This window comes from Coloeus monedula, assembly GCF_965178545.1.
Source record: "Coloeus monedula genome assembly, chromosome: 5".
Classification (NCBI taxonomy): domain Eukaryota; kingdom Metazoa; phylum Chordata; class Aves; order Passeriformes; family Corvidae; genus Coloeus; species Coloeus monedula.
Window position 1 is genome coordinate 43,659,019 of NC_138785.1, and position 144,179 is coordinate 43,803,197.

Sequence of the window (144,179 nt, forward strand, 5' to 3'; positions counted from 1 at the left end):
GCAATGAGCTGGACTCAAATCTGCTCAGTAAAACTTTAAATGCTACCAGCTTATAAGTATTTTAAAATAGAAAAAAAATACTTCCATGGGGGAGCTAACTACAGTTCAGCAAAGGGCCAGTAAGATGATTAAGAGACTGGAGCTGCTTTCATATGAGAGGCTGAGAGAACTGAGGCTGATAAATCTGGGGAAAAAAGAAGGCTCAGTGGGGAACTTAATAATGTTTATAAATACCTGATGTGAAGCTGTAAAGACAGAGGCAGGCTCTTCTCAGTGGTGCCCTTTGGCAGGGTAAGAAGGAATGGGAAAAACTGGTGTGACAACATGAGGACAGATGAACACTGAAATAGTGAATGTGTGACTTCACTGAAATTCCTTATTTTAAAATGTTTGGTTTATAAAATAAATCACCTGGCCAATGCTTTTGATGTATTGGACTACTGTTGAGTCCAACAGCAATGCTCTGCTGTTACCAGTTTTAGTTGGGTTTAAAATGTCACCAGCTTCATCTGGTGTATTGCTGTAGCTCTTTGTGGGCAAATAGGTTTAATTATACTTACTGGACCTGAATTAGGCGATAAAAGCTCCCTACAAAGGGAGCATTTGTCCAACGTGTCCTTGCTTTACACACCAACAGCAAAGCTGCTGTGGAGTTGAAAATGCCTGCTATTTCCATAAGTGAGTGTTATGATGCAGCCTTGTTTTCTGCTGTGAAGTATAACCTGGATGTTGCATGTTGCCTAGCAGCACAGTTCTTGTGGAGAGGTAAAAAAAATACATACTTTCAACAAAACATTCTCATACACCTACATGGAATTTCATTGTAGAATAATGAGACATTGTTCCTTTTGAGCTTCGTGTTCTATGTTAGCCTTCAGTTCACAGTACTACAAATAAAAGTATATTTAAGTGTTGATATTTCTGTCCTTTCACACCTCTCAGTTTTAAAAATATGTCTTCAGGCCTTTCTTCTGTAAATGAGTAACTCTAGAAAATGTATTTGTAGGCTTTCATCTTTACTGGGAACCCTGATCAACTGAGAAATGATGCAAATTTCTGCAGCGTCTTCCTCTTGCTGACTCCTGAGACCATTCCTACTGAGCAGCAGATATTAAGGAATCTTGAGTAGAACTGCCTCTAAGCTTAACCTTCCTCACTCGACATGTGCCTTAAGCAGGGATGTGAACCACTACAGAGTGTGTGACACCCTCCGCTCACAGGGTCTGTAAGATTCTTCTAAAGCTATTAAATAGCAAAATTCTAACAGCCTGATGTACAAAAGGCTCCTAGTTACCAGGGTGAATACTGCAGTGCACAGCCAGAATGTGGGTTTAAACCTATTGATTTTTCAGCCTTTTTACATAAGTCATGAGATTCTTAACCTGCATATGGGCAAGTTAGCACAGGAATGTCTGTGCCTGGCTGTGTCCTGTAATCCACTCCATTTCCATTATACAGCTGCCAAGCTGGGAGTTGTTCCATTTTGTATATAAATAGCACTCCAAATACAGTACCCTGTTCCCCTAGATGGTAGAAGGCTGAGGCTTAGCTCTCATGACTGAGAGAATCTGATATTGTATATTTCTAGGCTACAGAACTTTATGACAGTAGGAACAAAATGGAGGTGGAGCTGAAAGGATTCCAGGCTATATTAAAAATTCACTAATGTGCCAGGAAATCTGTTCTGAACTTAAAAAGCATCCCTCAAGCAAGAGGCAGAAGACAGTTATATTATTCCTTGAGCTTACCATCAGGCCAAATTTATGCTAGAGAACTCTGTTAAAGGCTTTATTATTTTCTAGTCAGAAAAACAGCTAGATAATACACAGGAAACCTGTATTCCATCTTTACTTCTTCAAGGTAAACTTCTAGTATGAACTTAACGTAAGAAACTGCAACTGAAATATAATTGCAGGAAACCACCAACTATTTAGCACAAAGTCAGACAATGACATGGCCATTTCAGCATGCAGGTGCACAATCAAGGGGTAACTAGTCATGAAAGTAAGTATTCAGGTGATAAAGGAGGGGAGAAACTGCTTTCAAGATCTTGGGGATTTTTTTTGTATATGTTTTTGGGACTTGAGAAAAAATATTCAGCAATTTACATAGCTGATATTATATGTTTAAAGAAAAATGCAAACTACCGAGAAGGCTACTGCAGTTTGATACCCATCAATCTTTATTCAGACTGGCCCGATTACTTTTAAAAACACCATTAAGCAGACACACACTGCCATCTTGTGAGCATCTCTAACACAGCTGCAGGCTGATTTTGGAGGAGAGGAAAACGAGTTGCTTGGAGCAAGTAACTTAATACAGTACAAAACATATACAGACTTAAAAAATGCTGCACTGAATGCTTTGTCAATGGTATATTATATAATAGAGATACACAGAGCAAAGCTAAAGTATTTTATTAATAATTTATTGTCAGTAAGAAAGACTGGCTAATGGTAATTTTCAGTAAAAACCTTTACAAGACCATTGGATCACAAATATACAGACACTATAAAAACTGTGTCACGGTGGTTTTGGTTCTAAACTGGTATGCAGAGGGTCCCCAGCACATTTTCCAAGAAGGGAAAAAAAAATGTTTACAGTTCTAAAATACAGCAACCCATTTAAGACATTTCCATATAGCTGACCCAGAAAAATATCAGACCTAATGTATGTAAAATTGAAATTTTGTGAATATGTTGAATGTTTTACAATGAAATGTCAAACCTTAGTTTTCAGGGGAATACATACAGTGATGCCCTGACTGTAATAAGTCAGGGTGCTCATTTTTAATGGCACACTAACACCACTAGTTTCAGTGGAAAACAAATTCACAAAATATCTACAAAATCTAGTTAAAACTATTAAAATCAAAACTGTACATAAAATTTACAAAAAGTAGGAGAAAATTAATTGCATTAGAACTATATAAATATATGCATCATGCTAACATGGAAAAGTGGTATGTGATTTTTCTTAAACACAGAACAATGTAAGTACATAAAGGATGTTCAGAAATGGCACAGCCAATGGAAATCTTGGAACTTTCCAAGTATAGTAGGTCAGGAAATGGAAAGAGGTTCCTCTAGTGAAATGAACTGCATGATCCAATGCTGCCATGCCAGTTTAGCTCACTGAAACAAAAGCATTCACTGTGGCTGGAAAAAAAAGAAGAAAAAATAAAAAAGCTCTTGAAAATTGTTCTAGATTTGATAAAGTTTGTTAGAGTCCAGGCACTTTTGTTGAGTGTGTCAGACTTCTGTATGTTGCTGGGAATCAAGTGGAGGAATTTTCACATCTTCAAAGTGACCATCGTCTCCACTCTCATAGTCACTCATCATGACTTCAGACTCCATTTCACAGCATGCTGACACATCTGAGCAGGAGGCTGTGGAAGCATACACAGACATGGACATGTTGTCTACAGTGGGTGCTTCAAAGTCTTGATTGAACCCCAGTGAGTATGAAGCGTACGGTTCTCTGTAGCTGCCACTGCCACCACTGGGTGTAGTCTGAGGTTCTGACATGTCTGCAGGGTAGTGATGGGGAAGGTACTGATTAAGGTTAAATCTCTGCCTGCTCCTTGTAGAAGAACCCAAACTACCTACGGCTGGCATGTCTCTGGGTGGCTGTATTGACTCAAACTGGTCGCTGTATTCAGGTGGTAACGGTGGAAGCTCATCAGGTGCAGGGAAGTCATCAGGTGGAGGTGGAAAATCACTTTCTATGTCATAACCACCAGGGTAATAGTCTGTATCGATGGCATTTGGATCTGTGTAGAGGGGAGCTGACTCCTCAACCACTTCGTAATTTGGATACTCTTGGATACCTGGCAACTGAACACTTGGCATCCAATCTGATGTATCCCAGTGATAACCTAAAAAGTTAATTAAAAAAAAAAAAGTAGTATTACTATCTTGTATTCAAGTCAGTCTGAATTGAGAAACCAACACATGTATTAAGACAATAATCACTGTGATTAGGACACTACTTGTTAATCAGCATTTTGCCCTGGTTGCACAAAAGACATTCAACTCTACTTTATGCCATGCATGAGACAGTGCATCATTCACACTTGAACTTTTACATTTTCTCAGACAAAACACCTAACATGGGAAGAGCTGTAGTCACCTATGGAATGTGCTGTCACAATGCATAATGGTATAGAATTGTTCACTGGATAGCAAAGAATCAACACCCTGCCTGGTGCAGCTAACACTTAATTGTTGTTGAGTAATTAGTTAAGGTGATAACAATGGCCTAGTTCTCTTAAAATATATTTAGCACATATAACCCATGACCTTATTACATAAAAGAAGCAATTTCTATTTGGTAAAGTATTCAGACCATTTAAAGTGACTTTACCGCTTAAGCAAATTAAAAAGTTAATTTCAAAAAATACTGTTAGCTCTGCAGGAACTGCCACACCTCTGATAAACATCTTTGATTATTAGTAAAGACATTCCACATTCAAATACAAGAACAAAACAGCAAAATCAAGCTTAATCATGCAAAAATGACTGGACTTGATCCTCTCTTACAAACTCCATTTGAATAAGTTTGTATTTGTCTGCTGGAAACTAGATGTAAGCCTAAACTCACTAAAAACCAATAGTTTCTCTCATCTGAATATCAAAAAAAAAAAATACATTGTTGTAATACAGTGCAAATCTAGTAAAGGGAAATCACTGCAGACAAATGCACAGCAAGCAACTGATAGTAAGTCAGTGTTAAAACCAAATATTTTGGTGAACATCAATGAACTGCATGCAGAAGTCACCTCTTGAATTGCTGAGGTCAGGAACAGCAAAAGATTCTTTAGGTGGCAGAATAAGAAAAAGGAGAAAACATCTGTAGTTAGGAATCAAATAGTAGAACCAATATGAAGACAAACAATGACTAGCCACTGTGACATTCATGCTGCTTTTGTTCAGTTCAATTAGCAATACTAAAGTTGGCTTTTTAAAAAAAATTTCTCCTGGGCTCCTTATTTGTTAAGACTTGAACTGTAGGACAGCTACTGAATTAATGTACAGCCCATGTGGGATATGGCTGTCTTGTGGTAAAATCTGCAGTCTGGAGTTTACTGAAATCCTTGTATCAGTATATGCAGGACTTCTGCTACAGAGGGTAATAGGACTTGATCTGATTTTTTTCTTTCCTTGTATCTGCCCTTGTTTTTCTGTACAGGGCTCCATCTATTGGCACACTTTCAAGTATCCCTCGAGTATCAAGGTAACTCTTCCTTTAGCGTCTGGCTTCCACACACAAAGCACTAGGAAACCTGCCTCCCTTTGTATGGCAATTCCAACAACTCATGCTCAGCAGAGAACTGCCTTGTGTTATCTGACAAATACTAAACCCTTCTCTCTTCAGAAATCTATATTCCCTATTAGTCTCTAAGGATGAGCGATGCCTATCCTAATAGCAGAATCTTCTCCTAAGAATTCATACTTTCATCTGCTGGAAGACTGAAGGGACAGAGGTTGACTCCTTGGAGAGAAGTTCCTGTTTTTTCAAGCTTGTCTAGCCCAGACAAGAAAAATACTGTTCAGACTAATGGAGATGTCAGTCTGAGTTCTGAGACTCTTAAAACATCTCTGGCCTCAACTCCAGGAGAAGGTTCTGATTACTAGTCTGCTTAGAAGACAACATTCTTTATTTTTTCCTGGGAAATTGGGTGCAAAACTAAAGCCAAAAGGCTTTATGATTTAGAACACTTTTACCAAGGAATGGAGAGATCTTGCCTTTCCTCTTCTTCTGAAGCAAAGACCCTTTAACATAAATGACAGAAACACAAACTAGAACCTGATGTGCCCATCTTTATGTGACAATCTGCTAGATTGGAGCTATATTTTCTCTTGCACTCAGCATTGCTGATTTGCATCAGGCTACAACCTGAGGAGCAGTGCAGAGAACACAGGCCTAAAACTGTCCTATGATGAAATTAGCTACAGCTCATGCTACCAGGATACCTGCTGGACAGAAACACTTGGGGAAACTAAAGGTAAGGACCATCATTCCCAGAACTTGACCTTGCTGAAGGCTTGAGTAAGGATCTCTGCTACTTGAACTGACACCCTCCTGAGGGTGCTCAAAAGCAGAACTCTTTACCTAAGATGCTTTGAAAGAAGAAATGCTTATTAAGAACAGAAACTTTCAAATGTTAAGAAGCAGCTGAGTAGGACATACTTAATCTTTCTATGACTACAATACATACAGTGTTTGTATTTATCTTATGGTGATACTAAAACACCAAGCAGTACTTTTGACTTGAGAACTACATCTATAATTTTTAGATTCTACCAATTAAAATCTCAGAGAAAATCTGCATAAGTTATTTAATATTTCCCCTGGTAGATCTGGCCTCTTTTAGCCTTGTAATTCTCCCATTCCCAAGTAATGTGCATTGAAATTTTTCTGCATTGAGAACTATTGTCTATAGGTACACATTAATGAAATGGCACCCTCATTAATGAAATACTCTCAAGTAATTAGAAGTCTTTGCATTTGTCTACTTTATTTTGAGTGTCTGTGTAAATTAAAAAGGGTGTACTTTAGCTACTATAATCAATTTTATGTTCTTACAATGGCTTCATTTTAAGTAGGACTTAGTAAAAAACAATGTTTCCTAGTCTATATCTACAAATAGGAAGCATATGCTGGATGTTATTTCAGAAGAAATCTCTGCAAACTCATGGTCATGGAGTGAATCATTTGCCTTTTAATGGAACTTAAAGTACTATTTAGTCAATTAAAACAATAGTAAGGATTTGTATAGACTCACTGGGACTTTTATTACTACTATTATTTTGTAAAGAGTTTGTGTTTTCCAAAGTGGTTAGTTCTTAAATGTTAGCAGAAATGAAATAAAATACCATTGAAAACGCCTACTTTGCCTCTTTCTAACTTCCAAATACCTACTACACACACAAATGTATGTGTGTCTACATACATACACCAAACATACCTTTTAGGTACTGTTGTAAGGCTGGATAGTAATGAACTACTTAAACTGAGAGGGCTATATATCTCAGCTGCAGACAAAAATCAGGTTTTTTCAGCTTATGAGACAGATTGATCTGAAGACCAAGAAAGTGAGTACTGATATCAGACCATTCTGATTCTGCTCAGCTGGACAAGGTATCGACAGGTGTGGGTGGGAGAAGAAAAGGAAGCGGAGGCTGCTGCTGTTTCAACTACACTACTGTATGTATTTGCCTTTGATGTTTCAATTCTGCTGGCAGCTTTAGTATGAATATTTTCAGAAGAGAGTAAGCACCAAGATCTTTTTATGCCAATCCTTTTTTACCCAAGAAATCACACTTTGAAACCTGTTCACAGGGCATCTACAGGATATGCAAGAAAATATTAATAGATATACAATACAAATATATTTTTTGCTAAAACTTATCAGAAAGTCCAAGTAAATAATATTTTATAACTCGCATCTGGCTAGGGCTACATTACTAGAAGACAATGTAGGAAGACAAACATGCATTATGCTGCCAAAGCAGTAAATAAATATGAAAACATGTATATACCTTCTTTTTCCACCGAGTCAACAACAGCATTGACAAGGTGTATTACAGTCACTATGGAAGCTTGTAAAAGGTATAAAAGGAGCAAATTAAAACAAACCTATAGTTAGTATCACTTTAAACAACATACAGATATACATAAAACCCCCCATCAACACTGTGAAATTGCAGTTCATTACCATTTTACAGAGCAAGATTATTGGTGTATATACACATCTACTCTCTACCTAGAAAGTAGTTGCATGTAATACATAAAACACAAATCTAAAGCTCAATTTTGTTCTTGCTAAACATGCAAAAGTACTTGTAACTACTCGTGAAGCACATTTTGCATGAGTACAAGGCTGCTTAAGCTGTCTTAGAATTTCTGAAATGTTGCCTAAATATATTCATTTGCATAATACTTTATCTACATAGCAACAAACTAGACTTTTCTAAAGGCTTGTGTTGGGTGAATTAAGGAGTTCTACTTTAAATTAAAGTTCTCCTTTAAAAATGTAAACTACGTTCCCTCCCTGACAATGAAAGATATGGGAAAGAAATTTTCTCTTAAATGAACTAAAAGAATAGAATATGAAAAACACCTACTGAAAACTTCTATTACTGATCTACTTAAGTTTTGTATGAAGTAGGGATATCACAGTAGGAGTACTAAATTCAGGCTGTTAGATGCTTATTTATAAAAAACCTAAAATGAATGTATTTTTTATGTCTTCCCTCTTTTCCAAGATAGTTTTGGAATGGAGAAGGATTTATTCTTATAGGGTAAAATGAAGTAAGCACATGCAACTTGTTTGCACAGCTCAGGGATTAAATATCAAGCTAATGAATACTAAATCTACCAAAATGGAAGGAAGGAACAGTATCTATGACGCCACAGCTATTTCTCTTAAAATGATGTATTAATGAGTAATCAATACATGACAAGAAATGGGAAAAGGAATATACTAAACATATGAGACAGTGAGGAAGAGAGAACAACATGTACCACACAACACTTAAAACCACAGGAGAAAAAGCTGGAAGTTGGTATCAGGTCCACTGATAAAATGATGAGGACTGTAAGCATACCATTTTACTTTCACCAATCATTAAACAGATGGGTTTTTTGTCATGCTGTTAGTAACAAATCACTCTACTTCTTTGAGAAGCAGAATGTTCTTTATTCCTAAGCTAAAGGAATTTCAAGTTCTTTTTTACCAGGCAGAGACAAAAGCAGAAATTGGAATAAAGAGTCAAAACACCTTAACTTAGTGAATTAAGTTATGAGACAACTGTGGCTTTGTCCAATCAGTATGACATGTTTCTGAATACATAGATGCATTGATATCAACTATAAAAGCATCTGTCATCACAATGGAAAGGACATCCAATTAAAAATAATCAAACCCACAAATATGTATGTTGATTATATTTTGATGGACTTGAAGTGTGATCAAAATATTTATATTTTTGTATTGGCTTTTTTCAATGTATGAAATGTTTTTATGAATTCATTTCAATCATGGTGAAAGCCAAATATACTGTTCTATTATAACAAAATTCCTCTTTGTGCAGTTTCCTTCATTACTAAAGTAATCAAACTTACAAGCAGTCCCTTAAACTCTGCTCTCACTCAGAACTGATCTGATCCATATGGGAGCTGAGGTCGCAGCAAGAAAAAGAGAAGGAAACAAATGAAACTGTAACACCAGAAAGTTTTTTACTGAGAGCTGAACGGCAAAGCAAAAGTTATATTTGTGCAGAGGTCTTTTTTTAAATTCGTTGTATGCTCGCATAAGGTGATAACCAACAATAACTTAGAAGAGTTTACCAAATTTTAATATGTTTTAAACATAAGGCTCTGAACAACCTGAGTTGCATTTTCACTGTAATATTCCAGCAGCAGAATGATTATATAATTTTAAGGTACAGTAATTAACAAGAGATGTAAGATAGGTAAAATATTTTTTTAAAAATTAATAGATGTGGGTATTAATGTAAGTAAATAAAAATATATATTAAATAAGCTACTATTTAATATATATTCAACATATGTAAATCCTATTGTTACTAAGAAATACAGATACAAAGACAGAACAAATGAACATAAGCAGCAGTACAGAATGATTGCATTTCACATACCATTGTCATCACATGATTCAGACTGGAAGGAGCTGAGAGACTGGACCTCAGACATGCTTTCTCTAGCACTGTAAGGATGGGAGCTCTTTTCATCCAGAGGCTTCTTAGAAAGGCAGGGGTCAAGATCTACTACTTTAGCTGAAAGAAAAAAGTTTCATGTGAGACAATGAATAGATTCTAGATTAAAGAATCAATACAATTTAAAGTTGAGATCAGCACGTTTTTACAAAACTTAGCAGAGCATGAAGCCTGATCAGAGACAAAACCCAGTAGTCATAATGCCTTTTTTACCCTAAGAGGTATAGACAGAGACTTTGTACTCATTAAAATTGTACCAGCATACACATTTAACAGGAAAGTAAAGAATAAGAACATCTCTTACTGTCATAGTCAAAATCCCAGCTGGGTTTCTGTATTGAATCACTGTCTGAAGGTGAGTTGGAGGGAGGTGGAGGTGGCAAATTTGGTGCAACACTGCAAACAGCTACAGCTTTCCGGTGGCCATGTACAGAATCTGGGTTAAAAGTACTAAACTCGGGGTGCTCAGGGATAGCAGACCCTTCGAAAGAATTCCTGTCAAGATTGTTCCTGGAGTCACTTGGAATGCTTGGAGTGTACGAAATGGGACGAACAGGAACCTGCGGCGGGATGTCAGAATAAATGTTCTTATTCAATTTTGCATCAAAATATGGTCTTTGCAAGAAGGCTGTTGTAGCTCCCAGCTGCTTGTCTTCAGGTTCTGGCTGGTGCTTCTTCTTTCTACCAACCACTTTGCGGCAAACGACAAAAATCACAACTAGCAAGAAGATTCCTGCGATGAAAACAATAATCCCAATCACTTCAGCTAAGCTAATGTTCCAAGATGTTGAAACATATTTATTAAGAACAATGTCTGTGCAGTGTTTGCCTCCAAATCCATGACTACAGTTGCAGTGATATGAACCGTAAGTATTCTCACAAAGGGCACCATTGAGACATGGGTTTTCTATGCATTCATCGACATCAGACAGGCACCTATCAGAAACAGAGCACAGCAGTGATGTTTAGTTTACATCAATAGTCTTTGTTGTAATCTTGTTCTCAACTATTTCAGATATATTTAATATAAGGGACTGCACACTAACATGCAATTTGCTACTTTATCAACATCCCAAATTTCAACCAGTTTGAACTGTTAATCTGTCAATTAATACTATTAAAATTCAATATATGTGGAATGCTACCTACCTTTCTCCACGAAAGCCTGCTTCGCACTCACAAACAGGTCCATCCAAACTGTCAATACACTTGCCACTGTTTTTGCAAGGATTGTCTTTGCAATACGGACCCAGCTGGCATCTGCAAAGGCAAAACAAACAAAACCACATGAACCATTACCTTACTGCAAGTAAATTTATTATGAGGGATTCAGGGCTGTAACACAGGGGCTGTTGTTAACCTCAGCCACCTCCAGTGCGTCTCAAAGTTTGAGCTTTAAGTAGGAAACAGATAAAAAAAGGAAACAGAAGTGTTACATTTATAGCCTGTTTTCTAAGGGGTTCATGGATACAATGAACCATACAAACATACCTTTGACCTGTGTATTGTCCTCGGCACTGGCAGATAAAATCATCACTGACTGGAATGCAAGTCCCACCATAAAGGCAGGGGTTGGAAGCACATGGGTTGACACTTACATCGCAGTGAGTTCCCATAAACAAAGGTGCACACTTGCAGTAGTAGCCTGAAATCAAATACAGTGTTTTTGAAAGATGCACACAGCTTTACTGGATTTGAGATAAAATCCTCCCTGCCCACCTACAGATTTAAGGTAAATTCCTCCCTACCCAACTACCTGTTAAAGAGAGAAAGGATGAGAAAAAATAGAAAGGTTTTTATCGAAAGATGAGGCCAAGTCTAACAGTAAGAGTTTTCTTGAACATGACTGAAGGATAATTTCCATTTCTCTCACAAAATGCAAGTTGTCCCAATGATTTCAGAATTTTAAAAGAAAGATTCCAAAATAGGCAGTTAAGAGGATGGACCTCAAGTGTCAGCACTGAAGATTAAATCCCCACTTTGCCAGATGGACTTTATCCACTTCATACGCCAAGGAACTGAATCTAGTTCACACAGCCTTCCTACCTATTCAACAGCCAACCCTCTACAACTCTGGGAAAGCCAGAATTATGCACGAAGTTGTTTTGTCCTTCAAAGCAGAGAATTTGAAAAGCAGTTTTGAAAACTAAAAGCAGAAAAATAAAGAGCAGCTTACCTCCATTTGACAGTGCGTTGCAGATGCCTCCATTCTGACACGGGCTGCTTGAACAGCCATCTGTGGCAGTCAGTAAGCATCCAGGAGTGACATCTACAGATTCTTCCATGTGTGCATAATTTCGTGGCTTGCTGTTTAGGGGCAGCTCTTGTCCATTTAGTACAATAGAATCCATACAGCCTCTGAAACCATTGCTAACCTGAGGACTTCTACCATGTCTTGTACCTTGCTGACGAATATGACCACCAAAAAACACATGATTGTCTAGATTTAGTGTTCTAAGAGTACCAGGAGCAGTACCAGATGCAGTATGCACCCTGTCCAGAACAAGTCGTGCATAGTTTCCATCCACTTCAAGAGATACGGAATGCCACTGGCCATCATTTATCTGAGTGCTCTGAACAGAGACAATCCCAGGTCCACTGCCACAATCAAATTTATACTGCAGTCTTCCATGATGGATCTACAGAGGAAAGCCACAACATCAATAAATAATCTGCACACTTAAAGAGTATAAAATATTGATGCCTATAAAAGTTTATGTTTGCTGGAAAGACAGGATGATGGTGGTGTTCATAAAAAGTAGTTTAATAACACTGCTTTCCAAACAGTCACAGCAATTGTGATTTATTCTATATGGTTCTTTTAATTGAAATGTACATTTTGTGCATTTTTTTCCTCTAGTAAAGTAGTCACAGATCATAATCAAAATATTACAATACTTCAATACCTTTCATCTTGTGCTTTAAGTGACTTTTTCTGTATGGACTTCAATATTATAAGCAAATAAATTTAAAGTTGTTTAAAATAGATGACTCAGGAAGCTTTGTTTGTTTACACATTTAAAAAACTCTGTTTGTCAAGTTTGTCACCTGGATGTGTAACACTCTACCTTTAAGGCAATTTTCAATTATAGCAATTCTACAGAAATGTTGTGACCCAATCTCTTAATCTGGCACAAAAATAGTAAGATGGCAGGAAGAAAGGAGGAGATACGCACTGGGAGATTTTAATATACCTCTAAGATACTGTAGTCTGTTCCTCGAGCATACATAACAACTGCATGAGCAGAGTAAGTTCTAAGTCTCATTGTCAGCTTCATTTCCTCTTTGTTCTCATTTTCCATGAGACGATATTTCACATAGCTGCTCCCAGTAAATGTCACAGCAGAGCCAGCTGATGCTTAGAAATACAGAAAAGCATAAAAAAGTATTAGCACAGGACTGGAACTAAATTTTTGTTCGGAAAGTAATATAGTTTTACACAAAATTTTTTAGAGTTACATCCTTACCGGGGCATTGTCCAGCTTTGCTGTCTGGGCAAACACAGGTGTATTTTCCTTCCTTTGGATCTCCTAAACATTCAGTACCTTCAGGACATGGGTTTCCTTCACACACACTGTTCACCAGGGGGCATTTCCCTTCTGTAAAACCAAATCCATTATTTCTTTTCTGTTAGTGGTAATGGTATTTTGTGAAAAGGAACTCTTAAGTACAGTAGCTGAAAGTAACCTAAATGATATTCCTAACTCTCAGACAAGGAAGTGAAATAACAGCTAATGGGGCATGATTGGCACAGACTAGACAAATAGCATATAGAGTGGCTGATGCTCATCTTTATCTTGATTACTCAATTCAGTCGGTAAGATTGGGAAACTGGTGTTGTGGTTTAGGGCTTAACATTAGAACCATTCGCCACAAAACCCAACATGTAGATATTAAACATGGACCGAGTAGGCTGGGGAGAGCAGAGAAAAGCATGTCTGTATTTGAGACAGGAAAGGAACAGGCTTTAAATATTTACTTCACATGGGCAAGTTCACCCAGCAAGGTTAAGTCCTGGTTTTAAAAAGCAATGCTGTTTTCCTCAGAGATAAAGATAAATTAATCTTCTGCAAGAAATCTTTATACTTAAATATATTTTAATGAATATTCATTTTCCATATTACCCTCTTATTGCCAACCGAATTTGGAAACTGTGTGGGCTACTCCTCTAAGCAGAAAAAAGGAAGTATTCAGGTGCTTTGCAGGAACTTAACTTTGTGCACACAAGACTGAAAATGGCCATCAATATAGGATAGGCAAGAAAAAAAATTAACTTCATAAAATGGAAAATGAAGGTGTGCCTATAAAAAAAATAAAGATCTGCTCCCATAAGCTTGTATAATGTAAACTCTTGAAATGAGGTAATGATATAAGAAAGAATTACTCTTTCCTATGAAGAAAATTAGGCAAATACTGTGGAGAGAGTTACAGAACATTCTTAATCTTGTCCTGTAATATAAATTTCCATCTGTGGATTACAGCTTTTTAAAACCGGGACAATCTTTTCAAGGATACAGTTTTCCTTACTGTGTTTCTTACCTTCACAAAGACAAACTGCTGTTCTGTGATGACGGGGAGTGACAAAACTCAACCTGGCTGTGCTGTGGGTTGACATGATGTTCTCATCCACTGTTACTTTTTCTTCACAAAATTTCAAAGGACAATCTAGGCCTGCGCAGAGCTTATGAAACACATCAATTATCCGGACACCCAAAATCTCCTCCAGGTCAGGCACAGAAGAGTTTATCTTGTGGAGCAAAATTCTCATTGGGTGGTGAGAGCTACCAGACTTTTCAATATTCAGGAGGACATCCAGATTAGAAGGAGGATCAGAAGGCTGCAAACTAACAATCTGGATGTCATTTCTCCTCACGCCCAAGATATTTCTTAATGCTCTCTGGAAATTGCGCCAGTAATCACCAATGAATTCTTCAGGGGACAGGTTTGCAAAGCGTATTGCGATACTGTGATTTAATACATCTTGTGTGATTTGTCTGATGTGTACAGTAATATCAGCTGCAGTTGTAAATTTTCCATCTGTAACAGTGACATTTAGGAGGTACTGTCCTACATCTAACCTTTTATGTGCTATTAGTTTGCCACCAGTACTGGAAACAGAGAACAAGGATTCCATTTTGGGGTCCAGACTGTATGTCAAGGTATCATAAACATCTTGATCGGTTGCATGAATTTTTCCAATGACACCACCTGAATATTCTTCCCCAAAGGCTGTGATAAAGATTTCCAGAGGCAGTATCGCTGGAGAATAAATGCTTTCCTCAATAACTCTAATATCAATGTAAGTCAAAGATGACAACGGTGGTTTTCCATTATCTGCCACCTAAAGGGAAGATGAGGACAGATTTACACTTTTGCTTTATCTCAAATTCTACCGTAGATATTGGTACTGTATACAGTAGAGCTGTATTTTTGTACCAAAAAAACCCCTGACAAAAAGTCCTATTGGAAAATGCTTTACATAAATTCCATAACACAATTCCTGACACAAAAGCTAATACTGAAAATTTAAAAGCATATATAAGCAGGCACACACAAACAGGTTTTCACTTCTCCCAAGGCTAAAAGCCTACAGTGCTCTTATTACCTGAAAATGCCAGGAAGCTACTAACACTGGTAGCAAATACAGAGGAAATGCACAGTAGCTGATTTCAGACAGCAGATGGTGCTTGAAGTCTTTTGATATCAAGCATGGAAACACATTACAAACTTGAAATGAGTCATGCACTAGAAATTTACAACATGCTTCACCACAGTTAGGAGGTGGTCTGGAAGATAAACTAAATGCACTGTGCCAAACAGTACTTCAAAAGGAAAAAAATGCATACAGAAAGCTACAATTAATTATGTTGCCTTTCATGATTTTTGGTCACAGAAAGGGTAAAAAAAAACCACCCGTAGTGCTATTCGCTTCAGACAGTTAATTAACTATCTTTAACTGTATCAACCTAATTCAATTTCAAAGCCTTTTTGAACACCCTATTCTCCACCTCTTTTGGACAAAGACATACACTGTTATTGTATGAAGACAGTACAAAAAAAAGAGTGGAAAAGTGAGAAAAGAGCATTCCCTTGGGTTCACTTTTTTCCTTTTATTTCTCACCTCTTGTTTCCCATCTAACCTTTTTCCAGAACTCTCTCCCAGTTACTGAAAGTGACACTGAAGAAATAGTTAAAGAAGAACTGGAGACATCTGAAGATACAGAGGGGATATACAGGGCTCAGAAAGTACAAGATATTCTGCATTGTTTAAAAGATTTTGCAATAATTTTACAGAGAACACTTTGAAGATCCATGCAGAGGCACTGCTTTTGATTTTTCATACAAATTTAAGCAAAAGAGAGGTAACTCCAGGCACAAGATTATCTGTGGATGGGCACATAAACATAGCATTTTTAAAAGGTAGTATGTGTCTTCTGGAACTACATGTCTTCATCTGTTAACTCCAAAAGACAGGCATGGCTAAAAACTTGCCCTCCGGTTACCCAAACAAATAAGGAGAGCTTTGGGTCAAGTTGGCAAAATTTTGTTTTGCCTAGATCTCTGCCTGGAAACAAGACAAGGCAGGCAGTTTAGCTACAGAAGAAATGCCCAAGGGAAACAATAAAAGGCGCAAAACAAACAGACAAGCAAAATTATAACAAATGGGCAGCAAGTAGGAAAGAAGAGCCCCAGGAGAAATGGTTTTTCAATAGTGCAGATATTTAAAAATGTGCTGTGGTTTTAAACTGAAGACTTCAGAGTGTAGCACAAAGGACTGCATGACTCATAGCTGAGGATTTTGCACACTAATGCTGTGAGACATTTGCTAATGGACAATCTATTTCCTTTGCAGAGAGGGAAAGCAAATACGAGTGGCATGCCCATATAAGGTGACCATTGGGAAATAAAAAAAATTCTTGTTTCTATTAAAATGACAAAAGTAAAGTCTTTTGGAGATAGTGGGTGCATAAAGTGCATATGGGGAAAGTTTCTGTGGTTTTAATGGGTTTCTTTTTGGTTTTGAGTTTTTTCAAATGAAAGCATGCCTGTAAATTAAAACCACAATGTCATGGGTTAGCAAGCATAGTCCCGGAAGTGATGTTCTTGCAAAGGGGTGCTTACAGCTTCCTCTGAGACCTGATAGAACCTATCAGCTGGCCAGTTTGAATATGGACAATTCTCTAAGCCACTTAAAGTTGTGACTGCCTCTGTGATACACATTTAAGAATAGACAAACACCAGGCAGAGTGCTCTCTCGTTTCCGGTGCTGGCACAGGTGGCTGCAGGCCCCGTGCGGGGGCCAGCGGGCCCAGCCCAGGCCCTGCTCGGGCCAGGCCGGGCCAGGCCACGGCCATCCTGGAGCCGATGGGCCCTGTTCCACCTGCGGAACCCCCACAGCCCTGCTATGTGCAGACAGAGCGGCCCGGCTCCCCCTCTCCAATGCGGCCAAGATTCAGCTGAAGCTGCACCACTGTCCGGCAAAAGATCATGTGACCAACAGCGATAAGCGATATTCCAGCTGCAAGGCCTGGGTGAGATTAACCCTTTTAGTGCTGTGAAGAGCTGAAAACCTGAGGGAGAAGAAAGAGGAGATGCTTAAAGCTGAAATTCTGTTGTAAAGCTATGATGTATCAGAGTACCCACTGTAATTTCATGAAGGCATGGGGGGTGGAGTGTTCAACTTGTACTTGTGAGCAAAAGCACCTGTGCTGAGATAGGCAGATGCTGAAGCAGCTGTAATTTCATGAGAAGTTTGGACAGGGAGAGATGGAAGCGATGACGACTTTTGCTCCAAATGGAAAAGGAGAAAACCTCAGTTCCTAGAGATGCTCCCAGAGATAGTCCTAGAGATGAAGATGAGGAGGACCCTTTGCTCCCAGGGAAGGAAGAGGGCCTCTGTTCCTAGAGATGAAATGCTCCCAGAGATGGGTGAAGAGAACTTTTATTTCTGAATGGCTCAACCTTAAAATTGTACCCCAGTAATTCAAGAGTGGACCCTTGAAAGCAGTTGTGGGAAAAGCTGCAAGTCGTGAGAAGGGACTCACATGCGAGCAGAGAACCAGCCCAGGCGGCTGTCTCATTGTGATAACGTTTTCATAGCATGGGCCAGAGAGACTCCTCTTCCTAAATGGACTGAACAAGGTTATTATGGAAGTGGGTAAACAGAACTGAACATCTCAAGGGTTGTCTTTTTACACTGTCAATGGGAGAAGGGAGAAAGGTGGGAAGGTGGGGGGAGGAGAAGAGTTCTGAAGGTGTGGTATGATTTTTTTTCTTCTTTTAGGTCTGTTAATAAACTTCTTTACATTTTTTCAAGTTTGGTGCCTGCTTTGTGTTTCTCCTAATTCTTATCTCACAGAAGATAAACAGTAATGAGTATTTTGGACCAAACCACTACACTAAATTGGTGTTTCTGCCTGTTTACAAACCAAACCCACTACACACAACTACCTCACCAATCCATTCAGAAAGCAACTAAGGTGAAAGCTGTCAATACTGAAAAGCACAGCAGTGAAGGTCAGTTAAAAACTGAAAACAGGTATCAAGAGATCAGACACAGCCATTAAATCACATTAACTTGTGATTTGCAAGATCAAAATGCAGAAAATGAACACAATGCAAACTTGAGAAAATGCCTTCCTACTGATGTTAAAAAATATTATTTTAAACGAACAGAGGAAGAATATTTTTCCTCAACAGCCATGCCTATAGTTTTGTGCGTATCATTGGAACTGGAGTCTTGTGATAGGACAATGCTAGTTTTAGTCTTGGATGACTTCATACCCATGTATCGTAACATAATAGCAAATAATAGCAGCACGTCTATTGAAAAAAAGCTAGCAAAGTGTAAAATGACAAATGGCAATTACAGTGATGTATTTCCAGAATCAGTTGGGAAACTTGGAAATCAACAGACTAGACAGGTCCAAAATACTGAGACTGGGTAGTACAGCACACAAATGATGCACATTAGTACAGTCTGCTTTAATGATTTACAATCTCTGAGAAGTCTTTGTTCTAAATGAGTACATTTGTTTTAAGATGCTTGTTTTGCTACTGGATGCCATTAAAATAGCCCATATTCATTCCCTAATAAAAAGGCACTTTTCAGCTGCTGTGCTGAAGACAAGATAGCTGAAGTACTGACAGGCTGTTTACAAGCAGCCTAGAGACCAAGAAGTGGTTTAGAAATGAAAGAACTGCAAGATTCCACCCAGAGGAAGATGTTAGAAAGGCACCTCACACTTAAGAAAAGCCAGTCACATTAGGAAGGGCCAAAGGTGCAGCTAAATCATGAAATGTGGCAAAGTCAGTGTAACAGTCTATATGGAACAAACATAACTGCCTATATGTGCATTTATAAGAATACATTTTAAAAGCAAATTAAATAGAAATTAGTTACTGCTTAGAGAAGACTTAAAATAAAACATATCCATCTTATACTACACTGATTCCATATACAGGAAAAACATTCATAAACAAAAAAGTGACTTTGAGGGAATTGGCATATCACTATTGAGGAAAATAATGGCTGAGGAATGATATACCTTTTTCATACCAATTCTTAAACCCTAAACTAAACTACATTTAAATGAAACTATATCCATCCTTATACTGATGGTTCCTGGTTACTAGCATTTTAGTGACTCAAACAGCAAATTACAGTATCTGTGGGAATTTTTTTTCTTTCCCCAAAGAAAACAGACTTTGTGTAAATATGTCACAATTATCCCAATATTGACAGAATTCAGCATACACTGTTATAAACAGTATTGTTCTAAAATTCTGCAAGTGCATGTTTACTCATAAATTATCTGCAATAGTATGCCTAAAAATAATTTGGAGAGCTAAAGAAATTCCTCCTGTGAAAATGAAGGTAAGAATTTTTCTTAAAACCTGAATCAGGAAATGAAGTTTAAGAATTAAGGCCATCTACTTTTAGCCTACCAATTTTAAGTCCTCTGTTCCCAGCTGCTTAATTTATAACTGAATTTAAAAGGACTAGATAAGGTTGAAACAATTAGTTTGAACTTTTCTCACGCTAGGTTACAAAAAGTATTTGAGAGAACTTAGCTAGGTTAATCTAACCTTGGACATGGTCTGGTCTTTCTGCACAACAATGGCAAATGTAGCATGTATTGTAGCACTTCAGGGTCATTTTTTGAGTTTTTTCCTGTGTTTTCCACTGCAGGATCCTGAGATCTCAAACTACTGCACTGCAAGTTTCAATGCTATGAAAAAAGATCTACTGAAAATACTATGAAGAAAGGTCCAAACTTAAAAAAAGATGTTTTCAATTGCAATTGAAAAAAGAATGTGGCACTACAGAAAAATTTTTCATTACTGCTATGTTGTGCAATATCCCTGCTTTCATCATGTGAGTTTAGTCCAGCACACAGCAAGGGTCAAAACGATAGTGGCAAGAGGAATTCTGCAGTCAATAGTGAGTGACTCAAGGGACCTGCCCCTGCTGGCTTTTTCAACACTCCAACCAGAAGGCAAAGGGCTTATCAAGACTACTTATCCAGTTAACATTTCATTTACACCTTACTTCTACTGTGACTTTAATTGAACTTTCCATTGCATCTGTGTAGATTAGTATTTAAACCAACAGACTTTGTCTATGAAGTTGTCACTTCATGGGACATGCCTCAAGTGACTAGTTGGCATGTCAGGATCTCCTAACGGGAAGGCAAGTGGTGGAGTGAATATGAGTGAAAAAGCTAATTAAATACTTACAATGTAAAGCAGTTAGAGGAAGCATATCCTACCTTAACATGAAGCAAATAGTGATCTCTCACTTTGCGATTCAGTGCAGCACTTGTGGTCAGAACTCCCTGCTGGGTAATCTGAAAAGTGCTCTCTTCGTTTCCACTCAGGATGGTGAAGAGAAAAGGAGGGCCGTTGTGAGAAGAATCCTTGTCTGTCACCACTAGCTGCAGCACACTAATTCCAATAGGCTTATTTTCCTGTAGATACATAGTACACATTGGTTTTGTTATAATTGAGGACGTGGTCTGATGCTGATTTCTTCCTCTCAAAAGAAACCCCAACAAATTGCTGTCAAACCAGTTAATCAGTACAAAAGAAATAAGAATGACAATATTGCTTCAGGAAAACTATTACCCTCTGAGAATAAGACTAAAAAACAGTAAAAAGAGAAAGGCAGTTGTTTAAACTTCGATTTTATTTTTGAAGGTAGTTCAGCCTTGACACTTTACATTTTCCACTTCTGGTCTGAATTAATATTATTGTAGCCTAATTACCAAGTCATCAAAGATTTGAAATTTAGTGAAAACACCTGTTAAGAATAATCTAATGCCTTTGTTGGGAGGACTAGAAAAATACACTCCTCCCTCTGACCCCTTGTGCCCCTAATTAGTGTTCTGGCTACAGTTGTGGCTGCTACAACCACCATCCAGTTAAAATATGAAATCCAGGTTTTAAAATTTGCATCATAAAATCCCTTCAAGTTTGCATCATGTGGATGCCTAAGGTTTCATAGACACTTCACGTACTTTGGCTTATCGTGTATCTTACACACACATACTGCCTTATTTGACACTTGTAACACCTCTACCAGAATACTCATGCTCTACTGTATCAGCCAGATTCTTCTATATATGTACTTATTTCAAAAGCAAGGAAAGTAGAAACATTATTTTAAGTACAATGATAACAAAATACCATCCTTTCACAGTTGCAAAAACCCCTAATAATAACAATACTCTGTTTCTGACAAAGTCAATTTAGTTATCAGATACTGCAGCTGAAGCTTTTTCCCTTTCAGCAAAACAAAGACCATCACTTTAAAATACAAATATTTGTAGTTGAACATCTAAATTAATTTGACTTTCCTAAGAACTAAGCACATTTTTTACTGTGTCCAAATATATCCATCTCCAATACACACCAGCATTCTTGGGCAACTCCTCCAGCTTTTTCTCTGCTACCTTCCACTAGGACAGGCTCATATGAATGAATTATAAAAGCAGAGGTCTTCTTTTTTAATTGAGTAAGGGAAATAGTACAGACATTGGCTACACAGTCTGCAGTTTAAGAGATATATTAATTAACATTCATTTCAAGAAAGACTGTAATTGGGGAAAAGAAGATAGCACACAGACTTGAATCTGTTGTTCCGGTTTTTTCTTTTATTTTTGTTTGTTTGGTTGTTTTTTTTAAAGCAAGATCCAGGACATCTTATTTGCATACTGTGTGTATATTGTATATATTCACTTTGCCCTGTTTCGGAAAGCTGCCTTTACAAATGACGCCCACCATCTCAAATACAAGTGGTATGTTAGGATGGCACAGTGCACCAGGTAACATTGTCTGATCCTCACTGGTCTACTGTATCAGGCCAGGAAACAGCAAAAGGACACAAGGGATTGAGCTCATTTACATTACTAGTCTACAAAGGTCTGAGTGCAATTCCTTTGTTGCCTTATATTTTCACTTGGATTCAGGAAGACAAGAAGTATAGATGCTGCCCCTGCTGTCTTTGCTTTAGCATTTTCCTGAATCAGGCAAGCACATGCCAGACACTTGAGAATGTGGCCTACTGCTAAGGTGTAAAACTAGTCAAAGGATTGATATGCAGCCACATGAAATTCTACTCTTGTTCTAACTGCTTCAGATCCCAGAGGAGGCCAATGGGAATTAAATCTTAACCTATGTGCCATGGTGCAGAACACCAGCTTCACAGTAACAGGTACCTAAAGGATCTTTTTCTAAGCAGTAACTCTTAAGACTAAAATGAAATAGCAAAATAATTATGTATTTTAACATCCCTGTATGATTCTAAGAATGTTTTATGCATAAATGGAATGTGTAATATATATATATACATGTACACACAAGGAATCTGAAAAAGAACCCGAGAAGTTATGCATTCTCCCTCACTGTAGATATTCAAGAACTGTCTGGACTTAATCCTGTGCCATGTGCTCTGGGATGACCCTGTTTTAGCAGGGAGATTGGGCCAGATGACCCACTATGGTCCCTTCCAACCTCACCTGTTCTGTGATTCTGAGAACTTGCAACATAAGTTTCTAAATAACCTGCAAACAGGAATTTTATAACCCTTAGCACTTATTTGATAAGTAGTCTCACTGGTGACATTAAATAATTAAAAATACAGAAAAATTCAAGTCACAAATTCACAATCCAATAACGTTATTGATTTAACTACTTCACTAGTTGTATTTACCTGGATGATAACACTATAGTTTCCTTTTGAGAACACTGGAGGATTATCATTTACATCAGAAACATCAATGTTAACTGTAGTTGTGTTAAACTTAGGTGGGTTTCCATTATCTGAAGCTTGAACTGTCAAGGTATATCCTGAAATCTAAGAAAATAATAAAAATAATTAAAACATTTACTGAAGAGGAAAAAAGTAACAAACCTACATTTTGTTTTATGGAAGAAATATTTTAGCACAACCCCCAGTAAAGCTTTCCTTCATATATTTAATACTTTCTCTTCCTCCCGGTCCTCCAAAACTACTGATATAAATAGATGCTTTCACTTTATTGCAGCTATATTAATTTTGGAACATGTAATGGTAATTTACAAATAGAATAAGAAAATGGTGGTCATCAATTATTCATAGGTAAATTAATCCCAGCTGCCCAAAAAGCATGAAAAACTCACCTTTTCTCTGTCTAGAAGCTTAGTCACTTTTATTTCACCCCTGCTAGGGTCAATTGTAAAAGGATTTCCTTGATTGCCATCTGTAATTGTGTAGTGAATGCGGTTGTTGGAAGGTCCATCAGCATCATCTGCCATAACCTAAGGGGCATTACAGTCTCATTTAAAACAGGTTGAAATAGACTCTAACATCTTCCAGATAAACTCATCCTGAAGATGAGCTCTTTCGGTCTAACAAATTTCATAGTTCGCAGGAGAAATGCCATCTCAACAGAACATATCAACATCACTTAATTTCCTGAATTTCTTCTGAAAGTTAAGTCATGGTCTCATGGACTCAAACATATCACAAAATATTATCTACTTTCCCATAGTATCTGAAGTCCCTACTTCTGAAACTTTTTCAAAGTAAATTTTCAATTCACTCAGTGGCAAAAATCTATTCATTGATGTTCACCTTCAAATCCATACTTATTCCTTCAAGACTGAAAGCATGATCTTGATGACAGAGTATTTCAAAGTAAAAAACCCATACGTACTGTAATAACTGACTGTTCAAGCATAGCATCTTCACTGATTACTGCAGTGTAAGTGTCTTGGCTAAACACTGGAGAATTGTCATTGATATCCGTGACATTAATATTCACTGTTACAACATCACTTAATGAAGGTGTGCCTCCATCTGTGGCTTCCACTGTCAAGTAGTACTCATGAGAACTTTCATAATCCAAACTCTCAATGATAAAAATGGCTCCTACGGAAGAAGAAAAAAAAAAGAAAGCCTCAAACAAACTCTGCTACTGCTGTAGTATTATGTATTGCAACATTTTATTTTGACCTGACAAATAGTCAGCTTCTTCAGGGCTTGACTTGTCACTGTAAAGCTGGAGCTACCCAGTGAAATGATTATGCTTTACACATGTAAGTAAAAAGATGCAAAGTTCCTGCCATTACCACAAAAGATTCACAGTTTAAAAGAACCTGGCTTACATTTTGTAATATTAGTTTTTAACCAACTAGTTAAGATTGTGTATGCTAGGGACTGCACTCTGATTTGCTGGAAGAGTTTTTGTGGAACCTTTTTACTCCTTTCAAATATACGAAACTTATCTGGCGAAGTACTTCTATACCGTCGTACCAGTGTGTCCACTGGAAAGAGCAGAATTGTAATTTCCATTACACTAGTACAATTAAGTACTAAACTATTTAAATAGCTATTAAAAGTCAACTAGAATTAACTTTTGGGTAGAAATCTTACTAAAAACAAAACAAAACAAAACCCCTCATCAAAACACAAACAATTATACCAGAAATTAGCTCTAGAAAAGGAACTATGTAAGTAAACAAAACTAAAATTGAGGTGTACAATAATTTTTAACAAAAAATTGTCATTAATAGGGAAGAATTCTCTACAGATCCTAAATAGTCCCTGATACTAAATCTGACTATCACGCAAGCCTAAAATCTCCACTGTCATGATGGATATATGGTTGAACATAATATTCCTATTCCAACCTCTCTTTAGCGCCATATCAAACTTCTCTAGGATTACTGCTTTTGTGGACAAATGACTAATCTTCCCAACCAATTTTACTTCTGATCCTTCTTTTGCCAATTCTGGCCATTCCTGCTGATTATATATCTTTCGTGGAAAGAATACTATGCTTTTGTCATTACAGATCTATGTCTTTCCACCCACCTGCCCCAGAGTGGGGAATTTCCAGTTAGGAAACCCTTGCCTCTTGCAAACTAAATGAATCTAATCCAAGTAATAATCTAATAAATAGAAGCAACAAATAAAGTTCCTATTCTACATTTTACTGCACTCCTCTAGGGAGCATGCTGGCAAAATGGGTGAAAAGACAGCAGCAGCAACTTCACAGCCAGGATGATGCACATAGGTTATACATAACCTGGCGGAACTACGGAAGAATTCAGTATGGCACTATGCTTGCTTGGCCTAAAGTATATCCACAGTTGTAACCTGTTACCTGTTGTTGAATTGATGCTGAATTTTCCGTGTTCATTCCCACTGACTATTGAGTATGTGATTTCAGCATTGGCTTCAATGTCTCTGCTTGCAGCATAGATCTGGAGAACTTCAGTTCCAACCAAAATGTCCTCTGATACACTTGCACTATACTCTCTATGCTCAAATACGGGTGGATTATCATTAATATCCAAAACAGAAATTATAAGACTACTTGTTGAAGACAGTCTTCTAGGTAAACCTTCATCTGTAGCCTTCAAAGTTAACATGTACACAGCCTGTAATTCCCGATCCAAAGGCTTCTCCAAATGAATGATTCCAGAGAATTCATCAATAGAGAACTGCCCCTCTGCAGAGTTCACCAGTGAATAATGGATTTTACGGTTCAAGCCTGCATTTTGAAAACAATTTTCAAGAATGAAGCAGCCATTAAAATACATAACAACAGAATAATCCATCTGATAGCTACAGAAATAAGACATGCATGCTAAATATTACCATTCATGTTAAAAGTAAATTTTAGAAAGAGTTAAAGGCTCTCATGCAGAGCAGACTTACGTCCATAAAAAATTAAGCTGACACTTCATTGCACTGATTTTCTGTCATATAGAAAACATGAACCATGGTTCTGCTTCAGTTACAGCACTATTTAATATGAAACAATTAGTAATATAAATGTAATTATAACTTTAGAACAACAGAATCTGCTTAGCAGGCTTATAATAGCAGAGTAGGATATGGGAGAGTTAGGTTGCATCAATTCATTAGACTCAAAACCAGTAAGTTTATTTAAGAACCATGCCCCAAAATTAACAGGAACATAATTTCTAGCAATATTTCTTTATAAAACAAAAAAAGCCTCACAGATTTTAGGGGCAAGTATTTTGGTTCTCCTGAGCCTCAAAGACTAGTGAAGTATGAAAACATTTGTCTGTTACCTTCCAAATGAGCAACCTAGCTTTATCATAGCACAAAGCAGGTCAGTTGTTTTATGAGACTAAGCCAACTATTCATTAATACTATTCAATTAATAAATTGATGAGATGTAGAAAGCATACACTTTTAAAAATACTTTGTGCTGTTGTGTTCCTTACAACAAAGCCTATGAACAAACTCTTTCTAATGTTATTTTCAGTTCATGTTCACTTAAATATTTGTAACTGAACAGTGAAGATAAGGAGACAGTAAAAATCTTAACAGCATATACAAAAAGCTACAGCTGACCAGGCTTCTCTTGATGGTATGATCACCAATGGCTGTCCTGAGAAGCACCATCAAAAATCTATGAATGCCCATTTACATGAACAGTCATGGCTTCATAGTCCTATTACTTACATCAGGAGTAAAAGGACGAACCCAATCGATCATAACATTAATACCTTAGTACACTAAAAATATCCTACATTTTGTCTCTCCCCGCTCTCCTCATTTTTGCAGAGACACTATAGGGATGTCTTCCAGGTTACTCACACATGGAAGTCAGGTGTCACATGATTTAGTAGACCTAAATATATCTTTCAGGAGTTTAATCCTGAATGGCATTGAACACCTGTCAGCTCTACTGAAACACTTGACACATCTCAGGATAAAACTAAATAAATATTACTGTAAGTCTGAGAACATGACAAAAGTATCAGTCAAAGAATGCACACCTGCATCTGCGTCTGTTGCCTGCACTCTTGTCAAAAGGGTTTTAGGCTCTGTGTTTTCAAATACTGTAATGGAGTAAGTATCCGTTGTAAACTCTGGGGCATTATCATTCACATCTTCTAGAGTCAGGATAATGTTAGCTTGGCAGAATCTTCCTCCTCCATCTGTGGCTTTCACTAGCAGATGATAAACTGCTTGCTGCTCACGATCAAGTGCCATTAATGTTTTCAGTTCACCTGCAAACAGCATAACACACATAAGTTGATGCGAGGTGCAAGACTTCAGCACCCTTAACATGTTTTCCCCTAAAATTAGAAAAACTAAACAACAGTTTTCTTCTTTACAGTAATTTCATCAGTGGCTAAGTCAACAGCTGTACTGTATTAATGAACTCCACTTTGGGCAAAGCATACAAGTGATCTGCCTTTTCAGCTTGAAAAGAATAAGCACTAAAACCCTTTATTTTTTTTCTAATGCTCTTGAAACAGATATTAGCTAAAGTAAAGCTCTCTGATGGTGCAGAGAGAGAATGTGTATACATGCAAAAATCCATGTGTGTTTGTGCAAAGAAAAGTAAAATATTAGAATTCTGTCTTTAAAAAAATGCAAGGTTAAATCCATGTCTGGTTTTTCTGGGCTATTTAGTTGTATTCCTTCCACAACTATTAATATTTCTTCCTCTAACAATCAATGAATAGCCACAGCTATTCACTAAGAGGTAATACGTGCTACTACAGACAAACCTCTAGAACTCTAACACATACTTTCTTTCTCAAGTGACAAAAAACATGAGAAGCTACTACTAAGTGTAGTCATTGTCTCCTTATAACCAGTTCAAGAAAGTATTATGAAACACTTTTTATGAGTGTTCTAGCCCTACCAATTCTCAATTTATGTAACAACACTGTAGCACATCACACAGGTGACATTCAAAGTCAAAAAGTCCCCAAATACATGAAGTAAGGTCTTTCTCATTTATTTTGTCACTGAATTTTCTGATCTCTTCTACCTGCATTACACTTTCGTATTCATCTTATCCCATTTTTTCTACACTGTTTATCTTCCTACTCCTTATCTACTGCAGCCTGCACAGTACAGGATTTTGGCATATAGCTGTAACCTATACTATAATAAAAAACACACAAATGCCATGAAAACCAAAGTGAAGCAAGTTAAAAGTTAATATCATTTACATAGTGCTTCCAATAAAACTGGGGCCACTTTTGGTGTTTGCTATGGAACGGAAATTGATTGCTCCATCTGACCTCATCCCATTTAATTTTCCAAAACAAATGATGGCAAAGAGAATCTGAATGAAGATATTTTCAGTTACAAACCATTATTGCTACTGCTACAATGAATATAAAAAGAGCAAATTTTATGTCATATTTTTATTCCAATCACTTCAGCATGGAAATTTCTGGCTTAAGGGCAATTACCCTGTTTACACTTTAGTTCCTCATATATTAAAATACTTGCCTTTTGCCTGACTTTATTCAATATATTATTAGTATTTGTGTAGTAGAAACTCCCATTTTAAACCGTTGTACAATAAACCAACCCTCAGTGGAGAGTCTTAAGTACTGACATTTATGTATGCCTTAATGTAGCAGCAAAACATTTTATAAAATGAGGTGATGACTGGAATCTTGTATAGTGTATAAAGTATTATTACCTGTGTCTGGAGTGAGTCTGAATTTTTCTGCTCCTGTGCCATGCAGTGTGTAAGTAATTTCTGCATTGGAACGAATATCTGCATCTGTAGCAGACACCTGCATTATCAGTTTGCCAGGAAGGGCATCTTCAGGAACGGAATCAGCATATAAAGTCTGCAAGATTTCAAAGTTACATTGAAAGACTAAGCATATGAAGTAAGCAGAGCTTAGAAAGGGGATGGGAAGAAGGAATGATAGAGGAAATAATATTCTGTTTGAATGTTTGGTAACACATAATGTGAATCAGAGGATGAAAGACCTGAAAATTAAAAGAATTTATGATTTTCTAATTAATTACGTCCCATTTATTAGATTATTCAGAAGGGTATTTAATACTGCAACTATATGACTTTGGAACATCACTGCATTGCTAAGAACTCAAAACACTTGTAACTGATTAACTGATAATGAAATGTGTTCCCAAAATAGGAGTTATAAATTTTTGCTAATTCCATTTTTAGCGCTTTTGGTGGATCATCTTTTCTAAGTCTGTCTCAATCTACAAGAAACTGATATCTGCTCTTTTTTTTAATGACACAAAAGCTTCTATATTAAATAAAAAATAAGAAAAAGGATTCAGAATTTAATGGCACTAAGCACTCTTACAGGTCAACCATGTCAGGAATGGGCATTACATTAGAAGCACTAAGCCTTGTTACACCAATAATTAACAAAGGGAAAAATAAAAGGGGAAAAAAGCTAAAAATACTGACTTGCCAGTCTGTTTATAACTGCAGCCATTTACACAGAAGTAACCAACATAAACATCAACTAAGAAGAATCCTATATTCACTATATACTTGTCCTTCCTAGTACAAACGAAGACTTCCACCTAGTAATATCAAATCTGTGTTCAACTATGAAAGGTCCAAATGTGTTAGAGAGGAGGGAAAAAAAAAAAAAGGGAAAAGAAAGTAGGGTTCCACATAAGGCAATTACACATCTTGCAGGGGCAATCTTTCTGGGTTTCTTCCATTCCTTATTTTTCATGTACATTTTTGTGGACTATAAAATCTGGTAAGGTAGACAGCTTTGTAACAAGAAAACATTTATGGATTACAGATTTTTGGTGCTGTTGACTGCAATTGCAGGGTAATGTTCCAGTCTTTTCAACTCTTTTATCACAAGAAATACACACGTATACCAACTAAGCAATGGGATTCAGCCTTCTTTGAGACTTTGCTTCTTTCATAAAGGAGAGCATATAAACTATGATGGCTGCAGCTTAAAACAATCTTTTTGGAAAAGAATTAACATATGAGAAATGTACTACAATTCTCCTTGTGTCTTTCAAATAGCCACTGAATGTCAATGAACTGTCTTTGGATTTTTAAAAAAATCTGTCTGTGAAGTATCTTTTATTTCACAGCACTCTATCGTAACAGTCCAAATTTTTGTTACTGGTTTAAAAGGACTAGCTGTTTGTCAGTCTCGTGAGAAAAAATTTCAGAGAAAATGTAGATTTTATGTATGAAAGCAGCTGGACATGGATGATACAAGACTCTGCCTACCTTTTCACAAACAGGGCTATTATCATTAGCATCAAGGACTTTAACCTCCACCACAGCTTTAGCTGCAAAGGTCCCATCAGTAGCTGTAATATTTAGAAGATAATGATCCTTTTCTTCCCTGTCCAGAGGCTTTTTGACATAGACCTTCCATTCATTCTGTATATTTTCAATAGCAAACTGTCCCAAAGGATCACCTCCTGAAAGGTGGAAAGATATTTATTTAAAGACAGAGATTTCTACTGTTACTCTATCAAAACTAAGATATAGTTAAAAAAAAAAAAAAAAAGTAAATGCAAATAAGTAGCCACTCTTTGTGGCTTTACACAGAAACAGCTTCATTTCCCAGATAGAAATTGTCAGTAGATGCTCATACAACAAATTCAACTGCGAACAACAGAATCTATAAAAATTAATGCAGAAATTCATGTAGCATTATAGAAAACATCATATCATGACATATGCTAAATAAAACCAATGAAATACTCCACTGGAAATTAATAGCCTATTATTTTGTGAAAATTCTTTTCATTTGTTCTCTACATCACTAATCCAAGTATAGGTTTTTAAAATAAAATTAGATACATAAATAATATACAGAGAAAGGCATTTTAAGCAAGGCACACATGAAACAAAGCCAACTAAAACTCCATTTTCCACTGAAGTTTTTAATATTTATATTAAGACACACACATTCTCTCTTTGCAGCTCTATGGTTTCAAACACCTTCCAGTCTTTTCAAAGATTAAGTTGTATCTCCCATCATTCCAGCACCACTCAAACGGTTATTCTGACATTACCCAAAAAGATTTACCTGTAATGTAATAAAAGACTTGTCTATTGGTTTCTTCTGTATCAGCATCCGTTGTACTCAGGATAGCAATTACCCCACCAGGAGGGTCATCCTCACTGACTGTTCCTTTGTATATCTCTGCAGTAAACCGTGGAGGATTGTCATTCACATCTGTGACAGTAACTTCAACCACAGCCATAGAAGACAGTTGAATTTTTTCACCCCGGTCAGATGCAATCACTGTGATTTTGTATTTGTCTCGTTTCTCATGATCGAGTTCTTTGAGAGTGGTAATCCAGCCATTTTCCATGTTTATGGCAAAAGACTCTATTATGTCTAGCTCTTGAGAAGGATCCAAGCTGTAAGTAACCTGCCCATTGAGCCCTGAATCTAAGTCAGTTCCTTTAACCTGTATGACTCTTGTTCCAGCTGGTGTGTTTTCTACAATGAATGCTTCATATGGGTTGGACTCCAAAATGGGTTTGTTATCATTTGCATCTTTTACTTGAATGCTTACCTCTACTGAGGAAACAACATTATAATCTTCATTTGCATACTGTGCTCGAACAGAGAACTGGTACCACTTAGTTGTTTCATGATCAAGATTCTTCTCAAGTTTCAACTCTCCAGTCTGTCGGTCAATCACAAAAAAGTCATCTCTGTTGCTTTCAGGAGTGTTCCCTTTAATCAGACTATATACCAAAGTCTGATTATGCTCTGCTTTGATAACATCTATCACAGTTCCAATTGGAATGTCCTCAGAAACCGTGTAAGAATAAAATGGTTCTGAAAATTTTGGAGGAAGCACTTCAGGTGGGAGTATTCTAGCATAGACAGGAACAACTGACTCTTTTTGGGGCGATCCACCATCAATTGCTCTAACAAGGAAAGTAAGAAACTCATTTTCCAAACCAATTAAGCTTTCTTTTGTTGTAATTATACCAGACAATGAATCAATTTCTAAGTTCTCTTCTACATTTTCAGACTCTGCTTCAATAGCGTATGTGATGTCTGCATTTGTACCTTCATCAGCATCAGATGCCCAGATTTTAACAACAGAAGTACCCCGTGGAACATCAGACCCAATATTTACTTCATACTCTGTTGCTCGGAATTGAGGAGCATTATCATTGTCATCTGTAAGTATTACATTAAAAGTACAGAAAGCAACTTTCCCTCCTGAATCTTTGGCCATTAAATTAATGGCAATTACTTTTTCTGCTTGTGTTTCACGGTCAAGCTTTTCAGAGGTAAATATCTGCCCTCTCTCATTTGTATAAAATCTGTCTTTGGCAAAGTCATTCACAATGTGGTAAGTGATGCGGCCATATGTACCAGAGTCTTCATCTGTTGCTTTAACTTCTGTCACCAAAGTATGCAATGGAGCATTTTCAGCTAGTTCAACCTCATACTTATTCTGGCTGAAAACAGGACTATGCATATTGGCACTGATTACAGTTATATGGACTTGGGCTGAGCTTCTGAAGACCCCATCAGAAACCGACACGTTAAGATTATAATGTGACTTCAGTGTCTGCCTGCGTAGGTTTGAGATGGTGATAATACCAGTTTTACTGTTAATCACAAAATTCTTCTGATCATTGCCTGTCAGAATGGAGTACTCCAGCTTGTCAACATCTGAACTATCTGCATCTGAGGCTTGCACACGTGTCACAAAATGTCCTCGAGGAGCCAGTTCACTAATTTTAGCTTCATAAAGCAATTGGCTAAAAAGAGGGGGGTTATCATTGAGATCAATTACATCAACAGTTACAATGGTATCACTGCTCAAGGGCAGCATGCCACCATCTATGGCCCTTATTAGTAACTTGTGTTGTTTAATTTGTTCATAGTCCAAAGTTCTTGCCGTAAGAATGAGTCCAGTGCTGCTATCTATGTGAAAGTAGTCATGACTTTCACTATTATCCTCAACCAAGTGATAGGAAATTCCCCTGTTGGTTCCAGAATCAGCATCTGTAGCGCTCACTTGTGCAACAGATGTTCCAATGACAGATGCTTCAGAAAGTGTTGCAATGTAAGACTGCTCTGTAAACACAGGAGGATTATCATTGATGTCTTCCACTATTATGTCTACAAACACATCAGCATGTGCCCCATTTAGGGAGTCAGTTGCTCGAACATTCAGTTTATAGGCTGGGTGAGACTCAAAGTCAAGAGGGGCAACAACATTTATAACTCCAGTGTTGAAGTTGATAGTGAACTGACTGAAAGGATCTCCACCTGTGATGCTGTAAAACACCTTGAGTCCTTCAGGGCTGTTTGCTTGTACATGTACCACAGGACTATGAAGCTGAATGTTTTCTGGTATCTCTGCACTGTAGAAAGGCTTTTCGAACACTGGCATAGCTTTACTCATAACTGAAATTGGGACTGTAACTTCAGCTGAAAATGAAGGATCTCCTCCATCTTTTGCCACTACTGTGATCAGATACTCCTTATTTAGTGTGTCTGGTTCGAACTTCTTCTTCAGGGAGATTTCACCAGTGGGATCAATTTGGAAATGTTCATTATGTTCTTTGAGATAGTAATGCACCTCTCCGTTTTTGCCTGTATCTTTATCTACTGCTGTCACACGCTGAATAACATGACCTGCTTCAGAGTCTACTTTAACAACAGCATAATATGGAAGATTGACAAAAAATGGAGCGTTATCATTTACATCTTCCACTGTGACTTTAACTACAATGTGTGCAACAACTGATGGTTTATTTTCCTCTGTCACTTCTACGACCACATCAAAAGATTCTTGCTGTTCACGATCAAATGGTATTCCCGTTGTTGAGAGGACTCCTGAAGTTTGGCTTATTTTAAATTTGCTGTCTGGATTTAGAATATGGTAAAACAAAGGCTTATTTATTTGATTCCCTATAGCAGTAACAACAGCTATTGTTTTTGCCTCTGTGGAATTCTCCTGCACTGTTGCAGAGTAAGAACTCTGTGTGAACTTCAGCTGGCTTGTTTTGCTTTCCTTCACATTAATTTTTACAGATGCAGTGCTTGCAAATCTGCCATCAGATGCTCTCACTGTTAATTCATATCTGCTTCTTAACTGAGTTGTGTTTTGTACTGTTATATCTCCAGTCTTAGGGTTTATTGAAAATTTTTCTCCAATGTTGCCTTCAATAATAGAATAAATTAATTGGGAAAAAATGCCTGAATCTGCATCAGTGGCATTTACGCTGATGACTTTCACGCCTTTATAAGTTGGAACCAGAATGGATGTCTCATATAGCTCTCTTGAAAACACAGGAGGGCAATCATTGATGTCAATCACATAAATAGTAACATTAGCTGCATATTCTGCATATAGACGTGGTATCCCTGTATCATGTACTTGCACTGAAAAGTGGAAAATATTTGTCTCCTCGTAGTCCAAACTCATTACTGTCCGAATGGCACCAGTGCTAGAATCAATGGCAAAATACTGGCGGACAGATGGTTCAACAATTTGATAAACAAGCAAAGCATTAGATTCTTTATCAGCATCTGTAGCTCGAATTACTAATGGGATATTCTTGTCAGTCAGAACCACACTGTTAATTGAAGCTGATTCACTGATGAGTCCTGTATATTCAGCCTGCATAAAAATTGGTGCATTGTCATTCTCATCCCGAAGATGTACCAAAACTGTTGCATTACTGGACAAGCCAGCCATGTTTGTTCCTTGTACAGTTAGAATGTAAAAAGGCAACGTTTCAAAATCAAGTATCTTCTGAGTAACGATGACACCTGAGTTCGGGTTGATAGCAAAGGCGTCATCTGTATTACCATCTTTTATTTCATAAACTACAGAAGACTGACTGTATGCTGCAACCATTCCAACAAAACTGCCAATGCTGGCACTTTCACTGATTTCTGCAGAATATTCCTTGGCTGTGAATTTTGGTGAGGCATTATCAGAAACCGTAACAAATATGTGCACAGAGGTCACTTCACTCATTGGAGGATGTCCTTTATCTGTAGCTTTTACCATCAGGTTATATTCTTCCTGGTTACTACGATCTAATTCCTTTGCAATTTTAATCATACCCAAAATGGGATCAATAAGGAAGGAATTTCCAATATTCCCTGTGAAGAAAAAAAAGCAATTAAGAAAGAAGTATACAGAATTTAAGGAAAGACTGCTTATTTAGCTCTATACTTAAAGAGACATAGAGAGAACATGGAGACTATGAAAGTTGCTTAGTTTTGCTTGATAAACATTTGTTAGCCTGTCTGGAAAGTTTTCTGTAATCAGGAGTTGGCAATAATTCTAAGTTTACTCGTGGAAATACTGCATAAAATATATTTAGCAAAGACATCCAAGGCTTGAAAATAAATGCAAAAATTTTCTTTTAGCAGACTTAAATATTGACCGTAGCTGAAAGGAACTTATATTCAGAAGTTAACATTAGTGGAATAAAAGTTACATTTTATAATCTAAAATAACTGGACTGGTTTGGACAAGAAAAAAAGAAGGGTTGTAACGAATAAACCCTTGTGACTCTTAATTGTTTACATAAGTATTGTTTAAACCACTACTGTAAAAATAAACTTCTTGAATTGGAGAAATAGTTACATCTCTCCTAACTTCCTACTGATACACAGACAAATTATTCTCCGTGACAGTACTAGAAGAAAAATAATGACTGCTGAGAAGAACCAGCTGCCATTTAATACAAACACTTGTTTGCTTCAAATTTTGAAATATACAGATGAACTACCTTGCATAGAAGAATCTGCTCATGTATTAAATATGCTAAGATTTAACATTTTACTTACCTAAAAAATTACATTACTAAAGCCATGATCTCAGCATGGAAAAAATCATTAAGAACTTCTGATTTCTGCACACAAGTAGGCAAGAGTGTGGTTTTGCGTTTTGTTTGGGGTTTTATACTGTTGTGTTTTTTTTGGTTGGATATTTTTGGTTTTTTTTAGAGGAGACTCTAAACACAGTGGCATTCTTAGAATATCCTATTACAGATCTAAGCAGCCATTACAGGCATTTAAGGAATGTTCCTTCCATTTGCCTAGAATATCAATTATAATGCTTTAACCTCCCAGTAGATCACAATCCTGTAAAATAAACTTTACAGGTCTTACATTTACTCCTACAAAAAGCTAGAAGAAAGGAAGAGAACAGCATGTAATTTCATTCTATACTGCAGACACACACATTTTTTCTTGCCATTGTTTGAGATTCATAAAACAAGCACTAACAAAATGGGAAAGGCAAGAGAAAAAATTCATGGATGCTAGTGTCCTGCTTAATAAATGTCATATTTCTAGAAATGACAAAAAACCCTCATGAATTTTAAACAACTAATGAGACACTCAAAAACATTAATTCTTTTCAGAGTATCATAATCACAGCTTTGTTTTAATACAGTGTTAACGTATGTTTTCATATCAAAATAGCACTTTGGGGAAGAAAATATTTATAGTAAACAATTCCTAACCTTTACACAGTAACCTATGTAAATATGAAAAACAGCATCTGCACATACCACTTTGCATGCAACAGTAACTGAATAACTTTTTACCTGTTGTTCTCTTTAATACACAGTCTCTTATGCTTATTACTGGGATTTTTATTTTAAATTACTTTTTACCTTCAAAGTAGTACTTCACATGTGTAATGAAATTTAAATAACTTTTTTTTCCAGTCATGGTGTCTACAAAGCTCAGGACCTTGATAATGGCAGACTCGTATTAATTTAGACTTAATGGACTGAACCAAAACCCACTTCTGTCTGGTAAGTGAACTCCATCAATGTCATCCTATTTTCTAATATTAAAAATTGCCATCATTTGAATCACATTGTTGTAGGCAAGTTCAGAAAGATACTCTGAGGTTAAAAAAAAAGAGCAGTTCTTTCCTGGCCTGCAATCTGAAAGGAGTCTAACTGCCACACTGACCAACTATTAAGGAATTTCTCAAATATTTTAATAAGACAGAATAGCGGTCCCACTGCTAAAATCAGCCAGAGGGAAGTATGCAAAGCAACACCTTCCTTGCTGCATCATCACAAAGTTTAACTTAAAAACTGGGATTATTTAGGGGTTAGGTACATTAATATTTAGGTTATTTTTGAGCTCCTTACTTCTCCGTTATAGCAAACATGAAAGCACTTGTTTCAGGCTCTTACTCTATTCATCAAACCCTTGCTTTGCCTATGCTACAAAAAAAAAGATTTACAATATTAGAATGCATTTTTAGACCTGAATGTAATGATTCTGTGATTCCTAAAGATATTACTCCTTTTGAGCATTTCAAGATGGCTTTTTCTTCCCCTACTACTAAAATATTCCAAATGTATCTAGAGAATAACATAAATAGCTAAAGAATGGAGATGAATATTTGTAGTTTTCTTTTAAATACTCAGACCTGTATCTTCAATACAACTCTCAGAATATGGCACATAAAGCTGCACTGCCCCCCCTTTTTTTACAGATATGTTTTTATACATCTACAATTGAAAAAGTATCTACGAATTCCACGGGCTGAAAATGTAAGAAAGTAAATATACCTGATTCAATAGAGTACACAATTTCTGCATTTTTTCCTTTGTCCTTATCTAATGCTGTAACCTGAAGTACTGCTGATCCAATAGCTGCTGACTCATACACTCGTCCTTCATAGGAAGGGCTGGTGAACCATGGAGCATGATCGTTTGTGTCACTGACATTAATGACGACTCTGGCATAGTTGCGCTTTACAGGAACATACTGATCTCGAACCTGCAACAGTCAGCACATCACTAGTAATTAGCACTGTTATTTCAGTAGTTCACCAAATATTAGTAATAATTCAAGGTTCAATCAGCCACAGAGTCAAAGACTGCATAAAAAATAAACATACAAATAAATGTTTGAATTATGGGGACAAATGAAAAAGACATTAAAAAGTAACTGTTTGTCATTGACAACAGAAGAAATCTCACACGTGCTTACCATTATTGTGAGAATATGCTGGTTCATGGTCTCATGATCCAGTTTTTCTGAAGTATAAAGGGAGCCAGTTGCAGGGTCCAGACGAAATTTTTTAAGACTGATGGGATCAGTGCTGCCCTGAATAGTATAAATCAGTTTATTCTTCTCATCTCTGTCTGTGGCACTGACTTGCAGAATTTCTGTCTCTGGTAAGGTATCCTCAGGTATAACAACTTCATATCTTGAAGCAGAAAACTGAGGCCTGTGATTATTTGTGTCTATAACTTTGATGTACACCTGAAATGATACAATAGGAAGGGGAAAACATAGATGATATTTGGTAAAAAGAAATGAAAAGAGGATATTTCATTAAAAATCAGACCATAATACTGAAGTAATTCCACCTCAAGACAATTTTACTTTCCTGGGAGGAGGAGAGAGCCAAGACGTGTAGGGAAGAAGAATATCACTTAACTCAAATCTACCTCACCTTCCCCAAAGTCAAACTAAAAATGTGTACAACCAGAAATATCTTACATAAGACATCTTACAGGGAATGATTTTTGTCTAAAATAAGACAAAAAAAAAATCCTTGTTAATTTTGGAATTAAAAATACTCAATATGGATCCTAGAGTGGGTAAAAATCCTGTTTTGGGGTGCAAATTTACAATTTTAAGCAGTGTTTTTTCAAGGCAGTGGATGCATAATACTCCTCCTTGCCCTCATGTAAAAACAGTCCCCTTTCAGCTCCTTACATCTGCAAGGCAAAAATAGAAGAGCGGTGGAATTCCCAAAAAAGTGCATTATTTAGAAGAACTGCAGGTGCTGTTGTTTACTATTCTCCAGCAATGCAGCATAATTTCAGTCTAGCTCACTGGTCACCAACACATTTTCTCTGAAGCTACAGTTAAATTAAATCAGATGGCTTGAATTGCATCTTTGTCTGTATAATGTTGCTCACTGGAACCACACAAGATCCCTGCACCTCCACTTGTCTTTCACAGCATCAAAGTTTAGTATAAAAAGGGTAAGACAGATAGCCACCATCCTGTTTTGTAACAGCGGTAACATCAGACAAGTAACAGTAATGCAAAGGAGTTGGCAAATAGACAGCAAAGCTCCAGCAACACACAGCTAAATTCAGGTTCTTTATGGGCTACATGTACAGCCAGGCTTTTATCCATCCAAAGGCTAGGTGCTTTGTATAAGTTTTTTAAGGGCTAAAAAATGGTTTGTAAAATAGGTACTTACAATATTGTAAGTGGGTTAAATTTTCCTTTGAAGACACTTATTGATTTCCATTGGTAACTGGTGGAGTCTACGGATGTAATTTAAACAAGGTACCAAACTCCATGCAGTAGAAACTAAATGAGATGAATCCTGATGGTGGCAAATAATTAGGAAATGCCGTACCTCTTGCTATAGGAAGAAGAAATGCCAACCTTGCAAAACTAGCATCTTACACTAAAACTGAGTCATTTGGAACACTGATAAAATCCCTTGCAAGATGTTGCTATGGAGACTAAGGAGTTTGGTTTTGTCATCAATTAGAAACAGATTAAAGAAAAGAAACAAATATTGGAATAAATATTGACTTTCAGTGGGAAGAAATATTAATGGTAGGTGACCCAGGATACATATTAGGACAAGTTTTTAATACATTAACTAACAAATTCAGTTGGAAAATGAAAAGCAAGAAGGAATTTTTATATTAAAAATGTGATCTTTTTATATTTGCATGATTAGACAGGATGCAATAAAGCAACACAAGCACAGTTGTTAGTTTCTTTTTAAATTTTGTATAAATAAAACACATTTTAATGCCTCTTGAAAGAAGTAAGACAGAAGGGTCTAATACACTCACAAAGCATTTGAGTAAAAACACCTGCTCACTAAACAATGGTGCTCAGGAAAATGAAAAATGATACCAAATGAAGATAAGCAACAAATTAAAAAAACAACAAAAAAACTCCAAACAGCATAAAACCCCAACACTCAATACAAATCAAACTATAAAAACATCTTTGTATAAATGAAAGTTTTAATGGTCATATACAATTACAACACCTCATCAATGGATAGTATGCTTTCAAAATGAACTCATCACCTATTTTTTTTATTAAACTTCCACCCCCAAGAAATTATTAAGGTCAGACTCAGAAAAAAAGCAAGTGAAAAGCAAAGAAAAGGTGCCAAATTCGATGAATTTAAATTAAAATTGCTATTTAAGTTCATGTCTATTTCTACTGCCAAATGAGGAAATACAGAAACTTTTGTTAAAATTTGAAGTGAGAGGGTATGCAACTACAGAGCAACTCTGTAAAGTGAATCTATGGAACAGAAGACATGGCCACCTGTGCTGCTGGTACTACACAAAACAAATAAAGAAAAACAGCATTTCTAGAATGGAGCACCACAAAAGACCCCAGGCAAACTACTAAGTTAAATGCCAGGAATGCAATGACTGTAAAACCAGCATCAGTACCTGCAGGACTAACCACATATCCAATCAACCAGCTTAACTGAAAAGTAAGCTGTAGATCATACCATCAGGATTTAGCAGCAACTCTGGTATTAGCTAGCAAAGCAGTTAAAATGACACATAAGGAGACATCCTCCAAAAGGTACTGTTGGGCTAAACAGATGAAGAGTTAGCTCCTCAAAATGTACAGCACTATTAAATATGAATTATTAAAAAAAATATTGCTAAGGAATAAATATAATGACTCAGTCACTACAAATAGTTAGCTCAGGTATTCCATTACTTGTCACATTACTTGCTCAGGCTGCAGTTTTTCTCCACACTGGTAAACACAACTACAAATACACAATTTGATGTATTAGTGCAATGATTTTAAATGCACATGAAATCCAAAGTTTATCTTAGACTCAAGTGAAAAGTGTTTTATCTACATACTCTAGGATTCATCTCTTTCAGTGATATTATTACTTTATGCCCCTGCACAGGTTCTGGTGGACAAGCATAATGTGACCTGACGGGCTCCCTTTTGGTAACTTGTCTAACTGCACACTGGGCTGCTTTAATAAGGGGAAGAAATTACCCCCTTCTGTTTGACACTCACTGGTGGGAATGTAGATCCACTACAGTTTTAAGTCCTGCAGTCCAGGAGAGATCTTGACAAAAGGAAACAAATCCAATGACAGGTCATTAAAATCAGTGGGGATTGAAAAGCCATCTGTCCACTGGAGGGGTGCAGGAAAGAGAGCCAGACTCTTCTCAGAGATGCAGTGAAAGGACAGGAGGCAACACTCACAAGCTCCAATAAGAGAAAATACAACTAGATATCAGAAAAAAATTTTTTCAAGGACAGTTGTTAAACACCAGCATAAAACCAAGTCCAAGGAAGTGGTGCTGTGCCTTGTCATCCCAGGCAGTTAGAACCTGACAAGTCACTGAAAAACTTCATCAACTTTGCAGTTTGCTCTGTTTTGACCAGGAGTTTTAGCTTGAACTCCAGGGGCTCCTTCCAATGTAAACTATTAAATAAATTTACTAAGGAAACCCTACTCTCAAGTCAGAATTCTAACTGAGGGTGACAGGTGCTAGATGTGCAATTACCTTTTAAACTTAAGAGGACCAAATTGTCATGTAAACTGTTAAGACCTTGAAGTTAAACTGAAAGCACTTGAATTAATAATTGTGAGTGCAGTTTTAAAGGCCCACACATAAAAATATGGTTTAGTGTGTCTGAGAACAAAACACATGAAGAACTTGTGTAATTCCAACATAACATAGCATAAAATAAGCTACTGAACATCTCTCAATGAAATGATAAGATTCAATTAAAATGAAATATACTGATGTTGTCTCTTAAGGAAGAGTTGCACATTAAAGAGTCACAACATAGAAAAGCTTGACATTAACAGACCATAACGTGATCTTTGAAACAAAATGTTCTGGAACTAAAGAAACTTCACTCATTTTGCAAAGATATGGAAGGGCTGTGTTGCACAGCTGCTTTCTGCCCACAGATCCCACTGAGAGCAATGCACACTCGTTATACAGAGAACAAAGCAGCCCAGGATTATTTTGAGGAAGGACTTCAAATGTATTAATAATCTGGCAGGTGAAACCTAATTTTGCATAGGGATGCATTGATTGCTACTAAGTTATAGAGGAGGTATGTGCCATTGACAAAACATACTCAATGTGCAATATTTAAACATAATGTTCCTTCAGATTCTTTAATATAATCTTTCATTTACTGATTCTATGTGGAGTTTAAAATCTACTCCTCTCCCATAATTACATTAGTGACATTGACATGTTTATAATAATTTTCATAAATAAAAAGTTGTATTATCCAGATATAATCTAAGTTCCTTCCAGTTCTAAATGTCTCCATAGAGCAGTGTAATTGCAAGCAAAAATCATATTTAGTATGCCTTAGAAGATTATTTGATACTTCATTCCCAAAGTATCATATCCATACAAATTTTGCATAAAGCAAGATTAAATATTCTGCAATAGCAAAGCAATAGGTAAAATGCTGCAATTAGCTGTAAACCATCTGAGGTACTACTTTCAATGTAAAAAATTGATAGGCATAGCAATGACTTCAAGTGGCTACAGCTAGAAACAGGACCTTTACTTTTTGTTTTCCCCCCAAAATCAATTCAATAATTCATTTATTGCTACTTACAGTCTGTGAATAACCTTTTCTGTTTCAGTACATAGGTACCCTGATTTTTGGCTTTCAGTTATTTAGTTTCTGTATTTTTATTTTATTTTTAATCATAATCCTTTGAAGTGTGACACTAGTCATTTCTAACATAATGTCAAATACCATTACTGTAGGAATTTGTTTGTCCTTGCTTTGCCTCATGCATTTGGTATTTAGATGCATGCAAAATTCTAATAGCCTCCACGCCTACTATTGCTTTATTTTTCAAAAAAAGCTATTTAACTGAAGTCCTGAAAGAGTCAAATGCCCTACAGATGTTAATGGCCCAAGGCCAGCAAACGCCTTCCAGTTTAAAGTCAGATTCAATACACTGCTTTTACACAATAAGATTTTCATTTCTTGTGCTCCTCCCCTATTTCTTGCAAATGTCATTTCCTTTTTCAAATTAAATGTAAAATGACTTACTCTGCTGTTAATCAAAGTCTGTTAAATTGTTTACTGTATATCCAGTGTTTATAACAATTACTTTCTAAGCTAAAAGCTCTGTATGGCCTATTGTTGTTCCTCATGCATGCATTCAGAATTCAGAATTTCTTTTGCATGTCACTCCATTTTAACTGTTTATCAGCCCTTAGAAGAATCCAATGCCACATGAACATTTAAAGTTTTATCAGTATTACAGCAATGAGCAACGGAATTTACACACTGGCAGCCATAAATCACACCTTCAGTTTTGATTTTGTATCAACATTTTTAACCCCCTAAATTAAGCTTGATTTGAAATGCATCTTCTGAGTGATAGTCCTGAGGGTTATCTTAACAGATGAGTCCATTTGGGTGGGCCAGGAGTTATGGGGGAGATAAGAGAATCAACTAAAATCAGGATCATGCACCAACAGTTGCAGAATTTGAGCTAATCCACACTCCTCAATCATTACACCATATTAACATGAGACTCCAACAGCAACAGCATAACCTGTGCTTATCCCACAAGCCGGGCGAAAGGAAGACGACGCAAAGGAAGTCTTTGTGCTTGTTTGTAACAGAAACCACAATCTCTGATCCTGCCAAGCCTAACAGAGAGGAAGACAAAGATATGAAAAACAATCACAGAAAAAGCGATCACAGAAATGACAAATTCGAGACGACTACTCCAGTTCTTCTAGAGAAGAGTGCTGTGGCAAATGTTTATAATGTTCACTTAGCTTTACAAAATGCTAAAATAACAAGTTCATTTAAAGAACTTGAACAAAAGGTACACTGTGTACTTCCAAGAAGAACTAAATGAATCACATGACTGAAAGGAAGAGAAGTGGTGAGGGTTAAAGTAATTTTTTGACCTTCCAATTCTTGGTTGTTCTAAAAGACAAAGCAGATTATGGTTCAACTCTGACAGCTCAGGATGCCTACATAGATTCAGCTATGCAAGCAGCAGCACTGGATAGGCTATCTGCACTCACCAAGGCCCCATATTAAGTCCCTGGGCTGCCCCAAAACACACTGTATGATGGCATTTTTGACTGCGTTTTTGGAAGGGGGGGAAGTGTGTATGGAAAAGCCTCTTGCTATCTTTTTGACTTTTAGCTGAATTTGTGTTTCTTCTATTTTTTGTCCTGCCTTCTATCCAGCATTCTGTAATCAGTAGATCTGCTCAATATTTTTACTACAAGTAGGCAAATTTAATAAATTTACAGCAGGATTCTCCAAACATCTTATGGTGGCTATCAGCACCAGAGGCAATGGAACCACAGCTATGATTGCAGCAAGTTCCTGCTAGGAAATATGTTGCTGTCTTTGAAGATTCATGGTCTAGAAAAATCACTCACAATTGTCACCACTAAAAGAAAAGGTGTTTTTCAAAGGAAACTGCTAAATCTGGTTACCTTCTACTATCAAATTTACTGTATTTGACCTATCAAGCCTCCAGACATGCAGTCAGCTCAATAAAGATTCTGTTTAAAATCCTGAACATTGACAAGAAACATCTTTTCCTCTGGCCAAAAGCAGAAGACAACATATAAGACATTAGAAAAGATAACAGAAAAACATATGTGCTGCACAGAAGCTGAACAAGAAGAAATTGCATTTGTAACGCAGATCTCTATGTACAGAAAAGACAGCAGCAATCCACTTATTGCTCTTTGAGTGCCTGAGGGGTAGGTCAATGATAGGGATAGGTAACACAGACACATCACTGTCCAAGTCCAACAGTGTTTCAGCGGTAAACAAAGCCTTTCCTTCCTATCTGAAAGAACAGAGAAGCTCCTCTATGATCATGGCTCTGTTCACACCAAGCTCAGAAAAACTGTACTCTTAAACATATTTAGGTTCTGGGCTGGGGAAAGAAACTAGATGGGGAAAATAGGCAGGATATACATCATAAACTACTTTACTATGAATTATTTCCAGTACTGCCACAAAAGGCTTCTGCACCTTCAAGTGAACTTATTAGTCCAACTGCAAAGAACTGCCACCATCACAGAGCCTCAGTAAAAAGGTAATTTTAAAACATTGATTTGTCTGAGGTTGCTGGTTTTTGGAGATTGTTTAGCAATCTCTACTTCCACCAAAGCTAAAATAAGGTATTTGGGATGATACATAGAGATGTTATAATCTAAACCTTGTTTCTATATGTACATTATGCAGAAGAACCAGCTCAGTTTCATAAAACATTACTTGGACATTGTACAACTAGTCATCCACAGATCTTGCAGGGGAAGGGGAACAACAAAATTTTACAATGGTTGTCTTTAAACCTCAAGTACAGCAATCAATTTATTTAGTGATTTTGGGGGAACTGGGTAAAGAGGAGTAATTCAGGTAAGTAGCACTAATCCTTTTCTTGTGAGAAAATCATGCATGCCAGGGCTTAGCTTCTGTTTTCATTTATTTAGCTGTAGGAACATGATATAACTTAAAAGCTGATGGTCCAGACTACAGTATAGTAATACACAACCTTCCACCTAAACCACCAAACAATATGGCTTGGTGAACAACAGAACTTACTGCTATTTTAGACAAAGTCCCTAATTTAAATAAACCATGTTCATTGTCTAGGATGAAAAAAATGGTAAGAAGAAAATACAACACCTTCCTCACCCTCCAGCTACACACACTTTTTATAAGTGCTTCATCAGAAAGTTCATTACCTGAGTGCTGATAGATCTGGTTCCATCTGTTGCTTCTACTGTCAAGTTGTAATTTGATTTCTGTTCTGCATCAAGAGGTCTTGCAACAATGATAGTTCCTGTGCCCTTGTCCACATCAAATCGACTGTCATAGTTGCCACCTTGTTCAGGGAATTGTGAGAGGGAAAAGTTAATAAAATGCATCATTGCTTCATTGTTTTCATGTATGATCATGTTCTGTCTTCCGATGCTTAATGAAGGTGGAACTATATATACACATACTTATACATACATTTAGTTTAAACACTTTGGGTTTTTTTCCTGGTAACATGATATGCTGCTAATAGATATTTAAAACTGAGTAGTTTTGGACAAAGCTGATTTGTCTGGCTCATGGAAAGTCAGCAGGTAAATTCTTATTAGCATGATTCTCTATTTAAAAAAAAAAAAAATCCACGGAATTTAATTATTCCATATAGCAGGAAATTGAGAATTACTGGGCCAGATGCAATAGTTCATTTTGGGCAGATTGTCAGCTAATAAGTGAAAAACATACTTTTTATCAAAATAAATTAAAATCCCAAATCAGACATACAGTCAAATTTTTGTCTTTTAGAGCAGAGTACATATTATTATATTCATATATGACTATAGATAAGGCCGAAAAAGCTGCAGTACCTCCAAAGGATTCTCATCTTAATGCTGAGTATCTAAAGAATTCACTATCTCACTCCTACTGAGATAGGCAGGATTCAGAATAGTGCTAGAGGTTTAAATGCCCAATGTTTAAATATGGCCAAGTTCCTTTTCTGAAGCAAATTATCTTAATTTCCCTTGTGAAACTTTCATATTACTCTTTGAAATATAGTTAAATAACTGTGTAGATCAATAGCTACACTCAGTCGCTTAAACATTTAATTGATCATCATCCTGGCACCTGGAGCAGACTGTCCTGAGAATACAATGTCCATTAAGTCCAAATACTATTAGTGATGATAAATACTGCCATTTAACTACAATTGCTTTAGACCTCTCAATAAACTGCCTGAAATGGAAGAATCAATTTTTATTTTGGTCAAGCCAGTGCTAGATATGGCAAACCAATTTCTCCTAATTATGGGCATGTGTTTTTCTAATTATATTTCACAAGAATAGCAGATAGCATTCAGATATCTGAGTGCCTTTTTTTTTCTTTAACAAGATTATACATGCTAAGCTTTGCAAATCACTAAATGCCTTTTATGAAAAGTCAAGGTTAGAAGTGAGAGGGTGAAGTTCCAAAGGTTGCAAATTTGAACTCAGTCCAAGAAAAAAACAGCAAATACTGAAATGGGCCCCCATTCACATGTAAAAAGGATTTCACCTTTAGAAGGTTCCACTGCATGACAAACATATCATTTTAGGAAAGATGAGCTGGATTCTGCTTCACTGGATTTGAGATATTTGATAATGACCAACATCATGTAATTTTTCTAGTTCAATCGAAAGTCAACTCCTCTTAATAGCCCAGCAGCAGTTTCTGAATCACTCAAATGGATAGAAACTGGACAGCATGAAAGGCAGCAGCTTTCTTCTTTTCTTAACAGATGTACATGAATTTTTTTAATGGGCTTTGTGCAGTATGTCAGTTTTAGAAGATGAATCTAGTTTTGCCATTTTCTCAGATGGCTCAATGAAGTCCTCTACATTTTAAGGGAAGACTAAAGTGAATGGGTATGCATTGGCACAATCAGTTTTCCCGACACAAGGACAAGCTCCCTAACCAAAATTTTTCCCTTCCTTATCAAGAATGGGCCTTGACTATGTTTGTAGTAATAGTTATATCTGGTGATCCGCTGAAGCAGAACTCAACCCAAACTTCTGCATCGAGTACACTGAAAGTGTAACAGCAACAGTTTTGGCCAAAGCCAAAACTGGATGCTCAGAATTGATGCTGTATAAATGTAATGATGACAAAACAAAACAAAAACGAACCTGTCACAAATGCAACCGTGAGCACTTTGATTTCCGAAGGGTTAATAAAATAAATAGTTTATAAATGTACGCTTTCATTTCAGATCTCATAATCTGGTAATAAATTATGTGATCTCAGCAGATACCTTCTGCTGTACAGTTCAGGTCACAAGCCATCTGTAAGATGTAAAATACTTCACTAGCAAGCTTGTCTCCTGGCTCAGCCAAAAAGAAAGAAAGCATGGAAAGCAAGCACAGAACACAAAGGAAAGCTGTCAATCAAATTCATTCATGCTATTAGAAACAGTAAAAGAGGGTAGTAAAGTGACCACCTGCAAGAGTAGCCCATAACTTCACAACATGATCACATATCAAACTTTCTAAAACACTTTAACTAAGAAAACTGTCAAAATAAAATGTTTATTTTACAATGCTTGGACTAGTTATGCTCTTTCCCCATGGAGTTTTCTGTATATGTCTTTCTAAAGGGGGCAGGAAAAGATCATTCATTTTCTGCATTAGGCATACAATAAAAATATGTAAATGACCACACTGCTCCACACTTAGACAGAGCAGATCAAAATAATACTATCAGCCAGAATTCTATTCAGATGTACACACTATTCAGAGTGCACAGCAGTTGGAGCACACTAAGAACAATAGAAAAGTACGGCCTCAATCTAATTAATAAATTTTGCTAATAAAAGGCCTCAGAAAACATCTCTACTGTACTGTGTTCAAACTTCCAAAACATCTGAGGCCTCTTCTATCTACTCTCTTTCATCTCCATGAACTGCTCATGTTGTTCTGGCCATGTCACTCTTAACCTTCCCTTTAATGGACTCATTTCAGTCTACAGATATTTATGTCTGCTGTTGACAAATTAGGATAAACTTAACTTGAATTGGAGTACATGATACCTTCTAATTTCTCCTGCTCACTTATGTTTATACTTTCTGCTTTTTTACTCCCATATCTATGTGTTTAGGTCTGTTTGGGAGATCAGTGAAAGAGCAGCCTCGGTTCCAAAATACCTCTAATGCAGAACTTTGCTCCTATGAGAATGCAAGAAAGCATCCCCAACTTTTTAGTCCCTCCACACTGTTGTACAGATTTGTAACCCCTAGATTTGTCTAAACACCAAAACTTTTTATTAAACTATAATCTATTTGGACAGGAACACTTTTTTCAAGAATACTTTAGAAAGAACCACTTAAAAAATTCTTTGTAAGTATTAATGCATTAGCAATGATTATCAATATCCTCACAGGTTGTTCATGCATGAAGCATGATTTTAGGGAAGAATTGTATCTGTTTGCATGTGCCTGAAAATTTTTTGAAAACACCCTCCAAGTATTTGGCATTTATATATATTCCTGCTACATGTGTCAGTTTCATAAACTTTATTTTTAACTGTTGCTGTTCACAGCATGGCTCAGGAAATACACACCAGTAAACCAGATGCTTAAAATACTTAAATTATTGAGAAATCATTTAAAATATGCTCTTCCCAGCAACTTAACACCATAATAATGACTAAAGTTTTCAGTAGTAACCAAGATGAAAAAGATCCTTCTCTCTCTTGTGAATGTAGTAGAAAAATCACAGTCTGATAGACTGACAGAAAGATTTTGCTTAAGACTAGAAGCAGTTCACTACAAGGCACATCTCCTGAAACAAAGCTATGCCATTCTCCTTGATTCTAACACACTTAACACACAACAGAACTTGGTTTTACTATCAGCTATGCAGTGAACACTCTGTGTATTACTGGTGCTCACAAGTCTAGCGGCTAAGTCTAAACTTCAAAAAAGTACTATTAATTTTGTTACCATGACATCAACATATAATCATATTACTGGTTAGAAATCCCCTTTCAATGATATAGGCTAAGATATGATTTAGTAGAAAGAATATGTACAGGAAGGAGATTGCTGATGTTAGGAACATTGCAAGCTTTCCTTTTAGTACTGAATCAGAGGACAGCAAACTGAGAAGCAGCCCAGAGAAGAAGAAATCCGTGTGAGCAGTACAATCTCTCTTTGTGTGTACTACCTTCATCTGCAGAAAACTAGAATTTTATTTTCTTTCCTATCATACAGTCTAGGAGATTGACTTCATTAGTTTTAACTTCAGTGACACAATACTCACAAGCCATTTTTAAAACTGCAACACAGCAGATATTTTGCAACTTAATTTTAACCTTTGATACAGAAAAGCATTGATAAAAATTAAATAATTTTGACTTATAAAGTCCACATCTGCATTTAAAGAATTCAAAATCTTGCATTATTTGGAAGTGTGATTAAAACCAAGCTGCAGTGAGCCCTACAGTATCTCAGACTCCACGCATTTGTTTCTAATAATAAAGGCCCTTAAGGCATCCTTACCCGTTATGTCAAACCAAAGTGGTGTTCCAAGAGGTTCAACAGCTATTACACCAATCATGTGAGCAACCGGGTCACTTTCCATCACCGTAAAAGAAAAAAATGATTCCTCAAAATAAATAGGCTCTGTGGGTGGGACGGGCTTTGGAATCCATTCTATGTAAAGCCGTGTAGTCGAAGATTTTTGTGGACGACCATTATCTACAGCTTTAATCTGTGAAACAGACACATCTTTTAGGCTACAGGATCACATAAATCATTATGTCACATAAATAGAAAGCAGTAATAAGCGCCAAGCATGTTTGCTCGTGTGAGATATTTCCAGAAAGGTTAAGTGTCTCTCAAAGTGCCACTTGCCCTTCATTATCTGGGCAGCAAATGGAGAAAAAGTATGCAGCACCTGATAGCAGCACAAACTGTTATGTTACCATAAATTCACTTTTATTTTGCTTTCTTCCCAAAGGTGAGTCAAACTGATTGTTTACGTTCCCTCATGACATACATTATCTGTCAAGTTCTGAAAAAGAACAGACATTCTTGATACACAATAGAAACATCTGAAATAATCCTTTAATGAAAACCAAACAAACACACAAAACATTACTTCTGGATTTGTTGAAGCTTTCTTCCTTCAGATACTGCAGTCACTCACCTGCCAGCTACTGAATAAGAAATGAACAGATAAAAGAACACTTTACATATTCATGATATACAAGATTTTCACTCACTGAAAGGATATCGTAGTCCCTTGCCGCAGAAAATTTCTTTGATGAAACCACTCCAGTTTTTGGTTCAATAAAGAATTTGCCATGTTCATCACCATCTTCAATGCTGTAGGAGATCTCTGCATTGGGGCCTTCATCTTTATCTGCAGCAATAACTCGATAGATTGGCTCTCTCCTAGCAGTTCTCTCTCGCTCTGGCTTACCACGCTCTGGAAGCCGAATTTTGTAGAATTTTTGCAAGAATTGAGGCTTGTTATCATTCTCATCTAAGACCTTCACAATCACCCATGCAACTGTTGATTTTGCAGGAGTACCATTGTCTGTTACTGTAACCTGTTTTTATTAAAAAGGGTAAAGTTAGTGCTCAAACACGGTCCTTCCAACAATGCTCCTCCCTAAATGACATTTTCCTACAACTGCCTAAACAACTGCAATGTTATCCCCTAGGTTCAGTTAAAGCAGTTGCCTAAAGCTATTAGGTGAGTATTCACAAAAGGCACTACAAAAGTATATTCAGCTATTATCTTAATATTTTGACTTATGAAATGCAACATGAAATGCAAATATTCATGCTCATCTCTAACAGATGGTATGATTTCCACATATATGAATATCTGTTCCCTTTAGTACTTGTAAAGGAACACCTCCACATACTTTTCAGTTCACAAAAAAACCCCCAACCAAACCCAATGAGAAAACCAAAGCATATCCCAAATGAGGAAATTACAAAGGGTATGGGATAACATGTCCATTAACATAAAATTAGCATTGCCCTGAACCAAGCAAAAAACAAAGGCAAATTTGAGAAAAATCTATTTGATTTGAATGCAACATCAGTTTTGAAGGCATTACTGACATAACAAAGAGAATACTATGACATGAGAGAATAACATGAAGCTAATCTATAATAACTGCACAAGAAAGTGCCAGCTGGCACTCAGAAAATACTTAGGAATTGGGAATAAAAAACATGGGGCATATTAGTTAATATTATGCAAGCAGAAGTGCAATCAAAGATTAAATTTAACAGTAGAAAGTAATAAACCCACCAACCCATCTGGTCAACATTTCAATGCTCATTCAATTAGCCAGATGCTCAGCACTTGGGTCATAATACTGTCCACCATTCTGTGCATTTCTGGGTTTCTTTCCCACCTATTATCACAGTTGTAAACATAAAACTAATGCATGGGAAAACTGCTACTTTAGGCCGGGCTGTCAGTATCGCTCTGTAGTTAAAGAGTTCCTCTGTCAGATACTTCACAGACTTTTAGTTAAAACTTTAACAACCTATTTATATTTTGTAATTTATAATTGTAATTTATAATTCTTCATTCTTTGTTCAAAAGAACAAAGAATGAAGAATTATAAATTACACCAGCAGGCAATAAACAATGTTACAACCTAAAGAGCAATGAGCTTAAACTGCTATTTTATACAGAATGATGAAAGCAGGAAGATTTATGTACCCTGACGTGACATTGTAATCCTAAAAATAAACTTTCTGAGTTCTGTACATGTTAGCTTAAGGTTATAAACTTAAGCTTAAATTAGCATGACTGCTAGCAGACAACTGCCCATAACATTACACCATGAGTGTGACCTCCGGCATAAGTTTTGGCCCAGAAGAAGTAGCACACACAGAGACACACACGTTGCTTAGCTGCAGCCTGAGAATTCACACAATTTAGACACAATTTTCAACAGGCAACTTGGATGTGGACACCCTGTTCCAGGGATAACGTGTAAGCAATCAAAGCCATATGAGCCATGTGGCTTCAGGATCAGAAAACAATCCACAGCTCATTTTATACGCTGTATAAATCTCATACAAAACCCAGTATAATATATAAAGAAGTAAAAGTCATGATATGCTAATTTTACAACCAATATACATAGCAGTGGTCAAGAAATAAGACACAATGGACATGAAGTGCTTTGGAAAGCTGAGACAACCAGATTTGATGAGGCAATTTGAAAAGAGAATTATATAATTACTTTAAAATTTACAGGAATACTATGTCAAGTACTAAATCAGATTTACCATTTAATTAATTTTGTTACTATTACTTCTAGAAACACACTGTAGAAATTCTGCCCCATTGCTGCTTAGCTACAAAGTGTTCTTTTCAAAGCTGATACAGAAATGAAAATAACGATTAAAAAATTGGTCCAACAGCTGCATTAATCCAGCTTGCAATGTACCAAAGGGATACAAAAGGCTCAGAAAGACTGCACATATACTGCAATTATGCAAAAGGATAGTTTGTGCTATCAGGGAATAACTACATTCATCTCCAAGTCTCTGCAGTCATTGCCTTCCTACTGGAACACCTTTCTAAGGATTTCACAAGTTCTGAGTAAGTCTAGAGTTGTTTCTCTGTCTTTAACATTAATTTGGCCAACTCCCATTGCGGTCTTTTATCTATCACCCACAACAAGAGGCACAATAAACATTCCAGATAAATCTTAAGACATAAGGATGGCTGTGAATATTAAATCTTCACTACAGGTGAAGAACCATGCCTTTACACTACTTGACAACATTGTGAAACTGGATGACTCCAAGTCCTCTGTGTGTTTTCCTTTCATGCTGTTTGACAGAGAATGCGAAAAGCTCTTAAATAAACTCCAGTCAATTAAATGTAGCTAAATAAAAGCATTATGCCACAAGTTCCATGCTCTAGGACTCCGGCTCTATAACGCATGTCTTGCAACTGATATCACTGGTAAACACATTATGCAGAAAATAGGGCTACTCACATACCACCCTTTTGTATTCTCCATATTATAAAAACATTCTGCACTTCTTCTTCAGAAGCCTATATTCATCAAAAGTTAGGGTGAAATAGCTATTCCAATAATTACACAGGAAGATAAAAAGAGGAATCACACTCCTTTTAGCAATCATGCCTTTGAATGAAAATCTTTGTTTTGAGATATAGGAAAAAAAATTGCATTCAATCTGTACCTTTACTCTTTTTTAGCAAAAACCCCCCAACACACAGTTTTTATAAGATAGGTGGTTATCTGCATTGCAACATAATGAACATAGAAGGAAATTACTTCTGAAATCCATTTTTTTACATTCTTCATATAGTAATCAAGTCTGGCAAACTTAATTCTCTGTAAATGAGCAATGAACTTACGGTCACTGTTTTTCAGCAAGCTAAATAAATTATTTACCTCCAGTATGTGCTCTCCCTGCTGCTCTCGATCTAGTTTTCTGGATGTGGTTGTAATTAGCCCTGTAAACGTAAGAGAATAATTAATCAGATCCTTCAAGAAAATAATCTGAATGAAGGTTAGGTTAAATCAGCAGTTACTGATATCCACAATCTCAATTTCTTCTTAGGTGGTCACTTCCATTTTTGTAGAATTTATGCTTTCATTAAGGGTAGGGGTGAGGGGTTTCCAATCCTTAAAAGCTGTGAAAATATTCTTTGCAATCTGAAGACTAAGCTGTTGTAACACTTAAGACAAACACAGTTCAGTGTTTCAACACATCTGTGCATGTTACATTTCTGACAGAAGTAATGAATGTAATTCTCCCACATGAAATCTTGTTTTCAGAGGGCATTCATAAGCATTTTTCAAAAGGTGCTGATGGACATTATCTGAATTAATTACCAATCTCTTCAGGATAAACACCTATTTGTAATATTAGTGATAAGGGCAAAAGAAGGATAACCTGAAGAGATGCAATAAGAGTGGAAAACAGAGCAATTTGTCTGTGTTGGCTTAATTTCACAATGACAAGCAGTCAAACAGTTGCTGTCAACAACAGCAGACAACAACCACAAGTTTTTGATGTATGATGCTAATATTTTGTCACAAGACTTTGCTCTTACTTGAACTAATTCTCTCTAACAATTAGTTTAGAATTTTAACTATTGAGTTTCACGAAAAGTAAACTTGGTCAACTCTCAACTATAGCGGAATGAGTTGCTCTTGTGTTAGTTAACTGTGCCATGGATGCAGCCACAAGAGGATTCCATTTCTTTGCTGCACAAAAGCCATTAACCTTTTTGCAGGTACAAATTTGCCCCAGAAATACCATTGCTGTGTTCACACGGGACTGAGGCTGTGCTAGTAAATCTTGCTAGACCCAACCTGGCCTTTCATGAAGCAAACAGCAAGGTTTGGATTTGCCCAGCTCAACCAACTACTGATCAAAGCATCCCATATTCTCCAAAGCAGCAACACAGAGGACACAGCAATGTCAGGAGATATTTTATCCAACTATCCCAGCTTTTGACAGTGAAAGGAAAGCACTGCCATCTTGATCCTTAATTGTCAAACTGGAAAACAGAGAAGCAATTACCCAATGAAGGATGAAAGAGAGATCAAAATACAGGTGGCATACTTCACGTTCCATTTTCCAGCTATAGTGTATTTTTTTTATTAATATGACCTTATATAAGGAAAATTAAAATCCACTTATAAAGTTTTCAAAGCTGGTCTGCTACAACAAAAAAGCCTTCAATTTTGTCTCTCAGCTGATAAAAAGCAGAGTATGTAAGAAAAGCAATAAAGACTTCAATTTCACTTAAAAGAGAAAGGCCAAGAGAAACAGGATTGTATACCACAGGTGCACAGCTACTCAATGCTTCTGACAAAAACAGCTGTAGTCTACTTATACCAACAAAATAGACAGCCTGTGCTAAATAATATGAACAAAACCTATATGAGGCGATATTACAGCTGTCAAATGTTCAAACAACTATTCTCCAAAAACCAGATAGAGCAAATAACAGCTGTTTCAACTACAGTCAAATCTGCCCTTGTTTTTGCAGCAATTTTGTTTGCCATCGTATCAAATCCACTATTTATCTAGTATTCTAGACAACGGTGGGTCATCTTCTCCTGCTTTATATTTTTATGCTTTTACAGCACATAGAAGATATGTCTGTTATTGTTAGGATACATCTTTTGGTATTATGAAGTTAGTTGTCCTTAGTTACAAAGAAAGAGGGAATGAAAATTAAAACATACACAAACCCCAAACAAACCAACCAACCAACCAAATAACAAGGAAAAAAAGTTGCATTAGTACTGTGAATTTAGGAAGGGTAGGGGGAAAAAAGAAAATGATGTGACAGTTGTCTATTAACCTTCTTGAGGTAATATTTTCACACTGAGATAACAGAGCTGTGAACAATGACAACTGAAAATATTTATTGTCACATATTCTAAAAAGCTTTCCTTTCCTGGCTATGTCTGGGCAAAACATTTTCTTTTCACAGGCTCTATGGGAAACAGAATAGGACTGTTAATTGGAAGTGAACAAGTGGCATAGCCAATGCCTCATCTGCTTCCTTCCAGCAAAGGGACTTGCAGGTGACTTCAAGAAACACAAGTTCTCCTAAAACATCTTTCTGTTGAGTACCTCTGTAGAAAGGCAGCACAAGCCCTCCCACAAAGCATTAATCTCAAGGCTCACCACAGTTACAAGAGAAAAAGAGTAGATTGCAGCATAGCCACTAAAGGAGTTGGCTGTTGAACATCTGGGTTGAGGATGGGGAAAATCTCAAAAAACACAGGAAAAATAAAGCAATCCTAGCAGAAATATCTCATGATGCTTGCATTTCTCTGAATATTCAATAGTTACGTCTACATCCTCTGACAATATTAAGATTCCATCTCTCACAGCAGCAGCAAGTAGAGAATTACATAAGATCAGACAAATGGCACCTTTCAATAGCTTCCTATCCATCTTTTTGTCATCAAGAGCCACGAAGACTGGTGCCACCCTTAGAAATGGCAATTAATACTTGGAGGAAAAAAATATCAAACAAAAAACAATTCAAAAGCTTTTGCTCTAAGTACTCAAGACAAAATTCTACCATGCACCACTACTTTACACACTAGTGATTGTTAATGGAAGTCTTGTTCCAGATAAAATTCCTTTTAATGAAGTTGGTCAATACAACTCAAATGGGTAAGCAGAAAATTATCCTGCAAGAACAAAATATATATGCTTTGATCTGTTAAAACCTCCAGTCTTTTCAGCCAAGCATGCCACACTTCTGTTAAATCACTTCAGACCAATAACAGAAGGGCTTAGTCTTCACCATATATATCCTGTATATTCAGCAGAAACTAATGCCAACAAAGGAAATGTAACACTTCTGGATTTAGAATCACATACACATGCATGACATTCTTTTTATTTAACTCTTTACTGCTAGACACTTTCCTAAGTGCAAATTTAGCTTCAGTGAAGTATTTCACTTCAGCTTAAGACTATAAAAGGTTTGATTATTGCAATCACTACATTTTTCTATTTTTGCCAACTTTTTCTATGTTACAGAATATTTAATGCTGCACCAATAGATTTCGTCCATTGTTGAAGAGCTTTTCTGAAATACGGCTGTGATAATAAGGTCAAGCCTTCCTATGCACTGTGACTGCCTGTTAAGAGGGCTGGGTAGAATCTTTGGATCTACTGTAAGTCAGCTCCCTGCAACAAAAGCCACCACTCTGCTCTGCGCTTAAGTTTTTTAGCTTGAGCTCCTTCTCTTTTCTGTAACACATTGTATATAACCTTGCTGTGCCCCGCCCTCTACAAAAATAAATGCATGACCACACTTTTGCGAACACCACATCCCCACAGGAGTGGCAAGTAAAAAGATTTCAATTAAGCTGTGAAGTAGTCTGTAAAACAACCAGTTTTGAAATCCTTGTTGTGAGGTGGGAAGAATGTGTTTATTGCTGAATGAAATAACAGCATGTATGGGAAACAGGTCACTGTGACAAACCATTCTATTTCAAACCTAAACTGACTCAGAGAATTGTTCCATATTCTTGCATTTTCCTCTGCCTCCTTTTATCACCCCCCCCCCCCCCCCCCGTCCCAACACTGACAGAAACAATAAGCTTCTGTAAATTACATCATTATTATTTCACCTGAAATCAATGTCACTATGGCAAGATGGGTCAAGCATTCTTGAGAAATGCAGGTTTATAACAAACATTTCTAAGATAATGAGGAGGAAATGGTATCTCCAGTGAATTGGTGCAGTTTTTGTATTTAGTAATATTTAAAAACTTGCCTCATCGGAAACCTTTTCACAATAGCAGCTTAATAATTTAGAGAGTCTCTGGATAAATCTGCATTCAGATAAAACTTACTTCAGATTTCTATTCTAAATAGTAGCAAAACAAACATACAAAAATGCAACTACAGCATACAATTATGTAAATATAAATAAAACTGCTACATTTGAACAGAAATTAGCACCAGAGATCAGATATTAGCAGGGATTTATTTCACCTCAGTTCCCAGCTACATCATATTACCTCTGTTTCTAAAAACTAGCACACCAACAGTTTTCATTCAATGCTGAAATGGTAGTATCTTTAAGAAAACACAGACTATTAGGTGGGCACTGTGTTAAGAATTATCTATTAGCTATCTTTATGGCACGGATGATATCAGTGATGAAAGAAGTGGCATCAGAAAAAGCGGTCTTTGCAAGGCGAGGAGGAAGGCTCAAAGTTTTTATCTTGCTCTGTATGCATCATGCATTCCCACGCATTTGTGCTTTCACAAATATCTACACACTTTCCAACTGCACATTCAGCTTGACACGATGAAGATTCTGGAGCTGGGAGTTTGCCTGTTAGACATGGCTAGCCCCCACAATGAACCAAAAGACTCAAGCAGATGCCAAGTGTACTATGCTGCCTCCAATGAGTTTGAACCGATAGGCTTAATTTGGATTAGCATACCACTATTTGAATTGCAGCATATGAAAAGAAATACAGTTTCTCTGATCTTTGAATGCATTGACACTGAAGAATTAAGGACATTAAGGAATTAAGACTACAGGAAGCAAAATACAGGAAGCAAAAAAATTTTTTTATCACTAACAGATACAAGACATAAACTAAATATCAGGGAGGCCATATTTGGTCAATGTGGTTTCTGTCCTCTGCGTTAAATATAAACTATAACTAACCAGTAGAAATGGTTTCTCTGGACTGCATCAATAAATTATAACTTAAACTCTCAGTAATGATTACTGCAACGTAGTCAATTATTATTTTAGCTCTTGTCTGCCCACTTCAACCCCAAACCCAACAAATTACTAGCGAATGTTAAAGGGTTTTCTTTTTTTTATTTTTAACATATTGTTGTACCTTATAGGTCTTAATATGCAAATCAGTCTAAGATTTGAAGGCAGTATGGATTTTAAATTTACATGTGGCTGCAATGGTGATCATGTTAACTACTGCATAACACAACTCAAAAGCACTGGGCAAATTACAGCAAATATTCTGTAAGTCGAAGAGCAGTTATGTCTCTTCAAGTGATAGAGATACTGTCTCACTTCAAGGCAGGGTTTCCTACTAATCTTCCTCATTTAAGAAATAGTATATTATATCCAATTCAAGACAGCTTTCCCTTCCAGACAGAGAAATATATCTCTTTTGTATGCTAGACTAAGAAGTTCACTGGAATCAGCAGTTCCCTCCTCACAGAAGTACTGGGTGTGATCAAGTCATGTCTTAGACGTCTCTCATAATACAGTGAGCGTCAAGTCTCACTGTCTGAAAGAACTCTTATGACATCCTTTTAAACTGCTTTTCCAATATCTCAGCACTTTCCAAACTATGAGCAAAATGACTGATAGCACAATACTCCATGATTATTTCATCACTGACACAGGAAGACAATAATTTTTTTTTCAGTCTTCTTTCAACTGACTTCAAGTTAACTGTGTTTTACACCTAATTTACCTTACAATCAATGACCATCAGAAAAGGCCCACACTTTCTTTCTAAACATGTTCACATAAGCTTTTTGGCAAGACTGTAGTCAAATCTTGTTTTCTACGCAAGCCAAAAAAAGGCTTCACAACCAAAACAAGTGAGCAGGTTAATAAAAACAGTAAAAATTAATAGCAGAGGGTTTGAAGAACAGATTCCAGCTTTGCAGCTGGCAAAAAATACACTCTGTGTCTTACTAGCCATGTAATGAATGATGATGACTATAAGCTAGAAAGTGTAATATATCACCATTTTCATACATCACCATGAAGGCAGACTGCTGAGTTAAAAAAGAAACAAGATAGTGCCAACAAGCTATCATACTGGAAGCATATCATAAAGGAACTGAACTTTGGTTTATATAGTCTTAAAGATAATTCCTTAACAATTTCACTTGTTTTTCGTTCCTAAACTCTTCCTTGTTCTAAGCACCTTAATAACTCTCATTGAAACCAGCAACAGAATTGTTACCAGTAATTTTCTCATGCTGAAATAGGATTGTAAATATACGGTCCCGAAAGAAACTAGGAATCTCATTTAAAAGCACCTTAAATGGCTGCAAATCCCTCTTCTGCTAAAGTAGAACATGTAAAAGCAATCACTATTGTTCTTTCAATAAAGGCTACAAAAATGATACCATTTTTCAAGAAAAACTGAGAGCCTGGATTCCTCTTTCAATTCTCCTAGCCACATACTTGCTCCATTAGTTATGCTGTTGCTTGCTTGTTCTCTCTGGCCCCTTGAATTTTACCTTTTTTTTTTGCTATGCATTTGTTTAGGTAGAACAAAGACTAATTCTGCCTAGCAGAGCTCACAGCCTGTAGCTAGCAGGTTTTTCTGCATAGCCTAAATGCACTTTTGGGGCTAAAGGACTTATTTTCCACTTCATACATAAACTTTCTGATCAGTGTAATTTCAAAAATGAGTTACAACACCCTAGCTGTAGAAAAATTATAATGAAGACTTACTACAGTACACTCTGATGAAATCACTGTTCCCTTTTTGTTAAGTATAGTATGATGGCACTCAACTAGTAGAGTCTTTCATAGTTTTGGTGCCTTTTCCCCTTCAATTCTCATACGCACCAGTTCAAGCAAAAGCCAACAGGACACTCCCACAGTGTACTGTACCTAAGTACAGTCCAGACTGAAAAAACACATTAAGAACTATGCACTTTATTTGCTCTTCAGATCACCTTTTCTTTTTACTTATGTACTTCCTTATTCCTGTTTCAGATGCTGGTGCATGTGCTCTGGATTTCATCCACAAAAACCACCGTTGGCAGATTTGTCCCAGATGAATACTTCTTGCCTTCTGAATGGTACTCCACGAAAAGTCAAGCAATAATTGAGATCTCAGTCCTACCCAAGTCAGGACTGCATCAAACAAGGGATAACACCCTGTCCATAAGGGTGTATTTGTGTGACACATTCATTGAAGTACAATAATATCACAGAATATGCTGAGTTGGAAGGAACACACAAAGATCATCAAGTCAAGCTCAGTGTTTATCAGCTTGTTGCTTGTTACCAGAACAGACTGTAAGCTTTGTATATAGGATCAAAAAGTAGATTACTTCGTCCTATGGCTAATATTTCATACCACCAGGCACCATGTTTATCTGTAACCAGGCAATTTAACTACTCAGTCCTACTATTACTATAATGTGTAAGTACAAGGTGCACATCTGAAGTTGAGTCACTTACCTGAACTATTTTAACAGCATCCTGGAATCTGCTGAGCAGAACACTCATTAATCATATTTGTGATTTGAGCATAAGGCAGACAAACAACGCACCGAAGATTATTTATGTACAGCATAAGGAAGAAAAAATAATTTACATAAACAGCTAAACCATTCAATCCGACAAACACTGTAGAACTTCAATTTCAGCTAGATTTCAAATGAAGTGTAAAATCAGTGTTTAGTGATCATATAATTGTAGAAAATCCCACAAATGTTTTTAATAAAGCAAAACCACGTCATTTTGTATACTATAATTAGTCACTGACTACATTATTTTTAGTCTGGATTTACTAATACAGGGTTATTAACATCTTTTGCAGTAATTTTTTAGTAGTAAAATTATTTGGGAAATAATGAAAATAACTATATAAATAACAACAAACATAGCTACATTAAAAAAATAAACGTATGTCTATGATCCTGCATTCTGAGTGCTTGAAAGAATTTAGGGTAAGTCCAGTTTCACTGTCATTCATATTCTTTTGCTAGTTTCTGTCATACAAAAGATAAAACCCGGAACTGTAAGTCAAAAGCAGTATAACATAAAAATCACAAAAAAAACGTATTTAATAAATAATAGCAAATAGATAAAATAATTTTGAATGAAAGATTAAATAACAAAATCCGTGTATGGTTATTTTAAGGAAACTAGTAAGTGATGATACATTTCCTCTAGAATGAACTTTGATCTTACTATCAACAGAACACTATAAATTTTTGTTACCTCTTTGCTTACTTCGTGAAAGTACTCTTGCCTTCAAAAGCCACACCAATTCAAAGTGCCTTCAGTAATTAACTCTTAAGTTACCTAATGTCCATCACTGACTTTTTTCATCTCATTGTGAGATACACCTTTATTACAGAATTATTACCATATTATTATTACCATTAGTACAGAATTACTGCCATAAAATCAAACATCATCTTGCAAGACTGTTTTAAACCTGACATAATCTTACTTTATTTATAGTGCTCTGAACTCCCTATACATTTGAACCCTAAAATAATAATTTCTAAGTGAGAATTTGCAGATTTATACAATGCTGCTGCCTCTCCCCCTTTTTTTCTTTTGTTTTCAATTGTATGTTATTTCTGACATTTACAATATAGAATGTACTAGAATAAGTGTGCTGTAGTCTTATCTGCTGATTTAAAGGGAACTGCTTTTGTAACTGAACCATACATATAAAGAACATCATGCAATGTTCATAACAGGGATGATCAGGTAAACTGCTGCCAAAGATCGTGTCTTGCTCTCAGCTAAACTGAGGAACAATTTTATAGCTCACTTCTAGTTAGTTCTCGAACTGTGTCTCCACTGTGAATTTTTCAGATAGAAAAATTATATTACTTCACATAGAACTACATTTTTTCTGGGATTGATCTTCTATTTTCATTGATTAAAAAAAAAAAATCAAGCCAAGCTAGATGTGAATCAGGGCACTAATTCTGAGTAATTGTTTTTTATTATGAAATTAATCAATACTAATGTTATAACATTGTTATGTACACAACTTAAATTTACACTACTCAGAGATGCTACCAAGTGAAAACTGTTATCTTTGAAAGCATGTGTGAAGGTGGGACTTTGCAAGTGGGCAATAACAGCATCTGATCACTGTCTCTTCCTTGGCTAAAATCATAATTTTGCATATTATATACTCCAGCTCAAAAGAACATATGATAGAGCAAGATTCTGGCTGCATTAGCATTTCAAATGTACCCTCAGCAAGTGTGCATATGACACAAAGCTGAGTGGCGCAGATGACACAACAGAAGGACTGGTTGCCATCCAGAGGCACCTAGACAAACTTGAAAGTAAGTTCACAAGAACCTCAGGAAGTTCAGTAAGTCAAAGCACAAGGTGCTGGGTCAGGGCAATCCCAGCTATGAGTCCAGACTGGAAGATAAACTCTTTGAGAGCAGCTCTGCGAGGCAGGACTTGGGTGTTCGTGTGGATGAAAAGCTGGATGTGACCCTGCAATGCACACTTGCAGCTCGAAAGGCCAACCACTTCCTAAGCTGCATCCAAAGCAGCATGGCCAGCAGGTTGAAGAAGGGGATTCTGCCCCTCTACTCTGCTCTGGTGAAACCCCACCTGGAGTGCTGCATTCCAGCCCTGGGGCTGGTCCTCAGCACAAGAAATACATGGACCTGTTAGAGCAGATCCAAAGGAGGGCGAGGAAAATGACCAGAGAGCTGAAGCATCTCTAGTATGAAGACAGACTGAGAGAGTTCAGATTGCTTGGCATGGAAAAGAGAATGCTCTGGGAAGACCTTATAGGAGCATTCCAGTACCTAAAAGGGGCTTCTAAAAGAGAAGAGCTTTTCACATGGGAACATAGTGATGGGACAGGGGAGAGTAGTTTTAATCTGAAAGAGGGAAGATTTAGATTAGATGTTAGAAAGAAATTCTTTACTCAGAGGGTGGTGAAGAACAGGAACAGGTTGCCCAGAGAAGTTGTGGATGCCCCATTCCTGGAAGTGTTTAAGACCGCATTGAATGGGTCCCCATAGCAATCTGATCTAGTGGGTGGCATTTCTGCCCATGGCAGGGGAGTTAGAACCAGATGAGCTTTAAGGTCTCTTCCAACCCAAGCCTTTATTTCCATGACTGCTGCATCAGAATATGGTAATATTGAAATAACTTCATTTTCTTTTACTCTTGGTTTACAACAGAGATCATTCAGAGCATGACCTGAAGTTTTATGTAGTTCAGGGACATGTAAAGGAAAAGAAAAGGACTTCTGTGCTTCCCACTTATTTTCCCCAAATTTTTCTTTTTCCAAAGATATGTAAGAGAACAAATAAACTAATTTTAAAAAGCCCCACCACTTAAGATGTAAAAGAAGTGCTCTCGACATACTTTCAAATAATTTTTAAAATAGCTGCCTCTGTTATAGCAAAATTTCTATATTTTCAAATGCTAAATCCCTAAATAGTGTAGTGAGTAGATATGAAAATATTATTAGAAATTCCAGATATGAACTTGTTTTCCCTGTTACAAAAAGGAACAGTAGTCTGATAGCACTTCAAGTGCTTTTAAAAAGGAAAATCGAAGTAGCTTCTTGCAGAATTAAACTCTTTTTACAAGCATTTGGGCTAATTCTGGTCACGTTTTCAGTAAAAAAAAAAATCTCTTTGTAGCAGGTTCAGTTTGTAAACTGGGCGGAAACACCAATTAAGTGTAGTGGTTTGGTTTGAAATATCCATTACTTACTTATTTTGCTTCTGTGAGATAAGAATTAGGAGAAAGCAAAGCAGGCACAAAACTTAAAAGAATATAAAGAAGTTTATTAACAGAACTAAAAGAAAGGAAAAAAAAAAGTAAGTGTCAGACTAAACCTTCAGAACACTTCTCTTCCTCCCACCTTTCTCCCTTCTCCCACTGACAACATAAAAAGACAACCCTTGAGATTTTTTCAGTCAGTTTACCACCTCTATAATAATCTTTTTCAGTTCACTTAGGAAGAGGAGTCCCTCTTACTCATGCTATGGAGATCTCTCCACAAGAAACTCTCTCATGGCTTCAATGTCACAATGAGACAGCCGCCTGGGTTGGTCCTCTGCTCTCATGTGAAAGTCCCTTCGCTCGACTTACAGCTTTCCCCACAACTGCTTTCAAGGGTCCAATCTTGAGCTACTGGGGTACCATTTTGAGCTGCTCAGAAACAAAGGTTCTCTTCACCCATATCTGGGAGCATCTTCATCTCTATGAACAGAGGCCCTCCTCCTCCCCTGGGAGCAAAGGTCCTCATAATTTTCATCTCTCTCTGGTCAAGCTTCTCATCAAATCACAGCTACTTCAGCATTTGCTTGTTTCAGCACAGGTACTTTTGCTCATGGTTGCCATTTGAACACTCCACCTCTCATGCTTCATGAAATTACAATGGGTATTCTGATGTATCATAGTCCAGCACCATAGCTATACAACAGAATTTCAGCTTCTAGGTTTGAAGCATCTCCTCTTTCTCCTCTCTTGGGGTTTTAGCTCTTCCTTCTTCACTAACTTTGGTGTCTTTATGGTGTTTTTCTCACATGCCTTCACCTTTCCTCTTCCTCTGACTCGGGAGAGGATTGATGTCTGCAGGCTTCATCTGTTCCGGAGAATCTTACAGCACTAAGAGAGTTAATCTCACCCGGGCCTTGCAGCTGGAATTCGCCTTTTGCTGTTGGTCACCTAATTTCTGCCGGCTGGCAGCCGGAGCTCGTTTCAGTGCGGCATTTTATCTCAGCAGCCGCACTGGGAAGGGCTGGCTGAGCGCGGGGCTGCCCGCACGGAGCAGGGCTGCGGGTGGAACAGGGCCTCACGGCTCCGGGGTGGCTGTCTCCTGGCCAGCCCGGCCTGCACTGAGGGGCTGTGCCGGGTGTCCAGCGAGCAGGAGCGGCTGAGATCTCAGCCAAGCCATGCTGTGGCTGACCCGGCTGGGCCCGGCCCGGCTCTGCTGGGCCATGCTGCAGGCCCCCCCAGTTACCTGTCCAAAAGCCAGAAGCAAGAGAGCTTTCCCAGGGTTTGCATTCTTAAATGTGGATCACAGAGGCGTGTCAAGCTTCTTAAGTGGTTTAAAAAAGTTGCCAATATTCAAACTAGCCAGTTGATTGGTTCTGTCAGGTCTAGAGGAAGCTGTAAGCACCTCTTTGCAAGAGAATCACTTCCGTGGCTGATGGAGCCCTCTTTAACTAAAACCCCAAACTATGCAAACCATGACACTCTTCTAGAGACAGTATAATCAAATGCTTTAATTTCGCTGCATGTTACAGGTAAACACTTGAGCACATGGAGGCTGCTACATACACTTCAAGCTGTGTGACAAAAGTGAACAATAACTGAGCCTGGCACTGCTTACCAGCTACATAAGTTACATGAAAAAATTCAGCATTTTGATCTTTATTTAATTTTAAATCACATAATCGTGCAATATACTAGCATTGGTTTTATTTGAGTTCCAAAGTATTACGTCAATTGGGATTAAAACCCACAAGTAGTTAAAGAACAAAGATTTCTTTTGTTAAAATGAAGCCAATACTACTCTGCGGTCACTGGCCCTTCATTTCCTCACCAAGTAATTCTCCAGTGTTATTGGAAACCCATGGAAGTTGTTTGCAGCTGTACCCATTTCCCATTTCACTTCAGTCTCCAAATCAGACAGATACACACACACACACACTGCTTTAAAGGTTACTGTGTAAAATGCACAGGATACAGTTATGTTCTGAAACAGGCAATTGCTCAAAGCTTCTGCTGAATTCCGCAATTAATATCCTTATCTAAATGGACTACCTCCAACACCATAGCATTACTAATTTCCTCAAAAGTATGTCCATAACATTTTCATAATAATACTGAAGCGCTTCGTATATAAATCAATATATCTTTACAACACTCCCAAGTAGTTAGGTCATGCAATTATTCTGTTTTACACCTGCAAAACCTAAGTGTGGGAAAATTAACAACTCAAAACTAATTTTGGCATTCTCCTGTCCAGGTTGTGAACCCCAAGTCTAGTTTTGAGAAGTGTGCATCATTTTCATACCAAGTTCCATTAAAAACATAGAAAGCTATACTTTTGCAATCAGCATTTCTGCCAATCTGACACAAAATTGTTATATGGAGCAATATCAGGTACCTCTCTTCCTCATTTGCTATTACTGTTTTAAAGTTCTGAGGTAAAGCATGACTTCTCAAGAAAGTGATTTATGCTACCTAGCCCTAATTGCCTCCCCAAGCCAAATCTGGTTGGTACAACAAATGTAACAGAAGTCCTGGGGAAGGGAAAAGAAGTAAACCAATTGGGCAAAAGATGAGAAATTATTTCTAGCCTGAATATATGGGCAAGGTAATATGAAAGGAGTATAAGGGCCCTATATGGATACCTGGTTAGGATTCCATTTTCTTGCCCAGTAATACTAAGGAGAGATGGAACTCTTTTCACTATGCAAATGCAGATTTTGCCATTCTAGTGTGCACACTGCCACAAAGCAGTATAACCTTCTTTCAGGCACCTTAACTCACCAATTTTATTCATACAAAGCCTGTAACACTGAGCAGTAGCCATATTTAAAAAGCATAGCATGGCAAAACTATCCATACGGAAACTAATACAGAGTTCAGGGAATTCAGTGAGCTTTTTTTGTTTAGAGGGAGTTCAGCCTAATGCCTCCAGATCTACAGCAATTAAGGAAGTCCTCCCTAGCTCTTCAATTTCCATGTTTTACATATGACTCGCTGAGTTGCACTTAAAAGTTAATACTTTTCTTCTAATTTCACAAGATGTTTGTCATCCCACAATTTAAAAAGTAAAGCTAGAAGAAAAGTACAGAACAGGAAACAATGATAAGAAAAGAATTTGGTTGACAATGTCATTCTGGGGAACTGGAAGCACACATTTTAAATTGGGGAGCTAGTTTGCAAACAAACCTTACAATTCTTACTGGGTGCAACAAAAAGCTCATATTTCATGCATGTCCTATGTTCCTCAGACAGAAAGAAATTACATGGTTTGATTGAAAACTTTTAGAAAAATCAATACAATAACTCTTTTGCATAGGCACTAACAAATCCATTTCTAAATATATAATTTCTAAATCCAAATAGGTTAGAAATTATAAAATCATAATTTATCAACTCATAAATGTACACATATATACAATGGTATCATCACCTATTACTAGTAGATGTCATACTAATTACCTGTTCCACTTCTCTAAGAAAGCAATCCTGCTATCAAGTATCATGCTTCCAACACTTCTCAAAAGCAAAAAAGCAAATTAAGATATTATAATATGAAAAGCACAAAGATGAGGAAAAATATGTATTTTTCTTCTCAATATGACTGTGTTCATGTCAATAGAAACATTCAGTAGTTTATTCCAAACATTAAAATAATCAATTGTATTTTGTAAATACAGCCATGGAGTTTACATCAATGATACGTAAAAACTTCTCATTTCTGCAAGTACCCAAATAGCTCACAGGCAAATAAACCACACCTGCAAGAAACGGAAATAGTACTAGACTACTATTATATGTACCCCATATGTATTACATGTGCTTATATAAGCATTGTATATGTATTTTGAGCTCCAAGGTACAAATCCCAGAACTTGTTTACTGCTATATAATCCTTTGCCTTATACGAATGTTGCTAAACGTGCAGATCTTTTCTGATCCTCAGTGCACTAGCTCTAGTGTTAAGTGCTGAGAATTAACCACAGAGTCCCAGGACGCGTGTTCAGAAGAGCTTTCAAATCGCGCAACTTCAACGCTTTCCATCTAAATGTATTAACATGAGTTGAAATGCTTCCACTTTGTCAATTACTTCTGTATTTAATTACAAGCTATTTTGCAAGAAGTTAAGCAGATACAAAGTAGTTATTATAACTTACATGTTTTTCTACAGTTGTGTTCAGATTGAGCATGAAAGTTGTGGAATTAAGTCTTTGTTCTCATTCTTTCTGGTATATAATATTATGATAACTATTTTTATTCTACCTGGATAGTTCATATATACAGCACTTTCTTCTCATTACATGGAAACTCCAAAGATAAATAAAATTTGCTTTCTTGAAAGACCAAACATATGTGAAAAGATTAAAAAATGTCCTGTGATGTACTGATATATCCTGCTCCAAGAAGTGAAATAGCATGCAAAGAAAAACTTAGCAGTGTTTCCTTAAGTTATTTTATAATTAATTGAAATATAGAAGACGCTTTTAAGTCTCAGTGAAGATTTACTGATGAAGGGGATACTTGGAAACAGGTAGCAGTAAGAAGCATGCAGATACTACTTAAGCCAGTAGCATTTCTGAGAAACAGACCAGTTAGTCAGTAGTTCTTGTCATGAAAAGAAAACTCTTCTTTTTGTGAAAGACGAACTATATCCTAACACGGGTCCATGTCAGAGTTTCTAAAAACTCAGTATTATTGCATTAAGACACAGACATCTTAGTCTGGTGTCCACAAAATTCTAGATATGCATTAGCTACATCAGGAGAATAGAATGCAGTGTTTCACTTGATAGAGGTTACATGTAGGTTGTTCCTATTTATAATCTGCCTTACTACTATGTATGGGAATTCTAGCTGTGGACAACAATACCATAGCAATAAATTTTATAAAGAGAAAGAAAACAATGGATCCTTGACCTGGAGAAGAGATAAAAACACATTACCACCTGAAATATTTTTAACACTCACCGCATATTTTAAGCATCCCAACACTAGCTTTTAGTTGACTTGAACTGAATGCCATTACAGTCCTCAACTCACCTCTGGGGATGCACAACAGCACACACTTAACTCATACTGTTGCTTTCAATGTTAAAACAGGATACAGTTAAAAAGACTTGATTCATATTCCAGCACTATCTCCCCTGTGATTGGAAGGGAAACCTGAGGCCCTGAAGGTTTCTCTTCCTTGGACAAACACCTTATAGTGCGGTAACTTCACAAGGTATAACAAGGATAATATATGCACATAAGCAAACAAGACAGGACTTGATCTCTCCAATTCTAGTCAAATGTACTCTTCAGCTGAACCCTATTTTAATTAATCAGGGAAGAAAAAATACACTCTGTTATAACTAGAACAATAATCAGTCTTTTGAAGTGTTTTTTCAACTCCTTAACACATCAATTCTATTGAAAATGCTTTCACACCAAATAAGATCTGTTGAGATTAAATGTCTTCGATACCTAATAAACAGAAGAGAGACTTGAGAAGTTATGAACCTGATAACCTCAATCAAAACTCGACCACTATGTTAGTGGCCACTGCAGATTGACAATTTCAAACTGGTCATGTACAGGATAGGCAGCATGGCCCATTAGAGCACATGAAATTCAGGGTCCTATTTAAGGAAGGCAGTATATATGAGTTAGCTTTTTAATACCCATTGAACTTATCTGAGTACACTCTGGGAACAAGTTTCTCTTCTCTCTTCTGCCTACCTTTTCCCTTTCCATCCTCATTACATTAAAGATGTGTGTCTAGAAGCATGTCTATCTAGCATTACATTTAACAGTAATAGATACCAGTGAAGGGTGATATGAATGGCACATGATAGGTAAATACCTAAGCCTGGGCCTTTAATTATATTGGGGGGAAAAAAGTGATTTTCTTCTGCTGAATGTAAACCAGAGGGAGATTCTTTTCTTCTCAGTGCTTGCATTCTGATAATGTAATGATTTAATTATTTCCAGTTGCCCTTTCGCTTTTTTTTTTTTTTTAACACCAAGCAGAGAAGGACTGCGGATGGCAGTCTTCCTTCTACAGTACGCATGCTGCAATAAAGGCAGGTAAGAAACTCTCTTGACAGAAAATCTTTATTACTTTTCTATTAAGTGTTCCTTATCATTTCACCATCTAGTGTGTTGAGCTCTCTCAAGGTCCCCTTCTAACATAAATGAGATCACAGGAAGCTGTGGACGTGGAAAACTGCAAACTCTGGCAGAAGACAAGTCACAATGTCCCAGTGCCCTAATTTTGCTACCCATTAAGTAGGAATAAAAATATTTCTTTATGTCAAAACTTCGGCAAGGGAGGTACAGAAGTGTCATTTTTCAAAACATGGTTTGGACAATGCCACCTGATGATACAGGGAGCAGAAAGGGATAGGAAAAGAACAGAAGAAAGAGGAAGAGAAAATGACCTGCAGGAATATTTAAGGAAACAACAAACAAAAATAACTGGCCAATTATACAGTAATGATGAAATGAATGGAGGTAGAATTTATGTTCCCTTGCAATTTGAATACTGCAGTCACTCACTTCTTTCCACCCAACTCACAGGCAATTTTATTTCTATTTTTATCAGTATTATATTGAGACAACAAGAAATATCAAAGTGGCAGGCAAAAGCACTTTTCAAAATCAGAAAGGGCAAGGAAGTAGATAAAAAGGCAGATTTTTTTTTCCTTTTACATCATGTAAAATGAGGGAAAGCAGAGACATAGAGAAAACCAAATAGAAATAAAGTCTACAAACACTTTCTGCATTCACTTTACAAGATTGTGGTTGAATTTTTCTTGTTTTACTTGTCAGGCTGCCTTTTCTCTAAACCCAACATTTTGTAAATACAGTGTTTAGATGCACTCTTTAACTATACTGTCTTCTGTTGGTATAGCTAGTTCAGATGTCCCTCTTAGCAGTATTTTTACAAATGCAGCACATGCTGACAAAGAAGTTAGTGTCAGAAATAACCCAAATAACATACCTGTGTTTGTACTCAGAGCTTTGCTGATGCAGCAATTACAACTGATAAAGCACACAAGTCTTTTATACCCTGAGCTGAAATAACTACAAAACAAAATGAAGGCCACAGCCTTCAAAACATTTTTTTTCACTCCATTTTTGCTCCTTTAAGTCTCCTGAAATTGCTTTAACAAATGAGCAAGAGCTAAATTAATAAAGCTTCTACTGCTCCCTTGTACTTACTGGATTTGTAATAGATAAATGTCATTCACTACACCTCTGCAGGACATCTAGTCTAAAAATCTCTGAATAGTGGGAAAAAAAAATCTGGTTGAGTGAATCAGAAGCATCTCTCATAATTTTTACAGTGAAATAATACCTAAACACAACATAAAAAGTTAAACTGGGCGCAACCCAGCAAAATATTATTGAAATAAAACCAAGCTTTTCCTCAGGAATAATCTGTGGGAAAAACATCCAGTATATATCTTATTTTCTCTACATTCAGAAGCAAGGGATGGTAGGCAATCCTTAAAATGTTTTCAGAATTACTGGGTAGCTTCAGACTGGTTATTTTGTTTCCTGTCTCTCTGTCCTACACACCTTTCAGTATCTGCAATTCAGTTACTAAAAGGTTACCTGCTTCTTGTATTTTTACTCCCCTGTTAAAACCTCAGTATTTTTTTCTGAAGCTTTCCAAATAACCAGTGAACTCTCTCTTTCCAATGCATAAAAGCCATACCTGAAAATAATCCTCCAGATTACGTATTTCTAGCAGTAGCAGTAGTTAATTACAAAGAAAGTCTCTTCTGACTGTGGGACAAGTGAGTCTGAAGATAAAAAATGCTTCTGCCCCCAACAACAAAAAAAATTTAAAAAGAGGCCTGGCAAAAAAACTACACATGAAACTTTGAGCCGGACTGCTAAAAACAACTGGGATGAAACTAAACTAAAATACGTTTTTTTGCCGGGTACTTACTGCACTATAAAAATGCACGGACGTTGACCAGTCTAGAGTGGAGCTACTCAGAAGTAAGCCTTCACAAGATATGCCTGATGTAGACATCTAGTACTTTGAACCAAGTGTTTCTCAAATCTTTTTCTACATGTTTGTATAACTTACTAATATTGACACAGCCCAAGACACCAGGTTAACTCAAGCTATTGTGAAAGCATGTTTTCAATGTTAAACAAAGATTTTGATTTCACCTGGGTTATGTATTTATGCAAATACATTAGTTTATTAATATATAAAATAAAACACTGTGTTGTACTTACCAGTTTTGGGGTTTATTGAGAAGAATCCCTGCGGATTTCCACTTGTTATCTTGTAGGTTAATTTTTCGCTTGAGCTCGAATCTGGATCAAATGCTTCAATCTGAACGACAGATACATCTTTAGGCGAGTTTTCCATGACCTCTGGGTAATAAACTGGTTCTGTGGTCTGAGGAGCATTATCATTAACATCCCCAACTTCTATGTAGATTTCAATGAAAGATGATAAAGGCACAATGCCTTGGTCTGTTGCATAAACAGTAAGCCAGTAATGTGAAGTAGTCTCACGATCCAGGTGATCTGCAGTCTCAATAACACCTGTTCAACAGGAAGAAAAAGAAATCGAAAATGCTCAGTAAGTATGCAGAAATGTGTAAAAATACAGTAAGCAACAAGTTTAAATAAATTAATAAATCAAAATGAATACAAGTTTAAAATAACCAACACTGATTCTAAAACGTGTGCTAATATACACACACAAATGTATTAAGGCCAACCTGAAGCCGCAAAAAATAAAATTATCATAACAGTTTTCAGCAATTATGCATCACATATTAAAACAATATACTACTTGATTTCCTTCCAACATCTTTTGAAATATACATCAGACCAGTTAGCACTATTCATAAAATTGGTTTTGCCTAAAAGATTAAATCAAATGTGTAATTCACAATCTTTTGGGATTTGAATGACCCTCTTTACTCCTTACAGTAAATTTTATACCATATTAAACTATCTGGTTTAGATGCCAAACTCTTGAGCTCTTTACTATTATTCATATTAATGAGCAACTACTTAAATGTTTTTATCTCCATGCCCAAATGAATTATTTGATTGAACTTTCTTAATGTCCTGATTTATGCTCCCACAGAAATGTCACAGAAAAGAAAACAAAAGTTATACATAAGCCAACCTTTGCAGCATTAGGACTAACCAATGGCTGCCATTACTCTGGAAATGGAAGACAGAAAAAAAAAGGGGCAAAAATCTGCTCAATCTTACAAACATAAAATGAATTACAAAAAAAGGAACAACTATACAATTCACAGACTTAATAAAAAGCTGTCTGCTATGCATACAGGAGATTGTCTAAGCCAGAACTGATTAAAGAATTTACCCAGCAAGAAGAAATACAACTCTATTTTTATAAGCAGCTTACTCTACAGGTACAGCCATATTATGCATGTATGAAAAGGGTATGTGGTATGGTGCAAACTATAACATGGGGGATGAATATTAAACAGATTCATGGAGCCATGGCACAATAAAAGCTCACCCTTTCCTCTTCCTGATCCAGTCACTCCTACAGGGTGCCTGATGTGAGAGATTTTCTGAATAGAACTTAAAATCAACCTGTTACATGTCAGGATAACACAAGCCCTTAGAGCCATTTCAGTGGAAATTTTGAAGGGCTTTGTCACGGCTCTTACTATTTGTTATACACTCAACACACCAGGCTTAATCAGGATTGGAGCCAAGATGAGTCAAACTATCACCATGACAGCCAGTTTTGAACTCTGGATAAAGCTACATAATGTGACTATGCATGATGTGGCACTCCTCCTGAGCTCATTTACTGCACAGAGATATATGTATGTGTATATACATACATATACACACCATCAGTGAATAAACAAATATGCCACTGCTTTCACAGGAGTTCTTCAGGAAACGAATTAACTCCAAGTATTGTGTCCTTTCAATACAGACATGTTTTTTTAATACATAATACTGACTGAGCAAAATATTAAGGAATTACTTATTTATTCATTACTTTCTTTGCCTTGTGAGAAGCTGCGTAAATGTCTGACCATGACAGTTTAACATTTTAACATGTCAATAAGATCACTTCAGAAGGGCTGGAGGGGATTGAAACTGATGCTTAGACCTGCAAATTCCCATATATAGCATTTCAACCAACATGGCATTTCAGAACTACCACCAGATGTCAGTGTGGAAATTGGCTGAATATAGCGTCAAAGGCTGCAGAACTGGCATAAAAAGGAGGGGCGCTGCAATTTTAAAATACACATGCAGTCTGCAAAATTTTCCTGAAAGTAAACTACTGGCTTTATAATTTCCTTTTTTTTTTTTTTTTTTTTTTTGCATAACAACATCATCAACAACTTAGTTCAGGTGTTAATTAATACATTGTTAATTTCACATTTCCAGTTCCTCTGCCTCAGAATTTATATTTTGTTTGATGACAGTTTTACTATTAAAACAAAAAACGTAATACTATCCAGTAGTCATTGGATTTGTTCACTGGTTACCTGAGTAGTTTCTGCACAAATTTGCTCTTAAAAATGAACACAGCCTTGAGCACTCAGTTACTCAGATTCTGCTTTGTTACTCATGGCACACTTTTTGCATGACTCTACTTCGGCCAGGAGACTTGCTTGAGAGTAAACAAATTTGTACTCACTGTGGCCTCACTTCGAAATCTAAACACTGGATGTAGCATATAAGCACTTAATTCTGGGTAGACTCTATGTATGCCTTGGAAAGTTCTGTAAACTCTTCATGTCCTACCAAAGAGATGACTGGATTGTGTTAATTCCCTTTTAGCAAGGGCTCCAGCAATGCTGCTTTATTGCTTGTGATTAGTGGTGAAAAGTGCAACTGTTTCTATTTTACAACTCCCACTTTCTAAACAGTAGCTGCATCAGAAGCGGCAGATTAATTTTAACAGAGCCTTGACTGATTTTAAAGAAAGATAAAAATAGAGTGTTGTTGGAAATGATGCTCACTTCCTGCAATCTACTCACCTAACATTTAGAAATTCTACCTCACTAGTTATCAAAGCCCTCAAGTAAAAAGATGACTGAACTTATTTTACTTTTGTAGTGTATCAGTTTTCAAATGCCCATTCCCTTAAGTCACATCTGTCACAAGGGATGAAGAGGAAAGAAGTACCACACCCAAAAAACAGCATCTCAAGAAGAAGTATGTGGAAAGACTTGGAGTATGATACAGCGCACATGGGCAACTTTGTCTTTTGGTTAATTTTTAATTTCAAATTAGATCTGCATATATAATATTACTTCTGTATATGTTACACAGACTTTGTAGAGTGTTCAATAAAAGGTTTAGAATCTGATGATCTGACCACTGGATGCATCATGTAACAGATTCCCCAATAGGATAGCTCTGGCTTTCAGATTGTCTCTGATTTTCTCCAGGGCCACTCACACTCTAACCATGCATTAGCCAAAGTAATGCAAAATCTCTATTTGTCCCTTTTTCTCATGTTTCTCACCCAACTGATCCTGAATTTTAGGGTGAACATTTTTTCTTTATGTGGCTTTTATAATTCCAATCTGAAATAGAAAGCACTCAGGAAAACTATGCAAAACTGTCTACCTGTTTAACACTAATGAACAGGTTATTTCCTGAATGATTTTGGGTTTTTTTAAAGGCACAAAAGACAGTTTAAAATAGACGCAATAGACAGGTATGAGTATGCAAGTTGGGAAACCTGTATTTGTAGAAGCCCTACCCCTGGAAGTGTTCAAGGCCAGCTTGGATAGGTCTTTAAACAACCTGATCTACTGAAAGGTGTCTCTGCCCATGGGCACAAAGTTGGAACTAGATGATCTTTAAGGTTGTTTCCAGCTCAAACTATTCTACAATTCCATGATTACTAGAGACAGGCATCACAGGTAAGTGGATTACTTTAACAATATAAAAAATGAAGACTTGAAATAACATTCCTCCATCCTAAAAGCTATGCAAAAGGGAACAGGAAGACAAGGAACAAAAACTTCCCTTCAGCCCTCACATATGAAGGAGAGGCCACCACACCTAGCCCTCCTCATCGCTCAAAGATGCAGGCAACAGAAAGGCAAGGGATGACTGGTCTATTAATGTGACTCAGCTTTCTTCCTGATGTTTCAGCCCAGCAATAAAATGGAACAGATATACTAATCTAGCACATGTTGGGGAAGGGGGGAGGGGACCAGGCTCTGACTATCAAAACTTGAATGTTTTCTGGTTCTACATCAGCATTTATGTCACAGAATACAAAACTAAATGCACATAACTATATGAACTACTTCAGTTTTTTTCTCTGCCCCTTCAATAGCCTGATCTTACATCATTAATTACAAAACACCATCCTGTTGTCATTACTCTAGTTGAAATTGCTCCTGCTTCTGCCAGTTTAACACTAAATCTTTCCTGATTTTGCCTATGAGAACACTAGTAGCTTTGTTTTTAATTTCTATGCAACAATAATGAATAAAAATGCATGAAAACTTAGGTAGCCTGCTATACCTTCTAAGGAACACAAGCTCAAAGAATTTAACTGATTACTTTTTTTTTTTACAGAGATAACAATCATTCTCCTACCAAATCACAGGTCTAGAACCAGTCCTTAAAGTACCGTTGGTCTGTGTGTCAATTTTCTGCTTTTGCAAATGTTGACTACAGTAGCCTATTTTACATGTTAGGGCAGCATAAGACTGTATGATGCCTGAAAGCCAGCACACAGCACTTCTGGAGTTCATAAATTCACTGGCTCATAATTCCAGTGGTTCTCAAGACAACAGAGAGAAAACTGATCAGAACTCCTATATCAAACAGAAATAATAAAAAAATCTAGTAAGAGTTAATTTGTTTTAATCTTGCAAACATCTAGATCCATTAAGCATCGATAGGATGCTGATCATATCAGTTTCAACAGCATGTTTTGGCTCCTAGGAAGAATTTTTTCTTTTTCTTCAAGTGGTGCAAGGCACATTTAAGGAATACATTTTAAGTGCCTCTATTGTACCTTCAATGCTGTAAAAGCTCTATCTCTGCTCTAATTCTTCTCCCATTCACAGAAAATCTTAAATCAGCAGATTTCCCATCCATCCTCTATGCTAAGGCAGTTGGCTGATTTTGACTTTCATGAACCATTTGCTTTTTATGTAGCAAGACAAGTGGAGAAATCTACTAAAGAATCTTTAGCATGTATGGTAATCCCAAAAACTTACAAACATTATTATTCAAAACATACGGTGAAGTGAGGATTTCAAAATCATTTTTCACTTGACTGGCTGTGCAATCTTGCAGCCCTTCAGGTGATCAGGATAAAAAGAAATTCAAATTCAGTCACTAACCACCAGAGGGGAGCACAAAAGAGCACTAAAGAAATGTTTCTCAGTCATCTGCAAGAGGACATCAGAACTGATTTTACAATATTCATATGTCTGAAATTTTAGACTAGATATTGTTCCCACTTGATACAATAGGACTTTTCTATCAATTTCATTAAAGGAAGGCAAAAGTCCTAAGTGACTACTGTAGAACAGAATTTGGACAGAATTTAATGTGGATGAACAGGATGGTTTATGAATATAGCAACTGAGGAAAAAGTTGAAACATTAACCCCACTCTCAACAAGAACCAACTCTTCCTCCAATTTCAATCCCACAACACAAATCACTATAACCAAAACCACTCTTAAAACAAAAATACGCAAAAAATACACCTCAAACCTGACACTCTTACATATGCCAATTCTATCTAATTAACAAACGCTCAAACTATAATACTCCCAATTCCCAGGGATGATCCTCCTTAAGTGTGCTTATCCATAAGAACTCTAATTAACAATATTAATGATTCTGTAATGGAAATCAAAACCTGCAATCATTTCTCAGCAAAGCATGAAAATGCAGTTTAGCAGAACTTGCCCCGGGAACAACATTTGAAACAAACTAAGAGAAATCCCTGGCCTGGAACATGATGCTTGAAATCTGATTACAAACTCAATTAATCTAATTTCTAATAAGTTGGGAAAATCAAAAAGCTTCTTCAGCTGCTTTAAAAGCCATTCAAGGGGCCAGAGGGAAAGCAATATTTTACAAATTGCATCAACAAAAGTTTTGATCAAATGTGACCTTCAACAAACAACCATTTCAAATCAAAGTTTTAAAAGGCACTGGATTAAAAAGCATGTTGTAAACATGGAGACATGCTGTCCTTCAATGCCACTAGACTTTCAATGCACCAATTCAGACTGAAACTCTCCTGAATTCTAAACAAACAGTAAGTCACTGCAGGGTAAACTATCACTAAGGCCTGCACACTCTTGAATTAGAGATAAAATTGCTCAGCACATACTGCAGTTTACTATGTGAATCTCTGCTACCTCAAGATAGGCAACATATTTTCCAGAAGTTATTATATGAACAAGGGTCCAAAGGACCCCACCTCCAAGTTTACTGGCCAGTTTTTCTGGGAAAATTTCTGCTTAACATTTTGTGAAACCTTGCTTAAGTTGTTGTTAAATAAAAAAAAGAGTCACATCAGCCTCACTTATTAGCGGTTTGGTTACCTCCCTAAGTAAAGTCTTATTTAATAGAATACCATCATACGTTGATTTCTAATGTTATACAATTCAAAACAGACAGTTTTCAGCTTGTTACTAAACTCTCCACAATTGCATGGCCAGAATAGGCCAGGAAAACAGAGATATTTTATAAAGCTGGTATTTTCCACTTAACTTTTGATTTTTTGGCCAGCTCATTTTATTTAAAATAGCATCTATTCTAACCAATACTTTATTAATGACAGTCCAGTTCTTCAGCCTATCCAGATCAAACACAAATGAACACAAATTACTTCCTATTCAACTCTTCTTATATGCTCTATTTTTCCTAGATTTTTTTCTTACATTATTACTTACCATGACATGATAAGCATTTTCCTGAGCTATATAAATACAGAGGCTATAGCAGAGAAGACAAGATTAAAAACCAAAAAAAACCAGCCCTCCACCCTTCAAAAACCTGCACCCACAAGAAACCAGGAAAGAGCATCTGGCACAGGAAAAGATGAAGTGCTTGTCTGCTTCTCAGCAGACCCCAGAGGCCTTAAAGAGCAACACATCCATACTCTTTTGTCCTCCTTTTCCCCTTGAGTAACTTCTAGAGGCACAGTCAAATCAGGACAGTTGGCAAGTGCAACCCCGTGTGCTCCTATGTGTTACACATGTGAATTCTTTACTTGTTTTTTTTCCTCCTTCCAGAAATGCTAAGAAGAAGGAAGGTGACTTGAAAAAAAGAGTGCATTTATTAATAGTTATGGTATCTGCCCACACAAGATGAAACAGACTATAGCAGACTAGAGTGCATTATTTACAAGTACTACACCCATCTGTAATACTCAATAAAAATTGTGATTTTATTACTAATTGTGGCCAGTGTCATAGCTCAGATTCTTTCCACTTTTACAGTAATTAAAAAAAAAAAACCCCTCTATCTGTGTTTCTGTTAAGTTAACTTCCTTCTGATAACTTCTGGAACTTCTGGCAACCACTATAATCTGACATTGGGAAATGCCTTGAAGCAGCAGTCACAACCCTACATACCATAAAGAGTTTTACAATTTGAAAGTTTTGAAACATGTAACCTATTGAACTCTGAAGAAAAAAATTACTCTTTCCCTGAGGCTGCTGTGCTACCGTAACTCAGGCCTCTACTAAGCACCAGTGTGTAAGGGACAACTAAACCTTAAGCCTTCCATGCTTCTAATAGCATCCAATGCTAATGTCAATAGAATTTAATAGTATTTGATCACTCAAGTGTCATAAATAATCACTTAGTAAAACCAAAACAAAGACAGCACAATATCACTTTAATTTTACACAGACCAACTATCCTTAAGCACTGAAAATTTTACGTATGTCCTGCCACAGAGACAACAAACTAGTCAGTACTAAAAACATCAGCTGAAAAGACCAAAATCTCCACCCTGGTAACTCCATGAAGCAGTCTCTTTTTAAAGAAAGAACAGAATGAGATTCCTCTTGCAAAAGTGAAATGTCAGCTCATCCACTCTATAAACACGGCAGAATGCCAAGAGAGGCACTGCACTCTAACTCCTGAAATATTAAAGACCTGTGGCATGCAGTGTGAACTTCTGAAAAGTATATACAATCTCTTCTTTTTAAAGAAGTATTACTTTTGACAAATAAGCTGAGCTGGAAAAGTTCCTTATTTTTATCGCATGTGCACTTTCACCAGGAAGCATTACGTGATTACGCCTCTATGGAACAAAGTGCAAAAGCCACCCAGAGAAATATGATTTGCTCTTCAGCTCCATAGCAATTTAAAGCTTATCACTGACAATGCAAGCTACTTGTATCAGACATCTTGCATCTGAAGATTCACACAGACTAAACAGTACAGTTTCAGAATATAAATAATCCTTGCTTGCAGCCCTGAAGGAGAGCAAAAAGTTTCAGCAACTATTGCTTGCCTTTGAATTACACATGAACAAGAGATGTTCACTGCTTTTCGCTCTCCTCTTCCCCAGAAGTATTAATTAGGCAAAGATAGAAAGACTGTAACCTGGCAACAAACCATCAATACGGTGTTTTCCATACCTCAAAGAATTTGGGTGACTTGTCTACAAACAAGTCTGAGGAATATGAATGCGCAAAACTAATGATCCAGTCTAGTTTTAAGTAGTTTATTTTTTTCTTTTCAACCACTCAGAAATTCTTCTGTTTTGCCTAAGCTGACATGCAAATTAACACATTCTTTTTATTTTTTTTAAATAATTTGCTGCTTTACCTTTACAAGCATCCTGGTTAACTGCATTTTAATGCTAGGGGGAAAAAACAACCAAAAAACAACCAACCAACAAACATAAGATTTTCGCATGCACCCCAAGATAGTATCATCTAACATACATAATCAATATAAATGTTCCTTCTAATAGTTACAGCTTATCACATATATTTTACATATTTTACACATTTATTTCTTTAAATATTCAGTAAGTTACTACACAGTGGTTTTAATTCACTTTATATGCATATAATACTTCTTTATCAGAAATAAATTCTTTTTTATAAGAAAGGCAATGAAAAATCTTAAACTTCACAATTTCAGCTTCAGAGAATGCACAGAAAAATTTCTCTCAGGAAAAGCTACAAAAAAAATACTTAAAAGAAGCTGAAAGTATTATATTGGAACCACAAGTCTTTTGTCAGAATCTATAAAGGCAGATTCCAGAAAATGTAATTAAATTTTGTTTAGAGCTCTTTGACGTAGTAATATACACATTTCAACTTGTGTCTTGTGTACTACCAGCTGAGAAATCATGCTTAGCTAGAAATGTGAAATGGTAAGCAACTCCTGTTGCTGTTTCAAGGACAAATTGCTCATTTTCTAACAAATCAAGGCCTGGGAAGTTTCAAATAAAATCACTATCAGTATCAGCAAGTTGATGGTACTACAGCAGTAACAAGACCTTAAACATACCAAGTCCACCACTGCTTTCTCTCTTTCCAGGGACCAGATATTGCAAGTTCTAGGAGGTGGGAAGGGAAGAATATCACTGCAAGGCAGAACCCACCCTTAAACAGAACCATCACCAGCAGAGCATATTTAAAATTTTAACTAAAACAAACCCGAATGGAATAAAGAAAAAACCTCAGTCATAATAAAATGATGGTTTATACCTCAAATTCAACTTCACTAGTTGAATTTGAACTGACTAGATGTAGCGAAATATATAGCCAAATCCAGTTTTGTAGCAGTCTCTTAAGTAAATGTGATATTAGTACAAGCTCTTGAACCCTCCAGATTTCATTAAAAAATCACTGTATTTGAAATCAAAGATTTTCTATGACACTAATGGAACAGCAAGAGTAGTCAGTGAAACAATCAGATGCTATCAGTGTCCAGTGAATCCTGTCTCACTTTCCCAAACAAGTTATCAATACAGTCCTTTTAAAATATTTTCTGGGGACAAAAACTTGGCATCCAAAGAGCCTCAGCATATGGTCAAATCCAAACCTTGACATAAAACTTAAAACACAGAAAAATTTATGCATCACTTCTTTGCTATGAATATTCAGCAGTAATTTGAATTGTGTTATTCAACTGTATAATTGTGTTATATACAGCTTATAAACCAGGCAGATAGACCTGGTCGATTTGAAGAAATACAGAATGTTCAACAGTTAAGAGGAGCCATCCCTTAAATAAGCATCTAGAGATAGTAAAAAGACCTAGAAGCAAATACGTGGATAGTTAAAGCTCTACACCAAAGACAGACTATATTTTAAAACATTGAGAAAATAGATTTTTCACATAGCATTTAAATGGGTAAAGTAGAATAAAAAATGGGGCAAAAAGAGAATTGTAAATAATTATATGCAGTAACATTTTAATTTCTAGTTCCTGCCACTTTACTTTCTGCACATTTCTACAAAAAACAAGTCAAATGAATGGAAAACACAGTGTTCAGACCATTTATAAAAGAAAAACAGTTCTTACATATATTCCTAAAATTGTCTACATAAAATATTATCCAGAAATTATGATTTGGTACTAGGTAGCCTGGGCTACGGGCAATGACTCTCCTAAGGTCCACAAGAATTGTGAACTTCCTTCCAGGAAGTTGGGGGGTTGGTGAGGGGGAATTTTCGCAATTAGAAGATCCGTGACGGCGTTGCTTTAGAACTCAACTGATTACTTCCAGTTCAAAAAATCTTTTGGGACAATGGCAGACAGCTCCCATTGTCAGCCTCATTTATGGTTATTTTAATAGTTCCAGCTTATTTCTGTCAGCTAGGCTGCTTGTATGTCAAGCTTTCGGACAGGCAATATAATTGCTATACAGAGGAACAGTACCATGTTGCTAAAGCTCAATATGGAGAGACATAAAAACCCCCTGATGAGTCCACATTAGGGAAATGTAATGTTAACTCCTATGTCAATTGCAAAAATCATTGTAATACAACCACATACAATCTACGTTTCCTTGAACAGAGAGCAAGTAAAGCAAGCTTTGCTGTTAACATGAGCAGTCATTCATGATTTAAGAGAAAGCTTGCTGAAAAAAAACATGACTGCAATACAACACCAAAATTACAGCAGGTTTATAAAATACTAGAGAAAGCAGAACAAACTGCCAGCAGGTTCTAAGCCAAGCATGTGGGCTTTTGGTACTTGCAAAAGCAGCTTCTCTTACTACACTACATGAGCAAGGTTTGTAGGATCTGATGCAAGTCGTTGCTCTGATCACCCATCCCCTTATTCAGGACAGTTTTATATCTTCAGATGAAGACACAACCAGTTTCTATGTCTCATGAAACACAGTTACATAGTATTATAAAATTAGAATAAGAAACTATGTTTAAGCAAAACACTTTGGGATAATATTGTTAAGCTATTTTCAGCTAAATTACCTTCATGACCAAGAGAATTTCTACTAAAATGTTGGTGATTCACAAACAAGTGAAGGCTTTTACAGGACCACTGTTTGTTTACTTATGAACATCAAAGATAGAGAAGGAAATTATTTAATCAATTTTTATAAAGAATGTGTACTAGCCTCTGCAATGGAAATGCCAAGGGTGAATTTCTATGTTCTTTGTTAAAGTTTATACAATTTTTTAAAATACATACACGAATGAACACATACATGCTCTTTAGAACTCTGGCTTCACCAGTGACTGCAAAATCCCTCTTAACTTTGCTATCAGTTGTCTTATTAGTAAAGAATTGTTGACAAAGGGTGTGGTAAGTCTAATAATTTAGCTGGGAAACGGGGACCCTCTGAAGGGGAAATTCCTCTGCAAATGGCCCCAGGAATTTCAAAACTAACTGGAGTTGACAGATTAACCTAGGTCCCCCTTAGGCAGAAGAAGAGTCTACAAGGAAAATAATGAGACGCATGGGAAGCCAATTACGCACAAGAGCAACACATTTAATTGTTCAGAAACTGGCTTGTTGATCCAGAAGGATCTAGCTGTTTAGACCTCTGCAAACTATTAAAACTTGGACAGTTCTACAATAAGTACACTTTGAAACTATTAAACTTCACAGATTACAGGTTTTGTCTGTAAATCTCAGAGCTTAATGACCACCTTAAATAAGGAAAATTGCTCCATGTATCCCAAGAATCCTTTTCCTGCACACACAGCATTTCTCGCAGACTCCCTTTTTGGTGCCAATTTGAAACTGCATCTTACCTTGTGTTACTTCTGCAAAAGTGACACTGAAGGCCCAGCAATCCCAACAGAGCCGTCCTACCCTTCAGTAAGAAGCAGTTACAGCTGTGTTCCACAGCAACTCTGGCTCATGACTAACCCACAACAAAAAACTGTTGTTTAGCACGTGTGTGTTATTTACGAATGGTTGTGGTTTTGACTGCTTCAATTTTGGTTCAAGCTTTCAGTCTCCAAAATATTTTCAGTTGCAGAAACTGCTGGTTAGCAATGACAGTTTCCAGACCAGCACTGAGCAAGAAAAGATACTGATAGTTATCAAAAGGCAGGTCGCATGTTGAGGAATACTGGAAATCAGGCTATTACTGCTGTTCGTATTACTGCACCAGGTAGCTATATACACAATAGCACTTAATTACTTCCAACAGAAATGCTGCTCCCAAGCAGATTTCTGTGTACAAAGAAGAGCTGATAAACCTCTGGGCATGCTAATGCCAGGAGAACAAAGCAAATCAACAAAGTCATGCAATTAAAGCATCTGGGATCCAGTGACATCAAAAGACATTTTCCTCCTTGTTCTGACAAAGTCAGATTTATTAACTTACAAAATATCCATTTATTTATTCAGACTTTATTTCTACTCATGGTTCCAGCGGGGATTCTACATTGATCAGTACCTGTTACACTAATTTTTTTATTAGCCTTATTAGCCTTTGCATATGAATCAAATTAAACACAATGCCATACAGAGACATTTCTGCATTTGTCTGGTTTTGAGTAAAAACTTAAAACTAGAGGAATAATGAAGGCAAAGAGTTTTGCTACCATAAAATTATGTTTATTCTCTTTGGTTATGATTACTGTACCAAGCAAATGAGAAATCCTCCATCTGTGAGCAAATTCTTATACCACATTGAAGAATCAGTACCTACCATCTAAAAAGAAGACATGTAACTAGAAAACTAGAGATCACTTACCAGATGTCAAGTATACTTATGTGTGGGGGCTCTGGCTGCTTTTTGGGAAATGGTTTCAGTCTTTCTCACATAAATAATGGATAACTGCATGTATGGTTTTAATCAACATTCTCCAGAATAAAAAAAATATTACTAAAGGTTGTAGAAATGAAGGCAAGTTACAGTTAAAAAGTAAAAATATTCACTTCATATTTTTTGTTTACTAGTAGAACCTGCAAGCATTTGGATGAACAGAGACCACAGAGTGTCTCTGACAGAATTTCCATTGAAAAAGCTCTTAATTATTCTCCACAGAAACGTTTTTTGCTGGATAACTGCACCCTTCATAACAATACCAAAGAAAGGAAATACTATGAATAACACTTCATAAAACCATAATTTGTCATGAAGCCATAACAGAAGTAAATCAACTCTGTCAACCAACACTAGAACACTCTGTAAATGAAAGAACAATATGATATTGTAGGTAAGTAGTAGACCATTTAGACACAAAATGCATTTTGCTCCTGAACCACTGAGTATTTTTTCCTTATTTAAGAAATTCACAGAATACACAGAAACTAGATGGAGTTGCACCAGGAGACCATCTCAAATCTCTGTATCTGTGCATAGCTGTTGTCAAAAAAAACCCAAAAAACATTCTCTAATGTTGGCCATTCTTGTGTTTGACTAGACTGAATGACTCAGTTTCCAAGGTATTTTTTTATCATCCTGGAATTACAGAAATGTATTTCTTATTCCATTTCCTCCCATCATCACATGCTGGATCAATATTCACTCAAACCTTTACTCCACACAATCAACAGTAAGCTTGCTCTCATTCTAATAGTCACCCCCTTCTTATTAAACAACACACATTAAAACTGATGTGTCATTTGAGTCAATGACAACTTGACAACTCATTTTCCACTAACAGTTTTTGAACCTTCTCACACTTTCCTCCTCTACCTTAACTGTATCTGTAAAGATTCAAGTCAGTCCAAAATTTCATTACAGAATTTCACCATTCAGTACAAACATTTTGAAGCCAGAAAAAGCTAATTGAAAAGTGCAAGTTCTATGATAGTTTTTGTTTTTAATATTTACAAGCACAGTTCCTGATCTGTTGGTTTCTGTACTTAACAGACAAGGCCCCATTCAGAAATCTGATGAGGAATGGTGAAAAACAGTTTGGACTATAACCTGCTTAGATTTTTATCACTTTTTTTTTTGAGCCATCTTTTGTGTATATCCATACACAAGTAATCCACTTATTAACAAATTGTCATCTCTTCTTACATATTTTTTTGCTTTAAAATTACTGTCTGAACAACCACAGGCAACCCAAAATATTACTGTACTAGCTAAAAGGACAGGTAGAAAGCACAAAGATAAAACAAACATTAAAGGAAGGCACAGGTCATTTTTCCACTTCTGATTAATCTACTAAAATTGACATTGTAATATTTAAACTACCTTCAAAGTAAACTATCACACCAGACTTCTTGTGAGAAGGAATAATCATCTTTCCTTCCCCCCTCCCAAAGTAAGTCACATTCCTTGCACAGGCAGCTGGACATTTGTTAATCATTAACTGGTTTTGAAATAATGATGGAGAGAAACTGCTAGCTATTTCTCACAATGGTACACCAATAAAACCTTTCAAACAGAAGATATAGTGAATACTGTAAAATTATTGACAGTAAGAAAAAGATGCTGTATTATCATAGCTCATTCAATATCTTGGTGACAATATTTGTTGTTGTGAGCAAGACTTTCTGTGTTCAAACCTAAGTAATTAACTCAGAAATTTCATCAATAAAAAACTAGCACTTTTAGCTAAAACAGAAAGAGATATCTTTTAAGAAGATGAACTATGCTGCTAACATCTCGAATAATAAAATAATACATATGACCAGAATTGCAACACCAAATATAATAGAGGCATAACCAATGCACACATTCCAATCTTATCTAGAATCGCTTTGATTCACTCTACCTCGCTTTCATTACAGGAAGGGCACAGCAAGGGCATTCCTCTCAGATCAAACAGAAAATTCCACAGACAGAAGTTTCCACATGTCTGATTCGTTGCAGATTAAACCCTTATCATTAGACAGCAATCTCTAATTTTCATAGAGACAGGATATACCCTGTCGTGGCAAATCTACGGGCAAAGTGGGGAGGCAGATTAAGAAAAAAATAAATATAAAGCCCCTGTAGAATGGAGATGTATTCCCTGTGAAAGAGCTATATATGTCACTCTCACAGCTTTGGAGAAACGGAGGGGACAACCTATCAACAATAAAGACCACATAAAAAATTCCATAATCCATAATTCCATCATAAACTTTTTTGCACTGAAAGTCTTTAGAGCTGAACTACCAAACTCCCTCTCTCTCATAAGTACAACCAGGACTACAGGCAACACATACAAGAAGTCTGTATTCATTTTTAGCATATTATTCATTCACTCTATTCACTTTCAGCGTATTATGTTACCAGTATCTTCATTTTTTTACCACATGACTGGATCAGCTCTGTAATGCTCATGTACATTAACAGTAACACTAAAATCAGAAGGCTATTCTGTTATTATGCTTCCTGCATTTTGAAATTTGTAATATAATGACCTTTTAATCCTTAAATCCTATACAAAATATGAACAAGTGCACTATGATCAGCAACTTCAAAACCAAAACTCGGGAATTTTCACTTTCTTGTGTATAGAGGTAGTTTCAAGCTTCTTGCATCAGCAAAATAAAACACTTTTATATAAACACCCAAAATGATTGATTTCAGAAACATGCAGATTTTGGAAATGATTTATATCACTGAGGATTATTCTAGGTAGAAGATTAGTCAACAAAGCAATGCAATTACTGAATTTTCTACGTGTAACTTTCCCAACATACAGGCAGATATTCAGTTCTGTTACCAGCAATACCACACTGACAAGCCTGCAAAGACACAGAACTCTGAGCCAAAACAACTGTTAATGACCACCACTACTAGTAGGTCAAGTCAATTAATATCCACTAACTCAGCAGTTTGCACTTTAACCCTAATGCCAATCCAAACTACGCAACTACTTATAAGAAACAGGAACATATTGATTATCCTTGTTCACAAATAATTTTAAATTAAAAAGAAGCAGTGATTAGAATCACGTATAGAACACAAGGAGCTTGGGGAAACCTCATTTCTGAGCACAGAAATGATTTGTTGCATTCCTGTTGCTAGATTCTTTGGACACTTCTGTTTTTCCAAAAATCCCTCTCTGATGGCACTGGAATGCTAGAGATTTTCTTTTCTTGAGGCACCTGGAGAGTGATGAATTGAAAATTCATTTTTGGTCACATTCAGATGTCCAGTATAATAAAGTCACAGATGCAGTAAGAATGATATACAGATTAAAAAATGGACCTGCAAAACCTAGTTTCAGCAAAGCCCAAAGTATTTTTAAATCCAAGTTCTAAAGCTGCAACTACTGCATGTAATAAGTTCTGGGAGTTTGCCAAATACTTATGTAGGTTTGTCCTTTGTTAAGTATGTCCAAATGCTGTATGATTAAAGTCTAAAATCTTCAAAGAAAAGAATAAACATTACGCAATCATTTCAAGCTCCCCTCCTTTGACCTTAATATGTACTTCAAAAGCTCAGCAGATGCTTAGTAGGAAATAAATCCCCAATTTGACAGATGTCCTAACAGTGATATAGCAAGATGCACCTTCCATAGCTTTTGGCAACCCTTTCCTTTTATTATTCCTCTGCCCACAAGTACTTTTCAAGTCAAAGAGAGACCCAAGCAAGTTAATAGGCCCTTAATATCTATTCTGCTGCCCCAACTGTTTGCTGTTTATAAGGCAATCTTTGGGACGGCATGGGGCTTAGCCCCAGTTCATCTCCTACAGAGACACAGCCCTCAGGCAGCTCTGTTTTCATCAAACCAAGCTGTAACCCAATCAACACCTTTCACAACAGAACAATCCCTTACTTTCAGCATGCCTGCAGTAGAGGAGGGGAGCCTCAGCTTTTGTATGGGATCCCTATTTGGCAGCTAAGGTGATGTTTTACTCAGTAGGATACCTAAGAAAACTCAAACTATTTTGGAAGATGCCCCTGCAAACAGAAAACATATGATGAATATGTTTGTCTAAAACTAATTCAGCTTTTTCCAAAGACACATTCTAAAAGCTGCATTAACAACCTAATAGCACTTTGGGAGTTGCCACCATCACAAATGCAAATTACATGGTTTCCTTCAAGCCTAAGAAAGAAAAGTAATTCCCTAGCTCCAGGCTGCTCAGGACCTTGGTCCAAACCCGGGCCTCTTTAACCTCTGCCAAACTGAAACTCGACATTAGTTCCAAATGCCAGGCTTACTTTGATGAACCTAAAAAGAAATACAAATGCAACAGCATCATATCACAGTTTAACCCAGTGGCATCATTAGTTCTAGACCTTAGAATACATTCCAGCTCAATGTCCAGTCTAGCACAAAGCTGAAAACTGGAGTCCAAAGCAGATGGTCCCTGACAGGTTAACCAGGCAACCTCTTCTGAACTGGAGTACTAACAAGCACTTGACTAAATTCAGGTGTCAGGCAGCCAGCCCAAGGTACCAGCAACTAAGCAAAGTATTTCACACTTGAAAGTTAGTTATCTCCTAGTAAAATACTTTCTAGATTGCTTTTCATGGATAGCAGCAAATTTAGGCCTTGTCCTCAGTCTAACAGATAGTGGGTCCCTGGCTCTCACCTTTATTTATTTAATCCGACACAAATTGTGCAGAACTCTTAAAAGACAAGATTTTAGATTTCTGCTAATACTAGAGGAGATGTAGAAGTACAAAAATCATTCTCAGCAGGCTGGTGTTACAACTATTTGTACTGTCTCATAAAAGAGAATCTATGTGCCAAATGCCTCATTTTTAAAACCATAACAAATGGGCGGAAAATATATTTTAGTTGCATGAAATTTGAAGCAAATGTTTTTTAAACTCAAAATACTACTCAATTTAGGCACAGTTACTTTTTGGGGTTTTTTTAACATAACTAATTTCTTCTTCACAATGGCACAAGTTTGCCCTAATGCCACTGAAGAAAAATGCCATAAAACCAGAAATAAATCATACAGATCATATTCTGCATCATCTTCACTCTCTTTTCAACATCATACTGAACACATGCAAACCCACTGGGTATCCTTAACTAGAAAGCAGAAAATACCCCATTTTAGAAATAGTCTACCCAGGTTTTTTTAGTATCTGTAATTAACAACCACAAGTATGCCTCCTCAATTTAAGTGTCCCACACAGATGTCTACCATCTTGCAGACTAAACTAGAATTTCAGCTCTGCTCCATATATACAGCATGCTAGACTACCACTGAAAATCATGGTAGGAAACAGGGGTCATAAAAACATGGGATAAATGCTTTAAAAAACAGGTCATTGTGTTTGGGTGGGCACAGTACCATAAGTGGCTTTATTATTTATTGTCACAACGCAACCTTTCTTCTGGTGGCTCTGGAGAAGCTTGATAAGGACTCATCTGCAAAGGATTCACAAGAGTGTCAGTGGGAGAGTTGAAATGTGCAGACCTGGTCTAGGGTCAGTGAAGTTGTTCTCATGCTGCTCATCTTTCTCAATTCAACACCAAAGAGAGAGAATGCCCAGGCAAAGAACAAAATAAATATGCCACTAGAAAAAGTCCTCAACATGGATCAGCATTAAAATATCTTTCCAGAGCAGTTAACTGCCAAAGTAATCCTTACTTGCCCTCACCCCCTTTTTTAAAGTGTTTTAAGTGTTATTTTTACAAAACTCTCCTCATAGAGAAGATTAAAGAAATGACTATTTCTGCATCTCTGACCTAAACTACTTCATGATTCCAGAAGAACAGCTGTATTTTTATTTAGCACAGATAAACTAAAACTTCTTTAACAGATATGTTCCCAAAATTTCTCAAAACACAAAAAATCCCCCAACCCAACATACAATTTTATCCTGATACACACAAAAATACATCTCTCAAACTCAGAAAATGTTACTTTAATTCTTTCAGGAGCTTTGATTACACAGTATTCAAACAAATAGATCCTTGCCCTTGTACTGTTTTCCAAAGACATAAATTTAACAGTGTGTATTCAAATTTCAGGTATTGACCTGAAATTCTGTTCGAGATGTCAGTGTGACAACTGACCAGCCAACTCCAGAATCCAAGAATAATCTGCATAAATCCCTTGATTAAGAAAAAATTCCTGTCTGCTGGCAAGAATGTCATTCAAACCTCCAGCATACATTAGAATTAGGTTTTCTCTTAATTGAAAACTGAAGTGCTGATGCAACCCCTCATTTAAATGATTAACCTTCCAAATTAACATTTACAAGCTTAAGAATTTAACTCTAACTTGGAGTTTACAGAACCTAGTAATCACTCTGGGGTGGGTTTTTTTTTTTGTTTCGGCTGTTTTGCACATTGAGGGTTGTTCAGGCTATTTCTTGTTGCTGTTTTAGGTTTGGGTTTTGGTTTTTTGGTTTTTTTTTTTAGTTTGGGTTGGTTTTGTGGTTTTTTTCCAAATTGCATCAGAATAATCTTAAATTCTTAGTCATGTATGCCTCAGCTACTGAAGAAATTTAGCTGCTATAGCTATATGGGTAAATCATTAACTTCAGTACAATGTAATGTGGCAGTACAGAATGCAGTGTAGGAGGAAAAAAAATCACCCAAAAAGCTAATTAGATACCTGGGAAATTAGTCTGTGCTCTGAGCTTCACTCATGACTGTACCCAAGCTAGGTAGGGTAAAAATTTATTGTGCAAAAAGCTGCAGCCACTTAGTATTCTGCAGAAACAGAGAACCTCTTAATCTTCAAATGTAGTGGGAAGAACTACTGTGCTTTGCAGGAATAAAATGGTGTCAGAAGAACCCATTCTATGAGTGTCTTCTTCCAAGTTATCCCTCACTTTTACTGGTCAAAACACTCACAAAAGGAATTTTAACTGCAAAACCTATGCACCAATGATACTGCATCTGTGGACAGAAGCCAAGAAGGAAATGCTATTGTCACAATGTCTGTAAACAAACCTAGTCTATGAGGTGAAGATACTCTAAGAATAACCATATTAAACCCACCTACAATATTCTTTCCAAAGTATCAACATCACCTAATCAATTACAATTTTTAATTTAATGTTTAACAGCTTTCTTACAAAAGGATTTGCTCTACATATTTTTCTGTTCATAGTTTTCAGTGACTACAATCTGACAGATCTTCAAAGACTCAGAATAAACACTAAGCCAACATATAGCATGGAACTTGTATAGTAGAAAAATGGAAACTATTTAAGAACTTCTTGGTGTCTTTTTTTCCTTTTTTTCTTTTTTTTTTTTTAATTTAAACTGAGAAACTGAGTTTTTGCAAATCCTGATGTTTATATCCATGACTTATACAATACAGGTAACAAAGTATACACAACGAGCAACTACAAGATGCAGCATTCAATGAAAGAGCATGAAGAAAATCCTGGATTTTTAAGGCTGCTCAACTACAATTAACTCAAAGCCAAATCATACTAATCCCAGTTTTGATTAAAAATGCCTCCCCAATCTCCAAGTATTTTATGACAATATCTGTGCAACAAACAGACAGAAAACATTCCCAAGCACTGGAACTTGCGTACTGTTAAACTGCTTTTGGTTTGTGCCAGCTACCACTTTTTCAAAGAGCAGGGGGTACAGTTAGGAGTGAACTGCAGGATCAGCATTCCCAACAGATGATCTGGGTACAGCCACACTTCCTAAAGGTATGAGAGTTGTTGGTACAGATGCAGGCCAGTTGATTTCTGTTGCAGAAAATAGTGCTGGTTTAACAACTATCCAGTGGGTACTTTTGTGTTCTGCTCCACTGATGATCATAGCATTTAAACTTTGCTAATGCCAGTCTTCAAAAAGGTCAAAATCCAAAGATCACTGAAGAAATGGAACCTGAAGCTATCCCTTATGTATAAATGTTAATCATATCCTGTTTTTAAATTAATGAATTTACATGAACACTAAAAAGCACTGTTAGCATACTTATTACATGTCAGCCATGCTCTGTTCCTTTTATGGGTGTAATTCAGTACTTTGCTTTACACCGTTAAAATCCTATTCATTCACCTGAATGAATGTCTTCCCAGCTGGAAGCAGTTCTGGTAATATTAAAAATAGCATCCTGCAGCCACTAAGCTTTATTGATGCTATTTTATGCATACAACGATAGTGCAATAAAATTAATTCTCTTCCATATGCCCCAGCTAATTTTTTTAAATTGCTCCTTTAATATTCTTTACCAAAACAAATCATTTTTCCTTATCACAGTAGCAAGGTTACACTTGAAAGTGACATGGCTTCAAGGGAAGACTATACAAAAAAGATAAGCATGTGAATGTTACAAACCACGTGTGACTTGAAAACTCCCCAAAAAGAAAATAACCAGAGACCGGGAAAGTATTAGAAGAAAGTATCATCTCTGTGGCCTGCCTATGCTACTGGAGACAGCATCTCAGGCTAGACATATCTTTGTTTTAATAAACCACAGTCATACCTTTTTAAGTCAGCAAATTAGTTTAATCACCTTAAACTTTGTTCATATCGTTAAAGCAGAACTACTGTTATTCTATAACCCTTATGGCCTAATAACTCTAATTAAGGTTAATGAAAGAGCAGTAAGATTCCTGGTAACAAATAATTATACATTGTGAACACAAGCAATAAGGCTATCATGTATGAGGTTCAGACTGTCACATCATCCTTTACACCACTCTGGAACTAGGTTATGTACTGCGAAATACCCTCAATTGCAGAAGTTTAGAAAACACCTGCTGCTAGCCCTGCAAGTTTAACTAGTTGCTAAGCTTCTGGTAACAATCAGTTTATAAAATTCACTGTGGCTTGAAATCTTACTGTGCAGGGCCTACATGTAAGACCCAGCATCCGCATGTGTAAGGATTGTAAATGCAACCACTCAACTGGTTAGTTACAACAGACACTGTGGAAGTCATTACTTAAACCTTCCTTCATTTCTGAACATCACTTTCCAGGATGGGCTCCCATCTTCCCTACACATTTCACTGAGACCATGGCATCTACACACCCAGAGTCTGCTGGCTCCCTTAGCTATCTAAGTTCTGAGCGCTAGAAAGAAAAGCAAAACTATAAGAAAACAACCTTGAAACAAGATAAAAACAGCTCTCAATAATAAGCTAGAAGTCCTGATATCGCAACAGAAAGAGCAATCTGCTTGGCAAAAATTCTTTGGAGAAGGCCAGATAACTGCTACAAGTTTTTCTCAGTCTCATTTTTACAGCTGAAAATCGGTGCGGACATTTGCTCACCACATGCTGGTGCTCTCATGGTAAGTGTCCCATCCAGCCCTGTATCTGACACTGTTCACCTGCCTATAGAACTGGAAGAAGTACTCAGAGTTCTTCCCAACACCATTTTTACAAACTAGAGCTTCCATCTTTCAACTAACCTTTGAGAAGTGCAAATACTCAATGGAAATGCTCCATCCTTGTATTTGAAAACCAAAAACTAAAGAGGAAGACATTCTCCTTTCTCCCTCCTTGCCCGCTGGTATGAAAACTGGGAGAAGGAAGTTTCAGTATTGCCTTGGTCCCACAAAGCTTCTGCTTTATGTTCCCCTCTAGCAATTGCTTCTGTAATTCTTTAGAACTTTTCTAAATTGAAGTAGCAGCATCGTATTGACATGATTTATCTCACTTTTACTGCTCAGTGCTAATGGGATTTAGATGGCGCATGGGTTTTTCTTGTGCACACTGGGATCTGCATCAACACAATGACTTTTATTATTAATACACACCAATGTGCTCAACTCCTTATCAAATTCTTTGAGAAAATATTTTACTGCTGCTTTAGCAGGCAATTTATATAGCCAATTGGTCACCTCAATTTACACCCTTCAATTCTGCTCACATATAGAAAGCTATCTTAAATTCCAAATTCTCCTGAACACATACCTAAAGGACAAATGTTGTTTATACTTTGTTGAAACTTTGTTTTGCTATATAAATTCAGAGCACAAAAATCTCATTTTAGCATTTTTCCTCTCATACTGCTATAATATCCCAAAGTCTCCATTTATCATGCAATTTGAATTTTATTTCTTTGCAATAACAGTCACAATGCACTGTTGTACTTCTGAATCATATATTGAGCGATGACCTCTGATCTCTCTCCCTTACCCACTTGGGTTCCAGTTAACAATTTATGAGCTGAAGATAGCATGAGACTGAACCTCAAAATAATCTCATTAGTATCATTTATTTTCTTTAGTCATACTTTCAATCTCTATAACTTCCTCAGGAAATGGGTTTCATGACTTTATTACGCTTCATGTGAAAAATACTTCCTTTTAGCTTAGGAAAGGAAAAAGACTTCCTTTAAAACCTGTTAACTGTGTGTGCCCTATTTCTTGCATTGAAAAAAACAGACAGCGATATAGGTGCTACAGAAACTATTGCAATTTTCTAGAATTCTATCATCTTGTTCTTCTCCTTTTCTGACCATTATTGCCTTTTCAGGCTTAAGAACACTAAGAAAGCTAAAATATGACTGACTACCAAATTCACCCCTAACATACCTTTTTTCGGTGTCTACTTGAAAAGCATCAGAGCACTCAGGGAACTAAGTAATCAAAGCAGCTCCTGAGTTTGGATATACTGGTGTTTAGTGCACCCTGTTAAGAGATTCACTTCTAATGGTTTGGACACAACTGCAGATAACAGAACCTATGAAAACCCACTGACCTAAACCAAAGGTAAGTCTTGGAAAACAAAACTCAAGACATAGTGGCAAAGATATATTAAATTCCCTGCTGAAAATACCAGAACTACAGGTACAAATATCAAACACTTAATACCATTTCCTACCTTTTGAACTGTAAAATTAAAACAAACTCAACATGGAAAAGACTGCCCAAAAGCCAACAAAAATCAATGCATGGAACTAGCTATTTGATGCTTCTATCATCATCTAGTCTACCTGCAAATGTGATTATTGTCCTTAATTTCTTATAAGCAAGGGATAAAAGAATTCCTCTGAGCCACTTAATAGTTAAGTGTTGACTCAAAGTAAGTTCTTAAATCTGATTTATCCATCTTTGAACTGACAGTGCAGTATGATGCTCTTCAAAGACTGCTGGATGAGACATAGCTCAGGGGTAAAGTCAGAAGAACCTTTCAGCAAGCTGAAAAAGTTAGCAAGTTGCTTGACAGATTTTTCACAAAGTCTTCAATGTGCTTTGTTGGCTGATAATCAGTCTGCTCCCTGTATCAAGGCCAGTCTATTTTGAAAAACATGACAAATATTCAGACACTGCAGTATAAAGAGTGCCCTCAAGAACAATTCTGATGGCTTTTTACCAAAATAAAAAGTGTCAATCCAAATTTTAAGCTACATTGTCAAGTTTGTACATACTCAGTGTCCTTTCCTGAGTTCCTTAAGATCACCATTTGATGGAAAAAACACATCAACCAAACTGAAATAAACACTTTCTTTCCCACACCAGTGTCATAAGTGGAATTCGTTCAATAAGATTAAAACTAGCAACCCCTCTTTACCACCACCCCATTCCCACCAAATCCCTCTACTTTCATCCCTGAAGAACTGCAAACACTAGATACCAGATATGAATACAGACAATGCCTCTGCCCTGCCTTGAAAATACAGAGCCACTGTTCTGGACAATATTATTAAATAGAATCTGTCTCTGCCCCAGGCTAGGCCAACTTTGTAAACCCAGCTGATAAAAAGCAACTTACTTAAACTCACACCAATTCGTCAGTCAAGTAAACTAGCTTTATGCCAAAAGACTAGAGAGGCAACACATGCAGACAACTAACTGTGCCATGGTAGTACCATCACAAAAACACACAGACCTGTCCACATACCCATAAACAGGTTCATTCTCACTTACTGGTATCTATCACTCAGATGATAAATTGCCAAACACAGACTCATTCTGTAGGACAACTAGAAACACTTCTAAAATACCATAACGCAGTGAACTTTAATGTACTTATGTCAAAAGAAAGGCATAATGATACACAAATTAATACTCTGCACACAAAGCAAATGGCCGAAAGTGAAACTACAAGGTCTTGGAAAGAAAGTATTCAATCCTCCGTTTTCAGAAAATCTGTTGCAGCATCTTAACTATGTGCTTTGTTAAAAGCAAAGCTAAGGGAAGCATTGTTACATTTCAACCTGTAGAGTTAGCTCTTTAGCCACAAACCACATAATTTAATAACTGACTTTCTGTAGAAGAAAAAATAAGTCAGGAACAGTTTGTTCACCCAAACCCTAAAGAGTAAAGTGGCTTCATGAGTCTCTATTATCCACATTCAATATTTTGGGTATCATATAGAACACACAGAACGACTACTGGATGAATCAGACATCACTCCCATCTTTTATTCTCAGTTTCAAGTTTTTTTCTTTAAGAAATCGATCACATATGTCATCATTTACCTACATGTAACCTGTAGACAAATTCTGCACAAGCTTCCTCCTCAATTTATTTCAAGATGCTTAGATAATTGCAAAGTATCAATGCTCTATCCTTATCAAAGAAATAAATAGATAGCTACACAAACATCCAACCAAAATTTTAGAAGTCAGCACTAGAATTTTACTGAAAATAAGATTATGTTTCTTCTGAACACATGACACTGGAAAGATTTTCACATTGCTCATCAGTGTATGCATTATTAATGAAATAAGGCAACAGTTCAGTCTGTTTGATTCATAGGAGGTTTTTCTAAGGCTACATCAGTGCATTCTTTGGCAGAAGCCTTTCGATGAAGAAGGTGCTGCTTACTGACTTCTGGGTGGGCACCTGTAGACTCTGAAAGTAACTAACAAAACCAGCATGTATGGCAATACCACAGCCACTCATACCTCCAGTAAAAGGAGCAAAAGATATGTCACTTAAAACTGAAAAGTATAACAGTTCCACTGTCCACAAGACAGCATGTGTGTGTGTTCACATGAGGCAGACCTCTGTTTCATATCAAGAGTATTACTTTTTCTGGGTGGCATAGATTTTAAGACTTAAGCATGGCTTTAGGTAGGCTGGATGGAAGTGGGAATATTAGAGAGAAATTACTTATCAAATGTATAAAAATAATTTCACTAAAGTAGCAGACACAACAATACACATTATTGGTGACATCTTCTTGTCCTAATAAAAACACCTACATCAACTGTGACAATGCTGCTTCTCTTACCTGTTTTTTGGCACTTGATTTTATTTAGTATATAAAAACAACAGAAAGCCACCTTACCTTTTTCTTCGTCTATTCGAAAAACTCCTATACCCGATCCATCTCTGATGGAATATCTGATCTCCCCATCTCGTCCCGCATCTTCATCATAAGCAGATACCGTCATTACTGAGGAGCCAACAGGAGCATCTTCTTTTATAAAGCCTTTATCCGCGAATATGGAGAACCGTGGGGGGTGCAAGTTTTCATTCACATCAACTATCTCAACCTCAACGTAACACGTCGAGGACAATGAAATGGGTTTTCCTTTGTCCTTGGCCCGCACAGTCAAGTTATAAAGTTGTTTCTTTTCATAATCTAGTCTTTGTACAATACGTACTGCTCCACTTAGTTTGTCAACGTCAAAGGTGCCATCTCCACTGTCCAAAAGACTGTACCGCACTTGACTTGACTGGCCTAAATCAGGATCATAGGCTTCTAACCACGTAATAATAGTTCCCTCAGGAAGATCTTCTCGAATTTTCACATGATAATTAGAAGGAATAAACTTGGGAGGATTGTCATTGACATCTTCTACAGCCACTTTCAAAATAACCGTTGAAAATAATTGAGGTTCTTCAGTAGGTTGGTCCCTAGCCTCAATTTTCAACAAATAGAAGTGCTGTTCCTCCCGATCCAGGACCCCTACAACTTTCACAACTCCTGTCACAGAATTAATAGTAAACTTGTCTGTATCTGTAAGAAGAGAGTATTTGACTTCTCCATTAGCCCCCAAATCTTTATCAGTAGCTCCAATTTGAATTATTTCACTGTTGGGCTCTTTGTTTTCACTTACTTCAACAAAGTAACTGTCCTGGAGGAACTCTGGTGGGTTGTCATTAGCATCCAAAATTTTTATATCTAAAAGGGCCCAGGCAGACTTCTGTGGTATTCCAAGATCATAGACAGTGATATTGAGGGTATATTTATCTTTTAGTTCTCGGTCAAGGGGAGATAAAATTTTCAGCACTCCACTTTCCATATCAACAATGAAACTACTGTCTTCATTACCTGCAGAAATAACATACACCAGCTTTCCATTGAAGCCAGTATCAACATCAGTAGCATTCATGGATATTATGCTGGAGCCCACAGGTTGGTCTTCTCTTATCTCAATGCTACTGGGGAGAGTACTTCTAAACTGAGGCGCATGCAGATTCATAGAGTGAGTATCAAAGAAAGCATCCTCTACTTCTCCACGATTGTGCAACTTATTTGCTTGTAAGAGTTTCTCTGCAAGCATTTTGGCAACACCAGTTTCTTCACATGGCAAGTTGACTGGTTTGCGACTGTTAGCTACAGTTATGTTGATATACAATGGTTTTGCAAAGTTCTCTCCATCTGTAGCTGTAATTTTCAAACTGTAAAAAGACATTTTAGCACCTACACCATCTATTAGTGACTGTTTGAGAGAAAGGACTCCAGAATTTGGGTTTAGGCTAAATAAATCCAGTTCATTTCCAGATTCAATTTGGTATCTTACCAACTGGAGCTCATCAGCATCAATAGCAGATACAGTTGTTATTTGTTCTCCAACACCAAGATCCCTGGGGATTATTCCCTCACAATTTATTTTCTCAAACAGAGGTATATTGTCATTCAAGTTATTTAAAGTAATAGTAACAGGAACTTCAACTTCTCGACGATACGGTATACCCCAATCAGAGGCTCGAATCCTTAAATTGTAAACCCTTGGCATCAATTCATAATCCAAGTCTTCTGAGGTACTAATAATCCCACTGAAATGGTTAATCACAAATGGCAAAGGATTTAGGTTTGCAATGCTGTAGGTCACATAACCATTTTCCCCTTCATCAGGGTCTTTTGCACTTACTCTCATGACACTTGTACCTATTGGCACATTTTCATCAAAGGAGGCTTTATAGGATGTCTGAGTAAATTCAGGAGGATTGCTATTCATGCCCAATACCTTAATTAATACTTTTGCAGAAGCTCTTCTGTCACTTGTCACAACTTCAAGTTCAAAATGGGATGCATACTGTGCTTTTATGGGTTCTAACGTGGTAATAAGACCAGTGTGAGGGTTTAAATTGAATTTTACTTTTCCTGGTGTGTTTTTAAATACATATTTTAAATGTGGGTAACTAGGTACAGCTTTCACCATTATTACAGGTGTGTTTGGAGGGGCAAATTCACTTACTTCAGCTCTGTATATATCCTTTTCAAATCTGACAGGACCAGACTTAAACTGTGGTGATGTCACATGAACAACTTTTACAGAAGAAAATTGTGGGGGATTCCCTTTATCTTTAGCTTGCAGGGTAAGGTTGTATCCAAAAGGGTGACTCTCCCAGTCGACGGGACCAATGGCTTTTATTCTGTATTCTCTGCCACCTGGAACAGACCTCACTGTTTTGAATTGTTGAAGTGCATCTCCTGCAACAATATTTAATGATGCTATTTCCCCATTTGAACCCTGGTCATTGTCCTCTACAGTTACAACTGCATATGTTGGATCTGTGTCTGATTCTGATGGAGTCAATGGAACAGCTGTAATAACAGGGGCATGTTCATTCGCTTGCTCTACATGAACAGTTAGTTTTGCCATACTGCTTATGCCACTGCTACCATACAGCTTCAGCCCACGGTCCACTGCAAGAATTTCCATCTCATAACGCTTAGTGTCTGAGTAGTCAAGCCTACCAGTTAGAACTACCACTCCACTAGTTGGATGTATAGCAAACACATCTGTTCTTTCTTTAAAGCTATAGTAGAACTCTCCATTTGTTCCTATATCTGCATCTGTTGCACTGACTCTTGCGATGCTGGTCCTTATTGCTGTGTTTTCAGGCAAAGAAACACTGTAAGATGTTGGTGAAAACAAAGGCCGCAAGTCATTTATATCCAGAACCTGTATCCTGACCTTCGTGCGCGTTTCAGCATTTGTATTTTTTTCAACTGCTTTAACAGTTAGCATATAATGGTCTTTCACCTCTCTGTTAAGGATAGCTGTGTTTCCTCCCTTGGTCCGTATTCTCAAAAAGCAAAAGTTTCCAAGAACATACTCTTCAGCTTTGAACAAGTTCTCACTGTCACCAGAAATAATTTTGTATCTTAAGTCCCACAGTGGATTTGTAATGTAAATGCCCATTTTCACTGGATGCCCAACGTAAGTCTTGGCTGCAGAGTTCTCATACACAGTGGCATTATATTGTACTTGTGTAAATTGCATTGATGGAGCATGATGTGGCCTTTGATTTCCTTCACAGTTTCCAAAATGCTGCACCAGCAGCATCAGCAGCAACAGCATAGTCAAGTATCTTCCCATGGCAGCAATTACAAAGAAACCCTGAAACAAGAAAGAGATGTGGTAAGACTTATGACTGTTCAAATGTTTATCAAATAAACACTGATGCTTAGTTCAGAATTAACAGTTAAGAAAACTGTAAGTTACACATCTAGAGTATAGCCTTTTCTTGCAGAAAGCTTCAAAATTATTGCAGTAATAGAAACACAGATTTAAAAAAGCCAAGAATCCATTACATCAAAAGCCTAGGAATTACTAATGCAACACGAGGGGAACACAGAGTTAAGCTCAAATGAACAACCCCATGAAGCAACATGCTAGAAGAAACATGCCAATGTCTGCTGTGAGCAAACAAACTAGGTCTGAACTTATCTGGAGTAGTAGTAGCTAACCTATGACAAACACTCACTCCAGTTCTCTACTTCATACATGACATTGACTTCTAGTAAAATATTCTCCTCTGTCATTTCATTTAGACTGTAAAATGGCTGATGTCCAACTATGTGGAAGTAAACTGCAAGAGGTGGCTTGATATTACCATGAGTTCTTTAAAGTATCCTATGTGCACCTGTTCCAAGAATTATAAATATTATAAACAGAGGATAATTCTTATTGTATTCCTTCCAGCTCTGACTACACTTGTAAGACTAGTGCTTATCATTAAAAAAAAAAAAAAAAAAAAACAAACCTATCAAGCACCACTAAGTTGTAAAGCCCATAAAGAATGAGACTCATTCCTTTATTCCCCTCTTAGAACAGATCTGAAACAAATTAGCATCAAGAGCTCTGAGAACTATCAAAATAACTGGAGGAACATTTCAGTCAAGTTTCTCCAACACACTCCAGAAATGACAAGGAAAGAGCCTGGAACAGCAAGACAGACATAGAGGCACACCCTCACTGGCTTTGCCTTTTGTCAAAAGGAAAGCAGTCAGTGTAGCATTTTCACTACCTAAATCTAGGCAAGACTGCAGTAGGAAGAAAGGCAGAAACCTCAGGAACAAGACATCTGGAATCACCTTCTTCATTGGGGTTTACAGCGACAGTCTTTACTTCCCCAAGTCTCACAGGATAATAAACCAAAGCTTCAGAAGGCTCCCTCAAAAAGCCCAAGCTTTCAACAAGATCTTGGGGGCAAAATTTCTTTCCAGCAAGTAGAAAGCAATCTAACATTGTCTTGATTACTTTGATTAAGTATTACACCTTCATTTCTTTCTCCTTTCCCTACTTATCCTCAAATTTTTTCCCTTACCTCTCCTTCTGAGTTTTCTTTCCTGGCCAATCTGCTATACAAATCATACTAATTACTAGCTGTGTCCTTCTTTCATTGTTCCTGACCTTTTTTCCCCACATTTTAGCCCTAGTTTGCCCTTATCCTATTCTTTGGCTGTAAACCTCTCCTAAGTGCCTATCTTCATGCTAGTTCTGTCCACCTCTGCTAAAATAATATCACATCATGTTGTCTCCTTCCTCCACTCGCATTTTCTCTTACAGTGATTTCTCCCATCCCTACTTCCTACCTGCTCAGGTAGATATGTGAAAGATCACAATGGCTGACATTCTGTGGACTGACTCTGCCCACTAGCAAACATTAGAGCAAATTAATCTACTTGGGTCAACAGTTCACTTCAAAACCTCAGAAGAAGGAATTCTGTCATAGACATTACAAGCTCAATGATTTTAACAGGAATTTAAGACTCAGATGCACACAAACTATAGGAAGTATTGCAGAGAAGTAATGAAAAGGAGTATCCTTTCGGAAGGAGAAAAAGAAAAGTGTGCCTGTCTTCCAAATCTAGCATTTAAGTTGCAAAATTAAAGCTATAAATACAGCAAACAAAAAGTGAATAAGCAAATAATAAAAAGCTTTAAAGCTCTTCAAAGTAAGTCACTAGCTGGAACCAATACTTAAAAGGTCTTAACACTGGATGAAGAAAAGGTTAGGAGGGCAAATGAATGAGGTCAGAACAGTCACCATTTCAAAGGGTTAACAGTATTATTCCTCCCCTATCTACTTTTCTTCCCAGGCTATATGATATGTCCTGGGAATACAGAGACACTTGAGTCTCCAGGGCTTCATGCCTTAGCATACTGCCAAGTCAACAAATATTTGCTTAAAACCAAAACAACAAACAAAAACTCCCACACACAACCAAATTTCTGCAATAAATAATTGATATCAGTACTTCCAAAACTCTGAAATTTTCAAGATGCCACCAGACTGGCCTAAAAGGCAATGTTAAGAAGATTGCTTAAAACACCATTTCTAAGCAATCAGCAAACCCAGCTTCTTCTCCATCTTGATGGAATTTTGGAAGCCACCTATTACCAAAATCTATTTAATGATCAAATTTTATGGTGATCTGATCAGATGCTTCCCTCTTTTCTCCCTCAGTTACACTAGGATTTTTATTATTATTAATTTATACTGAAGTCCAAAACCTAGCTTTACTTCTGATGCCGTAGCATCAGAGTGCTAACTCACTACCTAGGCTTATGTGAGGCAACAGGCTATTTGAAGTGGTAGATTTATAATATAAAACATTGTATCTGTATCTTTTATCATTTGCTTCTCACATCTCAGGCACCTTAGACAGGACATGTACCACACTAAGATGTACAAAATTACATTAAGATATGCAAACTTCTCATTAATATTCAAAGTTGAACACATGTGAATGTTTTACTATTACTGTAAACGTTTTTCTGTGCCATAACGCCTTGAGCACTTTTTGCTGCTCTTCTGTAATAACTTCAAGTCTGCTCAGAACCAGCAACAGGCAGCCCATTACAAACAATAACGTAACCACCAGTAAGAGAATCCATTCCTCAGCAGTAACCCTTAAGACTTGCTGAGTCACAATGAAAAACGTAAAAGCACCTCTCAGCTGAACAGTTAACCCCGCCAGAGAAAAACAAGTTAGCAATTTATTTTACACAACACTATTTCCATCTTGTCATAATTTACATATAGCTACTAGAAACTAAAAAATGTTGACTAGGATTATCCGAAAATCAACATAGTGTAATCTTGGAAAATATCTAAAGTATTAAGCAATTCCAGTTACAAAGACAGTTAGCTACTTAAGAGAAAGTATGAAAGTATTAAGATAAACTGATAATGTGTTACATGTAAACTCAGATGGCTCATTAAATTGTGCCAGAATGACCGAATTTCAGAAACATTTTAGCCAAAGGCTACACTTGGTACTCCTAAATTTGTATTAGCTTTGGAATATGACCAGTTTAGAATTTTCTGTATTTATGCTCAATACATAAGGCAACCATTTGCTTAACAAAACATCATACCCCTAAATTTATAAGAAGTGCACACCATATTATGCTGAAAAGCTACTTTCAAACAAACTTTGATTTCCTATCTGGAAATTATTATTCAGATAATTTTTATTTATATGCAAATTCAGCACTGGGATATGTTAGACAGTTTTACTACTTAGTTATATTGTTATCAAAACTACTAACACATCAAAACATTAACAGAATTCGTACATGGGAAAAAATACTAACACAACTCAGAAATATGAACTGTCTTCACATTAAAGGTCTAATTCTGGAGATAGCAGAGCTCAAATTGATAACTTACAAATTAAGATGGATAAGATAGCCATCATACAAAAGACTGTTTCTCCTAGCAGGAAGCAGTATTTGGATTTCAAAGTTTATAGCTTGAGATTTGGAAGTTTTAAGCATAAAATACAGAACTTAGTAAACAGCAATTTCAATGCCAAGCAAGCAAAAAAAGACCGAACCAAGCTTATCTTGCTTAACATAGATACATTGAACCAAGCTTATCGTAGATACATAATGTATCTATATGGGCAGCATACCCTGACATGTTTACTCCCCCACCAACAGAAGTCACCGGTAGAAAAAGGTCCTAAATCAGGCCATATACCCAAGTGAGTCTTGGTCTCATTGCTATTGTTTTTCTATGTGCAAGCTCTACCAGTTAAGTCCAGAAGAACCTACCCACCACACAAAACATTAACTAGTTACCTTAAAGGTCAGTTTTGATCAGCACACTCAACTGATGTCTGACAGAAACACTGTGAAACTAAGCAGTCATGTCAGGATTTCCAGTGTAGCAGTCTATGAGAGATCGTGTGACTTTGCAAGCTGCACTAACTGTGGTTACACCTACCCCTTCAATTGTTTAAAAGCAATTATTTATGTAGTCTGATGGGAAAAAAGAAATACCAGGTTTAGCTGTTTCAACACGCTTAACTTTCCAATCAAACAAGTTAACAGTGTCTTTTGCTTTTCAGAGAGGGGGGGGTCTATTTTGGTATTCAGAAAATTAACACATGATGAGAGTGTATGGTAGTGTTACTTTAGTAAAGCAGGTAAGTTATTCAAAAAATGTACATTGTCGCAGAGATTAACACAACAGTTTCAACTTGTGACTAAAGCCCGGTAAGTTTTATGTTTGTATTCCCCACATCATGAGTTAATCTCACGACATACTTTGATTTATATTTTTGAGATGTTAGCTGTTAAAAGGAAAATGCAGCAGCTATATTCAAATAGCAGGCAAAGATTCTGAAATCAGAATGAAACAAAGATTCACATGGAGAATTTCCACTGTTTATCTGTAGGCAGTTACTTAGTAGTGTGCCTAAGGCTAAACTCATCACCTGTGCAAGGAAAAGCAGACTTCCAATCTGTGTAAATGAGAGTTTAATCGAAATTTAGCATGGGACCTTAAAATTTCTGATAACAAAAATAGTTCTACTGATTTTGAATTCAGTTTTAAACTTAAAAAAAAAAAGTAAATCTTCGAGAGTTTAAAGGCATTTTACTTCTTCTGGGATGACTACTAAAGCCCGCCTTTCAGTTTCCTAAAAGAGATTTTAGGATTTCACAGCAAATAAATAAAAAACTTAAAAAATAAATAGTTTACAGCATAAAAGGAAGGTATTTACTCACCAAAAAGCTGTATTATTTCAACATGGTTAGAAAAGCAAAAGGGAAATAGACATCTAATATACAACGCTCTTTTCTTTTACAGAGAGACAGCAGAGGTGGTAAAAGAATACAGGTAGTATTTCCTATGCCACTCCCTAGGAACAACTTGTATGCAAGTATTCAAACCGCAGGAAAACCTGCTGCTAGAAGGCAGCACTTCTTTAACTTATATGCGTTTCCAAAAAAAAAAAAAAAAAAAAAAAACAACGTTTACAACAGGGGGATACTATCAGAGGTAAAACACGCTGTCACTTACTGACGAGCGAGACTAAAAAGTGCATCTTTCAAACATAACTTTGTTCTGCTTCAACTGCCTTAAAGAAGAGCAAAAGAGCAAAAGAAACAGCAGAAGCCGACTGAGTCCAGCCGGGCTCTCCCGGGAAGCCGCTGCCAAACGTCGGATCCTGGCCGGCACTGCGCTTTACCTTTCGGTCAATCCGGCGCTGAACACGGTGTGGAAGTGCGAACAAAGGAAGAAACTCATCTTAAGGTACTTCTCACCCGCCGCGAACCGCCCCTGCCGGCTCACCCGGGAACGAAGTTTGCAATGGTCCATCAGACGCACTCACAAACACCTTGCCTCAGGGAACGGCACCACCGCCAGCTCTTTTCCTCTGCTCAACTTAGGCGGAACCGGCCCGCTAAAGTCCTGCTGGCTCCCCGAGGAGCGCGGCCCCGGCTCCAGCCCGGCCGGCCGCCGCCAGCCGCGGGGGGAACGGGGCGCCAGGGCCCGCGACGCCCGGCGGCCACCCCGGCGCGGCGGGGAACAGGGGGAGGGGGCCGGCGCCGCTCACAGCCCGCCCCACCGGGCCCCGCAGCACGAGGCGGCCGCTCGCCCAGTGTCTCTGGGTGGCCTCGCCCCCGTCCCGGCCTCGCCTCAGAACCTCAACTTCCCGAGGGATCCACGCCGGCCGTCCCCCCCCACCGCCAAAACTTCTCCCAACTTTCCAGCTGGCCCGGCGCTCACCTCTCTGCGGCTCGCTGCCTGCGGGGCGAGGGCGCGGGCCGGGGCCAGCCCCGCACGGTGCCTGCCGCGCCGCTCCCCCTTTCTTCCCCGGCCACCAGCGCGCCTCGCCGGTGCCTCTCCGCCCCCTGCGGGCCGCGGCGCCCCCGCCGCCGGATACCTCCGCGGCGCTGGACGGCCGCCCCTCCGGAACTCGTTTCTGCGGCGTTCAGCTGGAGCGGCGGCAGCCCCCGCACCTCTACCCGGCCCCACCGTGGAAGGACGAAACGCGGAAAGAGCAGCGGGGGAAGGGCGAACCCCAACCACAAGCTGCTCCTCCCAGTGGCCCGAGGTTGGGGGACCCGTCACCTCCGCCGCGCTCGCCCCGCTCCTGCACGACGGGAGCGGCTGAGAATCGGGTACTGGTCCAGGGACGCGGACGACTTCGCATATGGCAAAGTCCTCCCCAAGAAAGGCTACTCAGAAACTTCGGAGAGCTGTTGCCGGGGATGGCAAGGGAGATAGTCAGAACTCGCGGGGATACGCGGTGCTCTGCCGTCTGAGGAACAGCGGGTGCCCGGGACAACTCCCAAGGAGCGCCCAGAAGCGACCGCAGCGCCTCGGCGGCCGCTCCCCTCCCACAGGCGGCCGGGCTGCCACCCCCGGACCGCGCCGGCGGGCTTGGGCTCACGCCTCCCCACCTCGGCTGCGCTGGGCGAGCCTCCGCTTAACGGCCGGGCGGAGGGGGGAGGGCTCAGCAGAAGCCAAAAGCAAGGCTTCCGCGGCTCCCCGGCACCGCTGTATGGAACGCGCCCTGCTCCGGCGTCGGGAAAAGCAGCGGCAGTGAGAGGGAGGTGCGGAGTCGGGTATACAGCTGGGGGAGCGCGGCGGCGACCACCCTCGGGCCTGCGGAGAGGGTAAAGGCTACCTCTCCGTACCCTCAAGCGGAAAAGCGCCCTGCCGGATTCATGCTGAAGGGATGTCTGTCAGTGTGTCAGCCCTCCGTTAAAGATTAATATTCCGAAGCAGTCCTTGAAGGATTCCCCTCTCATTAATAAGTGATCACACTTAATAACGATCAAGTGTTTGCCTGGGGAATCCCGTCCCAGCAGACTCACGACGAAGCCGGGTTGCAGGCAGGAGCCGCCGGCAAGGGCGCATTTACCACGCATTAGCCCCGTCACGTCTTTTATTATCCACATAAATAAATATGCGCAGGGGGCCCCTCTGCAACCACAGCCTCACGCGCCCAGGGCTGCAGGTCAGAAGGAACCGACCCCGTCAGAAAGCGCTGGTTTTCGGGGTCACCAGCCCGCAGCAGGGCAGCTCCGCCCCGTAGCACCCGCGCCCCCTCCCCGCGGCCGGCCCTGCAGCCCCCGGGCCGGGCACCGGCTGCCCCGCGGCGGCGGCGGCGCAGTTCGGCGGCGGCCGGGCAGGGGGCGCCGCGCCACAGCGCACGGGCGGCGGGCACGGCAGCCAGCCTCAGCTCTCAGCCCCGGCTCCCAGCCCCGGCTCTTCCGAAGGGAACACAGCCGAGCCGGTAGCCCCGCGGCGGCGAGCCCGGCTCCAGCTGCAGGGTTTCGAGTCGGGAAACTTGAGCCTCGCTCTCCCAGTGAAGGTGGCGGTAAAGCTGGGGGTCCCTTCTGCTCCAGGTACGCGTAGCTTTGCATACAGGCGATGTGCGGGTATATATACACGTATTGATTAATACATAAACATACACACTACACACTTACAAACTACGGGTTGAATCGAAGACCCGGCTGTTTTCAGTAACGCAAGAAATTAGAGCGCTAGAACTCTCAAGGGAATCATCCCTCTCAGCACCCTGCTGATAATAAACTCATTAAACAAAGAACTCACCAGACCAGCTGGACTCGGCACTCTTCTCACAAAGTCCGCTCCAGCTCAGTTCATCTCCGCACGCTTCCTCCCCCCGCTTTCTTTTTTGTCCTTTGGAGAAGGCGCGAGCAATGCCCCGGTGGCCACACGCTTCTAGAGCGTGAACCCCGCGGCGGCCCTGGCGCTCAGCGCGGCCCCGGCGCGCAGCCAGCGCGGCGCCCGGCCGCACCGCCACAGCGCGGCATGTCGGCTCCGACCCATCCGCTGCTTGAAACTTGAACGAGGAGGAGAAGGAAAAATAGACGGGGAGTGGGAGAAGAATGAAGGAAAAAAAAAAAAAAAAAAAGAAGACGAAAGGCGAGAGGAAGGGAGAGATCCAACTTTCTTAAGACATGTCCAGGCAAAGAACAGGCAGAGTTGAGGAGTTACAGCAGCGGAGAGAGTGAGACTGGGGACGCTGCGCCGATTCCTTCCCTCCCTCTCTCCTTCCCCCGCCTCCCTCTCCCCCCTCCCTCTCCCTCCGTCCTCTTTCGCACTCTGTCCGTCCCCCTCGGACCCTGCTCACGGCAGCACCACCCCCTCCCTGCCCTCGCCGCTGCAGTCGAGCGCGGCGGCGGGAGCAGCGCGGAGCTCTGCGCTCCAACACGGCTCCGCGCGGGGTCTCCGGCGCGCACCGGGGCCGCAGCCGCCCTCCCTCCCGCAGGTGAGGCGCCGTGCCCGGCACGCCCCCGCCGCCCCGGCCTCCCGCCGCCGCAACTCTCCGTGGCCGCCGCCGCTTGGAGGCCCCGCTGGCTCCGCCGCCGCAACGCCGCTCGAGTCGGCGGGACGGCGCTGCCCCCGCCGCACGCTGCGGGCGCCCCGCAGCAGCGCCTGGCGGCTCCTTCTCGGCAGGGCACAGCCGTGAGCTTAACGGGGAGGCTCCAAGTGGGCCGAGCACGAGAATCTCCCATTCTCTCCCTCCCACGTTAAGTCAAGAGTTCTCCTCCCCTCTCCTCCCCTCTCCTCTCCTCTCCTCTCCTCTCCTCTCCTCTCCTCTCCTCTCCTCTCCTCTCCTCTCCTCTCCTCTCCTCTCCTCGTTTTCTTCTTTTTCCTTTTCCTCTTTTTCATTTTTCCCTTCTTTTTTTCTTTTCCCCCTCCTTTTTCTTCTTCCTCTTCTTTTTCCTTCCTTTATTTTTTCTTCAAGGGAGGTGTATTTCTCAAAGCACACCAAAAATGTGCAAAAGGGCAGCTCCTTCTACAAAATAATACATCACAAGCAAGCAAGATGTATTTATAATGTGGTTTTCCCTCACTCAAAGTCAACACCAATTACTCTTCCTTGACAAAGTTCAGGGGATGTTGCACTGCATAGTGGCAGGGATCGGCTGAAAGGAGGGGCCTTACTAGGTCCTGAATGGCGTGGTTTATAAAATTTTAGGAAAACTACACAAAATGCTTTAAAAGTTATTTGCCTGAGAGATACAGTGCAACAGTACATTATAGTGTAAAGCACTCTGAGATTCTCAGAAGGTAAAATATTCTTTTACTAAACAAAATTTATCCCTAAGGACCTTAAAGTCATGGCCTTCTTCCAAAAGTCAAATTGACTTCTGAAGACATTGGATCATTATTTCCTATAAGATACACCACTAAAATCTATCAACCAAATGAGCATGCAGGATTCTAGGTTAGGAAGAGCAGATACAAACTGCAGTATATAAATACTAAGTACATTTCCAAGCAGTGCATACATGCCATTTCAGTCTAGGAATGTTCACTTTGAGCAAACCTCTGGAAAGTTAAATGTCAAAATTCTCTGTCCTTATAGATTTCCACAGCAGACACAGCTGACTGATTTATTTAGCATCTCATCTTCTTTCTAAAGACTCTAAATGGAATTATACTGAGTCCTTATCCAAGTGCAACTGGGCCAAATGACCTTTTCTTCTGTGAAAACTGTTTCAAAGTGAGTTGCATAAAATAAACTGCATTGAAAATAGCATTCCAGAAAAGGGCTAGAAGGGAAGTACTTTAGGCCATTATAGCTAAGGGCTAGAAACAAATGTAAACCACACGTCTACTCCATACAGTTGCAAATATTTCATAGTTTTGGTGTATGAAATTTCCTACCTTTCAGATTCCTTACCATATTGTGGTTGATCGCTGAGTTAAGTAGTGAAAGGTCAGGGCCACAGATTGCTTAAACTTTGTCTAAACTTTAATTCTTAATGCCTGGAGAAGTGCAGTGGCAGAATTGCAATAATGTCCCCTAAGTTGGACAGGAAGACCTCTAAATAGTGTCTGGTGAAGATAACAGAAAATTTAAGGCTTCTGATTTGGATTTCCTACTCTACACATGCTATGCTGACAGTAAGAACTTTAGATGAAGAACAAAGGGGTTTGCCATCGTTCTCCAACAGTGCGTAATGGTGCTTAGCACTTCACATGAAGTGTTGGAGCCATGATGTCCAGGCAAGTTTATTCATAAGTCTGCTTAATATAGATAGGTTTGCCTTCTAAAACAGGTTTCTAACATCTTGAATAATATTGACAAAGTCATTTTGATATTTACTGAATATTCCATTTTCTTTTTGTGTTTTCTCTGTCCTTTAATTTTTTTCTTGGAAATAGTGCCAATAAAGCTGTTACAATCATTGTTTGCTTTCACTATAATGTGAAAGGGTATCTTTGTGATATGTTTTTTGCTAACCTATAGGAAAGGTACAAAAGAGAATACTTGGAATCACACTTGGGTGTCTAGGGCACCATCCACGTCGCTGAAAATCTTCCAGTCTTATAACCATTGTTGCAGAATATGTTTGGTTGTCCCTGTCATCTATTAACATATGTCTGTCCTTATCAAATTGCCTAAGATGAAACAAGTTTCAGCTCAGCTATCAATAAAAAAACAAAACAAAACAAAACAAAACAAAAAGAATTATCTGGACTAGACTGTTTTTTTTCAAGAGAAACATGGATCCTTCAACTTTGGAATTTCCCCAAAACTGAAATAGAAATTGTATTTCCACATAATCATAATCCTAACCATTATCATCCTCTTCTAAGGCATTATGGCACTAACACTCTTCTCACTAATTTATCTCAAAACCTAGCCTCACAGATTTCATCTCTTGTTTGCTATATATTTAACAAAGAGGAGCTGATAGTTAGCTGGGTAAGATCGGAAGTAAATACCGAACTCAAGAGTCCTCCAAAGAAATTTTCCTGCTCCCAGCTTGAGGTATGCTCTTGGGGAATTATATCTGAAGTATTTTGGACTGATTTCTCAGTTCCCATTTTGTTAAAGAGAAGATAATTTCTAATAGTTGTGACTTCAGCTGCATAAAACTTTGAAGATCAAAACTGGCACTTTGAATTGCACTGGCTCAGAGATGGCAAAGGTGAGGATAACTCGTCTTGGTCTCTATGAGGGCAAACCCGTTGCAACTGCTAAACAAAGTGCAGCTTCAAAAAAAGCACTTTTGAGCACAATAGCAGCCTGTGCCTCAGGGGCAATAAAGGGGCCGTAAACATTGAGGGTCTGTGACAGAGGGCAAATATATCTTTTCAGTAAAGGGGTCAGACACAGTTTCAAGTGAGTTCTCTGTCAATTAAATATGAACTGACCTGATTGGTTTTACAGTAAGAACTAAATTCTGTACAGTACAAAAGGCCAACACAAAACCTGTACTTTATCTGAACCGCATTTACACAGGGAGAAGAAGACTGTTTGGTAACAGCTCTGCTCTGATTGTTCTCCTTTTCCTCATCTGGTCTTAGGAAGAACTCTCCAGATCTCAATTAGTTGTAGCCTTTGGAAAGCAAAACAAAACAACTCCCCAAAACTTCATAATTATCCTTTCCCTGGCCTGCAGTCAAGGGTATATATTCCTTTACCACTCTAGTTTGTTTCCTGTCTAGTAAATGCAGACCCTGGCAATAAAAAATAATTCTGTCTTTCTGGCTGTTCTTGCCTACTCTTCGAAAACTTGGGCTGAACTACAAATGTCCACTTCCCTCCCCTTCCCCTCCTCTGCCATTTACAGGGGTGAAAGGGGGCAAGCTCTATGAAATATACATTTGAGAGAGATCTGACATTTTCTTACCTAAACCAAACTTTTTCAAAACCCCTGAAAATCGTTAGGATTACCTTAGCATACATCTCTTGATCTGACAGAATTTGAGCAAGAATATTTAACTTTTCATATTTTAATTATTTTTATTGACTTTCTTTTGCCCTAGAAAGTTATTACTGCATAAATATCACCGACTATTTGATTAGGTATTCTTTCATAGTGCTATTCAAGACATCCAAGGCAGCAATGTCAAAATAATAGTCATTTATCAGCTTTGGTATAATGAAATGCTAAACAATCTCAGCTACTTGACAATTTATTGTGTGCCCTGTGAACCTAAAGAGGAGTTTACTGAGGCGACTCAATCATTAAACCTACAAGCTACAACTATTTGTGGATATGTATTAAATACACACATATGCAATAGTAAAGAAAACCTGGAGCAATGCTACAGAGGAAAAAATTAAATCATACTTAAAAGACCATTTTATGTTTCTAGGTTCTAGTTCTTCAGGTACTAGTAGAGTGAGGACATCCAAATATTCCAATAGTAATTTTCTAAGCCTTTAAATTGGCAGAGACAGCTGATCTGCTATAGAGTGATTTTTCATTTTTGTTTTTTTAGCAGCAGGAAGGAGAAATATATTCTTTAAACAGGAGTGAGCTAGGCAGCCTCACATTTACAACATTTTGGTCTTACAGATTGCCTCTGTGTATGTCAACTTTTGAGAAATATTTTAACATCCCTTCAAAAACAGGCCACTTTTCCTCATCACACTTTTCTTCACCAATGTACCTTCATAAATAATTTTTAAAATCACATAATGTAAGTTTGTTTTTATGACATTTAGTCTACTCTATGCCATACTGGCAACTGGAACAGAACCAGCTACACCGTTATGGACAGTACTGGTATTTTGGTTAAAGATCTAGATTGAAGATAGGGTAATGGTTTGTGCTAGTTCATCCCAAACAAAAGTGAACATCCCACTTATCTTCAATATTCCCTAGGGTGGAAAGATGATGGAGATCTGCAGGGGTTTTTGTGTTGTCTGGCTCAGCAAGGTAGACTAAGTCTGCTTCTCCATCAGATGTTCTCTTCCTACTGAGTGGTGCTTGGACTACTCTATAGAGTTCAGATCCACCGATCTCAAGGCAGAAATGCATTGGTTCACAGTCTCATGCCTACAACACAGGTAGCTATTGAGTTTAGATTTAACTAATTAAAGGACAGTTTAATTGTTTGAAAAGATCAGAAAAAGGCTAGTCTATAATAATTGTTAATTTTAAAATTATTTCTTTAAGCTGTGTAGGCTGGTATTTTTTATTTTATCAAACACGGGCTTATTTTATCACCAGCCCAGAGCCAGCATGACTGGGACTTTCTGGGACAAAAGGAGATGAAAGAAATCTGTTCTCCACTGGATCGTAAACATCCTGTTTTCTTGAGCTGGTCTTTTACCTCTTTTAGAGCTTTCAAGATCTTTCAACACTGAAAAAAAGTTGAAATCCAGATGGTGTTTATGTGACATAGTGCTAAAAAACAGTGATAGTTTGACTTCCTTGGTTTTGAGTAGTTGGAATTAATTGTTCGGGTTCCATTAAACCCAGAGCTGGTGTGAGATCACAACACTGAAGTTGTAAGAGCTTGGGTGACAGCAGTATTAAATAGGATTGAATGAAGTAAAAGAGTGATGTTGTGCAAGTGCCACTAAGGTATTGGTCCTTTTGATTCTAGAATTGGTCCCAAATCCAAAATTAGAGTTTGAAGAACTATAGAGAAAGTAGAGGGACCAAGTGACTCTGGTACTCATAAACATCTGAAATAAGTTTTGGACTCTGCATAAGCAATGGATTTACCTAATGTTCCTGAGTTGGTAGGATGGTTTTAATTTAGTGTAGGATGATTAAGGGTGGAATGTAATACTCTGAATATCTTCAAAATTCTTCAGGTTATGAGAAAAAAGGAAAGGCATGGGTGTCTATTGAGACCAAGTCATCAAGTCTCTTATTTTGGTCATTGGTCCTTTTTAATAGACTAGGTCTAGACTTACAGCTTATAAATCTATAGTATTAAAATATATAGCATGTAAGTCTAGAACCCAATTAACTTCATTTACTGTATACTGCTGACATCTGCCATGTCATAAACTTCATGTTTATTTAAGACTAGATAGCTTATTCATCCAGATTTAATTATTCTTAGGTTATGGTTTGGTTTAGGATTTGCAAATCCAAGTAGTTAAAAACCTAGATGAATTCAGAATTTTGAAAAGCTGATAGATAGAAAGGAAGACATTTTCTGTCATCACTAAGACTCAATGTTTTTTTCCACAGAATGGAATATTATACCTGGTTCTTCTGCTGCAATTAATCTGGATTTACAGCTAAGAGCCCTTAGATTTCATCAAGATGAAGATTCCTGGTCTTTACTGGTAGTTTTAATCCCATTTTACTAATATTAGGATTCATTTTTGATTAAGCCTTGTGTACATGTATCCAGTTTCTAGAGTTCAATGTATTCGGGAATATTATTTCATCCTGTGTAAGAGAGGACTCTCCTGACTAGCATTTCCCATCCTACATGATATCTTGTCTACTGTAAACTGAGTTGTCTGATCCAGAAGGAGTGTATGTATGGAAAAACCTTTTCTTCCTTTGCTTGCAAGGTGTTCTTCTTTGTGTTATTGATTAAAATCCAACTTAAATCAATGAAAAGAATCTGAGTTCAATGAATGGCTGTTGGATCTTGAAAGTGCCTGAATATTTAAGGAACTAACAGAAGGTGCTCAGCATGACAAGTCCCCTTTCCTTGTCGATGTCTAGTTCAAGTACAGCGTCATAGCAAGGAGATGAGAGTCTCTGTTTCAAGGACAGTTTATGAAAAGGATGCACAGTTATCTGTCGGGAGTCATGGATAGAACAATGGCTTCATGAGTACTAGGGGGCAGTTCTTTACTTCTCAAAACATTGCTCATCCAGCTGAAATTAGTCCAGCATGTGAAAAAAGAACCTCTCCTGCAAGGGCACAGTGGGCAGAGAAAGAATCTTTTATGAACTCTTTTTATTTGTTTTCTGTCTTGCCTAGGCACTGTTAATTGAAATCCTCTACTTTAAAAGCTAATAAAATCTACTTTTCCTGTATTTGAAGGTAATTTACTATCCTTTTTTGGCAGCTCTGTGTAAGAAAAAGGTCTTGGTCTGTCCACTCTACATGATTTGGCTTTCCATCACAATTCTTGTCATAGAGCAGTGTCATTTCTTTTCTGGTATATGCAAAGGAATTGTATTGCCAAAAGAAAATTTCCAAATAAAAGAATTAATATATATAGTCTGTATAAAAATTATCTATTGTCTCATATGCTCTGTGCTACTGAATAGGACTTGACAACCTGTTTTTTTCTCCTATTTTTCAGCACACATTAACCTTCTGTCTCTCTTTCATTATAAACAAAGAGAATATAATTTGCTGCCTTCTTTACTCTTTCTCTTTTTTTACAAAGTTCTGTATTTTAAATAACTAAATCATTGAAAGCATCACAGAATGTCCAAGATCAATATAACACATCATCTTCCATAATACAGCTATGCCATGTTTAAATTCTAGTCTATACTATCTCCAGTACTCTATACAATCTTTAGTACTGTTATGGCACATCAGATAGGTTATTACTATTTAAATTAGCCAAATAATGAACACTGTAGAGGTGTTAATTCAGCCCAATATTGTATCACTCTGGCTGTATGGAAAAATTCCCTCATATAAATGGTATCACATAAAGGGCAATGTCTGTTAAATAAAAGCATATATCAAAATAGGATCTAACTGAGAATCAATATCAATGCGTCCCATTTTCACATCATAAGCATATATAAGTGTGTCAGTCACAAGAAATATATTGTGTCCTTTTCTGTTTGTAATTGCAACATCATTGCTTACCTACAGCAAGTTATAGAGCATGCCTTCAGGCATGAATTGTCCTTAAAATAAAATTCTACTGTATTATTACTTTATATTGACAGTCTTTGTAAAGCTGGTGTCTTGGAAGCTGAAGCTGTGTAATAAAATTTGCATGCCACCTAAACACAACTCCTAAGCAGTTTCTTTAAGTTCAGAAAAAATTACCCTTGTTTTAGTTCAAACTACAGAGAAAGATATATCTGCCAAGAGGGTCTACATAGGGAGCAGAAAGAAGAAAGTAGATTGGTGAGGTAGACAGGGTAGAGTTCTGCAGATGAGTTTCATGAGAAAGAAGGAAGTATTTTTGCGTTAAGAAAAGGTACTATGTGAGTTACAGAGCTGGCATTCAGTTAAGATGTTTGAACTTACCGTTGTACCCAGGAATTTTTGCAGGTTTCGTGCAGATTTTTCAACTAGCCAGCATAGTTAGATCTATTTGTACCTTGAAAGCAGATGTAACCAGTAATAAATGTTTGTGGTGATTCATTCATCTACATACATCTTGCACAGATGGAATTTTTCAGACCTGTGGAAGCAACATCAGATATACTATTCAAGGCTGATGAGTCAAACACTCTACCAGACCTATTACAATATTCAAAATAAATCACAGTGCTGCAGTGCTGCCCAAAATCTGGAATAAAGAGTACTTCAACGTGTATTTTATCCAACAGAAACTGATTAAGTAATAATCATAAGAAAATGTATTTCAGTTAATCAAGAGCAGTCTAGTAAAGGAGGGTAATAAGGAAAAAGATGACTTTAAATTCGGCATTTGGCATTTTACAGGCATTGTATTGAATTAAATGATTTTGAAGAAAAATCATACCTAAACCTGTTTTTCATTGCTCATCATTGTATTTCTCTCTTCTGTTCCCCTCCCCTCTTTCATTTTTAGCAGGTTTTAAGAATATTTCTGCTAATGCTCTGTGTCTCAACTTTTCTGTGTACTTATAATCCTGTAACTGTAATAGGAATCTGAGTACACAACGGAAGGCTGGCTTTGATGATAACTCCTTCTCTGCTCTCAAGTTATTGACTTTTCTTCCTGCTTAGTTTTCTCTCCTATTACTGTTACCACCATAGGTGTTCAGGAATATGGCACTCCACTGCACTTTCATTTGAACTTTTGCTGAAAATCTAACTGAGGTCAGCAAAATATCAAGTGTTTCCTCAATATAAATAAGAGGCCTTTCTGTTTCAGGTGTTGGTTTTGAAACTTCCTGCAAATGCGCTGAATTCAGATATTTTTTTATCATTTTTGTGCTGTAAAGCCCATCACTTCTGTTTTTATATGTTATATTATCAAGACACTGTTCAAATGAAACAATTCTAAGGATTGCGTGTGTTGAGCTAGAAACATTTGTACAGTAGCACTTTTAACTGGTGACCCAAAGAAAACCATATAAAATAAATGCAAGAATTTATCATCACCTGTACTTTCCTGTCAGGGTTGAAGTATGCCAGGGAATCAAAAGCAGCTGAGTGATTATTTGTCATGAAATCACTACCACAATGCTCTCATAGTCCTTTGCAAAATGGAAGTAAAATGCAGACTGGAAAAAGACTTGCTACTTTCTCGCAATAGAATAAGTTTGTTTATTCAGTAAGTAACTATGTTTGTGCTGGCAAGAGATAAATTTTTTACTGAACTACTTGAAATATTCTGGCTATCTTCTTATTTCATTACTGGAGGCAGCAGGCAGAAACTACATTATGTGAAATTGTATTGCTGCATACAAGTCTTCTCATCTTGCATGATTTAAACTGTAAAATACATTGTTAACTGCTTAGTCTGTATGGTGACAAGGACTGTACAACTATCTAACTGCATAAATAAAAGTATTATTAAAATTTTGTTTAGTTCTGTCCTTCTTTCTGATGAAAATGAGTGTTTTCAATCAGGCAGGCTCATTGAAAAAAGATTATACATAATTAAATTTCAGTGGCTATAACAGCACTACTTGATTGTATTATGTTAACTGTATTTGTAAAATGTGTTATGAAGATTTTGTGCTTTTTTAATATTTGGCAACACTGAATGTCTTCAGTTTTGATTAAAGTATTTTTCTAGAGTATCTTCACATACAGTGGACTGTATTTCTTATTTTGTATTTATTCCAATTGTGTTCTAATTGCAAACATCACTGCACAGAAGACTAAAAGCTCTGATCATGAAAGAGTTTTCTGCATTTTGATGAAATATCAAATATGGAAGTTAAATTGTCTGTATTTTCCCAATCATCATACAGTACTTTAGAGTTTAGTGGAAATAAATAATTACATAGTAAAAAGGCTATTTGAGATGATGGATACTCCATGGAGAGAGAGTGGAGTTTTTACAGCCAGGTCACTGACTTGAATGTGGCCCATTTCAGTGGAGACTGAATATACTGGCCTTTTGATAGCTCATCTCTGGCTGTAAGAAATTTGTTTGTGAATTAATCTAGTTTTGTGTAGATATGTGTTTAGGATGCAAAAAAAAAAAAAAAAAAAATTTTATACATGCCTAAAATTTCAGAAGATGAAAAGGGATACTTCTAGGGACTTTATCAGAAGACTAACATTTTTGCTGAAAATGCAAATAAGTGGGTAATAGCAATAGAGTGGAGCCTGTACTGCCATGCCTCTGTGCTGCTCTGGATACCGAGGACTTGAGTTTTGAGACTATTCGCAGATTAATACAGGCAATAATTTTTCCTTAAAGTTACCTGCTTAAATGGAAGGAGAAATTCTCTAACTATTACTGGACAATGCTCCTTCCATAAGCAAAAACCAGTTGCAGAATTGTACCCTAAAAAAAATTCAAGATCAAAAAATATTTAGCATAGTCTTAAACCATAGAAAAATCAATAGTGTTTTTTGATTAAGGTAAATTCAGGAAAAATGTCACATACAAGCCACAGAAAATTTTTTTCATTATTTATTTGTTAAGAAGACAGCTATCAAGTTTCCAGCTGTGAATTATTAAAAACAAGAAGAGATAGCCAATGACTGAGCTCTATTTAGCTTCCTTTTCTATTTGGTTAAGATCTTGTAATATTTCTTTAAACTAGTCTATATAATATGGTCTAGTCTAAGTGAGACCTTCATAGTTTATTTATGTATACAGTTCATTCTGTTATTAAAGAAATATTTTGTTTGACTTCTTAATACCATGATGACCCTTTCTCTAGTTAATATATATCCTGAAACAGACACAATAGCAGAAAGACAGACAGAAGTATGCTCTTCCTTGCAGTTCAAGTGTCAGGAATGCATTTTTTAAAAGAAAACCAAACCCTTGCTTTCTCTATTTTCCCTCCACCCCAGAAACTACATAAAAGATGTCTGTCCTTTGAAATAATTTGTGTTGTGTTGTGCAGCACTGCATTTCCAGATGATGATATGAGAGTGTTCGTAAAAGCAACGATATATTAAATAGAATTTGCAATTTGTCCTCTATCCTAAAGTACTAAAAAGGGATCCCTCCATGATTCGCTCCATGTTTCTGTCATCAAGGTGAAGAAATGACTTAAAGGAGAGTAACTAAGAAGAATGCAACACCAGTGAGGAAAGCTTGGCAACTAATTCCAGAATACAAATGTTTTTTGTTCATGCTGGGGAACATGAAGGATTCACTGCTGCCGCTGTAACGCTCAGTGGCCTCATAGGAAAAGTAGTTATTGATAAGGATTAAATGGTTGGCCTGGGTATATCTATTGTCTTAAGAAATTGATGGTTTGTTCTGTGTAAGCAATTTTCCTTTGGCTCTTCTAATCACAACTGGGTTGATATAGTCTGTTTGCTTTGACAAGATTTTTTTTTGGATGTGACCAATCTGAGTAAGAACACCCTCAATTTCTTGAGAAGCCCAGTTCCATCTGCTTTGTTTAATTCTCTCTCATTATGTTGTTTTTCCTAGATCTGTGGCCATGAAACACACTTCATTGCTCTCTGAACCCAGATGAAACAACTGTCTGAGCATGATATAAGACTCCTGAATGTTCTTAGGGAACATGTAGGATAGAAGGTTACCTGGGCAAGGGAAACTCACAATTTGGGGATTTTCTTTATCTGACTATAAATAGCAAAATTTAAGAATGGAAATTTTAAATTCATTGGTTAATTAGATTAAATAAATGCAGTTCAGTAGCATACTATCTGATGTTATTGGCATTTTAGTTTCATTTCCTTTGCACAAGTAAAGTAAAAAATGTTTCAAAGCTGCCCTTCTAGTGTAAGTCCTTTTAGCATGGAACTGTCCTACATCATTGATCCCTCTCAAAATCCAGTGCTAATAGTACGTAACTCATAGATTCTTATTACATATCATATAACCATTGTTTACTCCAATCTTCAATGTGTTTGTTTTTGTAATAACACTTTGTGGTTAGAAGGTTTTAGTATATTCATTTTGTGAGGAAGATAAACACAAAGAAGACCTTTTATTAGCATGTCAAGGTCCTATTTTTTAATTACTTTCATGCCAAAATGTCACTGAATACTACTGATATTCAAGCACCTAAGGGCCATAACCTAAGTTTTAGTTGTGAAATACTGAGACACCAAAAATAACTCAGGAAAGTCAGAACAACAATCATTAACATTTATAGGAGACTACCCTGGAACCACCTGCATGTTTCTATACTTTTTTATGTAAGAGTGAAGCTGGTGAATGCTTTTAAAATTTTTTTTCTATCTCATGCCTTGGAAAAGCATCATTTAGGAAAGTAATGTGCTATTGCAGTGTAATAACATGCTGATAGTTTATGGTTTGGGGGCTGAAGTCTTAAAGGGTGACATAATTAAAAAAAAGCAAAGAATGAACAGCAAAAATCAAAACTGGTGTGCCATCTCAGCACCTGTATTTCAAGATATGTCTGCTCAAAACTTACCCTGTAATAATCCCTAGGGAATATTTTAGATTCCATGAACATTTTCTCAAACTAAGAACATGAAAAAAAATTGTAATCTTGAAGGTTGATAAAGCTTGTCTTTATTATAAAAGGCCTTGAAGAGATCTAGTAGATTAAGGGTTTTTAACACAAATATATGTAGTAAATAAACTGGGCTACATCAGCAAGCAAGTGTGATTTCCTATGTGTTGCTTTCTAGCATGCTCTTATCTAAGATATTAGGAATTGGTGTCCAAAGGTACTGTAGCAAGTTAAGAAATTACCTTGTTCAAAAGGTTAATGCAAATGGTGAGTTGCTCCTGAACTCATCCATACATATGTGTAAATTATACTGTAAACACACTCACAGATTGCAGGGATATTGTTAAAAATATTAGACTGAAATTAGTCAGTGGATCTTATGAGTCGGCAGACAGGTTGAAAATAGTGCCTTTTCAGAGTGTTAAGTAATCATTGTTTGAATGGTGGCAGAAAGAAAGAAGGAGAGAACACTTTTCTGGGAAACTATGAAATTTATGACTGTTCTATTAAATAAAAAACACCATTTCTGCCTTAAAGAAATTCCCAAGACAGAGTGTCCAGGGAAATATCTCTATGTGCTTACCTTACATTAATATTCTTCCCAAGACATCTCTGTTGTCACAGGATCACACAGAATCTCTGAGTGATTGAAGGGGATGTGAAATCACCTAGTTTAAACCTCCTGGTCAGGCAGGGTCAGCTAGCGCTGGTTGTCCAGCACTGTGTGCAGTTGAGTTTTGAATATCTGCAACAATATAGAGATTCCATGACTGGCAACCTATGCCAATGTTTGACAATTCTCACAGTAAAAAAGTGTTTCTTATGTTCAGAGGGCACTTGAGGTGTTTACTTTGTTCCCACTGCCTTTTGTCCTTTCACTAGGCACCACTGAGAAGAGGTAGGTTCCCTCATCTTCTTTCCCTCTCATATATTTATGCACATTGATAAGATCCTCCCTGAGCTGTCTCTCCTCCAGGCAGAGCAGTCCCAGCTCTCAGCCTCTCCTCGCCTGAGGAGTGACTAGGTCATTAATGGACGTGTTAAAGAGCAATGGTGCCAGTATCAGCCTCTTGGGTATACCCTGACTGGCCTCCAGCTGGACTTTGTACCACTGTTTGCAACCTTCCAGGCCCACCTGTTCAGCTGTTACCTCATATTAATTCTTTTAATTAATTCTAATTAATTCTTCCCTTGGCATCTCTACTGTTCACAGTTAGACCACAGAATGCTGGGGCAGATGGATCCATTAAGACCATTCTTATATTCTTCTGTTACTAACTAAGGTAGAAAGAGATGGTTCTTAAATCAGATAGTCCCAGGATCATCTGGCCTCCCAAACACCCCCTAAGGCCTGCAAAGCAAGAACTGCCATGAAGGGATTTTCTGTAATCGTATTCCAAGCATTTAATGAGAACCACTTGGACCAATGTGCCCTTTCTTTGATATTAAAAAGATGGGAAAGTAATAAAGCTATGATGTTTTGGATTCCCTGGCCAAAAAAATCCCCAAAACAAAACAATCTAAAACCAAAACAAGCCGTCCCCCACCAAAAAAACACCGACACCTAAAAAACCTCCTCACAGATCTGACAAATAACCAATTGTTTAAGTTTTATGCTGAGCACTTTTGTCCTTTAAATGTCCTTGACAATTATAACCCATGAGCTAAGTTCATAGAAATAAATGTATGTCCTTCTGAATGACCTTCTTTACCAGAATTTTCTGTAAATTACATAAGGAATAAATTAGTACAAAAATTCTTATTTAGCTTCAACCTCTGCATGTGTTGTATTGACTCAGTGTGAACATCTACGATCACGTCACATACCATTCTATTATTCTTTGATGGCATAAAAAGAAAAGACAGAACATTTAAAAATATATTATAAAAATAATACATCAGAAGGAACAAGGAGCTTTGATCCTCACATCTAATTAATTGCACATTGGCTAGATTTAGCTCATACAAATGTGGGATAGTTACTTCACTGTAAATGATTAATAACAATGGATGAACTGTTGTTTGTTTTTTCTTCATCCCTTCCAAATGCAAAAACACAGACACCTACAGTTCAAGCATCAGGAAAGAGATTAAATGTCTGACCTCTTCATAGCTATTTATGCTATGTGAGGTCTGAGAAGCACTCTTCTTACAAAGGCTTTTCAGCAATTCAGCTCATAAGCAGGCAGAACATACATGAACTTCCCTGACCATCCTGTAAAAGTCAGTACAGATGCTCTCATACCAATCAGTGAAACATGCAGAGCGATAATTTGTAATAGCTGGTACACCAAGATCCATTTATTATACTTTACACCTATACAGCAATTGATTTATATTGCCAATTCCTTTAGGATATGTGAACACCTTGGGGACAAACATAATATTATTTAGAATCATGAGGCACATCATATGCTTCTTTGATCTAGGTATAATAGGAAGCATACAACAAACCTAGTTTTCTAATGAAAATTTTCTTATCGCCAAGTGCTTCAACTTCTTTCACTGTTTCCAAAATTCAGTGTTTCAGAACTAAATTTTTAAAGATACCCTTCACAATATAGCCTGTGATGTTTACAATACCATTCATGCATAATATACAATTTTTTTTTCATTTACTCTTTGGCATAATCCTGCCAAACACAATCGATATTAATCATCCACAATGAGTGAAATTTACCTTCAGTTGCACAGAAGTAACTCATTGATTTGGCAGAGAATGATTTCACAGTGAATGAATCACTGTAAGTATCTGCTGGTTTATGTTCTCAGTATGTTTGAGTATATTTGTGTGCATATATATATAGAACATACAATTCTTTTGTAGATGCAGATACTTTGCAGTTTCTCTGGACAGCAGATGTTGAGAAAGTGAAAGGTGTGTATTTTCCCAGCAGGGATCAAAGCAGAAAAATAGTACAACTTAGATAACCTTTCTGCCAGGCTTCCTCCAGGGTGGAATCCCATTTAAACATCTTTCCCAGGGCTGCGTGTCCTCTGTCTCTGTGCTTTACTCTTTTTACACCAATAGCTGTAAGTAGGAGGTGCAGTGAAAGGTGAAACCAAAATGTTTTGATGCTGGAGGCTTTGATCGTTTCTGCTCTTTTAGGATCCCTTATATCTGAAGCCCTCAATCAGGTTCTGAGAAACTTCTGGGAGGAAGGATGGTCTTAAAGAATTTTTCATTCCTTTTTTTGTTTCTGCAGTTTTTCCCACAGAAGGGCGTATTCAGATTCCTAAAGAAGGCTTTGAAAAGGATCCAAAGAGGCAATCACATGCATGTGCAACTATTTTTTCACCAGGCAAGAATATATGGAATGTGAATGGAGTTTCAGCATAGCTCTGCGAATGTGAGTATCAATTGAAACTGGGTAGGCAAATTCCATTAAGTTCTAGGTAAATTAATGTGCATATAGCCAGTGAATTACTAACTTCATATAACTGAAGGCAGGAAAACCTGTCTGCATTCAGTTGTTAATATAAAGTTTAATTAGAAGGAAGCTCTTTAAGGGTGAAGAGGCTTGCTGAGAAGCACAGACTTTACAGTATTTTGAGAACATGATTCTACCAACTACAGGATTTCTGAAGGAAAAAATGAATGTCAGAAAAATGAATGCTTCTCTTGTACAAATACTAAGATCTGTAGACTTTCTGTCTATAGTTTAATTCTAAGTAGGAATAAATATTTTCCAAAGACTAGACAATATATTCTTTCTCCTCAGGTAAAAAGGTGTAGTTGGAATCCAAGTAACTCATTAAGTCTTCAAAATACAAATTAGTTCAAACAGATCTGATTTTCACATTTAAAAGCATTAGTAGATACAGCAGCATTTGGTCTTAATTACTGCCTGTTGTTTATTATTATCCTCCTGTTTAAAATAAATTCAAATCATCCAGCAAGATGCAAAAAAGCACTATGTGACCTCAATGCCTGTTGTGAATAATATGAGAAGACTGACCAAGCAGACTTGCAAACAGCATTCTGCTTATGTCAACTGTTTTCAGTCTACAGATCCACACACTGTTCCTCTGAATAAGAGATACAGTAGCAGAAGTTAGGTTTGACATTGAATAACACAAAAACAAAGCAATGATGCATTCACTGGATACATCCTTTGCTGTGAAAAAAACAATCTTTTGTAGCAATTATGTACTGCTTGCACAGTTGTTTTAAGATAAGAAATCCAAAAATTTATCTTCTGTAATTTTTTATTTTTTTTTAAATTTGATTTTCATCTTTACATTCTAGGACTGCCCTATCTGCCTGTGCTTGAGACTTAGGTGGACTAGCTTAACCCTTTTAGAAATTTGACTAATTAGTCCTCCTTACTTGAATTTAACTTTGAAACAGAGCTTCCATTGTGCATAGACAGACAGAAAAGAAAAAAAAGCAACTCTTCAGAGAAAAAACCAAGCCTTGTTTATATAATTCTGTCTAAAGAAAATACATACATTGAACATTTAGAAAAGTAGACTAAAGTTATTGTTGTTCAAAGGATGTTTACTGGTGTAGTTTGTAGGACTGTAAGTGGAGCATGACCCATTTTTGTTTGCTTGACTTTTCTCAGTGTACTGTGACCCAGCATTGTTGGTTTTGTTGTATCTTTATTTAAACTTTGTTCCTCTGTCAGGAGTTGTGGCTTCTGTATTTTTCAGCATCACTGTACCCCATGGGTGACATTTCCTTTGATCCTTAAAATGCAATATTTCAGATGTTATATCAAACCTCAGAAGAGTAACTTGCTAAGGAAAATAGAACTGTATTTTCCTGAAGGAACTGAAGCTGCATCAGGTTGAATTTCACCCTGTAGGTTATTTAAGCACAGTATGATATTATACAAACTGAAAACAGAGGGCAAATTCCTGTCTGCTACTGAAGAGATGTCATTGAGGGGGGAGGAAAAAAAAAAGCAAATAGCTCCCATTCCTTTCCACTGATGTCTTAAAGACAAAGATTTAATTGTGCTGAACTGCAGAATAAAATTAATTTCAAAGAGAAGTGACATACCAATAACTTGGCCCTTGCTTTGTAGCTCAGGTTTATAAAATCAAGAGTTTATAGTCTTTGGTCTCATATTGCTTACAGAAAGTTGAATAAGGAATTTTTTTGTTTGCTTATTTGTTTTGTTTTGTTTCCCAGTTTCAACTGATTTTAGATTACCTTTCTCTACTTATTCTTTAGGTTCAAATGTCTAAACTCTGTGGCACAACCTGGCTTTACATTAGGGATTTTTAGAAAAAGTTTTCATTTAATGGGTATTTTGTAAATGCTGTGTATCATCTGGGTCTGTCTTCCTTTCTTTTCATCTGCACGCTTTCCTGTGCTCAAGATCTCCCACATTTGCCGTGGTGATCTCCTCAAATTGCAGTGAGTAAAGAAGGGATCATTGTGTGGTAGCAGGACTTCAGAGACAATGTCTCTCTACAATGCATCTGAGTGGGAACTGGCTTCTTTGTGTCCTGAATTGTCTGGGGACATCAGAAGAGAAAAAAAGCATGGAAGTGTAAGAAAACTGGAGAAGCATATCTTAGTCCTATTTCATATTCTTCAGCATCTGAGCTGCATGAAAAGCCACAGAGACCCCAAACTTTCTGTTGCTGAGACCTGTGAGAGGCTGCATGGGTCAGGTCCTTCAAAACTTGGATTATGGCTCAGTCCCTTGCCCATCTCTGAAACACCCAGTCTAATTTATAGTCTTTGTTTTCCAGTATAGTTCCACCACTGCTCTGTTGTTATCAAACCATGCTGTTCCTTAGTATGAGAAGTGAAGTGAGTGATCTGCTTTTTTACTTTGAGTTGCATCTCCTCCTCTTCTGGTTGATATTAGATTCTGAGAAATGCTTTATGCATATGTTTTACTATATAAATATATCTTCATATATGTGTATATTTAAGTAAAGAGATACATAGATATATAAATATTTGTTTATTTCTTTTTCTTCAGGAAGTGAGCACTAGCAAAATTCCTTATAGTAAATAACATGCATTGTGAGGGAAAGATGTAAGGCATGTTCTTTATACTACCAGACAGAGACCTCTCTAAAAATTGAATACTAGGTTAGTTAAACAAGACAAGGAATCCAAGAATTGGAATCTATGCTTAGTAGCAGCATCGGTTATAGAAGAAGTTAGCAAAACATGAGAAGTCCAGGACTGGCAAGTCTGATTAACCTGTAAGTATGGTTGTAGGGACTAAGATCTGGTTAATTACTGCTGAAGTGTAAAATGACAGATACCACCTTTGTCATCAGCTGCTTTCTCTGGGGAAGAACATTTCTTCATCCTTTCTTATCTAATTTTAAAGTTTTCAAATTCCCTGCTATCATTCTGCTCCGCCTTCTAAGAGAGGAGGTGGTAAGATTACACACCCTCATCTGCATCTTACTATTTTAAAAGCAGCTCTTTCCCACTACAAAGCACTGTAATACACTGAAGAAAAAAAAAAAATTCAGTTTTTTCTCTCTTGTTTTCGCAACTATCTTTAGACATCAAAATGTAATTTTCCATTAGTCCCTGTCAAAAACTGTGCCCTGAGCATGTACAACCACAGAATGAAGGACTGTCCTAATAAATGTTTTCAGACAGTGCTCTGGATCATTGTTTCACAGTAGCTTTTTAATTCAGTTATAAAGTTGCATCTTCCAGTTAGAAAGAAAAAGACATGATTTGTCTGGTGGTGACAATACAGTTAAAGGCCTTTTAGAAACTGCAGAAAGGGTTTGAAATAATTCTTATGTTTTAAGCAGTGACACCATGTAATGCAGTGCTACATTTGTAACTGAGGAATGTTTTTTACCAGGCTTTTCTTTCCCATGTCTCAGCATTTTCCTATTTTTTGTAAGGAGGAACTGATACAATACAGTTATTTTATGCTTAGAGTAAGAATAATAAATGTTGTGTGCAAAATTTTGACACATCTCTTTCTGACTTAACAAACTTTAAACACTTCCCTTTTTCTTCCCCTTTCATGTCTGTGTTCATCATTTTAGGTTATGCATACAATTTATATTTGAATACAGCAATGAAGACGAGTTCATTCTTGGTTCATATCTTCACTTCCCCCACTAACCCTTCATGTAGTTGTATATTATTAAGTCTGTCCTCATTAAGTCTTTTTTCCAGTCTTACATATCCTGCTCACGCTGATTTTAGATGAGGTCTAAACAAAGTCTTGCAAGATGGGATTATTACCTTTTGAGGTTTACATATTAAGTTAATTCACATCCTACTACAACATGTAGTGCCCAAACATAGGTGAATAGGTAAAGAGAAGGCTGGGCAGATGGGCAGACTAAAGACACAAAAACCACAGATCATAAGATAAGAAATGGGAAGGACAACTTGTCCCCCCCACCCCCCCCCCCAAAAAAAAAAACAACTAGAAAAACCAAACCAAACAAAAACCCTAAGCCATCAATCCAAACCCAAACAAACTTCAAGTGTAAATCAAGACATCTTCAAGTTCATGTTGCTCCACTGATACCCACTTAAAAACAACTGATGATCTGGGCCTGTATCAACCCTGTATGCAAAGCTGTAACACTAGCTGGATTGAAACCCAATGTTTATTTAGCTTTTTTAACTCACTGTGATCTTCCAAAATTAAAAGATTCATCATACAATGTGCTCCAGAACACCAGCAGTGGCATCCCCAGCAGCTGGTCACTTCCCCTCTGCTGATTTACACCAGGATGTTTCTACACCACCTTGTGCCATGCTGTATCAAAGATATCCCAGTTAACTTCACACAAGCAGTTCCTTCCATAGGCAGGTTAAGATGCTACACTAGGGAGTTGGAGATGGTAGAATAGAATCATAGAGTCATTGAGGTTGGAAAAGACCTCCAAGAACTCTGAGTCCAATCCTTGACCAATCACCACTTTTTTCAGCTAGGCCATGGCACTAAGTGCCACATCCAGTCATTTCTTGAACAATCCCAGGTATGGTGACTCTACTGCTTCCCTGGATCATTCCAGGGCTTAACTATCCTTTTAGTGAAGAAAGCGCCTAAAACCAAAAAATTGCCTAAATAAGGTTGAATCTTTTGTACAGATCAGCACTGATTGCTATTGACTTCAATGCGAATGGGACAATTAACTTTGGAACATTTCAGAATGTAACCCACTTAATGAGAATCCTAGAACATCAGATGATTCTTCAGAGACATTCTAATAATTTTATAAAGCAGAATCTCAGTTTTCCTCTGAGAATGTGCTTTTTCAAAATTCTGCTCATGTGTGATATCTGCTGTTATGCAATATCAAATGCAATTAAAACTGGACAAGTTATTTGTTCCTACAAAATAGTTGGATTTGTGCATGCATATATTTGTATATCTCATAATTTTTTCTGCAAAAATGACTATTTCAGCCACATTACAGTTTTTTACATGGCTTTTTAAATCATCTTTTTGAAACTTAGCCTTGATTGTCCTTAAGACATAAGAGATTAAACTTTATATATCAGCTTCTTTCTCTTTAAAGCTTATTACTCCCTGATTAAGATTAGGTGTGTGTTCAGACTTCTGGGGGAGGTGTATCAATGTGCAATACCATGTGGAATACTGTGCAAATTGTTTTATATTGTTTCATTCTAGTTGAAGTGACAGAAGGGCTATATGACTGCTGGAAAGTAAAATTTTTTATGAAAACCCCAAAGGGAGTTTCTTCCATGATTCTGTCATTCATTCAGTCATTCTATTTTATTTTTTCTTCAGAAAGTCAATCCATCAAATAGAGGAGGAAAACATTTTCATTGTAATATTATGATTTACTTGAGACAGTAGTGATTATTATTCTACAATTTTAAATAATTATATGTGTCTGATTCAGCTTCTATTACAGAATAATTTATTAAGCTGTTGATACTAAGTAAACCCTAGGGGAATCATAATAGCCAAACATCTGATATTTACCAAAATATCTTTCTGACCTAGAGAAGCTGCTGTAAAACATTTAAAATTAATTGGGTTTTTTTCTTAAAAAGTACCCCAGGTTGATGATATAGAAATGTACTGTAAATTGAATATAAAATTAGAAAAGGCTCTTCTACCTTAAGCAGAAAATTTCCTAAACTAGATTTTCCTCTATTAAATCAGAGGGGCTTATTTCATCTACTGATCTGAAGAAGAGCAAGAACAAATCCTCGCTTCCCTACTGCTCTCCTCAAACATCTTTTTTCATAAGCATGTAGTCAATACTTTAAAAATAAAACTTTCCTGCAAATTGTGGTAGTATATAATTCTTTTTCCTACCAGAATCCATACATTCCCATTGACAGGGGTTAACCACAAAGCCTCTCTTTAATGACTATCATCTGTAAGGAATGTGCACATAAACATTGCATTCTTCTCTGGGAGTTTTCTTTATAAACTATAATATCCTTAACTAAAAATAACAGCTGTCAAGCTTCCTTTCTCTCTCTCTTTTTTTTTTTTTTTTTTCATTCTTTCATTGCTTTCAGGATGCTGTGTATTGAGAGTTGAAACATTGTCTCGAAAAGGAAAGCATGCAGTTCTCTAAATCTGCAATTGTATCTAGCAGGGAGAAATAAAAATCATACCTGCTTTTTATCTCCTAACCCACTAGGCAGGCCTTAAAATAAAAGAAAAAGTGGGTTAGGGTTTGGGGATTTTATTAAATTGTTTAGGTTTTTGAAATATGTTTCTCATATTTCAAAATATGGAAAAGACATATTTCTGTCGACAGGAGAAATCTTACATACAAAATATTATTATTATTGACATAAGTTTCCTGTTAAAATTATTTTTGCCACACTCAAAATAGCTAAAATTATGTCTTGATTCCTATTGTAAGTGTACTAAACCACCTACAGTGATACAGTGATTCGCCTAAAGTTGTAAAAATAATTTGAGAAAGATCACAGACTGTTATATTCATTTGCACTTCCTGTGCAAAACCACAAACTGCAGAAGTTCTTCAGAGTGTTATCATTTTTAGCTATCATTAAACTGTTACCAAGGGAGAGCCACCCAATTTATGTGAAAGACATGTCATGGGTGTCAATTACCAATCTATATTTTATCAGATATAAATCTTGAATGGACAGTTCTCCTGAACAGATGAATACACCATGTGAAGAGTAACTACAAATGACTTGATGAGTAAACCCTCATACAACTTGGATTCCTGTTGCTATATATGAATAACATAGACTATATGGTATGTAAATTATGCAAAAATAAACAAAACTTAGAATAGTTTCAGCAAATATTTTCTGTTGGACATGCTGTCTACATATTTTCTTAACTGCCTGTGACAAATCTTGTTATGAACTTAATTTAAGAAAAATATTTATCCTAATTAGGTTTGTGTGATCTGCGCTGAAATGAAGGAAAATATTTCTCCTATCACTTCTGCTCCCTGTGACAAACACAGTATAATATTTTATTAAATAGTAGGGTAGTATTCTGTGCAACTTAGGAAATTGAATTGGGCTTTAAGGCATATATTTTACTTAATTCTCTAAATCCTGTCTTTAAAATTGTCAGTAAAAGGTTCAGAGCAGGTAAAAACATTTTGAGACAGGAAATAGAATATGTTTGAACTGTATCAGAATTTAAAGCACTTACGCATTTTGTTTATTTTGGGTTTTTTTGTAATTCTGAGGTCCTCTAGGTGAAGACACAAGTTCAGAGTTAAAACTGGTTTGAAAGAAATTCCAATAAAATTTGGAAAATATATGAGTCTATTTAGGTGCACAGAACAATGGGATAAAGTTCTTGCTTTAAATCATTTACTTTAATAATGATTTATTCTATAATTTTGCTCCTAATGCCAGAAATGTGTTAAGGAAAATTAGATCTGTTGCTGATTTGATCAGCAGTGGTTTATTTGAAAATAATAAACAGCATTGTTAAGAAGCACTGGAAGGCACCTGTAAGGTTAAGGGTGTGATTTCCACTAGTGCCTGCAAATGAGTGTGGTGGAGTAAAAGTCAAATCAGGTCCAATAGAAAAAATCTATACCCTAGATAATAAGTTATCCAGTTGCTGTATATTAGCTAAGGTGGTGAAATTTCAGGGCTGTTAGTAAAGACTGGAGTTAGCCTTGTGATGAAAAAGGTTTTTATTCTATTCGTCTTTTTGCATGTTCATCTTAATGTCAGGTAAATCAGCATGGCATTTGCCAGTAACTCTGCTTTAGACTCAGCCTTGGAGTTTTATAATTTATCATGAGGTCCTTTGAATTTTTTCCAGATTATTGGAGGAAAACCAGCAAAACTCAGCTTGACTCCAGGTCAGTAATTGTGACATGCAAATGTCTTAGTGTTAGAAAGGCGTTCTAAAAAGACTGCCCGTATACTTATTTATAATTCACGACCATACACCATGGCAATTTAACTTCCACCAAAAAGAATAAAAGACAATTTTATCTGAAATACCAAGAATCTGAGGTATAATATAGTGCAGCTCTCTCTCTCCTTTGGTGTAATACAGTGCCTCTCCAACTCCTTCACTGCTCATCTCTAAGCAATCCTAAGAAAGTGGGCTCTTTTGAAATTAAGCAATGCACAAATATTGATTACAGAAGGAGATGTTATTACTAAGATATAAACAATGTTGCTGGTTTTTGTTATTGCCAGTCTGCTGGAAAGCTGAAAAGCTCACACAGTCATCTCACATCATCTTTCATGCAAAGACAGCCAAGTTAATTTAAATACTGTTTCCCATGCAGGATATACTAACTGAGCTGACTTTGAACAGAAATAGAAGAGCTAATAAAATCCTTACAGATGGAGCATTTCTGATGCTTTTTTTTTTATTCAATTCAAGTTGTTCCATTATTTAAGGGACTTCCACCATTTTTCAACCTGAATAATAGACACATGGATTTTATTTAATGAAATTGTAGATAACAGTTTTATTAATTAAAATAGCATGAAGAGCGTTTTACACAATAAAATTTAGAAGAGCTTAGTACTGTAACTGTGAAGCAATTTCCTTCTTTTTAATGTTTGCAATTCTATTGATCTAATTCCTACTCTGTTCTGTTCAGTTTCACCACCAAGATCCACCTAGCATCAGAATACTCATTAAATTATCCCCATTCATGTTTATGGAATTGCAGTGCATTAAATGACAGAGATAATAATTCCTTCCTGAAAACTAGGGACAACTGAAATAAGAAATAATAGCAAGCACCCAGCACATTGTCAAATCAAATTACTAGAGAAAAAGAATCCCCAATGCATATGTTTCTTTTCCATGCATTTTTCTTCAACCAGAGAGAGTATTTTGGGCCCTCTTAGGAATTGACTGGAGTCCATTTTATATGACATTTACATATAGGGTACCTGGGTTATTTGAAACAATAGCAGTAAGCCTCATATCAAAAGTTTACAAATGCAATATCAAAATCATATACTATATTGCTCTGTTTTATTTAAAAACTAGAATATATGCATTTAATGGGCTCTCTGATTTTATAGGAGACATTTATTTATCATGAGGAAATATCTTAGCATTGGTGGGCTAATTTTAAAAAATGACTGCTGGGTATATTGTAAAGTGTCTTAATATAGAAGGTTTCCAATATTGCCACTCTTTCTGAATTCTGATCATTCTGGTCTGTGCCTTTTTCCATAACCTTCTCAATAAACAGGAGAAATTTGTTTTTAATTTCAACATACCAAATCAACAGTAGTCTGCAGAAATAAGCATTTAGTTTAATGAAATTCTGGAATAAAAATGGGACTCATTTCCCTTTCGGGAATCTTGATTAAAATTTCTTAAGAAATGAAGAATCACAGAAACATGATGGTGGCAAGGCTGGAGGTGGGGATTAACCTCTCCTCCCAGACTGCTAGCAATAGGACAAGAGGAAACAGCATCAAGCTGAGCCAAGGTGGGGTTCAGGTTAGATGTTAAGAAAAATTTCTTCACCGAAAGAGTGGTTAAGCATTGGAAGAGGATAGTGAAGTGAAGTCACCATCCCTGCAAGTGTTCAGAAGACAAATACACTTCGTGCTATGGTTTAGTCAGCATGGGGGGTTTTGGTCAAAGCTTGGACTTGATGACCTTGGAGGTCTTTTCCAACTTTCTGAACAGTTTCAAATAAACAATCGTTTTGCTTAAGTTGTTAGTTTGGGTTGGGGAAGGTGGTGTTGAAGGAGGATTATAAGTATTGGAGCAAACAATGGTGCTTTTTCTACAGTTGCTATTTACTACAGCACCTCTGGAAATGTTCACTATTCTTTGTGAATATGAGGATCCCAATAAATATGAAGTATAATCAGGAATATATATACATATACACAGTAACCATGATATGCAAGCTTTCTTCATGGGAACAAATACAGCTCACAAGAATGCCCATATGTGCAACCTGCAGCCTCAAAAAAAGTCAAAATTAATTAACCACACACTTTAACCTATTTTTTAAACTTACTGTCTGGGCGTTTGTTCACTACTTTTAGAAAATAGGATAAGATGCCTACTTATTGCTAGTCAGACAAGTGAGTGAATTTTTAGCTATCAAAGTAGTCTCTGTCATGATCTTTACCCTGTCATATTTAACAAGAGAAGATATGATTGCATCCTTTTCTCATAGATGTGTTTCTAACTTTTAGGTGTATTGCATTTATATTTTATCTGTAAACCCTATAAAGTAAAAAATTGTTCAATCATATTTGTTGAATGTTTTTTAGTATGTAATAAGAGATAATAAGAAGCTGTCACTTTGAAGAGGCTATCAGTAAAAATGAACATATTTTGCTTTTCTTTCTACATGCATGCAAATAATTCTTAATGACCCTATTGCATACTCTCATACTTTATTGAAATTATACCCTGTGTATCAGAAAGAATTGCGACAAGGGAACTTCTTTATGTCTGATATAAATCAATGAATGCTGCTTTAATTTAAAAGCTGAGTGATGATAAGATTCTGTGACTCAATAAATTTGAGCTTCTAGTACTATATAGAAAAACATAAAACTTGTTTGTGCATTATAATGTGGCAAAAATATATCCATTCCTAATCACTGCTGTGCCTATCATTTTTAGCTTGCCTATAGCATGCATAATAAAATGTTTGCAAAATAAGAAGAAATTCTAATTTTCATATACCTGCATTATGAATCCCTGCAGCTATTTAAAAATACTAAAATCCTTAAACTGTGAGAATAAAATGCAATTTACAGAGTACATTTTCTTATTATTGACTTTGACCATAGCATCAGTTGTCTACACAGACCTATAAAATGCTCTAGGCATTGAGAGATACACCTTAAAGCACTTATCTTTGCTTTCTTAATAAAAGATAAAATAACAACGCTGTGAATGATAAACAAAGAAAACAAGCAATAACTTACCGCTTGCCTAAGTTGACCTTGGTTTTAAGAATCAAGGATTGCTTTTTCTTAGCTCTGGCATTAGCTAAACTAAATCCCAAAGCATATTCTTAGGTGGTGTGAAGTTGGTCTAATTTTATTCCAGTGAAGTGACACTGATTTGCACTCTGTGCAGATCAGGCCCCTTACAGGACTAACCACCTGCCCAGATTTCAGAATTAGCTGGGGATAAGACTGATTGTTTTCTAAGTGTTTGGTAGAGGACTGTCTACTGTTCAGTTCTTTTTGACCTTGTCTCTTTAACCTTGTACAGATATCTCAGTGAGAGAAGAAGCAGGGGTGGAGAGGGTGGAACAGGGTGATAAGGAAGCTGTGATATTTTGTAGAGCACGAAATTAAGCATTTCATATACATTGAATGTGAACTTTTGATCTATGGGTGATGTACAAATGTTTCTTCCAGCTTTTCAGAAATGCAGTACCCTCAAAGTAATAGATCAGCTGGATAAAGAGGAGAAGGTACATAATATTGTAATGTATCTAAGACAAGGGTGGGGGGGGGGGAGTATTTTTTTCCTGTGTTGGAAGCACTTCACAAAGAATATTTTTGAGGGGGTTCTTCAATATAAATCATGCTATTCTAGTTCAAAGCAACAAATTCAAACAAACTTGCAAAATATACAAACTAGTAAGTTCACAATACTAATTTAGATATGCTTGTTTACATTCTCACCCCATTTGACTAAGTGTGAAATGTTGAAAGCAATTGTATAGACCACAAGTATTTTGGTCCTGGCTTTAAGTAAAAGAAACTGTAAATAGGGCGTTATTGCCTAATTCAACAAAAGTTTTTGCAATACTTGTATTTTCTTTTGAACAGACTTTTCATACACTTAAAAAGATGTTTATTGGTGGAATGCATTAATAAAACCTTTTTTCTTTTTTTTTTTTTTTTTGAGCAATAGAAGGGAATAAAGAACCTCATAAATATGCTTACAGCTAGTGTTTACAAAATCTGCTAATGATCTAACTAATGGAGGTTAGATTATGGAATGTATTTTGCATCAGGTTTATGCCTGGAGCAGCCATTTTACAAGGAGTCACTGATAGAATAATATGTATTTTACCGGGGAGTGAAACTCTCACTGGGGGCATTTACATGTAATCTTTTTTTGGTCGTTTTTTATTTGTTTTGTTTTCTGTTTGTTTTTTTTTTTTTATTCTGTGAATCTTCTTTATGCATGCACATCTCAGTTATCAAAGAAAGCAGTTCTAATGATTGCAAATGTACAAAAGCTCTTGTAAAAACTCATGATACCTAGTTCTCATTGGTGTGTGTGTGACCCTAAAAGCTTCAACTGTATTTGTACAATGTGGTTCTCTTTCACCTTTAAAAACTGATTGTCAGCTAGAGCTAGTCAAGTTTTAGATTTACTTCATAGATAAATAATCCCTTTAATTTTAGTGTAGCAGAACTGAACAAAATCACTCAGTGAAACATTCAGGTCTAATATTTGTATGTTCTCATTAATGAGAAAGAAATTCGAAAGTATTTTACAACAGGTTCTTTTAGAGACTGCAGGGCCCAGGACTGGTGCTGTTCATGACAGAGAAAAATTTCCAATTAATTACACTGAAGAGAAGATCAGATACAGAACACTAACTGCTATTAGGCATTATTGCTCACTTCTTGGGCTATTTAAGATACATACTAACTTACTGTTACCTCCAGGGTAAGTATTTTCAGTATTCACCCTTGATGAACAGCACGCATGTACCTCCCTGACTGTAGTTCTGCTGTGAAAGGATTTCACCTTTGCACGCTGGGTTGTAAGGCATCCTTTTGAGGATGTCAGCAATGCAAAAGTGCAGAAAAAATTTCCCAAGCAGAGAGAAAGGTTCCTCGTGCTGACTCTGCTCCTATCTCAATATTATCTGTGAGTTTAATGGGAACACAAAAAAATCTTAAAGATCTTCTTCTGATTTCATATAATTGAAAACCAAGCTTTCGAGTTCATTTTAAGAAAAGACTTTGACATTTAGTATTGTGGGGACCTAACCTTTTTAGAAAGAAAATGACTAGATCTTGATGTCTAATATTATTTATATTAACTATGAGAAAAAAATTAATAATTAAAATATAAAAACTTCAGTAATAGACTGTTAGCTTGGAAGGGAGTCAAAATCTGAAATCTAATGCATAGATAGAAACAGCAGGTTTTCATTATTTCTTCCATTAACCCAAGAATCCTGGCAATTTGATAATTTTGTTATCTTATGTTGCTATCAAAAAAATGGCACATCTGTTACAGGTAAACCCATAAAACAACTAAGCCCATTGGTGCTACTGACAAGATAGCTATCTCTTGAAAAAATTTGGGGGTTTGAAAATTTAGACAAAATTAAATAAGCAATCTAAAGATTTCAATTTTTAACATTTTGAATCCCTTCCTGTGTCTATTGATTTTCTTCTATGTAAATAAATACGTAAATAAATACTAGCCATTTTTTAAAAGTTACTCATATACATTTCTCATATCCTTTACTAATTACGATGTAAATAAATCTTTTTAGAAATGATTTCCCATTTACCAGATTCCCATCCTTCAGGTATTAGAATTTCAGAATCACTGCATTCAAAAGTAAATATTTATTTTACTCTTCTGGGCTTCTTTATTTCTCAAAATATTGTAACAAGCCTTGGAGAATAAGGTAGTTTTTGAAAAGGAAGTATGAATATGAGTACTATGCATACAGAATGATGTAAGTTTAAATCTGCAATAGACAAAAGTAATGGAATTAGAAAATACACCTAGGATGCAAATATACGTGAAGGAAACAACTTGTGGGTGGGTTTTTGAGATACATTTCCTATACTAACATTCTGAGAATTTTGGGGGATAGAGTGCTATGAGTACGGCTAGCAGGGTCCTAGGAAGCAAGTATATATTGTATTCATCTTCACTGTTAGTTTTTTCTCTTACGGTGCTGCTCATGTGGCAGTTCTTTCCTTATATTAATTCAAAATTTGAGCCAATCTTGGTGACAGTTTGCTTGTCTTCCTCACCACTGAAGCACCCACAGCCAGTTTGTGTCAAAAGTCAACGAAGGAACACTGGAGAAATAGTTTAAAAAAGTGATGTTTAATTGCTGATTTTACTAGCTATCCAGAGGAAAATGTGAGGATTCATGTAAAGTTTGTTTCATATTTAAAAATAGTGAAATGCCACAAAACATAAGTTTTTTAACTTCTGTTAGCTGCTGTGTATTTTTCTTGGAGACTGGACCCAATCCAACCTGTTGGTATGGGCAAGTGTATGTGTTCCTAACAAACGATTTACATGAGACAATGAAATTCTAGATAATGAACACTAAAAGGTTGAAGAAGATTGGAAGAGAAAGGAAAATCTGCAAATTCCAGCAGTAAATATGTGCAGGGGAGTTTGTTCAATGTCATAGTGTATCTATATATTCTTTATCCCAACTTAATTAGATAACTATAGATTTTTGTGTATAACAAAGACCAATAAACACAAGCCTACATTCATTCTCAGTGTCAAACTTTGCTTTCTTAAAATCATCCCAACCAGTCTCTGACTGATTCCTTTACTACAGATAATCTACCAATACCTATTTTTACAGGATGAGTCATTGGTTTATCTTCCTGTATTTCATTTTATTTCTTGTGTGGAACCTGCACAGCAATTATCTGCTGAGGTTTCTAATTGTTTTCTCTTTCAAGTTTTCCTTTTGAGGTTTCACTTCAGGCTTTGGATTTAGTATAATTTTTTTTGGACCTGTAAAGCTGCAGATATGAAGACTTTACATTAGAATAGTATGTCCTGTCTGTCTTATTTCAATAAGCCAAATACAAACATATTTGGGAAGATAAACTCATCATCATCAGTGGTATAGCATACTGGTTTGGGCTTTATCTATGTATTTTTTAAAACAGAAAAATGTAAATGTACACATTTACTTATGCATGCCTACATGCACATCCACAGATAAAAATTAGAGATCAGACTGTTGAAATCACTGCAAGAAGTTTTTAGTTACTTCAGTGTGTATTACAGCACAGATGTGGTTAACTAGTAAGTCACAGTTTTTCTAAAGGTACTCACTTAAAAAAATTGTGTGTTTTCAAATCTACTGAATGTTTACAATTCCGACTAACTTCAGTCTATATATTCCATCAGAAAATCATGAAAAATATTCATTCAGCTGAGGTGACAATTAGGCTTCTTTAAAATTTTAGTAGAAAAACGTTACAGTGCAAACAGTTTACTGTTGATGACGTTCAGTCTACCGCATATCCCCCTATACAAGTGTGTCCTTTTTGATGAAAAAAGGTGATGTGACATGGAAATTCATAATAATAGTGCACCTTGGTTTGTGAGTAGCAAATACAGTAGTGCCTCATTCCTGGTTGGCACATCTGAGATCTGTATGAGGAAACAGTCCTGTACACATTACCGGAACTTGATGGATGTCGTGTGAGTTGCTGTATTTTTCTTCCAACAAAAGTCTGTGTATTTGAAGTCACCCATGAGAACAATGTTCTATTGACCTGAAGCTTGCTTAAGCAACCCAAATATTGCCTCATTGGCCTTATCATCTTGGTTTCGAGATTGATAGTAGGTGCCTATTGTACAATCCTTTTTGGGGACAGCCCCTCTGATCTTGATTCAGAGGCATTAAATAGAAATTTCAAAGTTGCCATTGTTGAATGCTGTGTGATCAAGTTCTCCTTAATGCAGAGAGTGACGATTCCTCCTCTTCTGTCTTTACAGCCTCTCCATCCATCACGATCCTCCTGTAATGAGAGTTGTTCCACCATGTGTCAGTTATTCCTATGATTGTGTGACTTTGAGTGGGTGCAGAGCTCCAGTTCCTCCTGTTTGGTCCCCAGGCTGTGTGCATTGTACACATACACTTGGGGTGGTTGTCTTCTGGTCCTCATCCTGGGAAGCAGCTAAGGAACATTTGTTGCTGCTCTGGTTGGCCTGGCTTATTCTCCAGTTGGTTGCAATGGCACAAGTGCAACCACTTTGGGTCTAGAGTGCCCTCAAATCCTCCCGTTTAAAGCTCCCCTCAGCAGGTTGGTCAGTCTGCTGCCAAAGATTCTTTTGTCTCTTCTTCAGATCTGATTTTAGTTGCAATTCTGGAGGGTGGGAAGGGAAGCAGAGTCCTGCTTTTGTGTGTCATCAGGGTCCGAGATGCCAAATTCTTTGTGGTGTCTGCCACAGAAGCATGATTCTGAAAACATTTCTCTATCTCCATTTCCATCTCAGTACCTCTAATACGGTACAGCCTTTTAACTGTTTCTTGCAACTTTCAAGATGTGTTCTTAATATTTGCATCAAATCATATTTTTCTATGGAGGCATACATAAAAATGCTTATGGCAATTTTCATTGTATATTTCTGACTGTTTGCGTGTCAGGGGGATTTTATCACTACTAGAGTTTGATCTGTATAAGAAAAAAAAGGAGAATAATATACTCAAGCTAACAAGCACATATGTTCAAAGTCGTATTTTATCTGAGAAATTGTATAGCATAAGCAGATATGGAGATAATTCCATGCATAAGTCCTCAATAAGAAATGGGTTTTCAGGAACCTCAATAAAGTCAGGGCTCAGGTAAATGTGGTTGGAACTATGATGAAGCAGACAGAATGCAGCAGATGGAGAAGCAGCTGGTTGATATGTAGTAGTAGAACGGTATTTTGTTTTTCTGCTTCTTTTAAACTCTTTGGGTGTGTAATTAAATATTCAAGAATGTGCACTGAATAGCAAATGTACCAGAAAGACACACTTCTTAATAAAAGAGACTTGTTCTGTTGGTATACAACAGAAATCAGCTTAAACTGAAGTACTTCCTCTGGATCTGTACTAAACACCTACCTATATTATTTCTAATACTTCCAAGTGTTCAACAGTACTAGAAATAGAAAATATTTACAAGGATGGGTGTGTTTGGCTGCCGTTGTTAGGTCAGAGGATATAATCAGTGGGAAGTGCTCATTTTGTTCCTGCTTCTGTGCAGTTAGATTATATACTCTGCCCCTTTACCACACCTTCAAAATAAACGAGGACATCATCATGATATACTAAGGGTCACAACTCATATGGATCATAGCAAATAGATATTCATAAGTCAGAACATATGAACCTATAAAACAGATAGAATAGCTTACATCAGGAAATTGTAACAATTTCTGCTGAGTCAATTAATTTTCTGCAGCAGGAAGAAAACAAAGACAGAATGGTTAGTAATAAAGTGGTAAAGACTGAAGATGTGATTTACTCTTTACATAAATGCAATTATCATGATCTAATTATAAGAGGTTGGCAAGAAAAAAACATTTCAGAATTGCTGCATTAAATGCCCTAAAGCTTGCAGCTTTTTGTGCCTGACATACATCACTAGTGCGAGCAAGTATCACAATGTAAAACTTAAGGAAAAGTGCCAGAAAAGTAGGCATCTGGGGCTGATATTTCCAGGGAAAGGAGACTGCCTTCTTAGCTATAGTATACTTAAGGTTGAAAGGGAAAGCTGTTGATGATCTTGCAGACTGGAGGCCATCTGGAAAAAGCCTGTGAGTGAATAGATAATTAATCAGATTGAGAAATATTTCCACTTTATGGAAGCCATTGTCCTTTGCAATGAAATCTAATTCCATCACAGGTGGGAACAAGTATAAATGTACACTGAAAAGTGAAGATGGTAATGTGGAGCCAAGCACATTTGCTGGGGAATGGAGAACTGAAATCCTGGCAAATGGAGCCATCAGCTTTAGCAGGTGTAGGTTGCAAAGGCAGG

At 37.1% G+C, this 144,179-nt stretch overlaps 1 protein-coding gene across 3 annotated transcripts; it reads right to left on the bottom strand.

Moving 5' to 3' along the window:
* Window positions 1-2,275: 2,275 nt before the first annotated feature.
* FAT1 (FAT atypical cadherin 1) lies at window positions 2,276-110,214 on the bottom strand. Of its 3 annotated transcripts, none has more exons than XM_082282334.1 (28): window positions 110,127-110,214; window positions 99,088-102,376; window positions 72,826-73,140; window positions 54,021-54,082; window positions 50,838-51,167; window positions 50,113-50,323; window positions 45,791-45,930; window positions 38,016-38,291; window positions 37,592-37,802; window positions 31,080-35,147; window positions 30,269-30,465; window positions 28,718-28,871; window positions 27,045-27,278; window positions 25,394-25,783; window positions 23,942-24,156; window positions 23,406-23,543; window positions 22,957-23,100; window positions 20,516-20,713; window positions 14,283-15,084; window positions 13,211-13,342; window positions 12,938-13,101; window positions 11,920-12,382; window positions 11,235-11,388; window positions 10,893-11,003; window positions 10,048-10,679; window positions 9,666-9,797; window positions 4,781-4,816; window positions 2,276-3,877 (listed from the first exon to the last, which is right to left on the bottom strand). In XM_082282334.1, exons 2-28 carry the CDS (start codon window positions 102,353-102,355, stop codon window positions 3,252-3,254), a joined length of 13,803 nt encoding a protein of 4,600 aa, XP_082138460.1. In that variant the 5' UTR covers window positions 102,356-102,376; window positions 110,127-110,214; the 3' UTR covers window positions 2,276-3,251. The 3 variants fall into 3 exon arrangements, with proteins under 3 accessions (XP_082138460.1, XP_082138459.1, XP_082138461.1); XM_082282333.1 differs by having other exon boundaries at window positions 9,666-9,803; XM_082282335.1 differs by lacking the exon at window positions 4,781-4,816 and having other exon boundaries at window positions 9,666-9,803.
* Window positions 110,215-144,179: the final 33,965 nt, after the last annotated feature.

Bases quoted from the DNA above. Each gene is read 5' to 3' on its own strand.
- FAT1 (XM_082282333.1), bottom strand. From the start codon at position 102,355: ATGGGAAGATACTTGACTATGCTGTTGCTGCTGATGCTGCTGGTGCAG. The intron at 27,279-28,717 runs GTAATAATACTT...TGCTGTTTGCAG, and splicing joins CAGACTCACTCCAGACACAG to GTGAACTGAAAACATTAATG. The intron at 11,004-11,234 runs GTATGTTTGTAT...TTGCCTTTGCAG, and splicing joins GGACAATACACAGGTCAAAG to ATGCCAGCTGGGTCCGTATT.